We start from the raw sequence: 144,179 nt of genomic DNA on the forward strand, positions 1-144,179 counted from the left end.
TCTTCTTTAAAATAAGAATAATACCACTCTTGCAGGACTGTTGAGAGAAAATGAATATACAATACCTTATAGGCACTGGGCCTGGCCTAGTAAAGGCATGCAACTATTAATTACTATCATTACCTAAGCTAATATAACTATTATTTCTCATGCCTCTTCCCTTACCTTGTAAAGTGGAAATACACTGAATTCTACATTGTTTCAGACCTAGCTACCATTTGTGAATTATTTCTGTCCTTTGCTCCTTCCCCTCTCCTCTGTGGCTTCCTGCCTACCTCTTGGCCATCTCACTGTTCATTAGTCACCTCCACCCGAAGGAGGAAAGGGAAAATAAGAAACACAATTCAAAACATTCATTTTCCTCATATATTGTTACTTTAAGTAAAAAGTTTTGTTTAAGGGAAAGAGGCTGAATTACTGGTCAAAATAACATTTTTGAGTTTGCTGAGAGTTTAATTTATCTGTTTTTTAGATTGTTTCTGTTCATGCTCTTATAATGCAGAAGTGGTAGTCATCCACTTGAAATGCCCTCACTTAAAAACGGTGATTTTAATCAACATTGCACAACAAAAGAATATTTCTAAATGAATCATTTTGAATCTTGTTTCCTTCCTTACTCTTTAAGGGAACTGAGAAAATTTGGCAAAGCGAAACTCATTAAGATCCTGCGGAGAAGGAGCCCGGAGTATGAAGTAGGTCGAATTCAGTCTCCCTGTTTATGCCCTTCAGGCACTGCTGACATGAGTCCTAGCTCAGCAGAGGTGGACTGTGCGTGGATGGATTCCTAGATAGCAGAGCTCCTCAGCACGGGCTTGAACCTAATGAGAAGGTGCCTACGCAGGGCCCGCATGCAGGAATCTTGATTTTCATGTAAAATGCCCTCAGTCCCTCCAGACCTTCAGACTTTTTTTTCTCATGCAAGGCTTTGCATCCAGGTACTTGGTCTTAGGCATCTGCTGCTTGGAAGGGAGGAGATCCACAGCTGCAGCTACATTAAGCATGAGACTGCAGAGGTGACAACAACTCCAAGCATCAAACAAAAGTGAGTGTGGCAAGAGGGAAAATGTTTGTTAATGGTGCTGGTGTGTATATAGACTCTGGCAGGAGGTACATGTCGGTGGTGGTGCTGATTAGAGGCCTGGTCTTTTCTTCTCCCCACTCTTCACCTCTTGCCAACCTGGGTCCGCACAGGGTATCTGATACTGACCCTCGGGTGGGCTGACAATCTGATTGAGATATGTGGAGTGCCTGATCCACAATAATTGCAGCTTTGTGAGAGCAGGTCATTTTATCTGCTTTATTCACCTTACCTGGAACTGGGTCTGGCATACAGTAAGCACTTAACGAATATTTGTTGAATAAATGGATGAATGAAACATCAGTGTTAAAAGATGTTTGTTGTTTCCGAGGAGGCAGAGGAGGAGGAGGAGATCACAAACCACAAGGAAAGAAGACGAAGTTTGAATTGTTCTTCTGTCTCTGTTTTTCCCTCTTCCGTTTGAAAGAAAGGACTCTGGGGTTTTTACTCTGTTACCTGATCAATGACAGAGCCTTCTGAGGACATTCCAAGACAGTATGCAGTCTGTTGTTCTACTTGGAAATTCACATAGATAACAAGGGTGATCCCTGTTGGTTTTGACTGGATATTCATATAAACTTTTTAAAAAGATGAGTGTGATAGAGCTAACCCTTCTCTGTAAGTTTTGAATTTATATTCTTTTGTCCCATGTACAAAACAGTTTTTTTTTCCTACAAATAGTTTTTTTTTTTTTTTGCATTGCGGGGGTTGTAAAGGAAAAGCAGAATGTTTTATCATGGTTTTTGCTTCTGTGGCTTTAGGACAAATTAAAAGTCAACTGGTGCCAGAAAAAAAAAAAAAGATGTTTGTTGAAAGGAAGAGAGAAAAATTGGAAGAGGGAAATCATGACTGATGATTGGCTTGGTTGAGCCCTTTTCAGATAAAAGAAGGTACTTCTTTGGTCAAAGGCATATGAGGTTCCTGCTATGGCTATACCTTCCAAACTAAGTTTCAGGATCTACCTCTGATAGTATTAATGCTGATGACTGGTTGTATTTGAAAAACAATGAAAACAATAATAATGATGAATAACAAAACAGCAATAGCAGCAACTAACATTATATAGCACTAACACCATGTGGATTATCTTTTCCAATCTATTTGAAAAACTTAATGAATGATAATAAAAGTATAATGGTGCTTTGGCACAGCAGTGTGAAGCTTAATATCATAGGGAATCAAGAGTATTCAGTCATAGGAAATGAGAATTTGCAAACAGGTCCTAAGGGTAGCAGGCTAACCAGGTTTCCCTAAATAGAGACTGTACATATGTGTTTGCATGCACGTGCCTGTGCGTGTGTATATACATATACATGCACAAAGCCTGCTCAAAATCATTTTGGTAATAACCTTGATTCTAGGAGTTGGATTGCTAGATAAAGCTAAGCACAATTTTTGCCTTAATATTACATCCTTTTATTCAGATCATAATTTTCTGGGAAGTTTCCAAAACTACAAATGCAAATGACATATGTATCTTTAGAAATTTCCCTTTTAGGAGAATGGCAGTATACCACAAAAGGTGAAGTATAGAGCATATTTTTGAAACAGCCCTAACTAGCCCTGCATTTTATAGATCTACTATGTGACCTTTATTTTATTATGTCTGTTTGCTACTTTAACACTTTGGCTCTTGAAACACTTTATTTAAATTCAGTGAAGGCAAACTGGAATGAATGGAACTATTAAATTGTAGTGTCCTTGAACATGTCCTTTTTAGAAAGGCCATGGACTTTGGAGGAAGACAGACTTGGATGGTTTGGATTCCAACTCTGCTAGTGATCAGTTGTATGAACTTAGAGAACTTTCTTAACAATCAGAGTTCACCTCTGAAAAATAGAGAAAGAAATAACTTCTCAGGGTTGTTGTGAGGCTCAACCAAAATAATATATGTAAAAATGCTTAGCACAATATCGTGGTATGAATGAATAAGGTATGATATAATTACTTCCCTCATAACCTGGTCTTATTTATTGCCTCAGCATTCTGCACAGTATAGGCTGCCTGAATACCTGAACATCCCCCAAAACTAGACTCAGGTCACCACTTCTTTCTCTCCTAGACCATTGCAGCTATAGGTAGACTTTGTATGCCAGCCCACTCTTTACACTGCCACAAGCATTATCTTACACACACACACACACACACACACACACACACACACACACACACACACACACACACACACACACACACATTTTATTCTACTCCCTTTTTAGTTTTCTGCAGCCTACAGGATAAAGCCTAAGCTCCTTGTTAAATATACAGATCTTCCTCCTGTAGCTTTAGGTCTGTTACTCATTTCTTGCTGATCCTGAACAGTTTCAACGTTGCCGTGCTCATTTACATTTCTATGCCTTTGCATATATATATTTTTTGGTCAGCCTAGGATGCCCTTCCACTCTTCTCCATCCAGTGAATATCCATATTTCTTCTAAGGTAAAGCTTGAATGTTATCTCCTCTATAAGTCAAGGCATCTCTGGACTGCCTGAAGCCAAGTCAGTCACTCCCCTTTGGGCCTTTCTGGCTCCCATACCTCGTTTATATCTCTATTATGACAGCATCATGTGGTAATTAAAATCCAAAGACACCTAGCAATGCCACTTTCTGGATGTGTAACCTTGGGCAAGTACTTACCCTCCATTAGCCTTACTGTCCATTTGTAAGATGGAGACAGTACTAGTACCTACCTGACAGAGTAGTTTTAAGTATTAAATGAGATAATCCATGTAAAGCACGTAGTATAGTGCCTAGAACATGGAAGCTGTAGGGGCTGCTCAATAGTACCTCTATTATAATATAATAATCTGTTTATAGGTCTATCTTTGTTATACTGTGAGCTACTTCATTTTTTGTATCTACAGTATCTAGCACAAAGCTCAGAACGTAGTAGGTATTTAATACATATTTATTGGAAGGGAAGAAGGAAGCAGGTAAGCTACCTTTCATCTATATTAACAAAGAAAAGAGAAAATGTTAAACTATAGTATTTATGAGGAAGGCTCATTAACTGTGCTTTCTTTCACCCTTTAGTTAATACTCTTAAATCTTCAGTTTTACTAGCTATAAAATGCCAGTCCCCCCTCCCAAACAAGCTTATAAGATACAATATGCAAAAATTACTGGGTCTTATGGCTTCTGGATACTTCTTGCCTGTAGAAACTATACCAATACTGCACCAAAAAAGGAAAAAAAAAAACTCTTATTTTAGCTATGCATATAAACTGTGAAATTAAAGAAATGTGGTAAAATGGAGATCAGATAAGCCATTCAATAGCACTTCCAGAGTCCTCCATTTTCTGTGTAGAGTGTCAATGCTTTTGTTTTCAGGAAAATTCAGTTATCTAATTTTCAACTCATCTATTCTGAATTAATTGTTAATAAAATGATACCATTGTCTTCTTATACTTGAAATCCAAAACTTAATTATTAAAAACAAACACTGTGTTTCATTGTAATGAATTATAGCAGCCCCTTTTCTTCTGTCTGTCTGAAAGTGAACTTTGGCAATGAGTAGCAAGATTTTGGGGGTTCTAGTTCAGGAGCTGGTATTGATAAATCAATCAGTCCAGCCAAGTTTATAAGCATAATTTACTATCCTAATAGCACTGCTGATTATTTCTTGTATGCTTTAAATTTTTTTTAACACAATTTAACTTTTCTGCAATTCAATTTTCTTATCTGCAAAAAGAAGCTAAAAATGCTTATGTGAAGGTATGAAGGTTAAATGTGAAGGTTAAATTAATAATGTACATAAAACATCTAACATGGTGCTCTGCATGTAGTATATGCCCAATAAATGTTTCTTTCTCATCAGGATTTTGTTTATGACACCATGTTTTATCTAGATTCGCCTGTTTACATATGGGTTTATCCCACCATAATGTAAACTCATCCAAGATAGGGATTATGTCATACTCATCTTTGGATTCCTAGCACCCAGCATGCTGCTTGACACGTAATAGATGTTTAATACATATTTATGGGAGGCAGAAAGGCAGGCAGGCAGGCAGGAAGAAAGGATAGAAAAAAAAAAGAAAGACAAAAGGGAGAAAAGAAGGGAATTAAGTACTAAGTAAAGTTGAGTGCCATGAAACAAAAATCCCTATATAATACAAGTTATTATATTTTTGTTATTTATGTTTTATCATATTAATAATTCTGAGAAATTACCAGCATTATAAAAAATATAGTTGAATACTCCTTCATAGTTTTGAGTGAAAAAAAATCCTGATATATGTCCCCTTTTGTTTTATGCCAATATACATGAGCAAGCATTACTAAATGAAAACTACTTGTCAAAAACATAACAAATGTAACATGGGTTATGATTTGATGGTATATGTCATTTATGTCAGCAAAATGAGAGGAGTGTCACCATGTTTCAGGGCTCTTATATGGCACTTAGAATACTCTGTAGTCTGCGATCTGCTTGTTCTGTGATCTGTTCAAGGTGATTTATCACAGGTAAAATGTGTGTGTTTCATGCCTTTTTAGTGAGATGCTTGACACATATTACAAAATGATACAATCTGTATAGTATAAAGTTGCAGTGCATACTAATCAGAGATGTTATGCTTTTTGGTTACATAATTCAGTGTTTGAAAATACCTTGTCTGATATCAAGAAAAGAACAAAAAGCTGCTACCAAGATAATTTTCAGCCTTCTCAAATAGGCTTCTAGTACCCCTTCCCTAATGTATGCTATGGACCCTAACACTCATTATTTTAGGCTTTTTATTGCTGTGGTTGCTCGTTTCTCTTGGTTAACAATTGATGCATACTGTTTTTGTTTTTGTTTTTAATTTAAAAAAGTTTTAATCAGAAGATTTAAACAACATAAAAGCATGAGAAGTAACAAATTGCTCTTTCCATCTTCTTACCCCCTTTCCTTATATTCTGTCCACTTTGCTCTGCAGGTGTGTATCCTTCCAAACCTTTCCCTGTATATTAAATTTACAGATATGTATATATGAGGATACTTCAAGAAGTTCATGGAAAAATAGAATTAAAAGATAATATGAATCTTTCCACAAAGTTTTTCAAAGTACCCTTGTATGTCTTGGAGATCTTTTCATGTTAGCACATATAAATAGATCTCATTCATTCTAATAGTTGCATAGTATTCCATATCAGTATTAACATAATTTATTCAACCATTCCTCTTTTAATTAGAATAAGTTCATTTTCCCTTTTTCACTAATATAAACAGTGCAGCAATACATATTTTATTTAGAAATTCAGATAGAATCCCAGAAGTGGAATTCATGTGTTATAACATGAATATGGGCATAACATTTTCTGAGTGCTGCTTATAACAATCTATTGCAATTACTATTACTATTATTTAGTAATAATAGATCTTTGTTTTTTTATTCTTCCCTGTTTTATATGAGGTTGCAATTCTGCTCTGGTTTAACTGATCCTTCAAATATGTTGAGTTATCAGCATAAAGAAGCTTTAGCTTCTTAAACAGAAGGGAGACAAAGAAAAGATTATGCCACTTTTGTTAATTTATTCAGAAAGTTTGAATGATGTCCTAATATTTGGGTTTTCATTATAACAAGATTTGTTTTAAAGTTGAGTTCAGTTTAAGTTTTATATTTATTCATCTTGTACCACATCCAAGGAGAGTTTAACTATTTAAGTGGAGTAGTCACCTTAAAAAAGTTATCCCACAGCACAGATTTGAAGGGGCAGGCAAAAATGGAATAAAGTATTTCTCAGTAGATTAGACAATTGCAATCCAGTTCTATTAAAGCCCCACAAATGATTGTTGCTACATTTAATATACAGTTTCTGTTTCATTTTGTTTGGAACAAATGGTTCTATTATTTTCTTTGTATTAGAGAAAGGGAGGCATCTAAGAATTCCTAATTTTTAAGTGTTGAAACTGAGAAATTTAGGCTACAGCTATGTAGGTCATGTTTTGAATTATGTTTCAAAAAGGTCATGGAGATTTCCAAGAATGAGGCCATATCACAACCTCTTAAATGGGAAGTTACAAATAATGGTCTAAGCAGGTTGAGAAAACAGAGCTGTAGAGTTCTGGAAAACTATTTGATGATGGCTTAAATTATGGGCCATTTGGCCTTGCCTCCTGGACTCTCTCCTGTATTCTCCCTGTACCCTTCCCCACCTATCTAGTCTACTATGGTTAAAAATGAAAGTTGACATTCTTCATTACTCTTACTGTTAAGCCTGTGCTACAGCTTCAAAAATCAGAACATTTTTAAGTGGAAAAAGGGTCCTTAGAGACCACTGACTCCTTTCTCTGGCCTGAAGCAATAAAACTATGAGCTGCAGTCTAGTGTAATCACAGGTCATCTGTCTTTCTAAATGATTCCTACTGAGTTTCTTTTTCTTTTCTTTTTCATTTAAAAAACAGATGGAAAAGGACAACAGAATGAAATGAACTTAAGCCAAATAAAAACTCAAATAAAACTCACCCCCTCTCAACACCCTCTGCTGAGTGCCCATTCCCTTGGCCCTTTCCTTCTTTGTTCACCATGACAGCTCTTTCTCCCACTTCAGACTCTGGTTAGTCATCACCTCCTCACAGAAGCCTTCCTCAGTACTGCTTCACTCCCAGTGGAGAATGTTCTTCTATCACAATGATCACTGTAGTTTGATATTGTTCTCCTGTTTGTCTCTCACATTAAACAATGAGGATAGGGGATTTGTCTTTATCTTCATATCTCCAACACCAAGCACAACATTCAGCTCAGTAAATATTGATTAAATTAATGGATAAATGAACCATGGACTGAATGGACTGAATGAACCAATTGAACAAACAGTCCTTTCTTAGACATGATAAGCATATTTCAATCTAGAGGAAGAAGGATGGTTTAGAGATTCCTGTGCACTTTCTGAGTCCATATTAAAGGTATAGTCATTTTAAGCACATTTTTAAAAGTCTTTGTGTACGGGGGGATAACTGTTACTTTGGAAAATGAGTACTACATGATTTAGTGGTTGTTGACTTGCCAAAAGGCATCAGCAATTGTCCATCCATCATTTGGTAATTTACTGGATTCTCACTCAGCCCATCGATGGGATTCCAGAGGTTTGTTGAAGGGTTCTCTGATCGATTGGACTGGAGCAAACTGATGTATAAAAATGTGAATCTTTCTGGGGAATTTATACCAAGAAGTAATGCAAATGTTGTGTGTGTGAATGTATTTAGGTTTAATTGCCCTTTTTTATTTGCTATGATGAGTACAAGAATAAGACCTGTATCAGAATTAAACATGCTGTGAAAACTGATAAACAGTGGCATTTGGGAAACATGGTTAAGTGTATATGCTTTTGTAAAAGTGATTAAACTGAAACAGGATTAGCAAAAATTTAAGGTTCAAGATTAGCTTTGAAATTAATTTCTGAACAAGCAGGTTGTCTTGTTTCATTTAATTGCTTCCTGTGTGATTATGTAAAGCTGAAATTAATTTCTGAACTTTTTTTTCTTTTAACCTTGAAAATTATAGTAGTGCTTCTCAACTTTTTATTTGCTTCTGTGTGTAGAATCCCATTTGGTGTCATCTTCGTGATGCAGTGGCCAATCACGGGTCTATATTTACTCATATGAGTTTCTGACTAGTTGCTTCTGACCTTAATTACCTCAGGCAGCACTTTCCAGTTTGAATGTGAACCACTGCCTACTCAGTATATTTTTGAGGACAATGCTCCTCTGCTGACTCCACCAAGCAATCCTGGGAAAGCTTCTTGAAGAGACTGCTCAGCAGCCTTGAATCTGCAAGAGCTTAAGCAGGATGCAGAGGTTTCTGTGAATGCATCTACCTCCACGCAGCAGAGTGACTGTGAAGGGGTCTGATCTCTCATAGGGGCCTATAATGTGGCCCAGTCTTCCTACTTCATTCAAGAATGAGATAGATAAAAAAGAAGAAAGGGCTGAGGTAACAGAAGTCTCAATGCCACACTCTCTGGATCTGTGAACGTTTTCTGGATTTAACTTCACCATGTTTGGGGCTCTATTTTTCTCCTTTCTAATGCTAGCTAAGCCCCTGGATCTTTATCATGCTTATCTTATCTTGACGTGACTCCTTAGCTTCTTAGTGTAATTTTTTATACCTGGGTGAAATGTAAACATACTAAGTCCTTGTTAAACTGGTACTGGTTTATTCTGGACATTAGTTTATTACTCCAAATAGAAAGCTACTCTTCTTCCTGACACATTGGGTGCTCATTTGCTCTTAAAACATTGGCTATCCCCAGTTTTTGGAGTAGAAATCTCTTCATTTCTAGACTCCCAGTATTTTAAAACAAAAATGTTTTCCTGGAAGTAGGCTTTGCAATGATGGTACAGTTAGAAACAAAGGTTATTTTCGTGACTACCTAAATATCCACTGAAAGTTCAAAATGATCAAGAAAAGGAAAAGATATGTGCATGGCATTTAGATATTATATGTATGTGTTTGTATATAAAGTCATATTAGTTTCATATATAAACTCACTTCAGGAAAAATATGTTCAGAAGAGTAAAATAAATGCTAATGATAACTCTAGAATCATATTACTCTAGAAAGGTAAACATATCAAATAGATCTATAAACATTAAAATTAAAATGTGACTTGATATTTTTAAATTAAAAAGTATAATAATTTATTGAAATCTACTAAGAACAGCACTTATTTGAATTTTACTAACTCATTTACTCTCAAAATTTTTCTGCAAATGCTACTTACATAAGCAATAATATTTTAATACTATTATTTTAAGGTATAGTTCAATTTCAACAATTAAAAAACATACAAACCCTGACACAGCTGTATAAATTACAATCAAGTAGCATAAACTAGAAAAATACTCAACTAATAGTCATCAGTAATTAGGAAATGATAATTTTGGAAAAGAAAATCACCTGCAGTTATTATTTCAGTAAATTACTCTTTTCTATGAAGAGAACATAAAAAGATTCTGTTAGCATTCTTTGCAGAAATTGTCTCCTTATGACAGCGCTGTTCTGAATTCTGTCACTGACTTACTATGTGATCCTTTGGACAGACTTCAATGTTTTCATATATAAGGATAGAAATATTGAAACATAGTTTTAAAGATATATTGACTGCTATAATATAATGTTTGTGTCCCCCCGCCCCCACCAAATTCATATGTTGAAATCTTATGCCCAGTATAATAGAATTAAGAGGTGGACCCTTTAGGAGGTGCTTAGGCCAGGAGGGTCGAACCCTCATGAATGGGACTAGTGCTGTTATGAAATGAAAGAGGTTCAGGGGGCTTGCTTGCCCATTCAACCATGTGAGAACACAGCAAGGCGCACTATCTATGAAGAATAAGCCCTCCCCAGACAGCAAACCTGCTGGTACCTTGTTCTTGGACTTCCCAGACTCTAGAACTGTGAACAATACATGTCTGTTGTTAATAAATTACCCAGTCTATGGTATTTTTGTTATAGCAGCCCAAATGGACTAAGACATTGACTAATGAAATATAAAAACTAAAGCAGTTAAGAATAGGAATGCTGAATGTTTACTATGGGTTCACTAAACATAAATGTATTGAAATATTGATAAATTTTTGATAAGAATAACTTCCCTAGCATGAAAAGCATATTAATATTGCCACACATTGACATTTATATCCACATATGACATTTACGTTCAACTGTGTATGGTTGCTAAATGAAGGGCCTGATATAATCAGAGAAGTTTTAGAGCTCAAAGGACTCTAAAAGAGCAACTGGTTCAATCTCTCTATTTCGTAGTTGAGAAAATTAAATTTCAGAAAAACAGAAGATGTTTTCTCATGTGTTCAAGGAGTTGCTACAGATCTAGGTCTCCTCAGCTCAGGTCATTATTTCCAATCCGATGGTCCAGATCCCTGAGAGGCTGACTTTTGCTAGGGAACCTTGAATATGCATACCAAGCATTGTCTGGAGACTTGTCCCACAGGTACTGTTTTTCAAATGTATGTAAATGCTACTGAGATGAACAAAATCTGCTCATTTTAAAATGATAAGAAATTCATGGTCTTTTTGTCCTTTTTTATTTGTCCCACTTTTTTTTTGGAAATACAAAATATCACGTGGAATATGAAAAGTTTGGAAATCATGGCACGATATTACTTCTATCTATTAGAACTTTAGATAATTCAAAGTGTCACAAATACTGGAAAGGGATAATGATTTGATCCCTCATTTATTTGTTTATTTATTAATTACTGTTATTAGCTATGGGAACAGAGGACCAGTAGTGCTGACACAGAGATGAGTCTGAGACCAAGAACTCAGACAAGTAATCCAATGAAACAATATGGTGTCGGTATGTGCAGTGTGCCACTGGAGCATTATTTACCATGTCCGCCAAGTGAAAGGTAATCTTGTTTTATGGCATTTTTCACTTGAGAAGAGAAGTATCATTGGAATATCCACCTAGTCTTTTATCCTGACTTACCAGCGGTGCACCTGACTGGTTTTTAAACACCTGTAGAGAATCCCACAAAACCCTAGGGAATCTAATTTTTAAAATCAGCACTATCAGGACATTCTTCTTTGTTTTTAACCTTATAGCAGTGTAAGGTCATTTTCTTTTGTTCATTCTTCACTGCATCCTTCATATGCTTAAAAATAGTTTTTTCCTTTCTCAAGCCAAAGAATCCAAGTTTACTTCTCTTATGGTGCATGCCGATATATTAGTGCACTCGGAAGTATTTGTATGAAATCGTGCTCAGTGAGGAGACAGTGAGATCGCACATCACTAGAACAAAACATTCTGCCATGAGTCTTCACATGACTCATGAATTTGAAAAAACATACTGAGGCTTTCCCAGAAGAAACAAGGACCCAGTATACTCGGACAGCCCTTATTACCGTTCAATGAACCAACTGGACATTTATAATCAGAACATTTTCAGTGTCTCCTCTGCTAGTATGTTCTGTGGGTTCCATGCTCGCCTTGATCCCCAGGAACTTTCATGAGTTTCACCAGCACATCAAAAGAGACTGACCCCCATATGTGGGGAGCTGCCATTAACCATATTTCTCAGGAAACAGGATGCCACAGGAGTGATGTTACATCAGAATATAGCCAAGGTCTTTCTTAAGGCCTCCTCTCTATAGCAGAGTTTGTACCTCAGTTTCTCTCTTCATTTAAAGTGGTTGAGGCTGAAATACATTTTTTGCATTGAAAAGAAAAACTAAGAGTTTTAGGCTAAAATTTGGCAACCCAGAAAAACCTAGTCTTCATATTAACAATTTGAGAAATAGCACACATTGCTAAAGAATTATAAATATTATTTGTATTGAATCAAGTAATATAAGTACAAATATTGATATTTTTAACTCTGGAATTTCTGAATTTAATTAAAAGGGCTTTAAGTGTTTAACTATGTTGTGATTTTTTCTATGCTACTGTTACTACCGCTTCTGCTACTACTGCTATTAATACTACCAAGAGGACTTGCTGTGTGAGAATCTGTTTTGCTTGTCTTAAAACATCTCCCTTCCTCACCTTTCTTGGAATCTAAAAGTTTAGTTACATCGAAGGAAATGAAAACAGTATATGAAAGAGGGATGGCTTTTACAAAATGGAATTTGTGGAATGTCCTTATTTTGGATGAGTTGCAGACTTCCAAATTCCACAGAAACCCAAATAAAAACAGTTATATGCCAATTAAAATGAGACTTCACTCAGTCTCAGAGTGGCCTCTATGTCATTTGGTGGCATGGCACTGACGTAAAGACTGCGAAAAGCAAAACCACGAGACATCTGACAATATCTGACAATAAAAGAGAAAATTAACAGTTGATTTAAAGTGCCTCTAACATTCAGCATGTGAGTTTTGAAAACACCCTAATCACGTAAGTTATTTGAGCAAGTTAGTTGGTCAGTTTGATAAAGGAGAAATTATTGTCCGTTCAAATTTGTCAGTCTCCAGAAGACTCTGTCTTCCTACCTCTCTACCTACCTACCTACAAGAGGTCCTCAAAAAGTTCATGGAAGGATTAGTATTATCTTTTAACTCAATTTTTCCACAAACTTTTTGAAGTACCCTCATACCTATCTTTTTTTATCATGCTTGTCATGTTTAAAATGAGAAATTGTAAACTATGATGCTATTATAGTGTAACAGAAAATATGTAATTTATGGGCCTACTTCTCAGTTCAGATCCAATCCTAGGATATGAAAATGAGTTTGTTGAGGCAGAAATCATGCCTTTCATCTTTATATATCTGGCTTGAGCAAAATCTTTGGCACATAGTGGGTGCAAATTCATAGTTGTTGAATGAGAGAATTTCTCAAAGTAGTACTTCAAAGAGAAAGTCTACCTAAGATTCAAAACTTGTGTTGATCGTTTTCTACCAATCAGTGTAATTTTAAAGAATGTTTTGAATGAGAGAACATAATTAGCATGTGCAGCATTAAAAAATACCCTTTTAAAAAAAATTCTAAGAAAGTACAAGAATGTAAGATGAATATATAAGAAAGTATATAAGATGAATATATTTTTAGAAAATTACGCAGAGAAAGCTACTGTAATATTTTGATATATTTCCTTCCAGACTATTTAACTATTTATATGTTTTTTATATTACAAATTTGAGGTGATATTCAATTTCCAGAATATATAAAACCCCAAGTAGATCTCATATATGAAATAATCCAGAGTAAACTAAAAATAACTAGCCTATACCAGTTTATACTTAATATATATCACTTTTATTTTTATTTTTATTTTTATTTTTGGACCGGTAAGGGGATCGCAACCCTCGGCACGGTGTTGTCTGCACCACGCTCAGCCAGTGAGCTAACCGGCCATCCCTATATAGGATCTGAACCCGCGGCCAAGGCGCTGGCACTCTCCCGAGTGAGCCATGGGGCCGGCCCTATTTTTATTTTTTTATAAAGATGACCGGTAAGAGGATCTTAACCCTTGACTTGGTGTTGTCAGCACCACGCTCACCCAGTGAGCTAACCGGCCATCCCTATATGGGATCTGAACCTGTGGCCTTGGCATTATCAGCATCACACTCTCCCGAGTGAGCCACAGGCCGGCCCCTATATCACTTTTAAACAATAAGATTTCTCAACAAAACTAAACTAAAAACTAAAACTAAGTAAGACTTGGGTCAACTTAATAGGACTAGGGATAATGATGAGAGTTCCTGGATCTCTAGATTGTCAGCATTCCTAAAGTATTTCTATTTTGTTTGAAGACTCCATTTTCAAAGGAGGACATTTTCTCTTAGTAACTTACAGATTATTTTCTGTTTTAGAAGAGTTTGATAGACAAGAGTTCTCTCTAAGCTGCAGGTGTATATAATGGCATCTGATCAGAAAATACCTTTGCAAATACTTATTATTGTGATGATTCAGCTAAACATGCTTATCTGAACGGTGGACTGTGGCAGTAGATTACAGTGAGTTAAATGATTAGGGAGGGTGAAGGGCTTTACCCTCAGGTAAATTCAAAGAATTGTCAGCAACCTGTTCCATTACAAGACAAAGATACAGAACACTGTCAAAGCCAGAGCTCTTTTATTAGAATTAGGGTGACACTTGGGATGTGTACCACAGTAACGTGAACCCACAGGCCACACTGCCGATGTACACATAGTAAATCAGAAGTGAGTATCCAAACTGTAGTAACCTCTTTTCTTTCTAATCGCTAAATCACTGTGGCACATGATTTCTTTGGGGCCAAGAAATTGCCTTGCACTGCAAAATGTTAAAAGGCATGGCAGTATTTTGAGGTATCAAATGAAAAGTTCTCTTTGAACTACTCTAAAATTGTACTCCCTTGGCTTAACTGAGTTAACTCACTTTCAAAGACACTGACTAACTGAAAAATGAATTAGGCACCAAGGGGAAGAAGGTTAGTTGTAGTCACTTACTTTGGATTGATATGCCTCAAAAGTCCTGTTCGAGGCTCATGTTATTGGGATGGAGATCTCCACTGTAAGAACGTCAGAGAGCGTATTGCTCACTGTTTAATAGTCCTTCACCCAGATTGTCTGATAAAATGAATGTACTGTTTTTACAACAAAATCGAATAGGATAACTGGCATAAAGTTATTCTTTTTGAGCAAGAAAAAATAGGGAAAGAAAGTCTAAACAATCATGTATTGCCAATGAAATATACTGCCTGTAAGAATGCCCTAGAAGAGAAAGAATTTTTCTCAATGACATTGTATCTTTTACAACTTTTTGCAAGTTGGGGAAAAAGAAGTACTGCAAACATGCAAGGAAATGATTCTTGGGAAGTGTTGCAGGGGAAATATTAAAATAAAATCATCACTGTATTAAGAAAAAAAATTTAAGAATTTGTTTTGAAAATTCAATCCACGACTTTGAGATCTAATGAGGCTCAACTCAATTATAAGATTAATAACCCAATTTTAAAATAGGCAAAAGATTCTAATAAGTTTCTTGTCAAAGAAGAGGTATCAATGGCTAATAAAGACATAAAAGATGTTCAAAATCACTTGTCACATATAAGGAAATGTGAATTCAAACTACAATGAGATCCCACTTCATACCCACTGTAATGACTATAACAAAGCAGACAGAAAATAATTAGTGTTGGCCAGGTTGTAGCGAAATTAGAATCATCATACATTGCTGGTGGGAATATGAAACAATACAGACACTTTGAAAAGTGCATTTTCTTATAAGGTTAAACATAAATTTACCATATGACCCATCAATTTTACCCGTGAGTATTTGCTGAAGGGAAATGAAAACATATGTCCACACAAACATTCATAGGTGGCTGGTCATTGCAGCATTATCCATAATAGTCAAAAAGTGATAACAGTCTAAATTTCAATTAACTTGTGAATGGGTAAACAAAATGTAGTATATATCCATACAATGGAATACTATTCTATGAAGAAGAAGGAACTACTGAAGCCTGCATGAACCTCAAAAATATTATGCTAAGTAAAAGTAGCCAGATCCATAAGATCACATGTTATATGATTCCATTTATATGAAATGTCCAGAACAGGCAAATCTCTAGAGATGGAAAGTACATCAGTGGTTGTCCTGGGCTAAGGATGGAAATGGGACTGACTGTAAACAGGCACAAGAGACATGGCCTGAATAGATTACCAAACAGGGTTATGGGGACCCAGATGGGCTAGTGGATGCTCTGGATTGTACTGCTGGGATGCAAAGGAATGAAGAAATTTTGGGAATTTAAAGAACTGAGGGCTTAAAAAGTACAAGGAAACCTTTTGGCAAAAGAAGTGCAGAGCAGCTGACCTTATAACATGGATGGGACAGGTTTGTCCTGGGAAATCTGGAGATCCACACCTAATGAAATAAATTTTAGAAATGGGGTTTAGATGACTATAAATTTACTTGGTTTCCTCAGGATGAAGTTTTAAAAAATCTGTGTGGAGAGGGATGGAATAAAGGCCCCAGACAAAACCAAAAAGGGAAGCTAAGAGTAAGTTTTGTCCTGGATGTGGTGGTAGGTGTGGGTGTTTGTTAAGTGTGAACCAGGAAGAAACGAAGCCTAGTCTATGGGCTAACCTTGCAAAATAAGTTCAAACTAAACAATGTTAGAGTGGCAAAAGAACCATTTTATGGATGAGGAAACTATAGCTCAAGGAAATTCGATGACGTCTGGAGATAACACAGTAAGGGGATCCTGAGATAAAATTCAGGTCTCCTGACACCTTGGTTCAGTGGTCTTTTCGCTGCAAACCAATTTGTACATAATAATTCTTTTGCACTGTAGTATGACTGTTTTCCCCTTAAAAAAAAAACAAACTATTAATTGATTGTGCTGTGCTAAGGGGGATATAGTGGAGGAGTAGCTCTAACAGAGAAATGAATGCTCCAACCTGGAAAAGCAGCCCTCATTTATGTGGGGTGGTGGAATTCAAAGATAACCCAAGTATCAGCAAATCCATATGGGAAACCATTCAATGAAACACATTTTATCATAAATCTTGTGGTCCAGAAAGGAAAGAACAGAGTATGTGGAAAGATCAACTCAGCTTTACCAGCATTAGAGAAAACTATCTATTGTCTATAACCTGAAAGCTTTTGAACACAGAGTAATAGAGCAAAAACAGAGTTTAAAAATAGACTGTGCCATGAGACTCTCTGCAATACAGGCAATGTTATTGATTGGCAGATTTACATAATTAAAAATAAAATGAGTTATTAAATATATAATATGTATATTCTTTGCTTGATTTGTTTTGGTCTGTAAGAACTTTTAATAAGAAGACATCAAAGATAATACAATCCAGTGGTGGCAATAATATGTTTGCCTAGACCATTTCATTCCATCAGAGATTGCTGCAAATGGAACCAGGCAACTGGGAGAGGCCAAAGAGAGAATTAAGATAGAAGGAAAAAAAGATGTAGAATCAAAAAGTAAAATGAAAGGAAGAAGAAAGAAACACCTAAACTAGGTGTAAAAGGGGGAAAAATAAAGAGAAGAAAAGGGAAGAGTAAAAGAAAATAAAGAGATAATGCTTGTATTTGATAGGCTGTTCAGTTGCTTTGAGATGATTTACCTTATCCTGTGTTACACATTGTTAATTTTCAACCCCACTATAATTCAAATTTTTATTGTACAAGAAATAATATGGTCATTGTAGAAAATTAGAAAGTAAAGAAAATCAGAAAGAAGAAAACCAACATTAGCTATAGATCTCTATTTTTTTTGTGTGTGTGTGACCGGTAAGGGGATCGCAACCCTTGGCTTGGCATCGTCTGCGCCATGCTCAGCCAGTGAGCGCACCAGCCATCCCTATATAGGATCCGAACCCACGGCCGGAGCACTGCTGCGCTCCCAGTGCCGCACTCTCCCGAGTGAGCCACGGGATCGGCCCGAGCTATAGATCTCTATTAACATGTTGTTCAATATGTTCAATATGATATGTCTTATTTTCAAACATTTTCTTTTTACAAAAATCATGCTGCCTTTATTGCTTTGTAGCCTGACTTTTTTTCCCACATAAAATATTATGGTTATTTTTCTATCTCAATAAATATATATTTCTAAAATATTTTAAATAATTGCCTCCATTTAAATTTAATTTTATAAGTATCTGATTTTTAGGATACATATAGCTCTTTATAAATTCTTGCTATGTCACTTTTGCTTTGTCATGTTCATAAAATCTCAGAATTCCTAATGTAAATACTTTTGTGGCAAAGAATAAAAAATAGTTATTTAATATCCATTCCTATAAGAACTAGATCTAGAAAGAAGTGAAGTATATGACATAACCCTGTCCTGGGCTGTGCTGCAACGAGGTAGGAAGCCTAGTTGGGGAAAGAACGTGAGTATTATTCCTCAACATATGATAGATGTATATGAAAGAAGCTGTGCGTCCATCAGAAAAATCACATTGTAGTTCGAGAAGTATAGAAGTATTTAGAAGCATATATTTATTGAGCTAAAACAAATAGCCATAATATTTTTGGCTTTTTGAAGAAAATGCAGAAGCATGGATTGGCAAAGCAAATATTTACCATGTATTATAGTTTATAATAATAGGGAAAACTGACAGAGCCTTAATTGTGATTAGCCACCTTGTTGATTTCAGAAACTCTTATACTGTACCAGTTCTTTAGAATGTTCCCTGATGTTTCAGACCCATAGTTTTGTTGCTAATAACAAAACTATTTTTACTGTTTGTTGCTGGTAACTCACATTTACCTACTAGAGAGATGTTATGAGGAGAGTGCGGGTTGTACTTGGGGAAGGACGTCTAACTTAACTTTCTTAGGCTAGTTTAGCAATTTGTTTAAAGAATTTATATTTTCCAAAGTGATTATCTCAGCTGGCACTTCAAAATATAATCTAAAGCCTTCTGTTAGCAATAAATCCATAGAAATCCATAAAATCTAGAGGGTTTCATATTTCCATTATCAAACATTTATTGAGCTTTCTACTAACAATCTTCTAGTTATCATATAGAGCCAAACATTCATTTGTGATTCCTACCCAGAGGGGCTCACAATCTAAATTTGGTCTGAAGAGAGTGGGAATAAAGGGAAATTCACAAAAATTATGTTCATGTGATTAAATAGTCAAGCAGTAGAAGTTCCTCTTTCCCATTGTGATGATTTACAATTGACAGTGGTAACAATCTCAAACAGAGGATTCAAATCCTCTAGTTAGCAACCCTTGCAATTAGTTTTTAGTTTTATGGGGTTAACCTTATTGGGGTTGATTAAATTCAAGCTGTGATCTTTCATAAAAACTCAATGGAGGGTCCAGATGGCCCAACAATACCTCCTTTTGTGAGAGGAAATAACTTGAAGATTTTTTGTCTAATTAAAGTATTTGTACTGGTGGGAACTGAATGAATTGTTATTTCTTTAGAAGGAGTCTGCATTACAAATAATCTTTGTAAGATACAAATTACTTAAAAATAGAGTGCTGCTTTTACTATTTCAGTTATGTCCTAGGAACGGAGTGGCATGGACATGACATTTTGAAGCTAAACTCTGATACCATCTTTGAGATTTCAGTCTGAAAATACAATTCTGGAAAATCAACAGAACAAGGCTCTGTGGAACAAAATGCCAGGAAGGTCAATGCATTACTTTCCTCTTGTTCCAGTCCCATGCTCTCAATTACCTTTACTCTTGTCAAAATATTTTCTACGGTAAGAGCCAAGACATAATTAGCACATTTTCTTCATGTTGAGAATATCACTGATAGCCATAAAACAAATTTGGGGAAAGCCCTTAAGCACCTCAATTCAACAATTGACTACTATGGTTATTGGTGTACCATGATTTGCCTACCTGCTAGAGTAACACCCCATCTTACCCCGACCCCCCACAATAGTTCTAACTGTATGAGATAGGAAGAAAGAGAGAAGTCTAGGTAGGAGGTGGGGAGAAGGTAGGAGGTGGAAATGAGTTGTGAAATGCAATAGGAAATCAGACAATAATCTTTTTAAGTACTTTGGTTATTTAGTTATTTACATCATTATTCTCCAATTTCTTTGTGTATTTTGTCTGTAATGAAGTCGATATTCTGAGGTATTTTGTTCTCCGAAATCCTCTCTTGTATCAGACTGACAAGAGTATTGGTCAATTTTGTCATGAGTGGAAAGGCCCTTTCCTTAGCTTTTCTTGTGTTCTTGGCTGAGGCTACAGAAGCTAAAGTTGTTATGATCAAAGATTTCCAGCAGGGGGTGTAGCCGCTTCTATAGGGTAAGTTCTTTTGAAGCCATATCATATCAAACATTTGAATATAATGGTAGAAGCTGGAATTATGATAACATTTTTCATGACTGTCATCTCTTTTGATCTAAAAAAGACCATGCATATTAATACTTTATTAGGATGTATTGAAGAACTAGAGATCTGTGGAGAAGAATATTTAAATTAAAAACCTAAAATGCCTGACAAATCTTATTCTGCTAATTTTTTCAAAGTAAACGAAAAACGCAGCTTTGGATGATTTTAATTATCCAGTACAGCAGAGCAAGTGCTTACATTTTTTATTTTAGATAAGAAGGGTAGTTGATCCGAGAGGTATTGTTAATATTTATTCCATCTCTCCCCCATATTTTCACGTGTGTCTGCCTGCATAAAGAATAAATTCCTTATTTTCTCAAAATTTCCCCTTTTGGATGGGGAGGGTGGTTGCTTTAAAGCTTTTTCTCTAAAGGCATGATTCCTAATCAATTTTAAAAGATCCCATCTTATCCTTTATGTATGTGTGTGTGTAAGCATTATGAACCACAGAATTTTGGCCTCTAATTCCCATTTTCAGATTTCTATTGGTACGGTAAACTGTACACTCTATTTTTTGAGAAGAGCAAGTAACATAAAAAATGATAGAAGTGATAACTTATTTCTACTGGTAAGCAGCTTTTTTTTTTTTTTTTTTTTTTTTTTGGTGGCTAGCTGGTACAGGAACTTTGGACCTTGGTTTTATCATCATCATACTCTAATCAACTGAGCTAACTGGCCAGCATCTGGTAAGTAGCTTTAGAGTATCAGTATTAATGAGAAACAAAGTGGTGAATTTCTAGACTTCCTAAATCAGAATGAATGAAGTGGGACTAAAAATGTCGGCTATGAAAATTATTGTTTGAAAACCATGACTTTTTAAATGTATTTTACATTTTCTACTGTTTTCATTATGAGAAAATGAAATTTCACGTCTTTTTTTTACCGCACTATCATGTCCTATAACTGAAAATTACACCTTTTTATATATTAATGTTTCCTTTAAAAGCCCTGATTTATTTGACTTTGGTTTATGTTGATTCATATCCATGGTTATAAAATTTGATTATTTAGGAGATAATTTTTTAAGTATCTTTAGGATAGATACTTACATAACTTAATATTTTACTCTGGTCATGACTTTGAATTGGATTTATGTATTTGTAAGGGCTTTTAGTACAAAGATCAAAAAATACATCTAAACGCATTAACTTTCCAACTTATATAAGTGGTGTGCGTACCTATGGCATTAGTACCGCATTTTGGTGGTTTGACTCCCTTTCCAATTTCCTTCTCTTTCCTCTTCTTTCCTCCCCTCTGTTTACTTTCATTGCAAATTTTCTTCAGCGTCCTTTGTTCCTGCCTACGCTTTGTAACTGAAAGAAAGAAGTACCTACAGACCTTACTTAACCTATTTAGTAGCATTCAGATGCAAGGGAGTGGCTGGGATAAGGAATTTTAGTCATGCCTTTTTAAAATTAGGGAGTAAGAGACATATAGAGAAATTAGAAATATCTCTTCAGCTTTTATCTATTAAGTTTACCTTTGAGAAATATGGAGAGTAGAGGGACAGGGGGATGGAACACATGAACAGAACTTCTGCTAGAATATTATGACAGATTTACTGACAAATATTTTCTAACAGATTTTTACCAACAGGCAGTTTTTGTTTTCTTTACTGACAGACCGTAAATGTACTTCTGGTTGGCAGCAGCTGCATCATTATAACACTAAAAAGCAACCTTGGCTAACTTCAGTACCTTATGTAACTTAAGAAATAAAGAATAACTTGAATTTAAAAGACTTTTCGTATGTTAACTTTGTCGATAAACTATTGTCAATGCAGGAAATAAATCTTTCCCCAAAGAGAAATTCTCCCCAAATTACATCTTTCTTTTAGACTTAACAACGACTTGGGGCAGATTTGTTTTTACTCCTTCTTTCATCTGCTGGCAGAGACAGATTCTAATGACCTTGGGAAAGTCACAGGACCTCAGTTTCTTCAATGGTAAAAGGAAAGGCAGTGGTTTCTACCATCCTTTCTCAAGCTCCACCAATGTTAATACCCAGGTGAGAAATACACCGAAAGCCCACTGCACCCCCAAACTTGTGAAATTTCTAAAAGTCTCAAAAAATATTGAATATGTTTAAGGCAGTATATTATAAAAGCCAGGTGGCCAATAGTTCCTAAAGTGGGGCTGGCAGTGGTGTGAGAAGGGGTTTTGGGGGGCCACCCTAAAACCCATTCCAAATCTTGGCATCTCGCTTAACTTCCTTAAGAACAGACTGAATCAAGGGCCTGCGTCCCTGTGCCATGTCTTCGGAGAGATGGACTCCTCTTCTTGCTCCCATGGAGTTTTGCCTACTAGATGAGTGTAGCACCAGGTCCTGGGAGGGTGATGTCTGTAGTTGGCTAGCGATACCCAGGCAGAAACCTGGCTACACACACAGGAGCATACACGTCCCTGCGAACAAGCTTGGGAGCATATTTTCCTCCCTTGCATTCTTAAATGCTCAGAGACCGTAGGGAGATTTATAAAGAAGCATTCAATGCCCATGCCATGTTTTGCAACGGCTAGCAGCACAGTATCAGGTTCCTTTGCAGTACTGTGGTTTGCTCTGAGTTACCGCCAGAAAACGGAACAGAAGGAAAGGGAGAAAGCAGGAGAGGTTCGGAGACAGCCGTGCTCTGGGCAGTACGGAATGCAGTTTCTAAAGCGTGGAGGATGGGACGGAGGAGGAGTAGAATACAGAGAAAGGGGGGAAGCTGAGGGAAAATACTCACGCCAATGGGTAAAAGGGAAAAGGTGAGAAGGAATGGAGTAGGAGAGGGAACCAATGGGTGGGAGAGGCGGAGGAAGAAGGGGGAGGGGCAGAAGCCAATGGGGGAGCGGGGACGCGAGCGAGGACGCGGCCCCGCGCGCTCGCTCCCCTCTCTCTGGCTCGATCGCTCGCGCCTTCCCAGGCTCCCGGGAGACGAGGGCAGGGGCGGGGCCGAGCCGGGCGCGCGGCGCGGGAGGCGTCGCGAGGTGAGGGCGGCGGGGGCGGGGGATTGTGGGGTGCGCGCGCGCCCCGTCCAGGCTGCGCCGCCGCTCCGCCCCCGGCCGGGTGTGTGGCTGCGCGCGCGCTCGTGCGTTCCGGCGGTGCGCGCCGGGAGAGATGCTGAGGTAAAGTTCGGGAGAGAGGGAGAGAGATCCGTCAGCGCGAGGGAGCCCGACTGGCCGCCATTACTGAGCCCGGCGCGGCGGCGGGCGCAAGGGAAGGGGGGAGGGACGGGGCCGCCGCTGGTGGGGAGGGAGGGAGGGTGGGATACCAGGCAGTGGGAGCCGTAGGGCTTAGGATTTCGGGGCGTGTGTGCTGGGGAGGGCGGGGGGAGGTGGCTGAAGAGACGCGGCGCTCGGTGAGCGCGCCGGGGAAAAGAGGCGAGCAGAGTGGAGGAGGCGGCGGCGGCGGGAGCGCTCCCCAGGAATGTCTCTGCCGCCGCCACCGCCGGGGCCGCTGCCGTTGAGGAGGAGACGGAGGAGACCGACGTTGTTAGGTAGGACCTTTCGACCCCTCGCTCCTTCTGGCCTGCCCGCTCCCTCCCGCCCCAACAGGGACCCTCCCGCCGCTGGCTGCCCCGCTCGGCCGCCGCCGCCGATTGTAACCAGTTCAAGAGGCTGGGGCCCCGCGGCCGCGGAGGGGAGCCTGGCGCCGCGCTCCGTCCTCGCAGGCCGGGCGGGGAGCGGTTGCGGCGGCGGGGATACGGTCGGCGTGAAGGGCACAGGGGCTGGGGGAGGGGGCGCTTTCTCCACAGGTGACGGGCCCGCGGCCGGGGTCGGCGGAGGCCCTGTGGTGGCCGGGATCGCACCGGCCCCGCCGGGCGTCCTCTCTCGCTTGCCGCCCTCACTTGCCCTAGTCTTGGATGGTACGCGGGGAAGGAAGGTGGTGGTGTCTGTTGGCTGGGCTGCTGCTGTTAACGAGTTCCACCTGGAAGGGGGAAGGGGTGGGCGCGGATTCGCGGAAACGGTCTCGGTTGCAAACTTAGACGCCTTTCTGGGGGATCGGCCCTTTCACTTTTCCTTATCTCCCGGACTCCTCCCCGGGTTCTTTTCACCAATTTTCCATCTGCTGCTAAAGCGTGGGGGAGGGTGTGAGAAGTTGCACTGCGCAACCAAAACATATAGTGCTGTGGGTTGACTGCTAATGGGTTGAGGCTTTGATATTGAGTTTTCCTTTAGAATAACCTCTAGATTCATTCTGTTTCCACTAAAGAAAAGTATCGGGGTGGGGGTGGGGAACCGCGCGGGAGCGCGCGCGCACTTATCCACATACAAAAAATACACTCCCTCACACCCTCCCTCCACGGCGTTATTAGAAATGCAAGTGAGGTAGAGGCACTGGGTATAGCTGAGGTTGAAACGTGCTCGGAAGTAAGGGCAAACTATTAAGACGTTTAGTGAAATTCCAAGAAAGTTGTAGAGGAGACCCTTATGTACTTTTACCATATGATGGAAATCCACTTTTGGCCAATGCTTAATAAATGAGAATTTAAATGTTTTAAATCTAGACCAAAATAGGCATACAGATAGGTTTGTTAGCGCGTTTTTAAGTTTAAATTCCCACCTATCATTTGCTTTGTGATAGTCAGGAAACTGACAACATCTTAAATGTTCAGATGTAAAACGGTGAAATGAGTCGCTATATTTACTAGTCTTTGCTTATGCCACCTTCTACAGGTGTTGCGGGGGGGGGGGGGGGAGAGGGAGGGATGTGAGTTGCCGGTTCCACTTAAATCCAAAACCAATATTCAGTTTGAACAGAATGTTAGAGGATGTATATCTGCATTGAGGATCTCATTCACTTAGTGGAAGATTTCTCTAAATTTCCGTTTAAAATGGTTCTAACAAAAATTTCATCTAGATGCAACTATTCGGAAAAATATTTGGTTTAAAGATATACCAGTAAAATGTGTTTGGAAATGTTTTACTGTCAATTCCAGTTTATTTGCTACCATTTTGAGTTACTTTCTCATTTTTTGCTCTTTCGTCTGTTCTTTATAATTGACCCACATTTCTCGTGTCTGTAGTATATAGAGCAGAGGAAGAGAGTGATAAGTGTTGGTCACCAAAAACTTGCAAAGGCATAGGAGCACTTCATGAGTAAACATACTGGATTGAAAGGCAAGGTATACCTGTGCTTTTAACTTTCAAGCAGTAGCGCTGTTGATCAGTCATAGGGCACAGATAGTTAGATAAGTCTTTTTGATTGTCATGTGTAGGCTTCATTTTTAAACCTAGATCAGCATTTTACCATTCTTTGTACGTTTATCATTAAGAGCATTTCGGAGTGGGGAATGGTCACAGAATTTACTGTTTCTCGGTTTAGTGCCACCCCCCCATTTTTAAATACATTAGCAATTTAAAAAATGTGTTGTGAAATTAATACCTTAATTCTCTCACGTGGTACTTATGCTAAATGTTCTGAAAATGATCTGCCCTCCCCTCCCTTTTTTTGTTTGAAATGCATATATAGTACACTTATTCTTTTGGAGAAAATTAATTATTTTGACCTTGAAAGTTAAAAATTTTTAAGGAATAAAATATTGTATCTGCATATCTTTTTTGGATTTGAAGTTATAGTACAGCTTAGAATAATAGTTTTGTGACTCACTTTTTTAATTAAAGAAAAAGTTATGTCTCATGAAGACTACTAAACTTTTTCAACATTAGTACGTAAGACAAGTGTTGCCTTTAGTATACACTTTTTAAATGTGAAATGGCATAATAGAGATTTTCTTAGTAGCTACAGAATAAGTTTTGTGACATCTTCAGTTTCTATAGATAAGAAGTATTTATTTGGGCTTTAAGATCCGTAGTTTTTTCTTTGTACACCAAGAAGCTATGCTGATATTATAACTGACTCAAGAAGCATTGTATGGTATTCTGTTTTAATAATGTCTGTGTTCCCAAAAGACATTTGAATCATACATTCAAAGTACACCAGGGGGATTTAATTTCTAAAAGAACTGGGAAGAAACTTTGATAAAGTGATCTGTCATTTGGTAATTTGAGTAATCAAGCTCTTACTTAAGTGCAGACTTCTGTTGATCATTTTATCAAACTAGGGAAAACCATATTGGAAATTAAAGAAAATAGTTCAATGCTAAGAATTTTAAGTATGAACTTTAATTGATTTTCAGACACTATTCTTTGGATCCCTATGGTTTTTTTTCCTTGATAACTTGTGGCTTCCTCTGACAGCTCACCCTCCCAAACCAGGGCACCTTCTATTTTTATGTGTAAATGTATTGTACTTAAATATAAGAATTCCTTGGGAAAGAAGAGTTTATCTGCATTCAAAAAATTTTTAAAACCTCTGATTTGTTGTTCATTAATTCATATTATTTTTATTTAGCACTTACTATGTGCCTGGCCCTGGGAATACCAAGATAAATTAGAGATAGTGTAGCTCAAACTTTGGTTGGAGAGGTAGTAAATATAAAGGAGTAAATAGTTAAAAGTATTAGCAAGTGCAGAAAAGAGAACAACTATATCAGGGCCTCTTTGGGAATCTTTTACTCATTTTAAACATTTTAATGTGACTGTTTTAACTGCAAGTAGGAGTTTGAACATGAGAGACAGATAAGGATGGTCTTTTTTTCACTGTTTTGGAAGTTGACCACAATGCCTCGGATTTGTGGTGAAATGAAGCAGATTGTTAATACTGGGTCATATCTGTGTGTTTTACTCCTTAGTACTATTGGGAAAAATAATTATATGTAACCCTGTAATTTCATAGTTAAAGTATGACTAATATGTGTCACTTGGTTAGGTTCTCAAGCTTTTCATCATGAAGAGTTAATGGTAAAAGTTTTAATTTTTCTGGCTTCAGATTAGATTTAGCCTATTATCACTGACCAATATTTTATTGAGCAGCTAGGCACTGTGAGTGATACAAGGAAGTATAAAATATTGCTCCTTTAAAAGAGCTTATAGCTTTGGTGGTGAGAGAATGACAGCTGAGGAATAGTTAAAAAATGCCAGTTCAAGACACAATAGGTGAGCTGTATACAAGGCAGTACATATTGATTTAAAAATTGATATAATAGAATTTAGATAAAGGAGATATTACTTGGAAGTAGTGTAGGATTGGGATAGTGAGGGGGAAAAGACATTTAGGTAAGTTGACATTATGGATCAAAAGCACAGGGAAATATAAGAAAAATTGTCAGATGAGAAAATATAAGGTAAAAATATAAGACCATCAGTTTGTACCCTGTGAGCCAAATTGAAAGAGTTGGGGAAAGTATTAATACAGGATAATAATGGAAGATGGGAGGTGATGGAGAAATAAACACATACATTGGCGTAACTATTCTAGTTGTTGTATTTGGCATTGTCAGGCAGCCTTGGAAAAGCTCTTAACTTGGGTTCTAGTATGATAAAGAGTTTGTCCACTTTCTTTCTGTTGATCGTGTCCTGTTACTGATCCAAAATTGTACATTTCTTTCTATACTTCTCAGAGCCAAGATAATACCTCAATTTTTTTTTGGTTGACTGTTTAGAGAACTAGAAGAGAATTAACATTCCTGTGATCTGAGGAACTGAAAGATCCAGATTTCTATTCTTCTCTGTTAAGTAAGTGTGTAACTCTTCAGATGATTCTTTATAAAATAAGAGTTTTAAATCAACTAGTCTCTCAGGTAATTTTCTAAAGTTTGTGATATTGTAATTTGTTATTAATCTTGACCTTGCCTCATTTCATTACCAAAATTTCATTTGTCTTTGGAAGTAACACCTGCAGTTCAGGTGATACCACCATCTATTGCTAAAACTGATTCATTTTTCATTAAGAAACACTGACTCATTTGTCTTTTATTTTTTGTCTAGTGGCCAGTTACCAAGCTCTCTTTGTCTTGGATTGCTCTTTTCAACTCTACTGTGGTAGTTCAGGTGCTTCAGACCTGTGGTATTTGTCCATCTCTTGGGTTTTGTGCCCCACCAAATCCAATCTTGTATTTCACTTTTAGGCTATTCTGTAACGGCTCCCTATTGCTTATTACAAGGTCTAACTCCTGTTTGCCTTTGAAGACCTATAGTTATATCTTCTATCTTCAGCCTTATTTCTCTACTTTCCAACTTGGCTACTGTGCTCAGTCACGCCACACTAATCACACACCTGGAATGATTTCTCTTTAAAATCCAAAGCCTGTCTATTTTTCAAGGTTCCCTCAAGTCCTTTCTCTTCACTGAAACTATCAGTCTATTTCAGAGTTCTGCAAACTGTGGCCTCTGGGCCACATCCAGCCGACTGCCTATTTTTGTATATTGGCTTTTTACATTTTGAAATAGTTGGGGAAAAAAAATTAAAAGAATAGTATTTTGTGATATGTGAAGGCTATATGAAATTCAAGTTACTGTCCCCAAGTAAAGATTTATTGTAACGTAACTATGGTCCTTCATTAAGTATTGCCTGACTGCTTTTGCACTGTTATGGCAGAGTTGAGTAGTGTGACAGACACTGTACAGCATGCATGCAAAGAATAAAATATTTACTACTTGGCCCTTTACAGAAAAAGTTTTTCTGAACCCTGATCTATTCCAATTTGTACTTTTCTTTCATTTCTTTGTATTCCTATTGCATTTATCATTTCCATAGTGTAGGACATTGTCTTTATCTCCTTGGCTATGGTACTATAAAGCTTAGAAGTATAGTGTAGGAAAGTGCTTTTCAGCCTTTTTTTTTTTTTTTTTTTAATCTGTGCTTCCTTTTAAGTCTCTACCCCTTCCTGAGATTCTTATTCAACCTCTTTACTTACTGTTCCCATTATTAAGAAAATTGTTAAACGTTACCTGCTGTTGTTTGTATAATGAAAATGATGGTTCTTCCCCTGTATAGCATTAAAATATTGAATGTCATGTTATATATGCCCTTCCCCCCATTTCTCTGTTCTCCAAAGTGGGGAGAAAAGGACTTAGGCTCTGGAAGGAAGGTGAACATATTTATAGTACTGGCTTAGTGAACTTACCTATACACACCTTTGTACCTTCAAAACCTCTGACATGAAGCTAAGCAGATAGTAGCTAAGCACAGTAAATACTTAAGGATTGTTTATGTGGGTCAATAGAAATGAGTTGACCTTTGGTTCTTCTGTTCTCACCACAGAATAAGGAAATGGACTATGAAGAGTTTAGAATAACTTTCATAACAAGGCCTCAAGAATATAACACGTTATCAGAGGAGGGTGAAGAGTAACTAATAGGGTAGGCAATTAACCTGTTTGGGGATAGTTTTCAATTATTTTCAGCAGCCAAACTTTTTTTCCGAACAATAACTTGAAATATCAAAAGAAAAGTGGATAAGAGCAGAATTACCTTTGCTGAATTGGGTTTGGGGAGCTCATAGAGTACTGCTTACTCATACCGTCCTGAAAGTACTTCCATTGAACCTTCAGGCTTACTGTTTATAAACCCATAATGTTTGTTAATGATCAGACTGTAGGTCTTGAAAAAAAACCTGGATTTTTAGTATTAGGATATTCTATACTAGACTTTATGGGCCCTTAGTATGTGATTTTGTTAATTGCGACTACAAATGTGATTGTCTAGTGGTGTAGGAACTGAGTGTTCTGAGTCTGGAGATTGATTCATTTATTCATCAAATATTCATTAAGCCCTCATTGTGGGTTTGGCGCTGTTCTGGGTGCTGGAGATATAGTTAAAAACAAAACAGAAAATCCCAGTGCTTCCAGTTTATTTAGTCATTACATAAATTGTTGAAAGTTTTGATGGGTTCTCTTTTCATTCATCTGATTTAGTCTTGAGACTAATTCATAGGAATGACTTTATAGGGTTCCCTTCTACCTAAAGATTGCATGCTTTTGATGGGTTCTCTTTTCATTCATCTGATTTAGTCTTGAGACTAATTCATAGGAATGACTTTATAGGGTTCCCTTCTACCTAAAGATTGCATGCTTTTGATGGGTTCTCTTTTCATTCATCTGATTTAGTCTTGAGACTAATTCATAGGAATGACTTTATAGGGTTCCCTTCTACCTAAAGATTGAATGCTTATGTGGTAGAAACCTTGGTTCAAAGGTAGAATATTATGGAATATGATCAACTCTCCTACATCGTTGAATTACTTAGCTTTCTTATGTATGTTAAAATGGCTTTTTCATTTCCTTTTGATTTTTATAGCATCAATAAATTTGTCACTGAAAATTAGCAGCATTAATAAAAGTAATAAATCAATGTTACACTTCATTCTTTTTTTAGTATGCAGTTTTTCATTGTGATTTTTAAGCTATTCTAGACAAGTTTTCCTAAGGTTGTAGAATATAAGATAATCTTTGGGCTTGTAACTGTGTTTGCTGATATTTGTTTACATAAGGGATATTTCACTTATTTGACTTAAAGAAGGTGGAGCACATAATTACAGAGCTCTTTCTTCTGTGTAATTACGTGTTGGAAATGTAATTTCCTATAATAAATATTTGTGATTTTAAAAAAGTCTTTAAGCAGTCAGATATTTCAAATCAACTATATGTGGGATTATAGTCACCTTCATTATAGAAAATTAGTTTTTTTAACATCATAAATAGAAACTAGATTATTATTTGGCTGAATACATCATTTTAGATTGTAGTTAGCTTTCATTCTGCTGGCTTCATTTTTGACTATTTTTGATTTTAACGTATGTTAGGATTCATGCATTTATTGAATAGCTATTATGTGGGAGGTACTCTTCTAAGCTCTTGGGATATACTGGTGAAATAAATATTTGTGACTTTGTGGCTCTTTTATTAAACTTGGAGTAGGATGGGGAGAAGGATAGAGTTAATGACAAATAATAAAGAAATAAGTTGTATAGTAAATTAAGAAGTAAGGAGTTAGAATGGGAATCTTTGGGGATTTTGGGAAAAGTAAGTGCAAAGGCAAGAATTTGCTTAGCATTTTGTGTTCCTCAGTGTGACTGGAGCAGAATGAAAAAAGGAAGAAATAGTATAAGTGTAGTCCAGAGGGGTAAGAGAGGTGTTGGAGAATGCATATTTTGTAGGTCATTTAAAGGACTTGGCTTTTACTTTTAGGAGCACTGGAGAGTTTTGAACAGAAGAATACGAGACTGACTTATGTTTGAAAAGGAACGTTCTGACTGCTCTTAGAGTGGGGAAAGGGAAGGGAGCAGGAGTGAAGCAGGGAATTTAGTTTGGAAGACTTTGGATTAATCTTAGGCCAGAGATGATGGTGGATGGGATCGGGGTTATAGCAGTAAAGGTAGCATAAACTGGTAAGTTATGAATGTATTTTGAAAATAGGGTCAATAGGAATTTCCTGATACAGTGTAATAATCTAAAAGCATAAAATATTTTTTAAAATTGTACCTTTTATTAATGCAATGGTTTTGTGAAAAGGTACAAAACAAAAAAGTTTTAATTTAAATTCTGAATTACTGGGCCAACCCCTGTGGCTCACTCAGGAGAGTGCGGCGCTGGGAGCGCAGTGGCTCCTGCCGTGGGTTTGGATCCTATATAGGGATGGCCGGTGCAATCCCCTTACCGGTCACAAAAACGGCATGCATACATACATACGTACATACATACATAAATAAATAAATTCTGAATTACTTAGAATTGATTTTTTTCATTTTTCTGGATTCCTTGTAGAGCTTGTAATTTGTAGAAAGTCACTTTGTTATTAAAACACCACAGAAACAGGCATGTAATGGTTGAGTGGCCTAGTAAAATGTCTTAGAATACTTAGCTGTGGAGATAGCTTCATTTTGATAGACAGTTGTAGGACAGTTTCACAAAAAGATATGTATTGTCATTAATTTCTATAAGGATATTTATCTAAATATTTCCTTGAAATAAAATATGTTTATAAGATAAAGGCAAAATGAGAGACTGTTGCAAACTATTAAAAGCAGCACTCTTGCTTAAGAAAGTAAAAGATTGTGCATGAAGAAACTTTCATCCTGATCTTAATAACTTCAAGTAGGTCATTGCTACTTTTGTCTTCATTTCTTCATCAGTAAAAATAAGCGTGATACTAGATGAACAAGTTATGTGAAAGTAAGGTTACATCAGAAATAGAAAAGATATGCATGATTGACACAATCAGATATTACTGTTAAACGTATTTGAAAGGAATCTTCAAATTAAATCAAAGAGCCCACATATAGTTGAAGAAGGCCATTAGTTTATTAGTGGTAGCATGAAAAACAGAAGGGTTTTTTTTGTTCTTAGCTCCAAATACAAAACAAAAAACTGTATTGGTTAGTTAATGGAACACAATTTTGATCTGGATGTTAGGGGCCAGTGGATAGTTAACATACTTGTATATAAACTATCCCAGTGTCCAAAATGAAATTTCCTTATAACCTGTTATAGCCAACTTCATGAGATCTTTCTCTGTTGGGGTGGTAATACCATACTCACCCAAATAGCAAAATTCTTTTGTGGGCAAAGTGGCAATTTTTTTCTTGTCTAGGGTTTCTCAAACTTTTTTTTTTTTTTTTTAATTTGGAAACACTTGTTTCAAACTAAGGCTTCTGAGTTAAGTAAACTTGTAAGTCACATAAAGAAGGCACTGCTCCTGGTGAGAGAGTTGGAAAGAGGGGGCAACTATTTGCTCAGTATCCTTCTTCCCCACCTCTAGGTGAAAGAATTTCTCCACCACAGTTTGAAAATCAGTATGTGGTGGCTCATGGAATAAGCTCTGGAGCTGACTTCAAAATACCAGCAAGTAGCCTGGCCTGACAGCATTGTTAGAAGGTCAGGCATGTTCTTCACTGTGTCAAATTGGCAGTTTAGTATGAATTGGTGTGAAAACCATAAAAGTTACACAAAACTACCTTTTTAAAATTTACACTTTAATATTTATGATACAGAGAGCACACTATCAAACTGATTAGCACATGTTAAAGCCTTTGTATTAAAATTTAACTTCAGTATAGTAAGAGTTTTATTTCTCTCTCAGATAAAAACCCTTCCAGTTTCCAGTGACCAGTGAAAGAATGATGACCTCATGCCTCCACCCATTTTTGTTTAATTTTAAGACCTTTTTCTGAAACTCAGAAATACATTTTATGATAGGATGTTTTCATTTCTTTTAATTTTCTATCTTAAGTTATATAGAGTGTATCTCAGTATTTGGGGTTTATAGTATAGGAGAGCAAAAGTGAGTCTTAACTTTTAATGAGTAATAGTGTTCAGAATTATATTGAGTTTGAATAAGCGTATATAAGAAATACTAACAAAGATGTGACTGTTACAGTAAGGATTAGGTTTGTAGTTGATAGTTTTCTATAATACTCAGGTCCTTACTACATTGTATTGTTTTTTTTTCTGTTCACCAATCTGTCTCTTAAACTGAAAGGCAAGAAACAGTCACACATCTTTGAATTGCTCTTAGTTTTCAGAATAGATGTTATGAATCCCCAAAGAAATCACTAGGTAGGTTTTCTTTTGATGTACATTTTAAAGTATATCATCTGTACATTTCGCTTTGCTAGTAAAAAAAGAATAGATCTTGTATTCTATTGTGTTTTTGATTTTTTTCCTTAATTTTTAGCTATGGAATCATTGTGCTGTTTTCACAAACTAATTTCCCTTTTTATCACTGTGTATAACTTTGTTATCCAGTTAATAGACTCTGTTTTCTTTTCTGTAAATATCTGTAAATAAAGTACTCCAACTGTTCTTTCACACAGTTTAAGTAAAGAATGTTAAACTTAATGCTAGGTACAAATATTCAGTTTGGTCAGATTAAGATTTTTTAAGAATTTTACTTAATTAAAATTAATTAAATTTATTAAAATTAAAAATGTGATAGGATTGGATGGGACTGCCTCAGTTTCCTTTATTTCTTGTTATTTTATATAGTGCTGCCAGATAAATATTTGTAAATCATAAGTCTGATCACATCATTTTTCATAAATCTTAAACAGCTTTCCATGGTTCCAAGAATCAAATTAAGAGACAGAACTAATATTTATTAAGCCCCGTTTGTTTGCTAGGCACTTCACATTTAAAAAAAATGATTTAGTTCTTAAATTTGTATAGATGTGCAGCCCCATTTTATAGATGAAGGAACCATGTCTTAAGAGGTTTAGAGCTTAATGTTATCATCAACTAGTAAATGATAGGAAGTGAATTTTTAAAATTTTCATTTACTCATACTTTTCTACTTGTGTTGCTGCTTCAATACAGTAATATTTTGTTTATTACTAAAGTGAACCTAATACGCATTTTGTTTTGACTGTCAGATGGCTGATTGTTAAAATTAACGTTTAGTTGAGGCTGATGAATAAACTTGTAGAATATAAAAATAAATCTGTAATTTTATTTTTAAAAATTATTCTAATTTTAGAGAAATATTAGTATTTTAAATTACAAGAACAATTTATTTTTACCATTAGTTAGTATAGCAAATGTGCAGTATAATCAAAATAGATGTTTGCCTGCAGTTGAGATCAGTGGAGAAGCCAGGTATTGGGGGGCAGAGGGATGAAAATGGTCTTTTCTTACCTTTCTTACATTTTTTTTCCTTCATGTTCTTTTGTCTGAAGATCATTTTCACATGTGTTGATGTACATTACTGTATTTTTTTCCCTGTCTTGTGAAATTTTGAGGTGGTATAAATGATGTATTGCTTTTAAATTAGCTTCAAAAGAATGGAAAAAGAATCTCCAAATACTTAAATGCTACCATTATTTATACTAACTGTTCATTTCTCTTTCCCTGTTTAAATATTTGAATATTCTTCATTGTTTTGGGGCATAAAATTTGATAGGTTTCACAGGAGTGTGTTGAAACTTACTGAAACATTTTTTAAATTCTAAAATCTTGTTAAATTCATGAATAAATTTTGAGGAAATAAATTTTAGGGAATAAATTTTGAGGAATTCTATAATAGAAAGCAGGTTGTTGTATATATTTTTTTAAAGTTGTGAGGGGGTTGCTAAGGTAACTAGTGCATTTAGCTATCACCAACATAGCCTCACAGGAAAATTAAGGGAGTGGAAAGGATTAGTTGTTTCCTTAATCTCATAGGAAGGAGCAATTAAAGGCAAATGCACATTTGGTTAATAAAGTTTGTGAGACATTACATTAGATTTTGTATTTTAATTGTTATGTTAGCCTTAAATTTTGAGGTCATTTTGCATTTTTAACAGTAAATCATAAGTTTATGTGCTGATTTCTTAAAATACATGTAACATTATTATTAAGTTGCATGGTGCTTTGTTATAAACATCTTTAATATGTGTAATTCAGTGTGTATAATTCATGATTAAGATTTGTCCTTTTTCTCCCCTCTTTCTAGGAAGATGATCCATGTGATCTTGACGACCTTTCTGCACAGAAAAGACGGAAATACCAAGAACCAAATATAGTTCTGAAATTCGGGATCTGTATTTTGAGATGATTTTATTTTCAGAATGACAAGTATGCCTGGTTATCTTTATGAATGTAGAGAAACGAGAAGAGAGTTATGATGGCAAAAAACAAAGAGCCTCGTCCCCCATCCTATACTATCAGTGTAGTTGGACTCTCTGGGACTGAAAAAGACAAAGGTAACTGTGGAGTTGGAAAGTCTTGTTTGTGCAATAGATTTGTACGCTCAAAAGCAGATGAATATTATCCAGAGCATACTTCTGTGCTTAGCACCATTGACTTTGGAGGACGAGTTGTAAACAATGATCACTTTTTGTACTGGGGTGACATAACACAAAATGGTGAAGATGGAGTAGAATGCAAAATTCATGTCATTGAACAAACAGAGTTCATTGATGACCAGACTTTCTTGCCTCATCGGAGTACGAATTTGCAACCATATATAAAACGTGCAGCTGCCTCCAAATTGCAGTCAGCAGAAAAACTAATGTACATTTGCACTGATCAACTAGGCTTGGAACAAGACTTTGAACAGAAGCAAATGCCTGAAGGGAAGCTCAATGTAGATGGATTTTTATTGTGCATTGACGTAAGTCAGGGATGCAATAGGAAGTTTGATGATCAACTTAAATTTGTGAATAACCTTTTTGTCCAACTTTCAAAATCAAAAAAACCTGTAATGATAGCGGCAACTAAATGTGATGAATGCGTGGATCATTATCTTAGAGAAGTGCAGGCATTTGCTTCAAACAAAAAGAACCTTCTTGTAGTGGAAACATCAGCACGATTTAATGTCAACATCGAGACATGTTTCACTGCACTGGTACAAATGTTGGATAAAACTCGTGGCAAGCCAAAAATTATTCCCTATCTGGATGCTTATAAAACACAGAGACAACTTGTTGTCACAGCAACAGATAAGTTTGAAAAACTTGTGCAGACTGTGAGAGATTATCATGCAACTTGGAAAACTGTTAGTAATAAATTAAAAAATCATCCTGATTATGAAGAATATATCAACTTAGAGGGAACAAGAAAGGCCAGAAATACTTTCTCAAAACATATAGAACAACTTAAACAGGAACATATAAGAAAAAGGAGAGAAGAATATATACACACTTTACCAAGAGCTTTCAATACTCTTTTGCCAAATCTAGAAGAGATTGAACATTTGAATTGGATGGAAGCTTTGAAGTTAATGGAAAAGAGAGCAGATTTCCAGTTATGTTTTGTGGTGCTAGAAAAAACACCTTGGGACGAAACTGACCATATAGACAAAATTAATGATAGACGGATCCCATTTGACCTCCTGAGCACTTTAGAAGCTGAAAAAGTCTATCAGAACCATGTACAGCATCTAATATCAGAGAAGAGGAGGGTAGAAATGAAGGAAAAATTCAAAAAGACATTGGAAAAAATTCAGTTCATTTCACCTGGGCAGCCGTGGGAGGAAGTTATGTGCTTTGTTATGGAGGATGAAGCCTTCAAATATATCACTGAGGCTGATAGCAAAGAGGTGTATGGTAGGCATCAGAGAGAAATAGTTGAAAAAGCCAAAGAAGAGTTTCAGGAAATGCTTTTTGAGCATTCTGAACTTTTTTATGATTTAGATCTTAATGCAACACCTAGTTCAGATAAAATGAGTGAAATTCATACAGTTCTAAGTGAAGAACCTAGATATAAAGCGTTGCAGAAACTTGCACCTGATAGGGAATCTCTTCTACTTAAGCATATAGGGTTTGTTTATCATCCCACTAAAGAAACATGTCTTAGTGGCCAAAATTGTACAGACATTAAAGTAGAACAATTACTTGCCAGTAGTCTTTTACAGTTGGATCACGGCCGCTTACGCTTGTATCATGATAGTACCAATATAGATAAAGTTAACCTTTTCATTTTAGGGAAGGATGGCCTTGCCCAAGAACTAGCAAATGAGATAAAGACACAATCCACTGATGATGAGTATGCCTTAGATGGAAAAATTTACGAACTTGATCTTCAGCTGGTTGATGCCAAATCGCCTTATTTTTTGAGTCAGCTATGGACTGCCGCCTTTAAACCACATGGGTGCTTCTGTGTATTTAATTCCATTGAGTCGCTGAGTTTTATTGGGGAGTTTATTGGAAAAATAAGAACTGAAGCTTCTCAGATCAGAAAAGACAAATATATGGCTAATCTTCCATTTACATTAATTCTGGCTAATCAGAGAGATTCCATTAGTAAGAATCTACCAATTCTCAGGCACCAAGGGCAGCAGTTGGCAAACAAGTTACAGTGTCCTTTTGTAGATGTACCTGCTGGTACATATCCTCGTAAATTTAATGAAACCCAAATAAAACAAGCTCTAAGAGGAGTATTGGAGTCAGTTAAACACAATTTAGATGTGGTGAGCCCAGTTCCCACCAATAAGGATGTATCAGAAGCTGACTTAAGAATTGTCATGTGCGCCATGTGTGGTGATCCATTTAGTGTGGATCTTATTCTTTCACCCTTCCTTGATTCTCATTCTTGCAGTGCTGCTCAAGCTGGACAGAATAATTCCCTAATGCTTGATAAAATCATTGGTGAAAAAAGGAGGCGAATACAGATCACAATATTATCATACCACTCCTCAATTGGGGTAAGGAAAGATGAACTGGTTCATGGGTATATATTAGTTTACTCTGCCAAGCGGAAAGCATCAATGGGAATGCTTCGAGCATTTCTTTCAGAAGTTCAAGACACCATACCTGTACAGCTGGTGGCAGTTACTGACAGCCAAGCAGATTTTTTTGAAAATGAGGCTATCAAGGAGTTAATGACTGAAGGGGAACACATTGCAACTGAGATCACTGCTAAGTTTACAGCATTGTATTCTTTATCTCAGTATCATCGGCAGACTGAGGTCTTTACTCTGTTTTTCAGTGATGTTCTTGAGAAAAAAAATATGATAGAAAATTCCTATTTGTCTGATAATACAAGGGAATCAACCCATCAAAGTGAAGATGTTTTTCTACCATCTCCCAGAGACTGTTTTCCCTATAGCAACTACCCTGATTCAGATGATGACACAGAAGCACCACCTCCTTATAGTCCAATTGGGGATGATGTACAGTTGCTTCCAACACCTAGTGACCGTTCCAGATATAGGTTAGATTTGGAAGGAAATGAATATCCTGTTCATAGCACCCCAAACTGTCATGACCATGAACGCAACCATAAAGTGCCTCCACCTATTAAACCTAAACCTGTTGTACCTAAGACTAATGTGAAAAAACTGGATCCAAATCTTTTAAAAACAATTGAAGCTGGTATTGGTAAAAATCCAAGAAAACAGACTTCCCGGGTCCCTTTGGGACATCCTGAAGATATGGATCCTTCAGATAACTATGCGGAACCTATTGACACAATTTTCAAACAGAAGGGCTATTCTGATGAGATTTATGTTGTCCCAGATGATAGTCAGAATCGCATTATTAAAATTCGAAACTCATTTGTAAGTAACACCCAAGGAGATGAAGAAAATGGATTTCCTGATAGAACTTCAAAAAGTCATGGGGAACGGAGGCCTTCAAAATACAAATATAAATCTAAAACCTTGTTTAGTAAAGCAAAGTCGTACTACAGAAGAACACATTCAGATGCAAGTGATGATGAGGCTTTTACCACTTCTAAAACAAAAAGAAAAGGAAGACATCGTGGAAGTGAGGAAGATCCACTTCTTTCTCCTGTTGAAACTTGGAAAGGTGGTATTGATAATCCTGCAATCACTTCTGACCAGGAGTTAGATGAGAAGAAGATGAAGAAGAAAACCCACAAAGTAAAAGAAGATAAAAAGGTAAGTTTAATTTATGGTCATTGATGTTTATAAAAATGCCTTTTAAAGAATATGTATATAGTTAATAGATTTGCCTTCAGTGAAAACTTAGATTGTCTTTTTAATTCAGTAAATGTAATTAGCTCTTTTTAATTTTGTGACTATCTTGCGGGGGCAAGTTATTTTTTGTTATTTTAGTGCATTTTGTTTGTGCTTTAATTGGGGTAGAAATTTGATTTCATATTCTTCAGCATAAAAAATCTAGAAGTGATTTTGTTCTTTTTTTTCTGTTTGTAATCATCCTATTTGTTTTTCACTTCTCACCTACCAGTTTTTTATACTAATTTGATATAGCTGTCTCAGGGATATTAATACAATAAAACTAACAATTTATAGTTTTGGGAATTTATTAACTTTTCAGGCACCTTCTTTGTGGATAGTGGTATATTGCCTGAGGGCATACAGAAAGGTTTCTGAAATTTGAATTTTAGAATTCTGAATAAATAGCAAGTTTTTATCGTTACATTTTCAATAGATATTAATTCATCTGATGGTATTAAGTGTTAGAAACTCAAGTATATATGCTTTTTTGTTTTTCTTTTATATAAATGCTTTTAAAGTTGTATTTAATACTTTTTATTTTTATTAGATCTTTTTCATTGTGGTATTTTTAGCAACTTCACTTCTAACACTATTTGACACTGGATTATACACAAACTTTTATCAAGGATTTTATGATCTTAAGATAGCATTCAGTAGGCTTTTCTTCTAATGTATTGATTGTCTCTTCATCAGTTATGTCCATTGTCTTATAAATTATCAAAACATATTTACGTAGCTGACTGCTGTTATCAGGCCCAGTTAAAGACAGGGATATTTTGAGTAAGCTTATTCTAGATAGTTTTTCTGTGTTTAGTAACTGCCCACTACAGTTGGATAGACTTTTATTTTCTAAGTTTAAGCTACAGTATTTCCTTATTTAATCATTACTATTCTCTAGGCTAGGCATGTAAACGATTTTTAAATAAGACTTGTCTAGACTTATAGCATATATTCTTATTAACTCACAGCATATGCTACTTACAGTAAATATCTCTTACGTCCTTTCACACTCACCCTATTATCACTAGTCCCATCTACACATTTTATCACTGCCAAAAGACTACAATATTTTTCTCAATTTGATTATATTTTTAAAACTACACGTATTAACAAAAGTAAAGCATCCAATGTCTTTTCATTTTTAAATTGCTTTTATTTTTGTGTGTGTTATTTTTCCATTTTTGTTCCCAAGTCTAATTGTTTTGGTAGCTTTTTATTTTGATAAAATTTCAACTTAGATGATAGTTGCAGGAATAGTAAAAGGAGCTCCTTTATGTTCTTTGCCCAGATTTGCCAATTGTTTATATTTTGCCCCACTTGCTCAAGGTGTGTGTGTGTGTGTGTGTGTGTGTGTGTGTGTGTGTGTGTGTGTGTGTGTGTGTGTGTGTGTGTGTGTGTGTGTGTGTGTGTGTGTGTGTGTGTGTGTGTGTGTGTGTGTGTGTGGGTTTAGTTGTGTTTGTTTCTTGAGCCCTTTGAGATTAAGTTGGAGATATTGTGTGTGTGTGTGTGTGTGTGTGTGTGTGTGTGTGTGTGTGTGTGTGTGTGTGTGGGTTTAGTTGTGTTTGTTTCTTGAGCCCTTTGAGATTAAGTTGGAGATATTGGACTCTTTTTGACATTAAAATTAAATACTTCATTGTATATTCCCTAAGAACAAAAATATTCTGTTTCATAGCCGTTGTACAGCCGTATTTTCCATATTGCTGCATAGTCTTTTAATTGTGCTTTTAGTCATTACATAGTTTTTCTATTTAGCAAATGTATCACAACTGGATGGTTAGGTTTCTTAAGTTTTTAATTTTGCTATCTGTTTTTATTATAATGGCCATCTTAAGTTTTTAATTTTGCTATCTTTTTTATTGTAATGGCCAATTTGCATAAAAGTTTTTTTCTTTTGGGTTATTCTTTAGGGTAAATGTACAACAAAGGAATCACTAGATTCAGGAGACTTGAGTATTTTACTAATTCAGTATTTCTACTACAGCTCTTTTAGTGTTAATTTCTCAACTATGAGCACGTTGAGGGGAAGAAATGTGCCACATATGTTTGTATTATGAGATTTTCGCATTGTCCCTGATTCCAGTTAATTAATGATATTGTTCCTTGAATTGAACATTAATAATGTTCCTTCAGTTGAATTCAGTCTTTTCACACGTGCTTTGTCTTGTTTAATCACTTAACTATATTTCATTGATTCTAAAATCAAATATTTTTTTCTTTTTCACATTTCTGAAATCTGGATGTGTCTAACAATTGATAGCGTATCATAATTTAAGTGTCACAGGGTTTTTTCTTTCTTTTTTAGAGGTACATAAAATAATAGTGCTGTTTACAATCCCTGTCATCTTAAATTCAATGAACACAGTAATTTGTTTTTAATTTTTGTTATTATTCCTAGCCACAGAGACCAATGGGAATTAATGTCAGACCTAGATTCTCTTTCTCCACATTTGTATATGGTTCATATTTTTATTACATTCAATACTTCATATAATGTACTTATTCCTCTCTCCATTTGCTGTCAGTCTTTTCCTCACTTGTACTAATGTGGTGAGTTGGTTTTAAGTAATACTTTAATCTGCTTTCAATTTAAACATACAGTAGCGTATTAGCCCGTTTCTATTGCTTATAACAAAACACCCAAAACTGGGTAATTTATAAGAAAACAAAATTTATTGCTTACAGTTTTGAAGGCTTAGAAGTACAAAGTCTAGGGAACACATTTGGTGAAGGCCTTGGTGGGAGTGACAGTGACAGGAGGGGATCACATCATGAAAATGGCAGAGCAGAGACTGACCTCCTCATTCACTCTTTTTAAAGTCTTCAGAACTATGCCCATGAGCACCATTTTTAATCCATTCATTATGGTGTGGTCTTACAGTCTAATCAAGGTGCCCCACCTTTCAATTGCCATAATAGGATTTCCCACCCTCAACAGTTACAGTGGGGATAAAGTTTTGAGGGGACATTCAACTGAAGACAGGTAGTCTCACCTATCTTACTTTCAGAGCTATTTCAGAATTGCCTAGTACTTTTATATAATATTGCTTTAATTATTAGATTCATACTTTATATATTTGAACTCTAAGGACATTGGAGAAATGTTTTAGAAGCTTTTGGATTTATAAGTAATTTTTTAAATTTGGTGTCACATAAATGTTTGATTTCTGGATCTGTGGTCTTAAAAAGGTAAACAGGTTACAGGGCAACTTCATAGATACAGTTTTGTGCCAGAGTTATATTTTAGGGCTTTGTATTTATGTATACATAGTCAAATGACTTGGGTCTCTCTTCGGCTAACTATTTATATAACATATATTCATGGTATTTTTCCTTTAAGCATTACAGAATGGCTAGAGCACTGTTGTACAGCTTTTTTGCTAAAAACTCTTCATAATGTATGCTGGATTTGAGTAAGTTGTCTTATCTTTTGTTTCAGTAAGCATTTACTAAAAACCTGCTAAATGTCTAAGTCTGTACAAAAAGCTATTGAAAGATATAAAAAGTTGACGACTTGCATCCTTTAAAGAGCTTTAATGTCAGTTTGGGAAACTATAACCCTGTGGTTGGAGCAGGGTTAGGAAAATGCTGCTAAAGCAGTTAAAGGAAGCATAGAGTGATAGTTAAGAGCACGTAGTCTAGAGGTGGACTTCTGAGGTTTTAATCCAGTCCCTGCCACTTACTAGTTGTATAGCCTCTCTGCACCTCCATCTAGGAAAATGGAGATAATCATACTGCCTAAAGCTGCTATGAGAAATAATGTTTATTTAGAACAGTGCCTGGAACATGGTAAATTTGTTAAATAAAAAATAAATATGTACACTATTTTGTGATAGTGTAAGTGAAATATAAATATTTTAAGGGAATATATGATGGGAAGAGGTCACCATAGAGTGTGGTGTTAATTTCACAAAACTTTGTGAAAAAGGTAAATCATCAGTTTCTAGTATTTGTATTGGATTTTAAGAAGGAGAAAATATATTTTAGGTGGGGAAAATCAGTTGTACAGAGGCATAAAACTGACTAAACAAGATAAAGTCTGATGAGGAAGCTGTTCCAATTGTGGGGTGTTGAAATAGTGTTACATTTATAAGGGTCTTAGTAAACTGAAGAGCTAGTTTATAGTTTAGATCCAAAAGCAGTTAGTTAAGCAGGGCCCGAGCCACAAGGAAAGTTGTGTTGGACTTTCAGGTTGCAAACAGGGAAGAGATCGGCATCAGATACATTAATTAGAAGGCAGATGTAGACATTAGTTGTAAAGTGATAAGAAGTATAGCTATCACATAAGAAATCAACAAAGCTAAAACTTGATTCTCTGAAAAGACTAGAAAAATAGAGAACTTCTGGCAAGATTGATAAGAACAAAAAAAGAGAAGGCATAAACAACCATGAATTAAAAGGAGGACATAATTACAGATAGATCAGATTAAGAAGGTAATAAAGAATACTATCAACAGTTTTATGTCAACAAATTTGAAAGATTAAACAAAATGAACAAACTCCTAGAAAAATATAATTTACCTAAACAAGAAAGCTTTGAATAATCTTGTATCTATTAAATAGATTGTGAAATAGTAAAGTTTCCCCAACGAAGAATTACCAGGCACAGATAATTTTATAGATTTTTCAAAGAACAGGTCATTCCAGTGTTATATAGATTGTTCCAGGGAATAGAAAGCAAGGGAATACATTCTTCAGTTCATTCTCTGAAGTTACCTGTTCTTAATTCTAGAACCAGACAAGGTTGGTATAAGAAAGGAAAATTATAGTTCCATTTTACTCATCAGTGTACATGCAAAAATCTTAAATGAAGAACAGGTCCACAGATCCTTAATTGCAACTTTGAAAGCCAATAACCTCTGAAAACCAAGTTTTTTCAGAACATGGCAGCACAACTTGATTTGAATCTGTTCTCATTGGTGGCAGAACCTGACTTGAATGGATGTGAATCTATCTGTAATCATTGTTTATCCTAGTTAGAGTGAATAACCATACAATTCACTGTGAAAATAATGTGTTTAAATACAGGGTACTGACAATTTGCTGGGGTTGTTACATAGTATATAGTTTTTGTACCATATATTACTGCTAGTGACTAAAAAATGTTTGAATTCCAAAACATCTTCAGGGGTTTTAGATAAGGGATTTTGGACCTATAACAGCAGAACGTGTCCAGTGTTTGAAATGTGGCTGTTTGAATTGGGATGTGCTGGTTTAAATAGTGAAGAAGACCCTCCTTGAAAAATATCATTTTTAGTCAGATCTGATAGATGAATAGGAGTTAACGAGAGAAATGATGGGATGGACCAGAGAGTGTTTAATGCTAAATGAATTGCATGTGTGTGTGGTGGAAGGGAACATAGTATGTTCTTAAAGGAGGTCTGTGGGTTTTGTTGATCTAGGATAGGTTTTTGCAAAGTTTCTATAAAGGGCCAAATGATAAATGCAGTACTTGTATAATTTTTTATTGGGTTTATACACTGTTTTGCTTTTTTTCTGTAGGAGAAAAAGTCATTCTGTTTACCTTCATTCTTAGATTTTAAGATGTGAGCCAGGAGTAGTCTAGGAGTCTTTCCTCAGATTCCTTGACACCTGGAAAATAATAACTTGTGGCCATTAGTGGCATCTAAGGAAGGCTCAGAGATCTTTTTCTCTTAAACTGAGCTTTTTTTGTTATTCTTGCCAATCAGAGAAAGCTTGGCTGTCTTTTGTTTTATACTCCAAAATGAGTTTAGCATTAATTATGGCAATAAACCTTCTAAGACATTCTTCATTGCAGCCAGCTGTGAAACATATCTCTTTAAATCATGACCCTTTATACACATAAGTATTGCTATATAACTGAAATGAAATTTCACAAAACAGTACTTCAAAATATTTTAACATTTCTACATATTTGTAGGGTACAGTAATGTTGTTTCAATACATGTATTATACTGCACAATGATTAACTTAGGGTAGATAGCTTAGTTTGGTAGCCATTAGTTCACCTCTCCCCTCCTCCATCCTCTGGCAACCGTTATTCTACTCTCTACTTCTGTAAGAACTTTTTTTTAAAAAAAAGATTTCACGTATGAGTAATATGCAATATTTGTCTTTTTGTGCCTGACTTACTTCACTTAATATGATTGTTTCCACTTTCACCTATGTTGCTGCAAATGGTAGGATATCATTTCTTTAAATAGCTGAGTAGTATTCCATTGTGAATCTATATCACAGTTTTTTTAGCCATTCATCTGTTGATGGACTTTTGGGTTGATTCCATCTCCTTGCTTTTGTGAATAGTGCTGCAATGAATATGGGCATGGAGGTGTCTTTTTGATATACTGATTTCGTTTCCTTTGGGTATATACCCAGTAGTGAGATAGCCGGGTTGTAGAGTAGGTCTCTTTTTAGTTCTCTGAGGAACCTCCATACCATTTTCCACAGTGGCTGAACCAATTTACACTCTCCCCAGCAATGTAGGACAGTTCCTTTTTCTTCTCATCCTCACCAGCATTTGTTACTTTTTTTGTCTTGTTGGTAACAGCCATTCTAACTGGAGTGAGATGATATCTCATCATGGTTTTAATTTGCATTTCCCTGGTGATTAGTGATGTTGAGCATTTTTTTCATGTGCCCATTGGCCATTTGTATGTCTTCTTTTGAGAAATGTCTGTTCAGATCCTTTGCCCATTTTTTAATTGGTTTGTTTTTGCTGTTAAGTTCCTTAAATATTCTGGATATTAGCCTCCTGTCTGATGTGTGGTTGGCAAACACTTTGTCCGATATTGTAGGTTGTCTCTTCACTTTGTTGACAGTGTTCCTTGCTGTGCAGAAGCTTTTTAGTTTGATGTAGTCCCATGTATGTGTTTTTGCTTTAGTTGCCTATGCTGAAAAAAGCGCTGCCCACTCCCATTTCGTGTAGCATTTCCTCAAGTTTTCTTCTAGTAGTTTCATAGTTTTGGGTCTAAAATTTAGGTCTTTGATCCATTTTGAGTTGATTTTTGTGTATGGTGAGAGGGGTCTAGTTTCAATCTTCTGCATGTGTATATCCGGTTTTCCCAGCACCATTTGTTGAAGAGGCTGTCCTTTCCCCATTGTATATTTTTGGCACTTTTGTCAAAAATCAGTTGGCTCTAAGTGTGTGGGTTTTTTGGGGGGGGGGTTCTGTTCTACTCCATTGGTCAATTTGTGTGTTTTTATGCCAATACCATGCTGTTTTGGTTACTATAGCTTTATAGTATATTTTGAAGTCAGGAAGTATGATGACTCAAAAAGAACTGTGTTCTTTTTGTTCAAGATTGCTTTTGCTATACAGGGTCTTTTGTGATTCTATACAAATTTTAAGATCGTTTCTATTACTGTGAAGGATGTCATTGGTGTTTGGATATGGATTGCATTGAATGCATAGATTTTGCTTCGGGTAATATGGACATTTTGATGATTATAATTCTTCTGACCCGTGAATGTGAGATATCTTTCCATTTATTTGTGTACTCTTCAATTCTTTTCATTAGTGTTTTATAGTTTTCATTGTAGAGGACTTTCACCTCATTGGTTAAATTTATTCCTAGGTATTTTTTTGGTAGCTATTGTGAATGGGATTACCTTCTTGATTTCTTTTTAGGCTATTTCATTATTGGTGTATAGAAACACTACTGATTTTTGTGTGTTGATTTTGTAACCTGCCACTTCACTGAATTCATTTATCAGTTTAGTAATTTTTTGGTGGAGTCTTTAGGGTTTTCTTTGTAGGATTATGTCATCTGCAAACAGGTATGATTTGACTTCCTCCTTTCCTATTTGGATGCCTGTTATTGCTTTCTCTTGCTTAGTTGCACTGGCTAGAACTTCTAGTACTATTTGAATAAGATTAGGGAAAGTGGGCATCCTTGTCCTGTTCCAGACCTTAGAGGAAAAGCCTCCAGCTTTTGTCCATTTGGTATGATATTAGCTTTGGGTTTTTCATATATGGCTTTTATTGTGTTGAGGTACATTCCTTCTATACCTAATTTGTTGAGTGTTTTTATCATGAGGGGGTGTTAAATTTTATCAAATGCTTTTTCTGCATCTACTGAAATGATCATATGTTTTTTTTTCCCTTCATTATGTTGATGCGATGTGTCACATTTATAGATTTGCTTGTGTTGAACCATCCTTGCATCCCTGGGATGAATCCCACTTGATCTTGGTGTATGATCTTTTTAATGTGTTGCTGGATTCTGTTTGCTAGTATTTTGTTGAGGATTTTTTTGTTGATATTCATTAGGGATATTGTTCTGTAATTTTGTATACAATGCTTTGATTTTCTAGTCTTTTACGGTGAAAAAAGAAGTGCTGGTTTTGACCTACTGAATTGATTTTATAACCTACCAGTGTTTGAAAAACAGTGCTTTAGGAGAATGAAACAGTGAGAACATTTAAATTGTATTAATAAAATTACCAGTTTTTAACACGTTTAATGAATTGAGGTGTATCTGTGTTTAAGCTAGTTTGTTTTTTCTGCAGTCTCTGTTTCAGTGCCATCAGCTTGATTTTGGATGGAGAGTAAATCCGTGGTAAATTTTATGGTATCTTAGTGTGAGCTGGTGTTCTGATGGTTTTTCATTTTTAACTTCTTTCAAAATTGTCTTCCTGTCTTATTTCCAGGTCCTAAATGTTTTCATCCTTTTATTTGTGTTAGCAATTATCAACTCCTATTTTATTCTCAAATGTCCTTTCCAGTCCATATTCTGTATTTCACTGTTCCCCTATTTAAATCCACTAACAGATAATATCTGAGAAGATTCTGCTGCTGTAGCAATTGTAATAGGGTTTGGAGCCTGTTTGAGGGAAGAATAACAAAATTGGTATTTTTTTTAAACCATACTGAAGAGAGAAATATTAATATGTCATAAGATGTTAATTTGATATTAGCAAATAGTGATTGGATATCATGCCATTATATAGGAGATCCTTTAGAATATAGTAAGTCTATGTTTAGAATTATTTGACTTTGGACTTCTAGAACCTCACAGTCTTTATTAAGTAAAATACCTTTTTAAAATAAATACTGTTAACCAAACAGTGGTAACCACCATTTTCACTTGATCTGTAAATTGTTCATTCCAAATATAAAAGTTCTGAAATACATGAATATGTCTGTATTGAACTGTTGTTTGTCCATATCAAAATGCATAAGTTATAAGGTAAGCATGCTTTTCTCTTTTCATGTGTGTACCTTACTCTCTTGATAGTCATTAGATTGTCAGTGTTCTCATCTGAGAGAAATGAAGTTCTTAGAGAAATAAAAGTTTGCTTTTAAAAAGCTCACTATAGAAAGAATAGGACTTAGATCCTATAGGGTAGACTTGTACTTCATTTAATGAGCAGGGGTTCTTCATTTAATGAGGTCTTGAGCTGCTTGAAAGTTTCTATTTAAAAAAATTTTTTTAACCTATTGTCTGGGAGTATCTTAGATAGATTTCTTGGCAGTTGACATAGGGTATCCATTATATTCACTGTTGCCTTGCATACATCCCCTTAGGAGAGAGAGTGAAGGTCACCTTTGTACAGGAAATATGTTTAGAAGAAGGAGAAAGCTTCTTTCTCATAACCTTCAACCAGTATCTTTTCCAGTCTCTTTATCTGGAGTTGGGTCCTGTATTTACTTCTGATCAGTACACTCTGGCCAGGGGAATAGAATTATGCTATTGAGTTTAAGTCTGAGTTTTTAACTGTAGGGCTCTGGGTGAAATTGGCTCGCCCCTAAATTTGGGTAATTTCTAAGGGATGAAAACCACAGTGTCTGCTACAGACAAGATTTGTAACTTGTTTAGAGTTAGTCTCCATGGCCTGGGACAGTATGTTGAACTGTGATCAGTGGAAGTCAGTATAAATGTAGAGCCTTGTTTTTGTAGGGGTAATAAAAGAACTGTGTTTTTGTGTTTACTTAATAATTAAAACTTATGTTGACTGAAGGCAACTGTCATTTTATTCAACAAGAATTTTATTAAATGCCTACTTATGCCTGAACACTGTTAGAAACTAATACAAGTGGTCATTGGCTCTGCTCTCAAGGAAATCAGTTGAATAAAACTGATTTTAGCAGAGCAGCTGGTTCTTTCTCATATTTGTCATCTTACCTGCAAAACATTTACTGAAGCTTTCTTTCTTTGTTTTTTATTGAAGCATAATTATACATATTTTGGGGTACAGCGTTGACTATCATCACCTGTGTACAACATATGTTGGTCAAATCAATATCATTAGCATATTCATTATTACATATTGTACTTTATGTTACTTATCCAGTCTTTCCCCATCCCCCATCTTATCACCATAGATTTGTTCTCTCCTTCTGAAAGATTAATGGTTTCTCTGTTGATTTGTAGCCTAGGTGATCTCTTCAATTCTGAGAGAGGAGGGGTTCAGATCCCCTACTGTTATCGTAGAGCAGATGTTTCTTCTGTTACTCTGGAGTGTGGGCTTTGTGGAGAGAGATGTCTACTTCTTTTTTGGTCTCCGCTGGTGACTCTCCTTATGTCAGGGCATTCGAGTGTCTGGCGGACCACCTGCATGATGGCTGTGGGTACTGCTGTGGTGTCTAGCCACTTTTGCAGCAACTGTGACTATGGCGATGGCTGTGGTAGGCCACCTGTGTGGGAGTGGTGTTTTTGGCATGCTCTTTGCCTGGTTGCAGGCAGAGAGGGTGGCCCTCAGCTCCAGTGGGCCCCATGGTACGCCTGGTTGGGCAGAGGGGGTAGTAGCCCTTAGCTCCAAGTCTGAGGACTCCTCTGCCCGCAACTGACATGCCCGGGGGCAGAGGGGTTGGCCCTCAGCTTCATGCCCTGAAGCTTTCTTTAATAACCATTTCTATTGCTCTCTTACCAGCTAATTGGCTAAATTGGTCTACTCTGATTGATTAACTAGATCTATGGTGTTGTTGTAATTTCTTATAGAGTTAAAATTGCTTTCTTTAGTAGCATTTCTGGTGCTGGCTATATCAATTTATAATAGTGTCGATATACAAACTGCAAGTATTTCTGCCTAGTTTATTATTTGCTGTTTCTTTGATTTTGCTCTGTGGTGGGTGCTTGACCATGATTTATTGCTTTCCAAATCCAGGTTGATATGTAGTTAGATGGTTGAATTTTTTTTTTTTTTTTTTTACATCATTACACAATGTAAACATTTTTTTTGTGGCCCTTTATGAATTTCTCCCTAGAGTAGTTAATTTTAAAGTGTGTTTCTGATGTGTTTTAATGAGACTTAATTTAAGAGATTGTGTCAGTGGCATGCTTTTTACTAATTTGAAAGTAATTTGGCAGAGGTAAATTTCTTCAGTGTGGCTATCTATTCAAACTTTGCTTTTTTCCTTAGCATTCATAGCAGCATATTGAATGTTTAGCAAAAACTAGCATAGTACAAATTATTGAAGTTACTCATTTCTGCAACAGATTAATTGTAATTGTTAAGTTATATTTAGTTAATATGTGTCACAGAGGCATTTAACTCCTATAACCTAGAGTATTATGTTCTTATTATATCAATGGACACTTGTTACCATTGTAAGGTGATAAGTAAATTTATGGGATTGTCAATTTTATGTACTCCAAAATTTGATATACTACAAATTGTCTCACTTAATTCTAGAAGTTATTTTACAGTAGATACAGTTTTATGATTTCTAGCTCTGTAATGTTTTCCTGTCATCTCAGTTGAAGTTGTGAAGGAATACTCAAATAAATAGGGCTTAATCTGTTACTTTTAAAGAAGAGAAACCCCAGAGGATAGGAGGACTGATTTTTTTAAAGTGTAATTTTTGATGTTTCCAGTCCTTAGAACAAAATACAAGAGTGTGACAAAAGTGATCTTCTGATTGTATCTTTGTCCAAATAAAAGGTATACCTTGTATACTTTTTGTGAAGTAATTGTTGAACTTTTTGGAAATTGCTCTTAACCTTTGAAAATCTGAGGAAAGGTTTGACTATTTTCCATAGAAAAATGCACATGCACAAAACTTTACTGGTGTTTTAAGGGTTTTATGTATCTCCTGAAGGCCTTTGAACCTCCTGTTTAAGATGTGAGGGAGGAGGAAGACACACAGAAATTTTTCTTTATTCTTTACTAAGGCTCTGATTGGTAGACATTAGAGTAAGGGAGTACCTAACATGAAATGGGAACCAGAGGTAGCTACAATGGTTCTAAGAATGAAATGCTAGGTATAATATAAGACTTATTTTCATTTGAATATACTTGAAAATATATATTTAGGGAAGCTGGGTAGACATCCACGCATTCACTGTGTAGCTAGATGTTTTGCTAGTACCCTCTGCAGGTGACTCCACGTTTATTTTTATTAGTTACTAATGGCATTAATAAAATATCTGCTAGATAGATAATATAGTATGTTGAAATGCTTTTTAGTAAGATGTCACCTTAGAGAATAGTTTGTTGAATTGAGGCTAGAAGCAGTTTGCCTGATTTGTGTATACAAGAACCCAGACCACGGTTATTTACCCTCAGTTATTTTCTCTTCCCTTGTTTTACCTAGTGTTAGCTTAAAGGGTGTGAGAGAGCCTTCATAAGTTTCCTGTATTCTGAAGTGTGTTTCTTAGCCAGTACCAACAGCTTTTATAGGCTTGAAAAAGGGATTAAATAAACCTTCATAGAGGCCTGGCTTTCACTAAAAGCTTCTGTCTTACAGTGATGAGTTATACTGTGGTGTATTACTTCTTCTCACCTAAAGTAATTGCTTTAGATGGTTATTTAATAATTTTTGTTTTTCTCATTACACTATGAACTTTTTTGGGGCCATTATGATTATCATTTGTATACCCAACAGTAGTGTTTCTCAGATTTTTTAAAGTTAAAATTCTCAATCTGCTCAGGAATGTATCTGTAGCCATTTCTCAAATTTGAGTTCTTGGTTCTTGTTTTTCCTGGCCTAGCATAGTGGTTCTGTACCAGGGCCAATTTTGCCCTCCGGTGGGCATATGACAATGTCTTGAGATATTTTTGGCTGTCACAACTGGATGTGGGAGGTTGCTACTGGCATCTAGTGGGTAGAAGCCAAGGGTGCTGCTAAACATTCAAGAATTCAGTCAAGAATTCAGGTCATTTCCCATGAGAAAGGATTATGCAGCCCAAAATATCAATAATGCTGAAGTTGAGAAACCACGGTATAGCAGAATGTGGTGTTTAAGGAATTGCTACAAGTTTCTGTAAATCAGTCATACAAGGTGTGTTTATATCTTTTCAATAGGAAAGGCAGGTTTTTCCTCATAGGTCATAGCTTTACTTCCCTATCTTCACAATGGTTGGGTAAGAATGTATTTTCAGGAAGATGCTACTGTGGGTCAGAGCTACATGCTATTGCCATTTATCATACTTGGCTGCTCTTTGTTCTGCTACAGAACTTCTATTTCATTGTCATAGTCTTAGTTGAAGTTGTCATTACTTCTTACTTGGATTATTGTAATGATCTTTTTAAAAATTAAACATTTTATTTTAAGATAATTGTAGATGCACATGCCATTGTAAGAAATAACAACAGAGATCCCACGTACCCCTTGCCCAGTTTTCCATGATGGTAACATCTTTAAAAAATGTAGTACAATATCACAACCAGGGTAATGACATTAATAATATGATCCACAGATCTTATTTAGATTTCCTGAGTTTTACTTGTATTCATTTGTGTATGTGTTTTAGTTCTATGCAGTTTTTCACATGTGCAGGTTTGTGTATCCACCACCAGTCAAGATGCAAAAGTTTCATCACCAACGGATCCCTTGTGTTGTCTTTTTATAATCACACCCTGCTCCTTCTCACTCCCTTCTACATCTCTAGCCCCTGGCAACCACTAATCTGTTTCCCATTTGTATAATTTTATCATTTCTAGAGTGTTATATAAATGGGATTATACAGTATATAAAATTTTCTGAAATTGGCCTTTTTTTTTCCCACTCAGCATAATTCCCTTGAGGTTTATTCAATTTGTATGTTTCTTTTTATTGCTGAGTAATATTCCATGGTATGGATATAAAAATGGTTTGACTTAAGATTTTTCAACTATAAGATGGTATAAAAGCAATATGCATTCAGTAGAATCTGTATTCATACTTGGAGTACCCAGACAACTATTCTGCTTCATACTTTCAGTACAGTATTCAGTTAAGTTACATGAGATAGTCAACACTTTATTTATAAAATAGGCTTTGTGTTAGATGATTTTGCCCAACTATAGACTAATGTTAAGTATTCTTAGCACGTTTAAGTTAGGCTAGACTAAGCTATGATTAGTAGGTTAGGTGTGCATTTTTAACTTATGATGGATTTATTGGGACATAACCCCATTGTAAATCAAGGAGCATCGATACGAGGAGATTTTTTAAAAATTGTGGGAAAATGGAATTAAAAAATAAAAATAAAAGGTATAAACTTTATTTCTCAACATGAACTCCATCAAGTTAAAGACACTTTTGTAAGCAATGATAACCAGCCATTTAGTCCATTCCTAAAGAACTGAGGGTATTGAGAATTTAACCATGGCAATATTTACATTTTTTTTATGTTATTAACTGAAGAAAAATGGCAGCCCTTTAAACATTTTTAAAGATTAGGGGAAAAAATTTAGAAGGAGCCAAATCAGGATTGTAAGGCAGATGCCTAATGATTTTCCGTTGAAACTCTCACAAAATGCCCTTGTTTGGCAAGACGAATGAGCAGGAGCATTGTTGTGATGGAGAAAGACTCTCTGATGAAGCTTTTCCTGGCATTTTTTTCTGCTAAAGCTTTGGCTAACTTTCTCAAAACACTCTCACAGTAAGCGTTATTTGGCTGTCCAGATAGTCAACAAGCAAAATGCCTTGAGCATCCCTAAAAATTGTTGCCATGACCTTTGCTGTTGACTGGTTCCCTCTTTCTCTGACTGGACCACTTCCACTTCTTATTAATCGTTGCCTTGATTGTGCTTTGTCTTCAGGATTGTACCGGTAAAGTTATGTTTTATCTCCTATTACAGTTCTCTGAAGAAATGCTTCAGGATCTTGAGCCTACTTGTTTAAAATTTCCATTGAAAGTGCTACTCTTGTCTGCAGCTGATCTGGGTGCAACAGTTTTGGCACCCATGAAGCAGAAAGTTTCCTCAACTGTAGTCTTTCAGTCAGAATTGTGTAAGCGGGACCAATCGAGATGTCTGTGGTGTTGGCCATTGTGTACGCTGTTAATCGTTGGGACTCTTCAATTAGGGCATGAACAAGATTTTTTCCTTGCAAATTGATGTGAATGGTGTGCCGCTGTGTGCTACTTCTTCAACTCTGTCTCGTCCCTTCTTAAAATGAGTTATCCATTTGTGACTGCAGATTTCTTTGTGCCATTGTCCCTATAAACTTTTTCGTAAAACATCAATGATTTCATCATTCTTCCACCCCAAGCTTTACCATAAATTTGATGTTTGACTTGCTTCGATTTTAGCAGAATTCATTTTCCTCCAATAGGAGCTCTTTTTAAAATGATGTCTTATCCTTCTAAGTGCCTCAAACTAGATCCTGTTCAGACATGTTATAGCAAGTTAGTACAAGTTTATTTTGGTACAAAAAAATTTTGTAATTCATGCAATAGTATTTTCACTATACATATTTTCCATGGACTTTTGGAAGACCTCTTGTATTGTAACTGGTTGAAGAACATCAGGTTGTTTCCAGTCTTTGGCTGTTATGAATTAAAGTAACAATGAACATTCGAGTATAGGATTTTATATGAACATAAGTTTTTATGTCTCCGGGATAAATGCCCAAGAGTGCAATTGCTGGATTGCGTGGAAATTTCATATTTAGTCTTAAACTGCTAAACTGTTTTCCATAGCGGGATGTACCATTCTAAATTCCCACCAGCAATGTATGATGGATCCAGTTTCTTCACATCCTCACCAGTATTTGTGGTACAGTAACTTTTTAATTAAGTTTCCCTGTCCTGTTCACCGTTACTTCAAACTGTTCTTTATGTTGCTTTGTGAGGGATAGTATTAAAATAGAAGTACCTGGTCCCTCGGCAAAATATATTTGTAGCCTCTCTATAAAGTTCAAATCCCTCTGTTAGGTACCCAGAGCTATCTGCAGTGTGGACCTTGCCTACCTTTCTACCCTCATTAATTATTCCTACACATATTCCAGTTGTAGGTATGTCAAAATAGATGCAAAATAGTAGCTATCTCATAACTGTTGTGAAGGTTAAGATTATACACATAGTATTATAAAGTGCCTAAATTTAGTAATCAGTGAATAAATGGCAGTTTCTAATGATTCTGAGGCCTTACATAGAGTTAGGCATCCATATGTTTAGATGAATAGATTACTTACAGACTAGGTCCTTTCTAAATTCCTGAAATGTCCCTCACCTTGTTCCTTCCTGTGTAAGGTCTACCTTTTGAAGTGTGGATTTAAGCCTTACATTTAGTTTTTTTGACACTTAATTACATATTATTTTGTATGTGCTATTAATTAAATGACTGATAGTGAGGAGTAAGGGAGAAGGAAAAAGCAAGGTTGTTTCCTAGATTTATGGTTTGAGCAACTGGGTAAATTTAATGAGATAGCAAAGACCAAGGGTGAAAGCTTTCAGACCAGAGGGAATCAAGACATCTGTTTTGTACTTTTTATGTTATGTTTAAAATATCTATGTTGACATCCAAGTGAAAATGTCCAATAGTCTAAAAATTAGATTACGAATCTGGTACTCAGAGGAAGAGTTAGGATGTAAAAGGATTTAAAGTTGCGGGATTAGATAAGTTCACGTAATGGCACAGTACAGCTAGAGAACAAAGAACTCAGAACTCAGTTTGGGTAAAAGAGGAAGAGCTGTTGGTAGTTGAGCCTGAAAAAGGAGTCTTTTTGAGAAAAGAGAAAAACTAGTAAAGAGTAATGATACAGGAGCCAAAAGAGCAAATATTTAAGGAGGAGGTTCAAGAAAGAATGTTGCTAAGAGCTCATGAAGATGAAGAGAAAAGTTTCTTTTTTTTGTTTGATAGCGTAGAAGTATCTATCTGATCTTGACAAGCAATTCAGTGGAATGGTAGGAAAAACCAGATGGAAGTGGGTTGAAGATTGAATGGAATGTGAAAAATAGAGACAGGGAGGATATAGGTAACTTAAGAAGTTTTGCTGTGAAGGGGATCAAGAATTGGGGCAGTAACTAGAAGGCAGTGTGGGATCAAAGGAGGGTTTTTGTGTTCATTTTTGAAAGATGAAAGAGATTAGAGAGTATATGTTTATAAGCTGACCCAGGAGAGGGACAAATTGAGGGACAAAAGGATGGGGAATAAGTGTAACTGTGAAGGAGTGCAGAAGTAAGAGAGGAAAGGGAACTGAAGGATTTAGGTGGGGGCAGGGGTGTGGTGGCATATATAAATGTACTTCAGTTATAGGAAGGAAAAAATGAAACAGGTAGGTTGGTTGGTCATGGAGGAAACATAAGATGAGGGAGTTTCTATCTTTTCTACTTCTCAGTGAAATGTGATTTGATGACATTAGGAAGGGAGAGGGGAGGTGGTGCTTGTAGTTACATGGATTTCTTCAATTGCAGAATATGCTGAAATATTTCGAGTATCTCTTGAGTGTGGGACAGAGTGACTAGAGAAAACTAAAATTGGAAGCCATTGGGGGAAAATTTGATTTCTGATCACTTTCCTTTTTGGAAAGAGAAGGATTAAAATTTATATATGATAGATGTGATTTTAAAAGTCTTAACTTTTTTTCTGGCTACACAAATAATCTTTATTCTTACCAAAACATTTTACTTTACAAAAGAAAACATATTACTTACAGTGAAAATTCTTTTCTTTCTCTTTCCCTTTACACCCCCATTGCAGACCCAGAGAACCATTGTGAATGGTATTTGTTTTTTAATTTTTGCTGTATTTTACTAGAGTACTTTAAAAAGTTCGTGAAAAAATAGAATTAAAAGATAATACAAATCTTTCTGCGAACTTTTTGAAGTACCTGTGTATATCAGCATAAATGACTTATTTTTACAGAAATGGGATTATACTGTTTACACTATTCTTAAACTTTATATAATGTATGTCAGTATATGTAAATCTATTAAAATCAACCTTTAAAAAAATTTTTAACATTTGTACATATTTACGAGGTACAGTGTGTTGTTCCAGTACACACATATATGGTACATTGATTCACTTAGGGAAGATAGCATAGCTTTCTACTGTTAATTCACCACTTCCCCTCCTCTCCCGGACTCTGGTAACAATTATTCTACTCTCTACTTCCACGTGTGAGTGAAATCATATGGTATTTGTCTTTCTGTGCCTGGCTTACTTCACTTAACACCACGACCTCCAGTTCCATCCATGTTGCTGCAAATGACAGGATTTCATTTTTTTAAATAGCTAAGCAGTATTCCATTGTGTACATATACCACAGTTTTTCTTATCCATTCATCTGTTAGTGGGCATTTAGGTTGATTCCATCTCTTGGCTATTATAGTGTTGAGATGCACATGGGAATACAGGTGTTTTTTCAGTATATTGACTTCATTTTCTCTGGATATATACGCAGTAGTGGGATTCAAGTCTTTATTATCATTAATTTTGGTGTGCCTGAGCTGACAATGGCTAAAGAAGATCATTTAAAAATTCTAACTCTTATTCTGTTTCCATAGATGTTTACTTATTTCTTCTATAATTTGTTGTTGCTACTTGGTGGATTGAGTTCTGGATAAGTTGTCAAGTGAGTCTCTTTGTATAGTTTAGGACATTTTTCCTTGAAGACAACTCCAATGTTAACATTGCTCTTTTAAAAACAAAACATCATTACTTTTGCTCATCTTTTTATTTTCGGCTCTTTGGAGTCTTTTGTTTAAATGGCATGTGGTTAATGGGTTTAGTTTTATACCAAGTCTGAGAATCTTTTTTTTTTATAGCTGATCTTATTTCATTATATTTATTTTTATAAGTTTCAGTTTGCTTTTTTCTTGTTTTCTACTTTTTATTCTTCTTCATTAGCAAAAAAATAGAAAAATGAAGAACTGTTCATTTATGTGCTGCTTATTTTTATTATATTAAGCCACCCCTTTTACAGTTTTTCATCCTCACTCCACTACCCTCCCCCCCATAGTATATGGTTGTACACTAACATAATTACATTTTTTCTTATATCCCATCCCCTTTTTTAGGGTAGGTTGAAGTTTTGGGTTCTGGCCTATTATCAAATTGTTTTTACATTTTGTAGCTTTACCTACAAAATTATGTTATGTTTTATTTATTAGCCATACCACTGGTATTTAGAATTAGTTTTATGTTTACTGTTTACAGTGTTCATTCAGTCTTAAGTTTTTCATAGCACAAATTCTCCAAATATAAATTCTTTTTTATTGATGTTTCATCATGTGCTTGGAATTTTTCAGAAGGGGTTTGAGAGTGCTGTAATTTAAATATAACTTACTTATTTGAGAACTACTTTTTAAAAAAAAATTTATAGTTCCTGGTTGTACACACCTGAATGACATATTGGCTAAGTAAAGAATTCTTGATGTATTCTTTTCCTATGAATATTCCTGTAGATGAATCTCTGCCTTTCAGTTTTCCTGAGAACTCTGAGGCTGCCTGATATTTCCCCCCTGCTTTTGGTTGGTTGTTTCTTCTGCCTGGATACTTTTAAGATTGTTTGAAGCTTACTGAGGTCAGCATGATAGGTTTCTAACTTGATGATTTACTTACTTGTTATTTATCTTTCTTAATAGATGGTTAGATCATTCATTCTACAAATTAAGCTTATTATTTTAGAAGAGACCTCAAATATCTTTCTGAACCATTTGTACTAATTTCTTTCACATAGTCTTCCAGATCTTTGGGGTATGTTGATGAACAAAGCAGATAAAAATTCTTGCCCTCGTGTAGGTCTTAAGTTGTAGCAGAGGATAAAAAAAAAACAAAAAACATAGTAAATTATATTGTGTGGAGAAAAAGTAGGATAAAAGGGATTGGGAATACAGGGGAAAGGCTGGGGATGACAACAGCAGGATTGCAATTTTCTTTTTTTTTTTTCCCTCAAACTCAAGTGGTAAGGATTGCAATTTTTAGTAGGGTAGTCAGTGTAAGCCTCATTGAGAACAAAAGGGAACAGCTAATACAAAAGTTGTAAGGCAAGAGCATTCCTAGCATGTTAAAATAGCAAGGAAGCCATGTGGCTGGAAAAAGGGAGTAAATGATGAGGAAACTAGAGGGAAATGAAGTCAGAATATAAAGGAGCAGAATGCAAGGCATACATATTGAATATGGCATTGCAGGCCATTTATTCAGGGAGCCAACATCATTCTGGCTTCTCTGTTGAGAATGGCCAATACTGGATGGTGGTAGAAGCAGGGGGTATTAAGTAATTGATGTAGTAATCCAGACATGTGAAATGATGATAGTTCCATGGACCAGGAGGTTAACAGTTGAAGACAGTAAGAAGTAGTTAGATTGTGTATCTACACATTTGCTTAATAGCTGGAAGAAGGCTTTGAGAGAAAAAGATGACTAAAGATGACTGCAAGATTTTTATCCTGAACAACAGAAAGGATGGGATTGCCAACAGCTGTGATGGAGAAGGCTGAAGATAGAACAAATTTTAAGGCAAGTGTCAGGAGTTTTGGACATTTAAAGAAAGAAATTTCTGGGCCGGCCCCATAGCTCACTTGGGAGAGTGCAGCGCTGGTAGCGCCGAGGCTGCAGGTTCGGATCCTACATAGGGATGGCTGGTGCGCTCACTGGCTGAGCACGGTGCAGATGACCCCGTGCGGAGGGTTGTGATCCCCTTACCGGTCAAAAAAAAAAAAAGAAAGAAATTTCTTAGACTTTCAAGTGAAGATGTCAGGATGTTTTATGTTAGTCTAGAAGTCAGGAGAAAGAGCTGAGCTGGAAGTAATTTGTGTAATCTTTTACCACCGTGTTCTCTCTCTAAACAAAAAATCATCTCTGCCTGAGTTTTTACTTTTCTAAACAAATGATAATGCTGCTAGTAGTTTTCAGACTGCAAAGCACCTTAGTGCTCTTCAGAAACAAGAGGACTCAGTCACCATACCCATACCTCAGCCTTGAGGTTATAGTCTTTTCATTTCTACTTCTTTGTACATTGTTCTGTTTTGGTGGTTGTATGAGTAGAGGGATCATTTAAGGAGTAAGAATCCTACACCATTTGACTTAATGGGTTAGTTCTTGAGCCAGATCAAACACTCCAATGCCCTGTTGACAACATTTCAGACACCTAGTTATGTTGTGTGTAGTCAGTGCATACCAGAATTGTGTATAATCTGAATCTCCAGAGATTTAGAAGTTAGATTTCATGAGCTCTGGCAGTTGGCTGGATGGAGCAACCTGAAATTGAAAAAGACTTAAAATATTCAACATATCCAGAGTCTTAGAAAAATACATTGAAGGATTTGTCCAAAGCAAAGACTCTAACAGAAAGAATGGGAAACTAAGATGAAGTTTTAGGTATTGAAATGTTTTAGGCATTGAAAGCTGTACCTGTGTTCCCTCCTTTGTATACACTCACACATACACACTTTTCTGATTAGAAATGATGTTTTTGTCCTATTTGTAAGCTGGTAGTGATACTTATGACAAACGAGAATAGATTTATGATTTATACCAGAGAAAATAAAAATTTGTACATAAAATTAGACTGAAAAAGGAACCAGGGCTGTCAAAAATACTCTAACATCCTCTTTGAACTTCTGAAAATGTTCTCATTTTCCCATACTTCAGAGATTCTTAACTGGGCTTGCACAATAGAATCATCTATGGAGATGCTTGCTATAGCCTGCTCCAGAAAGACTGAGTCAGAATCTCAACAGTTTAATTCCACTTAGTACTTCCTTAGGTTTTTGAGATGTTAACCCATTTTCTCTATAATGCTAGATTGAAGTTAAATGGAAAATTTTTATTTAATTTTTTTTACTATTGTGAAAATGTTTTACACGTTATTTGTGAAAATTATCTTAATATTTAAGAAATAGAGTCAGTAGATAGGAAGACAATGGAAAATAGGAAGGGATAATGATGGTACTGAAAGTTCATGGAGTTACATAGCCTTGTTGTATAATCAATAATCAAAGTTATATTATGTTCTTACAAATATAGGTATGCACAAAAACTCAGTTGGACCTGTCTCAAAGACCAAATAAAATTAACAGACCACCCCTAAACTGAATCAGGCATTGTTGACACCTAGTTTGTCCCTTATGTTGGCATTGAAAAAATAATCTTTTCTGATCTCTCCCTGCCTATCTGGTCTTCTGTTATTTTCCAAAGAGAACATTTTCTTCTAGTTAGTCTTTTTTTTTTTTTCCTGTTCACTTTTGTCTCTATCCGTTTCTCAAAATTGCTGGTTCTGGCAGAATTTATTTAACGAGTCCCATATTGATGGACATTTAGGTTAGGTGTGGTTTTTAAGTATTTCTTTTGATCCAGACTGTATTTACATTGCTTAATATTCGTGTTATTCTGAAGGAAATTAATTTTAATAATTTTAACTTGAATATGTTTTCTTATAGCAGAAGAAGAAAACTAAGAACTTCAATCCACCAACACGTAGAAATTGGGAAAGTAATTACTTTGGGATGCCCCTCCAGGATCTGGTTACAGCTGAGAAGCCTATACCACTATTTGTTGAAAAATGTGTGGAATTTATTGAAGATACAGGTAGGCTAGAAGTATCATTGCAAGAGATTTGATTTGAATTTTTGCTTTTGCTACGCCAACAGTTTGTCAAATGTTTGGAATTCGTTAAAGCTAAATTTTGAAATAGGTATGTGGTTCTCATTGTTGGGATTGATTTTCTTGAGTATTAACTCTGAAGGTAACGATCTGATAATTGAAAGAAGTTTTATTGTTTGACCAGTAATGCTTTTTGTTGGACTTCTCTTGCACCTAATAAATGGCTAAGTTGAATGCTAAAATGTTAAACTTATCTTGGAATTTAGGGTAACTTAATTATTAAATTATGCTATTTAAGAGAGAGTTATGTTTTGAATCAATAATTTGAAAGTTTTTAATATTTTTATGTCCAATACTATTTATTTGTATTACCTGTTTTACACACGATTTTTCTTTTAAAACTTAGATCAATAATTATAGATACATGAAAGGTGTAGCCTGTTCTATTTGTAATGTTACTATTTATTCAGCAGTTACAACTTGATGTGATTTATTTGGCTTGAGCTGTATTTTTAAGGAATGTATAGATATCTTCACTATTTTAGAAACAAGCCAGCTCTTATGTTACTTTGCCTAATGTAAACTGTTAAAACTGAAAAAAATGAAGATTGGGCCCCTCAGAGGTGAGTGATAGAGGCACAAAAGATTATCGTGCTGAGTGCATTTAAAATGACCACTAGTTAATTGTGAAACCTAGTGATTGAATGGACTACAAATTTTAGTGGTTTGAAAACATAAGCTAATCGGTTTTAGCTTTATTTGTTCTTAATGATCTCTTGATAAACAAGCATTGTTTAAAAAACAAACTAGGATATCCACATTCTATTTAAAAAATTATGCTCATTCTTAGATGTACGTCTTACCTTTTTGTCTGATTATCAGCTAAGTTTTATGCATATTGGATTGTCTATTTGGTGAGGAATGCTGATTTTCATTTTTAATAAGGGGGTAGTATGTGGGGACATACTGTTAACCCCTAGTATTATAGTTTCAGTAGCATATATCTGTGTCCTTTAGTTAATAAGTCTTATTCATTTAACCTACATTTGGATGTGCCCTTAATCATTTAATTTGTCCTTCAATAAATATTTGAGAAGTGTCTATAGGGCAAATTTTATGCTTATGTTTCTTTCCATCTTTAACATAATAGAAATGCAAGTATTCTTATATTAGCTTTCTGCTTTGAATTTAAAGAATTTTCTTTTTCTCGTAATGTTATTAGGCCTTATGGATACAACTGAGCAATTAGAAAATACTTTTTAGTGATAGAAAAACAATCAAATAATGATGGATTAGCATTTTGTACATTATTATAATTTAAAAACTCCTATGTTTTGAATATTTCCATAGTAGATGAATTGTTTGGTTTGAGGAAAATGAATTTCAAGTGTAAGATAAAATGAGGTTCTTGTCCAGTTCCTAACAACTTGAATTATTTCAGGTCAGCTCACTGGTAATGTATGTATTTAAGTGCTTTGGTAGAAATATACTGAAGTACCGTAAGACTACAAGAATAGAATAAAAGATTAAAGCTAGTTCTTTTGCCGTCGTCGTAGTATATTGCTTGATTTTATTACTGATTTTAAAACTGCTAAGCAGTTTTGGCAGAAATTCCAGTTGCTTAAGAGTTGAATTTTCAACTCTCACCGTGGACAGCCCTCTTATGTTTGAAGTTCAACTTTATGTTTGAGGTTCAACTTGTGTATTTTTATTGCAGATACCCATTACTTAAAAGTTGTATTTTGCTCTTCATAGATCCTTAGATATAGTGATATCAGTGGTCAGTACTTCTTTTGTTATTGTTATATTCAGCCCTTTTGCTTAAAAGACAACTTTTTTGCATAATGCTGAAGAAAATATGGTAGTTTTAAAAATCAGCTTTATTGGTATAATTTACATACAATAAAACTCACCAATTTTAATTATACAGTATGAGTTTTGGTAACTGTGGTTATGAAACTGCCACAATATCAAGATATAGAACATTTTTATCACGCCAAAAACCATCTAGTCTTTCATTATTAAGTGTATTGTTAGCTGTTGGATTTTTGTAGATGCTTTTTATCACCTTGAGAAAGTACCCTATTATTCCTAGTTTGCTCAGAGTTTTTATCCAAAATAGATGTTCATTTTTGGTTGGGTTTTTTTTGGCATCTATTGAGGCGATGAATTATGTTCATTGATTTCCAAATGTTAAACTAATCTTGCATCCAGGGGATAAACAACACTCAGTCATAGTGTTTTATTCTTTTAATATACTGCCGGGTCAGTTTTTTAAAATATTAAGGATTCCGCGTCCTGAAGGATATTGGTCTATAGTTTTCTTGCAGTGTCTTTGGTTGATATCAGAGTAAAGCTAGCATCATAGATGGAGTTTATTTTCTGGAAGTTTGTATAGTACTAGTAATATTTTTTCCTTAATTTTGTTAGAATTCACCAGTGAAACTATTTGGACTTGGAATTTTGTTTGTGGGGAGTTTTTAAACTATGAATTAAATTCCTTTGATAGATATAGGGCTATTCAGATTTTCTTCTTGAGTAAGCATTGGTTGTATCTTTTGAGGAATTTGTCCATTTCATCTAAATTGGAGTAAAGTTGTTTATAAAATTCCTGATTATCCTTTTTTAATGCCTGTAGTATCTGTAGTAATGTCTTCTCTTTCTTTCCTGATATTAATAAATTGTGTCTTTTATGTTGTTAGAAGTTTAGCAATTTTATTGATCATTTCAAAGAACCAGCTTTTGCTTTTATTGATTTTCTTCCCTTTTTTGTCCCTGTTTTAATTCGTTGAATTGAACTTTTTATTTCTTCCTCTTTTGTTCAGTTTCTATTTTCTTAAATAGAAGCCTAGATCATTGATTTAGAACAATTTTCTTTTCTACTATAAATTTTTACTGTTTCAGATTTTCCTCTAAGCATTGTTCTAGCTACATTCCACAGATTTTGATATGTTGTGTTCCGTTTTTATTTTTTTTCTCTTTTTAAAAATTTATTAAGAATATTCATGAGATACAAAGCTAATTGTCACTCCTTCTGCCCATGATCTGAGGGCCAGATTTGTACTGGGCATACCCATTACCAGGAATTACTATCGTACCCCTTGTCCCCATCCAGTTATTCCCCAACCTCCTCCTTCCCCCTCCCCACCACTCCACTTTGTAACCCTAGGAATGTTCCCTCCCTCTGTAAGACCACGGCACTACGTGGTCCTTCTTTCCTTCCTTTCTTTCTCTCTTAGCTCCCACATATGGGTGAGCACGTGTGGTATTTATCTCTATGTGCTTTGCTTATTTCACTCAATATGAGTTTCTCTAGGTTCATCCATGTTGTTGCAAATGGGAGTATTTCATTCTTTTTTATGGCAGAGTAGTATTCCATAATGTATATATACCACAGTTTCCTTATCCGATCATCCATTGATAGACATTTACGTTGGTTCAATATCTTGGCTATTGTAAACAGAGCTGCGATGAACATGGAGGGGCAGGTATCTCTTTGTCATGATTTCCATTTCTCTGCATATTTACCCAGAAGAGGGATTGATGGATCTTGTGGAAGATCTATCTGTAGTTGTTTGAGAAACCTCCATATTGTTTTCCATAGTGGTTGTACTAATTTACAGTCCCACCAACAGTGCAGTAATGTTCTCATCTCTCCACACCCTCGCCAGCATGTTATTCACCGTCTTTTTGATTATAGCCAGTCTAACTGGAATGAGGTGGTATCTCAAAGTGGTTTTAATTTGCATTTACCTGATGACTAGTGATGCTCAGCATTTTTTCTTGTATCTGTTGGCCATTTATTTGTATGTCTTTTGAAAAAATGTCTATTCAGCTCCTTTGCCCATTTTTTAATTGGGTCATTTTTTTATTACTGTATAATTGCTTGAGTCCTATGTATATTCTGGATATTAATCCTTTGTCAGATGCATGGTTAGCAAAAATTTTCTCCCACTCTGTAGGTTGTCTTTTTCACTCTGTTGATTGTTTGCTTTGCTATGCAGAAACTTTTTAGTTTGATATAGTCCCATTTGTTTATTTTTTCTTTTGCTGCTTGTGCTTTTGGGCTCATGTTCATAAAGCCTGTGCCCTGACCTAACTGCTGAAGTGTTTCACCTATATTTTCCCTTAGTAATTTTATAGTTTCAGGTCTTCTACCTCGGTCTTTAATCCATTTTGAGTCGATTTTAGTGTATGGTGACAGATGCATTTCTAGTTTTATTCTTCTGAATATGGATATCCAGTTTTCCCAGCACTACTTGTTGAAGGGGCAATCTTCTCCCCAATGTAGGTTTTTGCTGCCTTTGTCTAATATCAGATGGCTATAAGCCTGAGGAGTGATTTCTGGGTTCTCTATTCTACTCCACTGGTCTGAATGTCTACTTTTATACCAGTACCATGCTGTTTTGGTTACAACAGCTTTGTAGTATAATATGAAGTCAGGCAGAGTTATGCCTCTGGCTTTATTTTTTTTGCTCAGGATTGCTTTGACTATTTGGGGTCTTTTGTTTTTCCATATGAAAGGTAAGATTGTTTTCTCCATTTTTGTAAGAAAGTCATTGGTATTTTGATGTATATCGCTTTGGGTAGTATAGACATTTTCACAATGTTAATTCTTTCAATCCAAGAGCATGGAATATCTTTCCATCTTTTTGTGTCTTTTTTAATTCTTCAAACCACACTTTCAGAAGTGGTTTGTAGTTCTCATTGTAGAGGTCTTTCACCTCCTTGGTTAAATTGATTCTTAGGTATCTTATTTTTGTGTGTGACAATTGTGAATGGGCTTTCTTTATTTCTCTTTCTGTTAATTCATTATTTAAGTATATAAATGCTACTGATTTCTGGGCATTTATTTGATATCCTACAACATTACTGAAGTTATTAACCAGCTCTAGAAGGAGTTTTTTGATAGAGTCTTTAGGTTTTTCTATATATAGTATCATGTCATGTGCAATTAGAGAAAGTTTGATTTCATCTTTTCCAATAAGGATTCCCTTTATTTCTTTCTTTTGCCTGATTGCTCTAGCTAGTACCACTAGTACTATGTTAAATAGAAGTGGTGAGAGTGGACATCCTTGTCTTGTTTCTGTCCTTAATGGGAAGGCCTTCAATTTTTCCCCATTCAGAATAATACTGCTGGTAGGCTTGCCATAAATGGCTTTAATTGTGTTGAGATATTTTCCTTCTATACCTAATTTGTTGAGAGTCTTTATCATGAAGTGATGCTGAATTTTATTAAATGCTTTTTCAGCATCTATTGAGATAATCATATTGTCTTTGTCCTTGAGTTTGTTGATGTGATGTATCACATTTATTGACTTTTGTGTGTTAAACCATCCTTGCATCCCTGGGATGAATACCACTTGATCATAGTGTATAATTTTTTTAATATATTGTATTTTGCCAGTATTTTGTTGAGGATTTTAGCGTCTAGGTTCATCAAGGATATTGGCTTATAACTTTCTTTTTTTGTTGTGTCTTTATCTGGTTTTGGTATCAGAGTTATGTTGGCCTTATAGAATGAGTTTTGAAGAGTAGCATCTGTTTCAATTGTTTGGAATAGTTTGAGGAGAATTGGTGTTAACTCCTCTTTAAAAGTTTGGTAGAATTCAGCTGTAAAGCCATCCAGACCTGGACTTTTTTTTGTTGGAAGATTGCTAATTACCGCTTCAATCTCCTTGCTTGTTATTGGTCTGTTCAGGTTTTCTATCTCTTCTTGGTTCAGTCTTGGTAGTTTATATGTGTCTAGAAACTTATCCATATCTTCCAGATTTTCATATTTGTTGTCATATAGTTTATAATAGTCTCTAATGATTTTTTGTATTTCTGTGGTATCAGTTTTAATGTCTCCCTTTTCATTTCTGATTTTTGTTATTTGGGTCTTCTCTCTTCTTTTTTTTGTTAACCTAGCTAATGGTGTGTCTATTTTATTTATCTTCTTGAAAAACCAACATTTAGTTTTGTTTATCTTTCTGTTGTTTTTTGGGTCTCTTTTTTCATTTAGTTCTGCTCTGATCTTAATTATTTCTTTCCTTCTACTACCTTTAGGTTTTGATTGTTGTTGTTTTTCAAGTTCTTTGAGGCATAGTGTTAAGTTGTTTATTTGAAGTCTTTCCATTCTTTTGATATAAGCATTTACTGCAATAAATTTGCCTCTTAGTTCTGCTTTTGCAGTATCCCACAGGTTTTGATATGATGTATCTTTATTTTCATTAGTTTCTAGAAATTTTTTGATTTCCTGTTTAATTTCTTCTTGGACCTATAGGTCATTCACGAGCCTATTATTTAGTTTCCATGTATTTGTATAGCTTCCAGCATTTTGCTTGTTGTTTATTTCCAGTTTTAGTTCTTTGTGGTCTGAAAAGATAGTTGGCATGATTTCAGTTTTTAAAAATTTGCTGAGACTAGATTTGTGACCTAATAGGTGGTCTATCCTGGAGAATGTACCATGAGCTGATGAGAAGAAAGTGTATTCTTTAGCTGTTGGGTAAAATGTTCTGTATATATCTGCCAAGTCCATTTTTATTCAATTCAAAATACTTTGTAATTTCCCATTTGATTTTTTAAAAATTCATATCCATTATTTGATTTCTAAATGTTTGCTAATTTTGCACATATCTTTGTTATTCTTTTCTAGTTTAATTCTATAGCAGGTGGAAAACAATTTGTTTTATTACAGGCATTAAAAGGATAATCAGGAGTTTTATGGTCTATTTTGAAAAAATGTTCCATGGGACCTTGAACAGAATGTTTCTTATACTTTTATATGAAGGGTTCCGTAAAGGGTTCTGTAAGTGTCAGTTAGATCAAGTTCTTTGAGTGTATGTTGGTGAAGTCTTGCATATCCTTACTAATTTTTTTGTTTACTTTTTTTTTAAATTACTTTACTACTGTTGAAGTTTACAATCATGGTTGTGTTTCTCCTTTCATTTCTATGAGATTTTACTTCATGTGTTCTGACGTTCTTATAATTTCATATATATCTCTTTGTACTTAGTAGTATTCCTTGTTCTGAAGTCTACACACACAGCCAGTGGTGTTTTCTCTTGAGTAGAGTTTGTATGGTATTATCTTTATCTGTCCTTTTACCTTTAACCTATCTGTATCTTTATTTCTAATGTGAATTTCTTTAAATGGCATATCATTGGATCACAGTCTATTTATTTTTATTGAAATGTTTAAATCATTGGCTTTTAATGTAATTTGTTTTTAAATCTGCCATTGTGTTTTCATTTTCTACTTATCCCATGTGATCTTTATTCCTTTTTTCTTTTCCTGCCTTCTTTTGCATTAGTTGAATATTTTTAGTCTATTTTATCTCCAATGTCAGTTATAACTATCTCTTAGGTTTTTTTCATTGGTGCTCTAGTATTTGCTTATATATATCTTTAATTACATTTCAACTTCAAATAATACACCACCATAATGTGTAGTGTATGAACCTTGTAATAGTGTACTTCCCCCCATCTCTTGTTCTATTGTTACACATTTTAATTCTATGATATATTTTAAACATCACAGGACATTTTTATAATTTTTGCTTTAAACAGGTAATTATCCTTGTTTTTGAAAGATGTTTTCTTAGATTATACTTTTTTAAATAACAGCTTTATTGAAATATAATTCACATATCATACAATTCACTCATTTTAAGTGTAAAATTGAGTGGTGTTTTAGTATATTCAGAGTTGTGCAGCCATCAGCACAGTCAATTTTAGAACATTTTCATTATCCCAAAAAGAAATTCTGTACCCATTAAATAATCATTTTCTATTTCTCATCCCAACCTCAACTTTCTATCTCTATACATTTGCCTATTCTGTTATGATCATGTAATGTGGTCTTTTGTGACTGGCTCCTTTAGTTTAACATGATGTTTTCAAAGTTTATTCATATTGAAGCATTTGTTAGTACTTCATTTCTTAATTTTTTGCTGAATAATTTCCCATTAATGGATATTTGGGTTGTTTCTACTTTTTGACTGTTGTGAACAGTGCTGCCATGAATTTTGCATGGATATGTTTTCACACTTGGATATATATATATCTAGGAGTGAAATTGCTGGGTCATATCATCACTCTGTTTAGCCTTTTGAGGAACTGCCAGACTTGTTTTCCAAAGCGACATCACCATTTGACATTCTCATCAGTAATGTGTGGGAGTTCCAGTTCCTCCACATCTTTGTCAATGCTTCTTTTACTCTTTTTTCATTATAACCATCCTAGTGGAGGTGTGAAATGGTATCTCATTTCACATCCCTACTAGGGACTAGGTTTGACTTTCATTTCCTTGATGAGTAATGATGTTGAACATCTTTTTTAGTGCTTATTGGCTTTTCATATATCTTTGGAGAAATATTTATTAGGACCATTTTCCCACTTTTGAGTTGGGTTGTTTGCCTTACTGTGAATTTATTCTGGATACAAGTTGCTTTCAAATATGATTTGCACAAAATTTTTCTGATTCTGTAGATTGTCTTATAATTTCTTTATAATGTGCTTTGAGACACAAAAGTTGTAAAGTTTTGATGAAGTCCATTTTATGTATTTTTAAAATTTTGTCACTATGCATAGTGTCGTATCTAAGAAGGTTTTGCATAATCCAAGATCATGAAGATTTACTCCTATATACCTTCTATATATAGTTGTATAATTTTAGCTCTTACATTTAGGTCTGTGATCCATCCTGAGTTGATCTTCTTTTCATATGTTTTGAGGAGGGATTACAATTTGTCGGGGTTTTTTTTTTTTTTTGGCATGTGGATACTCATTGTATAGGCACTATTTATTGGAAAGACTGTTCTGTTGAATTGCCTTAGCACTCTTGTTGAAAGTCAATCTACTGTAAATGGTGAAGGAATAACGACTTTCACTTCTGTTCAATGTAATACAAATGAAAAATAATACGAATATTTTGATGAACTTTTTGAGTTACCCTCATATATTCCTGTCCATACCATTCTGTCTTTATTATTATAGCTTACATGTGAGTCCTTCAGCTTTTGTTCCTCTGGTTATAGAGTTCTAAGCTCATGGGTTTTTGTTTTTTTTTTTTTCTTCCCCCATTTCATTCAGCTCTTTAAAGACTGGTCGTTGTCTTCTGTTTTTGATATCTAATGAGAAGTCTGCTGTCATTCTTATCCACATTTTGCTGAATGTGATGTGTTCTCCTTTCTCCCTCAACCTCCAGCTGCTTTTAAGATTATTCTCCTCTGGTTTTCAGCAGTTTTATGAAAAATAAGTATTAAATAACTTTAGTAATCTCAGAAAGTGTATGTATATTTTAAGTATTCTGCTTGAGGTTTCTAGAGCATCTTGGATCTCTTGATTTATAATTTTCAAATTTGGAAAATTTGGGACTGTTATTTCTTGTAATATTTTTTTCTGTTCTCCTGTTTTCCAGTCCCTATTCTTCTGCCTTTGTCTCTAATTATGTGTGTGTTAGACCTCTTGAAATTGTCTCACAGGAGCCACGGGCAGCTCCCACCACCTGGCAGAAGACAGGTGCATACCCAGGTTCCTAGTCAGGAGCCATGGGCAGCCCCCACTGCCAGGCAGAAGGGAGGAGCACGCCCAGAGTCTTAAGCAGGAGCTGTGGGAAGCCCCCAACATCTGGCACAAGGCAAGACCACACCGGGGGCCCTTGGCAGGAGCTGTTGGCAGACCCCACCTGTGTGTGTGGTTTACCACAGCTGCTGCTGAAGCTGCTGCCAGGGTGGCTCACCACCACAGTAGCAACAACAAGCTCACCACCACATTAGCAAGAACAGCCTCTGTCCAGGTAGCCAGTTGACCACTCAACTGCATTGTGGTAAGGAGAATCACCAGTAGAGACTGGAAAAAGAAAAGGAAGTCTTTCTCCTCAAAGCCCACTGAGGAGTAATAGAAGAAACAACTGCTCTACCAGATGACCAGAAAACAGCATAGAGATAGTAGGAATATGAAAACCAAGAAAATATCACACCACCAAAGGAATACAGTAATTCTCAAGTACTAGACCCTTGAAATGACTGAAAAGTAATTACGAGCAACAATCTTAAGGAAATTGAATGAGATATGAGAAGACTCAGACAACATAATGAAATGAGAAAAATATCTAATTAATGAAGGAGAAAGTTTACAAAGAGATAAATACCTTAAATAAGAAGGTAGCAGAACTCCGGGAACTGATGGATTCATTCAGTGAAATAAAAAACAACCAAGAGCTTAAGCAGCAGGCTACCGCAAGCAGAATCAAAAATTTCTGATTTTGAACATAGTCTTTTTAATATAACCCAGGTGGGCAAAAATGTGGGGAAAAAAAATTTAAAAATGGAGAAAATCTAAGAAAGCTAGCAGACATCCTTAAACGCACAAACATTCAAATTTTGGGTGTTCCAGAAGAGAGGAGAAAGAAAAAGCATTGAAAATGTATTCAACGAAATAATAATGGAAAACTTCCCAGGTATAGGGAGATACACAGACATTCAGATGCTGGAGGTTCAAAGATCCCCAGATTCAATCCAAAAAGATCCTCCCCAAGACACATTATAGTCAGACTGGCAAAACTCAAAGACAGAGAGAGAATTCTAAAAACAGCAAGAGAAGAGTCAAGTCACTTATAAGGGAGCCCCTGTCAGACTAACAACATACTTCAGAGCAAAAACTCTACAGGCCAGAAGAAAATGAGATGATATATTCAAAATACCAAAAGAAAAAGAACTGCCAGCCAAGAATACTATACCCAGCAAGGCTATCCTTCAGAATTGAGGGAGAAATAGTGTATTTCCCAGACAAACAAAAACTGCAGGAGTTCATCACCACATGATCAGCCCTGCAAGAAATTCTCAAGGGAGCACTGCATCTGGAATACAGAAAACAATAATCACTACCACTAATCCACAAGAAAAAACAAAACCCACTGGTAAAACACAAATGCAAATGAGAAAGAAAAACTAAATCTTACCACCTCAAAAAAACAACAAACACTGAAGATGAAAAATAAAAAGGGAAGAAAGAAACAAAAGATTTAAAAACATCTAAACAAAAAGCAATAAGATGACAGGAGTAAGACAGTACCTTTCACTAACAACCCTAAATGTAAATGGAGTAAACTCCCCACTCAAAAGATACAGACTGATGGATTGGATTAAAAAGCTAGACCCAACTATATACTGTCTTCAAGAGACTCAACTCACCCCAGTGAAGGGATGGAAAAAGATATACATGTGAATGGAAACCAGAAATGAGCAGGAGTAACTATTTTTATATAAAATAAAATAGACATTAAACCAAAAATCATAAAGGGACAAAGCCACTGTATAATGGTAAAGGGATCTATCCATTATAAGACATAACAATCATAAATATGTATGCACCCAACACTGTAGCACCCAGATATATGAAGCAAACACTATTAGGCCTAAAGAAAGAGACCTCAATATGATAATATTAGGGGACCTGAATACCTCTCTCAGCACTGGGCAGATCATTTGGGCAATAAACTAACAGAAACACAGGATTTAAACTACACTTTAGACCAATTGGACCTGGCAGGTATATACAGAACATTTCATCCAACAACTACAGAATATACATTCTTATCAGCACATGGAACATTCTCCAGGATAGACCACATATTAGGTCACAGATCAAATCTCAACCAATTTTTAAAAATTGAAAACATTTCAAGTATCTTTTCAGACCGTAATGGATTAAAACTAGAAACCAATAACAAGCTAAACTCTGGAAACCCATACAAATACATGGAAATTTAACAACATGCTCCTGAATGACCTAACGATTCAAGAAGTAATTAAACTAGAAATAAAAAATTTCTTGAAACTAGTGCAAATAAAGGCACATCATAACAAAACTTGTGGGATACTGCAAAAGTGGTGCTAAGAGGGAATTTTGTTGGAATAAATGTTTACATTAGAAGAATAGAAAGATTTCAAATTAAAAACCTAATGCTACACCTCAAAGTCTAGAAAAACAAGAACTGTCTGATCCCAAAATTAGTATACAGTAAGAAATAGTTAAGATCAGAGCAGAACTAAATGAAATGGAGAGACAAAAAATGATATAAAAGATTGAGATTTCTTCTCAAGAAACCAAAAGTTGGTTTCTTGAGAAGATAAACAACATAGACAAGCAATTGGCTAAGCTAACTAAACAAAAGAAGAGAGAAGACTAAAAAAACAAAACTTTGAAATAAAAAATGAGACATTACTACTGATACCACAGAAATACAAAGAGTCATTAGAGAATGTTATAAACAACTATACACCAACAAATTTGAAAACTTGGAGGAAGTGAAAAAAATTTTGAACCCAAACTACCAACACTGAACCAGGAAGACATAGAAAATATGAACAGACCAATAATGAATAATGAAATTGAAGCAGTAATCAGCAGCCTCCAAACAAAGAAAAGCCCAGGACTAGATGGCTTTACTGCTGAATCTTACCAAACCTTTAGAGAGAAATTAATACCACTTCTCTTAAAAATTGAAATAGAGGCCATTCTCCCAAACTTGTTCTGAGGTCAGCATCACCCTGATACCAAAACCAGGTGAAGATAAAACAAAGAAAACTGTAGGCGAATATCTCTGAACATAGAGGCAAAAATCCTCCACAAAGTATTAGTAACACATCAAAAAAATTACACACCATGATCAAGTGGTATTTCTCCCAGAGATGCAAGGATGGTCCAACATATGCAAGTCAATATATGTGATACATCACATCAATAAAATCAAGGACAAAAGCCATATGATTATCTCAAATAGATGCAGAAAAAGCACTTGACAAAATTCAGCATCCCTTCATGATACTCTCAGCAAAGTAGGTAGAGAAGGAAAATCTCTCAGCACAGTAAAAGCCATATATGACAAACCCACCACCAACATCATCCCAAATGTGGAAAAGTTGAGCACTTTTCTTTTAAAAACAGGTAAAAGACAAGGATGCGCACTGTCACTACTCCTATCCAACATAGTATTGGAAGTAGTAGCCAGAGTGATCAGTCAAGAGAAAGAAAGGGCATCCAGATTGGAAAAAGACCAAGTCGAACTGTACTGTTTGCGGATGACATGATCCTATATATAGAAAAACCTAAGAACTCTACCAAAAGACTCTTAGAGCTGGTAAGTGATTTCAGTAAAGTTGCAGGATACAAAATCAACACACAGAAATCAGAATTTTTCACTCTAATAATGAACTAGCAGAAAAAAGAAATCAAGAAAGCAATTCCATTTACAATAGTCACCCCCAAAATAAAATACTTAGGAATCAATTTAACAAAGAAGGTGAAAGATCTCTACAGTGAGAACTACAAATCAGTGCTGAAAGAAATTAAAGGGGACACAAAGATGGGAAGAAATTCCATGCTCTTGGATTGGAAAGATCAATATTGTGAAAATGTCCCTGCTACCCAAAACAACTATAGATTACATTTAATACCTATCAAAATACCAATGACATTTTTTACAGAAATAGAAAAAGCAATCCTAACATTCATATGGAACAAAAAAAGACCCTGAATAGCCAAAGCAGTCCTGAGCAAAAATAAAAATAAAGCTGGAGGCATTATGCTACCTGACTTAAAATTATACTACAAAGCTGTAACAACCAAAACAGCATGGTACTGGCTTAAAAATACACACATGGACCAATGGAACAGATTTAGGGAACCCAGAAGTGTTTACCCACATACTTAGAGCCAATTGATTGACATTTGACAAGAGCAACATGAGCATACATTAGGGAAAGGACTCCTCTTCAATAAATGATGCTGAGAAAACTGGACATCCATATGTAGAAGAAAGAAAGTAGACCCATACCTCTCACCCTACACCAAAATCAACTCAAAATGGATTAAAGAATTATATATAAGACCCTTAAAACTATAAAACTACTGAAAGAAAACATAGGGGGAACACTTCAGGAAGTAGAACTGGCCAAAGACTTTATGGATAAGACCATAAGCAAAGGCGATTATATCAAACTAAGAAGCTTCTGCACAGCAAAAGAAACTGAACAGAATGAATGAGAGAAAATATTCACGAACTATGCATGTGACAAAGGATTAATATCCAGAATATACAAGAAACCAAAACTACTCAACAGCAAGAAAAACAAGTAACCTGAATATAAAATGGCAAAGTAGCTGAATAGGCATTTCTCAAAGGAAGATATACAAATAGCCAATAGACATGTGAAAAATGTTCATCGTCACTAAGCATCAGGAGAATGCAAACCAAAACCACATTGAGATATCATCTCACCCTAGTAGACTGGCTATTTTCAAAAAGACAGAGAACAACAAATGGTGGTGAGGATGTGGAGAAGGGGGAACCCTTCTACACTATTGGTGGGATTGTAAATTAGTGTTGTCATTATAGGAAACAGTATGGGGGTTCCTCAAACAACTACAGATGGAACCTGCCATATGATCCAGCAATCCCGCTGCTAGGTGTATGCCCAAAGGAATTGAAATCATCATGTTGAAGGGATACCTGCACTCCCATGTTTATTGCAGCTCTATTTGCAATAGCTAAAAGTAAGAATCAACCTAAATGTCCATTGACAGACACCTAGGTAAGGAGAATATGGTTTATATACGTAATAGAATACTACTCTGCCATAAAAAGGAATGAAATTCTGCCATTTTCAGTGACATGGATGAACTTGGAGAAAATTATGTTAAGAGAAATAAGCCAGGTACAGAAAGAGAAATGCCATGTGTCCTCACTCATAAGTGGGAACTGAAAAAACAAAGAAAAAAAAGAAAGAAAGATACAACAACTACAATGATTCTTTGAATTTTCAAAAGGACATAATGGAACTGAGCCCACCAGAGGTGAGAAAGGGGGAGGAGGCGGGAGGTGTAGGGAGAAATTGGTAAAGGGCCACAAAAAATGATTACATTGTGTAATGAGAAAATAAAAAAATTAAAAAGGAATTGTCCCACAGGTCACGGATGCCTTGTTCATTTTTTAAAACCTTTTTTCTTTGCTTCATCTTGGTTTCACTATATATAGCTATATCTTCAAGGTTATAGATCTTTTTTCTGTATGGTCAAATCTAAAAGTTCCTGTTAAATTTCCTTTTTAGGTGTTTTGTTTTTGTACTCATCATGTTGAGGTTTTCCTGTATATCTTTGAGTATATTTTATGTTTACAAGATTTAAGATCTTTGGTTTACTATTTCTGTCATATATTATTTCTGGGACTGTTTCTGTTGGTTTTTCTCCTAGTTTGGGTTGTGTTTTTCTACTTTGGTAATTTTGATTTGATGTCAGACATTTTGAATTTTACATTGTTCGGTTATTAATTTTCTAGTGTTCCTTTAAAGAATGTTGGATTTATTGTCATATGTTAAGTATTTCATGAATCAGTTTGGTCCTTTCTAGGTTTGCTTGTAAATTTGTTATGGTGGATACAGAGCAGCTTTTATTCTGGTATTTATTTAGATGTACAATAAAGCATGAGTATTTGACCTGATGCCCTGTGTATTAAAAGGTCTTTTGAGAATAAAACTTGAACTGTTCTCAGTTTCTGGCCTCAGAAAGTTTCCTCTCATTCACGTGCAGTATTCAACCAAAGACTCCACAGACTTTTCTGCACACGACTGAGGCTCTTTCTCTGTGCATTTCTCCCTCTTTTTGGTACTCTACCCCACAAATTCTAGCCTTCTCAGTCCTTCTGAACTCCTGTCTCTATCTCCTCAAATCTGATAGACCATTGTGTTCTGTTGGGATTCCACTTCCCTTCACTACCACCTAAAAACTCTAGGCACTAAGTTGGGGCATCCAGACAGGTTGCCTCATTTGCTTCTTTTACTTTACAGATCATAGTGTTGAGCTGCATGTTCAATGTATGAAAACTGTTATTTCTTTTTTTTTTTTTTTTTTTTTAGTTTTTAGTTTACTGTAGGAGACCAATTTCCATAGAAATTAATTCTTCATGGTGGAAGTAGACATCCCTATTTTTATAATAGTACTGTGTAAGAAGTTGTGCTAAATTCCAGTTGAGAATGACTCTTGAAATATTAATATAAGTTTAAAATAGATTTAAAATAAAGGTAGTGTGCATGAGAGAGACTGAAAAGAAATGGAATGGTAGGTCTCTTTCAGGAGTTAGGATGATAAATCTATCTGATAGATAGGAGGTTGAAAGAGGACTCAAAAATCCCTCTTAGATTGCTATGTTAGGATGACTGTATATTGTATTCCATTAATGAAAATAGAAGTTATAAAAAGCAGATTTGACAGTTTCATAATGGATTCATATTTTGGATACATTAAATCTTAAGGTATCTGTGAGATATCCATATAAAATCCCAAGACTCAGTTGCATATATGGTTATGGATCTCTCTGGAAAATTATTTCGGCTTTACATATGGTTTTGGTAATTGTCAATGTATAAGATACTAATGTAAGCCATATGTTGATGGAATTCAAGGCAAACATCTAGAGTGAGAAGAAAAGTTCATAATGCTGTATAAAAGAGTGGAGCCTTGAAACAACTAGGGAGAAGAAAAATTTTAACAGAGAAGCATGGTTTTCAGCATTGAGTAATTTTTTTGTATACATTGCTTTTTATTGAGGTAAAATTCACATAATATAAAACTAACCAATTTAATATGTGCAGTACACTGGCATGTAGTATATTCACAATGTTGTGTAACGACCACCTTATCTAGTTCCAGAATATTTTCATCACCTCACAGAAAATCCTGTACCCATTGAACAGTTACTTATTCCTCTCTTACTCCAGCCCCTGGCAATCACTAGTCTCCTTTCTGTTTTCATGGATATACTTATTCTGGATATTCTGGGTATTTCATATAAATGGGATCACATATGACCTTTTATCTGGCTTCTTTCACTTAGCATAATGTTTTTGAGATTTGTCTGTTGTAGCATGTGTCATTGTATGGATATACCACATTTTGCTTATTCATTCATCATTTGGTTCACATTTGGGCTGTTTGTACCTATTGGCTGTTTTAAACAGTTCTGCTATGAGCTTTCATGTAGAAGTATTTCAGGTCTTTCTTGAACCACCCTTGCATTCCTGGTATAAATTTTACTTGGTCATGCTGTATAATCCTTTTGATATGCTTTGCTAGTATTTAGTTGAGGATTTTTACATTTTTTTTTTTTTTCCTTTTTTTGTGACTGGTAAGGGGATCGCAACCCTTGGCTTGGTGTCGCCCACACCGTGCTCAGCCACCGGCCATCTCTATATAGGATCCTAACCCGCGGCGGGAGCGCTGCGCTCCCAAGTGCTGCACTCTCCTGAGTGTGCCACGGGGCTGGCCCGAGGATTTTTACATTTATACTCATAAGACATAGTGGTCTTTTGTTTTGTTTTCTTGTGGTATCTTTGTCTGGCTTTAATATCAGGCAATATTGCCCTCATAGAATGAGTTAGGAAGTGTTTCCTCCTTTAGAATGGTATATTAATAACAGCATTCTTTGGTTTTTTAAAGTGTGTTATCTTTAGAATTTATTGTTAGAGACGTGCATTCTAATTTTTTTCTCTGCATTTGATAGTTTTTCAGCTTTCTTCTTTGTTGTCAATGTACCTCCTGCTGCTGCTAATCTCATTTTGCTTTTCTAATTTACAACTTCTAATCTGTTGTGAGTCAGGAAAACATACAGCAGAGTTAGCTTAAATTGTGCTTTTTGATTAGGTTAAATAGAATCTGTAAAAAAAACCTGTTCTTCCTATAAATGAAATAATGTAGTATTTTAGTGGAAGGGCCATGTGACATCTTTTTGGCTATTCATAGTCCTATTTGTTCCCATTTTTTAAAATTAATGATAGATTAGGTGATCAGATGACCAAATTCCAGGTAGGTGAGGTATTACTTTAGTTGCAGAAATTTTTATTTGCATGTGGATATAATTAATCTGGAATGTCCCACTATTATGAATGGATTATAAAGAAACAGACTGTTTTTAAAATTTAGCAGTTATATTTCTGGTAAAAGTGAGTTGTAAGCACAAATGCTAATAACATTCTCTATTTGTCTAAAAATTGTGTTTTGGTCCAACACACTGATGATGGATGAAATAATTGAGGTTGAAGTTTTGTTTAAAGTTCAGCTTTCCCACTTGCTATTTTGAAGAACTCCCACTTTTTTTGTTACTCTAACATTTTTGCCAAACATTACTCCCCTGTTTATTCTGTCCTGCCTTGTCCTTGATGTTTCTCAATCCATTTTTATGTTCACTCTCTTGCATACCTCCTCAACTCCCACCATTTAATTCACTTGGAAAAACCTCAATTTTGATTAATCTTTCTGCCTACTCTGTGTTCGGATAAGAACAATGGATCGTGGCTATAGAAAAACATAAACCATGCATTTTACTTTGAATATGTGGCCATAAATCTTAAGTAATCACCCTATATTTCCCATTCCCCCAGTCAATTTGTTTGTTCTCTTGCTCTTATAAAGGATTTTTTCCTTTTTGAAATAGCCACTTTTTCTTTATTTCTCTTCTCACATTCTTGAACATTGTTCAGCCTTCAGAAATATTGCAAGAATAGTATGATTGTGCATCTGTATCCCTTCACCTAGATTCACCAGTTTTTAACTTTTTGCCACATTTCTTGTTGATCCTTTTTTTTTTCCTTGGCTGTACAATTTGAGATTAAGTTACAGATGTCATGACACCTCACTCCTAAATTGGTTAGCATATGTCCCCCTGGAACAAGGACATTCTCTCTCTATAGGTTCCCTCAATTGTCTCAACAGTGTCTTTTTTTTTTTTTTTTTTTTTTGATGTGATTTTTTTTTAATTTAATTTTTTGGTTTTTTAAATTTAATTTCAATTTCAACATTTATTTGTACATTTCTGTGTGGTACAGTGTGTTGATGTGATTCTTAGACCTGACTTTCTACATGAGGTCTGACAGGTCATTAAATCAGTCTGGGTCAGTTTTTTTTTCCTTTATTATCTGTAAAATGGACAGATATATAGATCATTTTAATGCTTTTTATTTATGATTCTAGGTTTTATTCTGTATTTGGAAAAATACTGATTCAAACTTAAGAAAAATTATGGTTTTCTTTTTAGGAACTTTGCTTTAGTTGAAATACTATTGACAAAAAGTTTAAATAAGTCTTTTATGGAGAAAATGAGGCATTACATACTATGCCATAGTCTTGAGTATCATTATACTTTTAACATACACGATTAGAAATTCCATTTTTATTATTCTCTATTAATTGCTAACTACTGGTGTTTGACAATCTTACTAAACATTGTCTTCCATAGTAAGTATTCAGTACATCTGTCAGGCATAAACGCATAAAACAACTTGCTGATTATCAGTTTTGTTTTCAGTCTCAGAAGTAAATTGGTCTGGATAGGTCAAGTTGCATATGTTCATTCATAGTTACACATACCAGTCTGCCTCTACAATTTTATATTTAAAAGTGCAACAGCTCATGGTCTTGTCTTGCAGTCACATCCACAAATATGCTTTGGAATTGGTTTTAGTAGTTGAATTTTTCTTACCATTGAAATCAGGTTCTCATGGGAGCTTTTTATTGCTAGACTGATTTTAAAAAAATCAATTTCTACTTGCAGCAGCCAATTTTAATATTTATGGCTCTGTTTCAGTGAAGCCAGAAACTTGGTGTTGAGAAGGAAATGTCACAACATTAAAGTTGCTTGGATAGTGAGCTTTATCTGAGCATCCCCAGCACACGGCCAGAGCAGCTGCATTGCAGAAGTAAACATTTGTTCAGGGAACGTTCTTGTGGCCATGAACAGGGGTGTAGTACCTGAGGAAAGAGGTCAAGGCTGGTGGAGTAGGTCTACTTCAGAAAGTCATTCATTGATCCAAGTTCTACAGGGTAATATCCTGGTTGATGACCATCATCACCTAGGGTGTTGTCCTCTTAGTTTTGGAGGCTGGGAAGACCAGAGTCCAAAGAACATGTCTGGTGAGGGCCTTGCTGGTGGTGATTCTACACAGCGATGCAGGGGCTCACGTGGTGGATGGCTGAGCAGAGAGAACGAGCCCAACAATGTCTTAGAGCTTTTTTATTCTATCAGTTCAGGAGGATCATGCATTACACTTCTTGTCATGCTTCTTTAATCTTTTTTAATTTAGAATAGTTTCCTAGCCTTGTGTCTATAATTTTATGTCACTTATGTTTTTTGACTTGCTCCATGTCCACCTTGGGCTGGTTGCCCCCTGCAACTTAGACAACCTGGTATCCCGGGGCTCCATGTTGGTGCCAGGCCCAGTGCGGACTCCCACTCCACACAGCAACGTAGCCCTGAGCCCCAATGATCCACTGACCTCAGCCTCTCAAGAAGCTGGGATTACAGGTGCACGCCACCATGCACCTGACACGTTTTTTGAAGATTCTGAGCCAGCTTTTTTTTTTTTTTTTTGAGAATGTTTCAAAGTTCTATTTGGCTAATTCAAGTTAAACATTTTTGGTTGGAATTCTACATAGGGCTGAATGTGTCATTCTCAATATACGCACATTAGAAGGCACATGGTGTAAGTTACTAAAGGACTTTTTCTGTCAGTTTAGGAATGCTAGGCCTTTAACAGCCCAGTGTCAAATAAGTGCTGAAAATTCAAGTGTGACCTGTTTATCTGTTCTTGCTCTAGCACAGAGGAAGTTTAAATAAGCCCTTGAAACTAGCTAGTCAAAAGGCCAAAGCTTTTTGTTTTATACCACAGCCATTTGACTACAGTCTTCATGAGAGTAGGGATTTCTAGCCTCTGAAACATTTTCTGGCACATAGTTAAATCCTTAATAAATGTTTAAAAAATGATTGCAATTTAAAAAATAACCTTGAGTGTCCTTGTAACTTTAGTTATACTTGAATAGTATTTTTATTGTCTTTATTTTCCAAACTGAAGTTAGCTTTATTGTTTTTTCCTACAAATAGAACAAATGCATCATATTGCAAAAGTTCAGAGAATGAAGGCATTTGTGTTACATGTACTTATATTTTTATTTTCTAGGAAAATCGTCTAGACATAAAATTGCTATGCAAAGCATGCAGAGAAAAGAAACCAGCCACCCACATAATACAAATGGGAGGCATTTCAGAAGTATGAAGGTACTTCAAAAAGTTCATGTAAAGATTTGTATTGTCTTTTAATTGTTTTCCCATGAAATTTTTGAAGTACCCTTGTATATCCATTATATATTGAATGTGACAAACTCATGACCCTGGGTTGCTCACCCATGTGATTTTGAGAAAGTCCCTTCATTTTTCTAAGCTTGCTTTCATATCTTCAATAAGGCCTCTTGTTATTTTGAAGATGGAATGGAAATGATGCATGTAATATTTACTTTGAACTTCTAATCATTATATGTAATGAAAGTAACAGAATGAAATATTGGAAAGTTATTGTTATTTCTCAACTATTAACATTTTCATGACTAGAAAGTAGTGACATGTTTTAGTTCAACTAAAGTTGTAATAAACAATATATATATTCTGCCCCCCAACCCCCATTATAAGGTTCCATTTTTGGTAAATTGAGAAAGAAAAAACACTGCCGTTAATCTTATTCTCCTGTAATGACTTTGTGCCTGAAATGTTACATAACACTGCTAAAAATTCTTGTTCCATTGATGTTATTTCATCTTATATGAAAAACTCACTTCACTTAACATTGAGTGAAGTTCCATTAGTTAAAATAGCATTTATTTCAACCATTGTTTTCAAACTCAAGATACCAGCTGGCTGGTTAGCTCAGTTGGTTAGAGCGTGGTGTTGGTAACACCACGGTCAAGGGTTCAGATCCCCTTACGAGCCAGCTGACATAAATAAATAAATAAACACCTCAAAATAGCTAGCCTATTGAACTACATACTATGTAATATCAGGAACAATATATTTCATGCCATATCATGCATGAATATTCTAATACAAGCACATAATGGGCATTTAATTAAGGAACATTAAATCTTGTTTCAAATCAAATCACATCATAATGTCTCCACATGTTCCTATCTCTTGCCTCTATACAGTGCATTTGTAAGTAGTTTCTGTAATTTATAGCTATCTCATTTAATGTTGATGTCATTTCTGCATATATTGTATTTGCTTTCAGGCCTAGGCCATTACATTTACAAGAATGACTCCCAAGTCTTTGTTTCTTGCACCCCAAGAGTTTCCTATGTTCTTAACTGCCTACTGAACATTTCTACTTGGATGTGATGTCTTGGACATAACGAGGTTAAAATGCAATTCATCTTCCTTCAAACCACTTCCTTCTCTTGATTGTCCTTTTTCTTTTTTTTCTTATTTTTTTAAAAATTGAAGCATAGTTTATTATACATATTTGTGGGGTACAGAGTTGAATATCAATACCTGTGTACAATACGTGATGATCAAATCAGGTAATCAGTATACTCATCTTTATAAAACGTAACCATTCTTTGTGACCCTTAACCAATTTTTTGCTAACCCCTGTCCCCCTTTCCCACCTCTAATATCTAATAACCACAGTCCTTTTATCTCCTTTTGAAAGTTTGCTCTACGATTGTTCTTTCTTTCTTTCTTTCTTATTTATTTATTTATTTATTTTTTAGCTCCCACTTAAGAGTTAAGACCTGAAGTATTTCTCTTTCTGTGTCTGGCTTATTTCACAATGTAATTTTCTCCAAGTTCATCCATGTCGCTGCAAATGGCAGAGTTTTGTTTGTTTTTTATGACTGAGTAGTATTCCATTGTGTATGTATACCACACTTTTCCTTATCCAGTTGTCCTCCGGTGGACATTTAAGTTGGTTCCATATCTTGGCTATTGTAAATAGAGCTGCGATAAACATGGGGGTGCAGGTATCCCTTCAACATAATGATTTCCATTCCTTTGGGTATTATACCTAGCAGTGGGATTGCTGGATCTTATAGCAGTTTTATCTGTAGTTGTTTGAGAAACTTCCATACTGTTTTCCATAATGGCTGCACTAATTTACAGTCTCACTAACACTGTAGAAGGGTTCCCCTTTCTCCACATTCTCCCCATCATTTGTTGTTCTCTGTCTTTTTGAGAATAGGCAGTTTAAGTGGGATGAGATGATATCTCAGTGTGGTTTTGATTTGCATGTCTCTGGTGCTTAGTGATGTTGAGCATTTTTAGTGTATCTATTTGTATATCTTCCTTTCAGAAATGTTTATTCAGCTCCTTTGTCCATTTTTAAATTATTACTTGTTTTTTTTACTGTTGAGAAGTTTGAGTTCCTTGCATATTATGGATATTAATCACTTGTTGGATGTATAGTTTGCAAATATATTCTCCCATTCTGTAGGTTTTCTTTTTACTCTGTTTCTTTTGCTGTGGAGAAGCTTTTTAGTTTCATATAATCCCATTTGTTTTTTCTATTGTTGCCTGTGCTTTTGATGTCTTATACATAAAATCAGTTGCCTGGCTCAGGTATCTCATTAATCTGACTTCTTTTCACCAATTTTGCCCACATACCATTAATTGCTGATCCTTGCCCATTCTCAGCAATATTTGTTCTTATATGTTTTTACAGGGTCACTACCACATTAAGATCTAATACATCAACATTTATATTGTTCTTCCAGTCCTTTTGTCTCCTTACTTCAAAATATGTCTCCTGCTTAAAAATATTGAGTGCCTAGAAAGAAAATACTGAAATTCCATAGCCTGGGAATTGAGGCTTTCTTTGTCTAGATTATTTTGGTTGCAAGTCAACAAAAACCAAATGCAAATAATACATTTAATTGGAATGAAGGGTATCTTATAGAAGCTAAAAGAATCTGTCTAATCTCCCTCCCAGTGGGCTAGAATCCAGGCACTATTCTGTTTCTCTGTGTCATTCTTTTTGCTTTCTAGATTCACCTCGTCTATTCACAGATCCTGAGTTTTTAGGTCTACATTTTAACCACATACTGAACTTAACCAGATATGTTTGAATCCCAATTCCAAATTTCCAGAAGAGAGAATCTGTTGAGTGCAACATAGCATAGTAGCTAGTTAGCTCTTAATTTTACATTGCCAAATAAATAATCAAATAATTACTAATTTTTTGATAACTGATTAATGCAGACTATCTTTTACTGTGTTTAAATGCATATTTCATTGTATAGTTTTCTTGAAATATGAATTTTACTTAATACTACCACTTACCCATGTACCCCCTTCTGTGGTCCTTATATTTATGTCAAGCAATAATAATGCACTTTTAATTCAGTAGGAATTATACTGAATATACTGCTAATTTGGGTTTTTTTTCCCACATGGGCTTTTAAAATTTTGTGGTAATATTTACATAATATGAAATTAATCATTTTAATGTATACAATTCAGTGGCATTTAGTACATTCACAGTGTTGTGCAACATCACCTCTATTAACTTCCAAAACATTTTATCCCCCCGGAAGGAAACCTGTATGCATTAAGCAATCAATCTTCACCTTTCACATAGGCGTGGTAACCAACAATCTGTTTTCTCTCTGGATTTGCCTATCTGGGGTATTTCATATAGTGAAATCACAAAATGTGACCTTTTATGTCTGGCTCTTTTATTTAGCATAACATTTTTACATTCATCTTCATTATAGTATGTATCAGTACATTGTTTCTTTTTATGGTTCAGTAATATTTCATTGTATGGCTCTACTACATTTTATTTATCCATTCACTCATTGATGGGTATGTGTGTTATTTCCACTTTTTGGCTATTGTGAATAGTGCTGCTGAAAATATTTGTGTACAGGTGTTTATTTGAGTTAACTAACCTGATTTTAGTTCTCTAGGGTACATGCCTAGGAGTGGAATTGCTGGATCATAAGGTAATTCTGTGTTTAATTTTTTTGAGGAACTACTAAACTGTTTTCCACAGTAGTTGCACTGTTTCACACTCCTACCAGCAATGTTCCAGTTTCTCCAAATTGTCACCAACACTTGCTGTTTTTTTTTTTAATTATGGTCATCCTTATGTCATTGTCTTGTAGCCCCCAGTGTACTTTCCAGGGCATGCTTATTACCCCATGCCTCAGTCTGAGCATGTAGGTAGTAGAAAGGAAATGAATATTCCAGGCATGGATTTTTTCCTCTCTGTTGCTTGAATTATAAGGCACAGAGCCATTTCTCTCAGCCCTGAAAGTCTATGTATCTATATTGAAAAGCTCAGAGTCAAAACCAAGGGTTTAAAGTTTTAGAGGCTGGGAAGTCCAAACTCTAGGGAACATATCTGATGAGGCCCTTCTTCTGAAGCAACTTGGGGGTGTCACGTGGTGAGAATGGGCTAAGAAGAGAATAATTGGGGCCATCCTTAGTGAGTATGAAGTGATGATACTTCATTGTTTTGATTTGCGTTTCTCTGATGACTAATGATGTTGAGCATCTTTCCATGTGCTTGTTTTGGCTATTCGTATATCTTTGGAGAAATTCCTTTTCAAGTCTTTTGCCCTTTTTAAATTGAGTTGTTTGTTTTTTTCTTGCTGAGTTGTAAGAGTTCTGTATATATTCTGGGTTTCTAGACCCTTATCAAATAAGTGATTTGCAAATATTTTCGCCCATTCTGTAGGTTTTTCTTGATAAAGCCCTTTCATGTTCAAAAGTTTTAAATTTTAATGAAATAGTTTATTTTTTATTTTGTTGCTCATGCTGTTGGTATCACTGTTTCCTCTATCTTTGTTTTATAATGTTAGCACTTACATTTAGGCCTTTAATACATGTTGAGTTCATTTTTTGTATATGCCGTGAGGTAGGGATCCAAATTTACTCTTATGCATGACAATATTCAGCTGTCTCAGCATGATTCATTGAAAAGACTATCCTTTCTTCATTGAATAGTCTTGACACCCTTGTTGAAAATCAGTTGGCCATAGGGATTATTCCTAGACTCTCAGTTCTGTTCATTGAGTTTATATATGTGTTATGTTTTTGCTGTACCTCACTTTTGATTACTGTAATTTTGTAGTAAACTTAAAAATCAGAAAGCTTGGAGTCCTTCAACTTGTTCTTCTTTTTCAGATTTCCTTTGACTGTGGGGTTCCATGCAATTCAATATGGATTTGAGGATCTGCCTTTTTATTTCTGCAAAAATAGTCAATTGGATTTTCATAGAGATTGTGTTGAGTCTGTAGATCAGTTTGGGTGTTCTTGCCATCTTAGCAACATTTAGTCTTCCAATTCATGAACATAGGATATCTTTTATTTATTTAAAGGTCTTTAGTTTCTTTCAACACTATTTTGTAGTTTTCAGTATACACGTCTTACATTTTCTTAGTCATGTTTATTCCTAGGTATTTTATTCTTTGGGTGCTATTGTAAAATGGAATTTTCTTGATTACGTCTTTTTTTTTTGGTGGCTGGCTGGTATGGGGATCTGAACTCTTTGACCTTGGTGTTATAACATTGTGCTCTACCTATTGATTTCATCTTCAGATTGCTCATTGCGAGTGTATAAAAGTACAGCTGATTTTTGTGTGTTGATCTTGTATCCTGCAACTTTGTTGAATGCTTGTATTAACTCTGCTAGTTTTTTTTGTGGATTTTTTTGGATTTTCTATATATAAGTCATGTTGTTTGCAAATAGAAATGATTTTACTTCATTCCTTTGTAATTTGGTGCCTTTTATTTCTTGGCTAATCATTCTGGCTAGAACTTCGGTATAATGTTCAATGGAGTGGCAAAAGCTGACATAACTTGTCCTGTTCTAAAAAAAAAAAAAAAAAAAATCATACTTTCCGTATATTTCACCACAGCTAACACGAGTATGATGTTAGCTGTAGATTTTTCATAAATGCCTTTTATAATGTTGAGGAAGATCCCTTCTATTCGTAGTTCAAATGTTTTTATCATGAAAAGGTGTTGATTTTTGCCAGATGGTTTGCCTCATCTGTTGAAATGATCATGTGTTTTTTTTCCACATTGTTCTATTAATGACTGTTACATTAATTGACTTCCATGTATTGAACCACCCTTATTTTGGGGGGATAAATTCTACTTGGTCATAATATATAATCTTCTTATATGCTACTTAATTTGGTTTACTGGTATTTTGAAGATTTTCATATCTGTATTTGTAGAGGATATTGACCTATAGTTTTCTGGTGGTATCTTCATCTGGCTTTAGTTTTAGGGTAATTGCAGGCTCATAGAATAAGTTAAGAAGTGTTCCTTTTCTATTTTTTGGAAGAGTTCGAGATCAATTTCTGTTAATATCTCTTTGAGGGTTTGGTATAATTCATCAGTGAAGCCATCTGGTCCTGGGCTTTTCTTTCTTGTGTGTTTTTGATTACTGAATCAATCTCATTGTTTGTTACACGTCTTTTGAGATTTTTCTATTTCTTCTTGGTCAGTTTGGCTAGTTTGTGTATTTCTAAGAATTTGTCCATTTTCTTTAGCTTACCTAATTTGCTGGCATAAAACTGTTCATGGTATTCTCTTCCAATTCTTTTTGTTTCTGTATTTTCAGTAGTAATGTCTCTACTTTCCAATATTAGTAATCGGAGTCCTCTCTTTTTTCCTTGGTTAATCTAGCTAAAAGTTTGTCAATTTCATTGATCTTTTTCAAAGAACCAACTTTTGGCTTTGCTGATTCTTTCCATTGGCTTTCTACTTTCTGTTTTGTTTATCTTCATTCTAATTTATTATTTTTTTTATTCTGCTAGCTGTGGGTTTAGCCGGCTCTTCATATTCTAGTTTCTTAAAGTTAACCTAACCTTAAATTGAGGTCTTCTTTTTCAGTGTAGGTATTTACAGCTGCAAATTTCCCTTTGAGCACCGCTTTTGCTGCATCCCATAGGTTTTGCTATCTTGAGTTTTCCTTTTTGTCTCAAAGTGTTTTTTAATTTCATTTGTAATTTCTTTGATCCATTGACTGTTTAATAAAAGTGTGTTGTTTAATTTTCACATAATTGTGACTTTTCCTTTTGTTACTGATCTCAAATTTCCTTTGTGATCAGAAAACATACTGTATTCTTTCCCACTTTTTAAGATTTGTTTAGATTTGTTGGCCTAACATGGTCTATCCTACAGAATGTTCCATGTAGATTTGAAGAGAATGTGTATTATGCTGTGCTTGGATGGAAATGTCTGTACAACTGTTTGTTCTAGTTGGTTTATAATGTTGTTCATGTCTTGTTTCCTTGGCAAGTTTCTGTCTAGTTCTGTTCATTATTGCAGTGGACTGTTATAGTCTCCAACTTTTATAGTTGAACTGTGTGATTCTCCCTTCAGTTGTCAGTTTTTGCTTCATATATCTTGGGACTCTCTTGTTAGGCATATATGTTTGTGATTATTATATCTTCCTGATGGATTCCCTTATTATCAACGTATAATGTCTTCCTGTGTCTCTTGTAACACTTTTGTCTTAATGTTTTTTGGGGTTTTTAAAAATATTTTGATAGCCACCCCAGCTATCTTTTTGTCTTTTTGTTACTGTTTGCATGGAATATATTTTTCCATGCTTTTATATTCAACATATTTGTGTCTGGTTCTGTACTGAGTGTCTTGTAGACTGCATACAGTAGTTGTTTTTTGTTTTATTTCTTTTTTAATTGATATTGTTATTTTTTACATTCTATGATGATGTTGCAGAGCAATTGGGAGGGAGGGGGAGAGGGGAGAGGGGAAGGAAATGGGATGGAAGAAGGAGCAAGGAGGAGGGGTGGGATTGAGGCCTGTAGCACTCCCCTCATTCCCACAGGGGAGACCAGGGGGCTTCCAGCAGTGGTTTGGTCATTGCCAGCTTGGGTGTAGATGTCGGGGGGTGTGGTAAAAGCCCTTGCCCCCCAATACCCCAGTTCGGGAACCCGGGGGCCCTTCTTGCTGTGACTTGGTGCTCATTGCTGGGCTGGGTGCAGATGTCAGGGGGTTGTGGCAAAAACCCTTGCCCCTACCACCCCAGCTTGGGAGAGCCTGGTGCGCTTCCTGCGGCAGCTTGGTGCTTGTTGCTGGGCTGGTTGCGAGTGGCGGGGGGAGGGGGGCTGAGGCCCTAAGCCCCCACCACCCCCACTGTTTGTTTTAAATTCACCTACCAATCTCTGTCTTTTAATAGGAGAGTTTAAATTATTTTCTTAGTCATTACCCTGTATATTACAATTAACATCCTAACTTTATAACAATCATGTTTTAATTAAAACCAACTTGATTTCAAAAGTATGCAAAAACTGCTCCTTCACAACTTCATCTCCCACCCCTTTATGTTGTCACAAATTACATCTTTATACATTGTGTGCCCATTATCATAGATTTGGAATTATTATTTTATGGATTTGTCTTTTAAGTCATATCAGAACAAAAAGAGGAGTTATAAATCAAAAATAGAGTACAACTACTGGCTTAAATATTAACCTGTCTGGCTGCCTTTACCTTAGTTACTTTTTTGTATGGCTTCAAAGTTACTGTGTAGTGCCCTTTCATTTCAGCTTAGAGGACTCCCTTTATCCTTTCTTTAGGGCATGTGCACTCGCGATGACTTCTCTCAACTTTTGTTTATCTGAGAATGTCTTGATTTCTTCTTTGTTTTTGAGGAATAGTTTTGCCAGATACAGAATTTTTGGTTGACTTTTTTTTTCTTTTAGTACTTTAATTCATCCCTGCCTTCTAATATATTACTATCTTCTAACCTTTGTGGTTCCTGAAGATAAGTAGTCTGTTAATCTCATTGAAGAATCTTTGTATCTGACAATCTGTTTTCTGTTGTTTCTTCATTCTTTTTTCTTTTTGGTTCTGAGAGTGGATAATCTCAATTAACCAGTCTTTAAGTTCACTGATTCTTTCTTCTGCCTCCTCATGTCTACTGTTGAACTTCTCTAGCAAATTTTTCTTTTTACTTACTGTACTTTTCAGCTCCAGAATTCCTCTTCGGGGCCTTTTTTATAATTTCGGAGTATTTATTGATATTCTTTATTTGTTGAGTTGTCATTCTCCTAGTTTCCTTAGTTCTTGTTCATGGTTTCTTTTTAGCTCTGTCAATTTTTAAAACAGTTGATTTAAAAAGTTGTTGTCTAGTAATGACTGGGCTTCCTCATGGACTGTTTCTATTTCTTTTTTCATGAAATGAACCATACTTTCTTGTTTCTTTGCATGCCTCTTAATTTTCATTGAAAATAAGATGTTTTGATTATTATATGTCAACCCTGGAAATCAATTTTTCCCCCTCACTGGGGTTTGTTTTTGCTGTTTGTTGGTTATGTGGTTTGCTTGTTCAGTTACTCTAAACTGCTTTTGTAAAGTCTGTATTTGTCATTTGTTGCCACTGAAGTCTGTGTTCCATTAACTTAGTGTTTAGCTAGTTATTTGATAGTTTCCTTAAATATGTGGAGCCAAAGGAAAAAAGTCCTAAGTCTTGTAAGTGAAACAAATGCAAGCCCTTGCACTCTTCTTTCAGAGAGCCACAAGACATGTTGAGATCTACAACCCCATTTCTTTCAGAATGTGGTTTGTATTGCTCCCTCTGGCACTTGGAACCGGCACTCAGAGTGCAGTCTGCTATCCTTATGGTTGTCACCAATCTGGGGTGTGGTGGTTGGTAGGTGAGTAGGAGTAATTTAAAGCTTTCTTCACCAGGACGACTTATGGTTGTTTTGATTTTTTTTTTTTTTAAACTAGATTGCAGAGTTCTGCAAATGTTGATTCTGACCTTTTGGCAGCTCATTAGTCACTTTGGCAGAGAGAGGGGACTGAGCACTGGAATTCTCTTTACCACTTTTGGTGAATCACTCCCCATGGACATATTTATCTAATCTGTGGATATTTACACACCTTGCTTCTCCTTCACCCTTTGTAATCTACTTTATGACTTAAATAATTATTTCAACCTGGACATATACAGAAACAGTAAGTGAAACTCTAGTTTTATGTCTATTAGCAACTCAAATATTACTTAGATCATTTTAAAACTTCAGATATTAGTAATACTGTGGGATACTTAAAGGTTAATGACCTTTTCTAATGAATGAAAAAAATGATGGTTCTTGGTTAAAAGGTAACATTTTAAATTTCCTAATCTTTTATATTTAGTTTTGTAATATTGGAATGGATTTTTAAGCCCTTTATTGCTTCGAGGCCTTGGATAGATACTGTGGGTGATTTAAGTTCAAGTAAAATGTAAAACTTGGATAATTCACAGCTAGAGTTTGTGGTTTTCTTTTTTCAGATTACTCACTTATTAGAAAGTAGAAGGCAAGATTTTAGCATGGATAATTAAGTACCTTATAATCTTTATTTAACAAATAGTATTAAACATTTATCACTGTGAGGATTTCTCAACCTTGGCGTTATCGACATTTGGGGCCATTTAATTGTGTTGTTAGAGGCTGCTCTGTGCATTCTAAGATGTTTAGCAGCATCCCTGACCTTTACCTACTACATATCAGTAGCTCCCCCTCCTCTAGTTTTGACAGCCAAGAGTATCTCTAAGTCATTACCGTTTCCTGAGGTGCAGTATGCTTCCAGCCGAGAACCACAGCACTGTGTGAAAGACCCTGAGGATAGAAAGGCTCTGCTATTACTTTTAAGAAGTTTACTGCTGAATAAAAAGAGTGTGCTCTTTAGTACAATGTAGAAAGCACTAAGTAGTAATAGAGCTATAGATGAAGTCCTTTGGGAGTTTTAAGAAAGAAGAAATGGCTTCTAATTGGGAGTAGCAGGGAAAGTATCAATGAGGAAAGATGTTTTAACTGGGCTATATAGACATGGAGTAATGAGAAGAATTAATTTTATAAAAGAATATATTCATAAAGGCAAGACAAATTTTATCTAGAAAACAATGAGGTATACAGTAGTCCCTCTTATCTGCGGTTTTACTTCCACAGTTTCAGTTACCTGTAGTCAACCACAGTCTGAAAAAATAAAGGTATTTACAGAGAGAGACCACATTCACATAACTTATTACAGTATATATATTGTTATAATTGTTCTATTTTATTATAGTTGTTGTTAAACTCTTACTGTGCCTAATTTATAAATTGAACTTTACCATAGGTATGTGTATATGGAAAGGAACATAGTACGTATAGGGTTTGGTACTACTAGAGGTTTCGGGCATCCCCTGGGGGTCTTGGAACGTATCTGCTGCAAATAAGGGGAAACTATTGAGGTGCAGACTACTGTAGTGCATTTTGCGGGTAGCATATACAGGCAATATAAATGTAAGAAGTGGAAGGAAAAAAGCTGAGAAAAGATTGACTGGCACTAGATGTCAAAAAAGAGTTTGACATTAAATTAGTAGGCATTGGAAGTTACATATTTTTGAGCAATATTATTTCCTGTCTGTAGTATTATAATGCCTGAAACAAAGATATAAAACTATTCTTTTCATTTTTACTGTGTTAGGTTTTTATCAGAGAAACGGAACCAGTTGGAGATAATATCAGATTTATTTTAAAGAACTGGCTTACGTGATTGTGTAGGGGTGGTTAGGTAAATCCAAAATCAGACCAAGGGTTATGAATCACAGTCGGGAAACCCTTGGACAAGAGCGAACACTGCAGTCCACAGGTGGAATCTCTTCTTCTGGGAAACCTTCATTCTATTTTAAAGCGTTTCAGCTGGTTGCATCAGGCCCATCAAGATAATCATTGATGATCTCAACTGATTGTAGATGTTAATCGTATCAATAAAACACCTTCACAGTAACATTAATGTTTTGAATAAACTTGGTACTGTACTTAATCAAGCTGGCACATAAAACCAGCCATTACACTATTTATACTTAGCAAAGTATGTTATATAAATAAGGATGTATTTTTCATTTCTTTTATAAATGGATCTGTGAACGGCCTAGTTTGGAACTAATAAAAACATTTGGATTCATGGCACTTTTCAGATAAAGAACTGAGTATAAAACCGGGTAACATTTTTTGGTAACATTTGGTATAATTTCATGCTTATGGAAGAGTTGCAAGACTAATACTAGGAGTATCATATATTTTTGTTTTCTCGCACTTATTTCATCTTTTTCTCTTTCTATATAAATATATGTACCTTTCTTTTTCCTGAACCATTTGAGAGCAAGTTTAAGGCACCAAGCCCTTTATCCATAAATCTGTTTTTTCTAAGAATAAGAATGTTCTCATACAAAACCACAATAATCAAAATCATGAAAATAACACAGACACAGTACTATCATCTGATCCACATACGTATTTAGATTTTATCACATGATACTGTAGTGTTCTTTAAGGCTTTTCGTTGGTGGGTTGTCGTGAGGGAAGCAGTCCAGGATCTAATGTAAGTGCATTACACTTAGGAATTGTGTCTTTTTCGACTCCTTTAATTTAGAAGAGTTCCTTGATCTCTTTTGTCTTTCTTGACATTGACGGTTTTGAACCATAAAAGCTAATTATTTAGTAGAATGCCGCTGAATTTAGATTTGTCTGATGTTGGCTCATTATTAGATTCAGATGATGCATTTTTGTACCAAAGTGATATTTTGCCCTTCTAAGTGCATCATATCTGGAGATTGCCCCAGTACAGGTGATGTTAATTTTGACATTTGGTGATATCTTCTAGATTTCTTTGGAGTTAAAGCATTGAATTTAAAGCTTTGAGTTTAATAGCTTATTTGCAGGGATATACTTTGAGACTATCATTAGACTTTAAGCTGCTAGTTTTAGCTTCTGTTGATGATTTTTTAAATTTCTATCATCTCTCCTATGTTTATTGGTTGGCATTTTACTGTAAGAATGAGCTTTTCTTTATCATTAATTTATATTGGTATGGACTCATGTATTATTATTTTTGAATTATAATTCATTACTGCCCTTACATATTTTGATGTTCAGATTATTCCAGCGCAGGACCCTTTCATAGCTTCTGTGTCCTTTTAATTCTTTTAAGAATTATGTCCCCATAATTTATTAAGCAATTCCATACTCTCTGGCAGAAGATGTACCAGGCTTGGCTACACTTTTCCTGATCCAGCCTTGGAATTAGCCTTTTCTCCAAATAGCTCTGGTTTGTTTTGGTGGAGAATGGTATTTAGAAACCAAAATTAGGGCTTCTTCTGAGCCCTCTCAGCAGACAAAACTTGGAAGTAAATGTATGTATGTATCTTTGCATACATCTACACCTTTCTATATCTATAATAAAAACCGTAAGTTTATGCTGATACCTCCAATTTTGATGCAACACCCATGAAGTACGTTTTAGTTATAGTCCCCTGTTTTGTATTAGTAATTCCTTTCTCTACCAGTGAGAAACCTTGCTCCCATTATCCTCAATATATTTACTCATTTGCTCAAGTCTAAAGTACAAAAGGTGTGCACATCACTCTAGAATGGAAACCTACTAACTAGAGTTCAGTATATGCTTACAGTTCTTTTAATTTTTAAAGTCCAGTAACGTAGGATGAAGTAAACCAAACTTAAGGATATAGTTAGATGCTTTTTGACAAATGCATATGCCCATTTAGTTAACACACCTGTCAAGATATAGAACGTTTTTATCACTCTTTATATCCCTTCCCAGTTAATCTTCCAACCATCAAAACAATCCCTTTTCTGATTTTCCCTTCACTATAGATGAGTATTGCCCATTTTAGAATGTTATATAAGTGGAATTATACCAAATATATTCTTTTGCGTCTTTCTTTTACACATCCAAATATCTGTGAGATTATCTAATTCATTGTTGGCTGTGTCAGTAAAACTTTGTAACTTAAAAAAAATATAACTTTGGCCTCAGGAAACTTTTGTCAATAGATTTTTATTCCTTTTATTTTTATCATCTTTGTGGATTTCTGAAAATTGACTTGTCCCCCCAGTATGAGATACACCATCTTTCCCTTTCATATCTTTATTTGTTCTTTGTAAAGAACGAAATAATTCTAATCAGGGAGAAGTTGGGAGGAATTATATGTTGTCCTATGCAAAGGCCTTGACATATTGGTCCAGAAATAAGTTTGACCTAACCTACTTTTCCATTGTGGTTGTTATGTATATTTTTTTGTTTTGTTTTTAACTGCAATCAGAGGAATACAATGCATTATCAAAATGAGTCCTTTCAAAAATACTTTGAGGTGCTCCCCATTGAACATGTAGATGAATAGACTTTGGGCTGAATACACAAATGTTAGATCTTTTATTATTGTCCCACAAGTCCTTGAGGCTCTTTATTTTGTTTTTGTCTAATTTATTTTTGTTGTTTAGATGGGATAATTTCTATTGATTTATCCTCAAGTTCATTTTTTCTTTCCTTTGTTATCTCCATCCTGTTATTGAGCCCATTCGGTGAGTTTTTGTTTCTGTTATTTTATTTCTTCCTTCTAAAATTTCCATTTAGTTCTTCCTTATATATCTTGTTTCTTTGCTGACACTTTCTACTTTTTATTTGTTTCAAGTGTGTTTGTAATTGAAGTATTTTATAATGGCTGCTTTAAAATCCTTGTCAGATAATTCCTATTGTCATCTTTGTACTGATGTCTGCTAATTGTCTTTTTATCATTCAAGTTGAGATTTTTCTTAGTTTTTGGTATGATGAGTGATTTTTGTTTTATTATTATTGTATCCTGGACGTTTTGGATATTATATTATGAGACTTTGAATCTTATTTAAGTCTTCTATTTTAGCAGGCCTCCTCTGATACCGCACCAGCAGGGGAGGAGGGTTGCAAGGTGGGGGTGGAAGTCCAGACTCCCCACTTGGCCTCTACTGTTAATACCTTGGTGAGGAAGGTAGGGCATCTCTTACCTTGGGTGGTGGTGGAAGTTTAGGCTCTCCACTCAGTCTCTACTGACACTCCAGGGGACGATAAGGGGCTCCTTGCTACTGATGGGCAGGGGTGGAAGTCTAGGCTCCCTAGGTGGCCTCAATTGACAAGAGTGAGGGAGGGATTCTGTGCTGTTTGCCTTGAGTAGAGGGTAATTATAGTTGAAAAGGTTGTGTCTTGCTAGATTACACCTTTCCCAATTCTTCCACAAGAGAGGGCAGGCTTTTCTTGTTGGATTTTTTTTGGTTGTTTTGTTATTGTTTAGCTTTAAGTGCTCACTGGCATTTCTGGGTTGCAGGCTCCTCCATTGCCCAGTTGTGGATATATAAGAGGCAAAAAGAAAACACAGAGAACTTACTGTCATGCTGTCAAGTTCCAAGGCTGTTAGCCAGACCACCTTCTCTCCACCATTCAGAGTCTGATGTTTGTTTTTTATATATTGTGATCAGGGTTTTTAGCTATATCTAGTGGGGAGGAATAGGGAGAAGTATGTCTCTTCGTCTTGTCTGGAACTGGACATCCTAAATGGTATAAAAGAGAAAGTAGTCCATAGAGAACTTAATTAAAAATAAAATGCTCAAAAATATTTTATTCTTAAAAATATTTTATCACCATATTTTTCTAAGTCACCAAGTTGTACATAAGGTTAAGTATATTCTTTGTTTTAGATTTATGTGTGTTTATAAAAGCACATATCTTTATTTTCTTAGGATTATGTACTGAAGGACTTTACCGTGTTAGTGGAAACAAAACTGATCAAGACAATATTCAAAAGCAGTTTGATCAAGGTAAGATAATTATGTAAAATAAGATCATCGCTTTATTGTTTTCCTTACTGGAATTTCATGGTGGGAAGATTGATTTTCATTTGGAAACTTTTTAAGTTTTGGATATTGGTGGGAAAGAGTTTTAAAGTGTGATTAATAGTATTAAGGAGAATAGCTACTGCAGTAAAAAGGTACAGGAGACCGAGGAAAAGTCTGTTGTCTTTCCAATAGCAGGAAAGTCATTGATTACTTTAGAGCCTTTTCTTTTAGTTAAGGAGCTGGGTACTAGGGAATTATAAGAGGCAGGAAACTTTTAAAGTACATTCGCAATAGAAGAAGAGATTGAAGACAACAATAAGAGGCAGTTGGGTCAAGAAAATACAGTATTTTATATATATTTATATATATTTTATATATAACTGTGTTATATATTTTATATAACACAGTCGTGTGTTGCTTAATGAAGGGGATATGTTCTGAGATATGCGTTGTTAGGTGATTGCGTCATTGTCTAAACAGTGTATGAGAGTACTTCAAAAAGTTCATGGAAAGATTGTGTTATCTTTTAATTCTGTTTTTCATAAACTTTTCGAAATACCCTCGTACATCATAGACCTAGTGGTATAGCCTACTACATACCTAGGCTGTATAGCCATTATAATCTTATGGGACCACCATCATATATACCGTCAGTCGTTGACCAAAACGTTAAGTGGTACATGACTGTATTTTTAAATGTAACTGTGAAGGCAGAAGAGATAAGAAAGGAGGAACTGAAAAAGAAGCCATTTGGTATTGAAGCAAAGTCCTTCATAGGCCCAGAAGGAATGGAATGCAGTAGAATAGGTATTGATTTAGAAATGAGACTGCAGGGAATAGCATAAAACAGATATTTTGAGGTAAGATTCAATATTTTATGGCCTATATACTCTCAGTTTATTCCCATGTTACATTCCTAATCCAATAACCTATCTCACAAATAAGACTGTGATTGAATCTATATAAGTCTGTCACCATAATTAGAAAAGCAATGAATTGACTTATGATGGATCAGCATCTTTGTGTATCAAAGGTAGTACTTATTTAAAGGTTTTTTTCATATTGGGATAACTAACCATTAGAAGTAAAAACAAAGCTGGATTCCCTACTTACATTAAATTCTATATGCAATAAAAGATATAGATGTAAAAATGAAAACCGTGAGTACTAGGGAGAAAAATGAGTAAATATGTTTATTGTCTTGGAGTAGAGAAAGGCCTAAACTTTGATAGGAAACCTAGAAAGCATAATTAAGGTGATAGACTGGACTACCTAAAAATGTAAAAATTCTGTATGAGAGTGTGGATAAAACATAAACAAAGTCAGGAAACAAAACTATAATCATGGGGAGAATGTGGAATACCTATGCTAGATCAAGCAATTCACATCAGAAGAAAGCAGTATACCAGTAAGTATATGAAGATATGCTCAGCCTCTATCAATGATAAAGAAATAAAAATTAAAACAAAAGGAGTATTTATTTGTTTTATTATCAGAGTGAAAAAAATTGTTGGTAAGGGTGTAGGCAAATAGGTTCTTGTATACTGTTAGTTGTGGGTGTCTTTTGAGAGGCAGTTTGTGAATATCTATTAAAATTCAGGTAGCTTTACTAGAGAGATTTCACTTCTAGGAATTTATGTTACAGAAATCTTTGAAAGATTTCTTTTTGAGAGATAAACTTTTTTTCATCATTGTTTGTCATTTTTAAAAAGATGCGTGGGAACTTCCTGTGTGTCCATAAGTAGAATAACTAGGTAACCATGTAAACTAATGAAGATTTAAGTTGTTGAAATGGAAAAGTGTCAGTTTTTGAGTGGTGCTTATGTATGTGTGTGTGTATCTATGCTTTGTTGCCAAACAGTATTGTAAAGTCTCGTGTCCCATTTTTAAAAAGTATTATATTAGAGAAACTGGATTTCATCATATTAAATTGGTACAGTTTCACTTCCAGTAATGAGGGCAGGGTAGTTAATACCAAGGCTCTTGAATATTACTTCCTGGTTTTTGTTTTCTGGTCCTGCCACTTAACTATCTTTGTGCCCCAGTAAAGTTAATTTTTCTAAATCTCAATTTTTTCATCTCTAGAATGGGGGTGATAAGAGTAACTATGAGGATAATAAAATAATGCATATGGAAAGTTTTCTGTGCCAGGTACCATATTAAATGTTCATTGTGGAGCTATTATTACAAGGAATGTAGGCTAAGAAAATGAGCTTTAATCCTCAAGTGTTTATTATAGCATCTTCATAATATTTTTGTAAGATTTTTAAATGAAATAAATTTAAATATTCAGTAATAGAATATTACGTAAATTGTTCAATCTGGGGAAGTATTTTATAGCTATTAAAATTGTTTATGTAGGGCAATATGTATAAGTTCTTAGTACTGTTCTTGCAACTTTTCTGCAAGTTTGAAAACACATTATAATGAAATGTTACCTTGCAAAAACAAAATGTTTTAAAAAATTGTGAAATTTTGATAACCTTGGATAACAAAAATGAAATACAGTATAAAATGTATAGATGATGTATAATTTTTTTTAATGAGCAGAAAAGAGCTGAAAGGAAAAATGCTAAAGTGTGAACAATGGTGATGTTGATAATTTTTTTCTTTTTGCTGGTCTGTATTTTTACATTTAAGTGACTTGTTAATATTAATTAACCTTACAGTACATCCTTAGTATGTTCCATTCTTGTTTTTTTAAGTTGAAACTTCACTGATAACTATTTAAATTTAAACTGTTTTATACTAAAATTTTAAATGTGAAGTTAAAAGGTCCAGATTAGAATTTATATTCATAATGCCTTTCTTTTGTCTTTCAAATAGCTTATGTAAGCAAAATAAATTAAAAGAAGATAGATATCAGTAAAGTTCTTCAATATACTAATAAAACTAACAGTATATTTTATTATAAAAGAAAACGCTTCTTGCTTGGTTGTCTTTTCACTGAATTTTGTTAGCCCGTAAAGAAAAGTGGCTAATGAGACGACTATTAAATATCTTTCGGGTCTAGAAGTACCTGTTTAGCTTACTTCTGTAATAAATTATTTTCTCATAAATTAAAATATTAATTTTTATCTTGTAGATCATAATATCAATCTAGTATCAATGGAAGTAACAGTAAATGCTGTAGCTGGAGCTCTTAAAGCTTTCTTTGCAGATCTACCAGATCCTTTAATTCCATATTCTCTTCATCCAGAGCTACTGGAAGCAGCAAGTAAGTATAATACTCTGTGTTTGAGAGGGATGATGATGGCAGTTTTTGGATATTGATTGCTAAGTGATAAAATCAGTTATGCATTAGAATATGTAGCTAATAAAAAACTCACCTTATAAGAACTCTGTTTCTTAAAGGTATTTTCCTCTCAAAATAAAATCAGAATCCCTGGGGATGGCCCCCAGGAATATTCAGTTTTGGCTAGCCTCCTGGATGATTTAAATCTTCCTAGAAGTTTGAAGATTACTGTACTAGGAGTTTGAGGTACAAACTTCTAGTTTTTTAATTCAAACTCAGAGGCATTACAGTAATTCTCCCTAATCCATGAGATATATGTTCTAATGTCCCCAGTGGATGCTTTCCATGAATAGTACCAAACTCTGTATATACTATGTTTTTTCCTATGCATAAATTCCTACGATAAAGTTTAATTTATAAATTCGGCATGGTAAGAGGTTAACAACAATGACTAATAATAAAATAGAACAATTGCAACAATGTACTATAATAAAAGTTATGTGATGGCAGTTGGTCTCTCTCTCAAAATGTCTTAATATTTTCGGACTGCAGTTGACTGTGGGTAACTGAAACCTTGGAAAGCAAAACTGCTGTTAAGGAAGGACTACTGTATAAGAAAATTAAATAAGTCCTTCAAATTAATGTATTTATAATGTATGTCATTATACATTACAGAATTTACTTTGGCTTCATGTCTTAAGTCATTTTTGGAAAAAGTAAGTCAGGAATATGGGTACTTATTCAGTATTTATTTCTGCCTTGGCATCATTCATTCAAATGTATTTTGGTAAACAGATATTTATTTATCTAGAAAATGAGACCCTAAGTCTTTTTGGACATAAGGTAACCTAGTAATTCACATTGTTTCTCAATGGCTAAAATTAATATGGTTTCTAAATATTTCTCTTTAATGTTTCCTTTTGATTGCAAGTCTTCAAGTTCTTTTAAGTGAGACTACATCATTGATTTGCTTATGTTAAAGTTCTCAGTTAATTTTTTTTTTAAATTAAAAACCACTTCAATATATTTTCACAAGGTATAGTTAGTTTGCCTTATCATATTCCCATATGTAAACTGGGAAAATGGTTCAGTTGATAGTTTAGATTTTCTTATTTCTCAACTTCAAACAGTAGCCTCAGAACTTGCCTAGTTAGGAAATGTTTGAAGATTGATTTAGAAGTAATATGTTGTGACAAATGAGAATTTGTTAGTACTTGGTTATACTACCATTAAGATGTGGTATGCACATTGTCCTCTGAGAAGAAAGAACAGGAAAGCACTCTTATTTTCCACATATTGCAGGACTGCTTTTCAGTTATCCTGTTTCATAACTTGCATAAATTTGAAATGCTTATACAACCTATAAAGGAAAATTTTTGATAAGCAAAGTGGATTTACAAGCAAGTTTAGTGTAGACAAACTATGGGCTGAGGGCCACATTCAGTCTGTCACCAGTTTTTGGAAGGCTTTTTAGCTGAGAATCATTTTACATCAAGAAAATTTTATGACACATTAAAATTATATGAAATTTAAGTTTCAAAAGTTTTATTGGAACACAGCCATGCTCATTTGTTTATTACTGTTTTTGTGCTACAACTTCAGGGTTCATAGTTGTGCCCACTGTCTGGAATATTTACTATCTGTAGCATGAGTATTAAGACCATAGCAGAATTATAAGTAATTAGTTTATTCTAAATCAATATGTAGTTATATAAATTTCATGAGTAAGTTGCTAATATCCCATTTCTTATTACATCAGTGCTGAGTCACTTTGATCTTCAGTGATCAGGTTTACATGTAAAAAGGCTGTAGTAGTAGATAATGTTAGTTTATAGGATTTCTTAATGTGGGTAATTTAGCAGTTTCTTTAGAACATTTCCTTTGATTTTATTTACCTATCATCATATGCCTAAAACACATTCTTGATTGTCTCTTATAGTAAACATAGCAGGAATTTTTATCAAGTATTTTTTTTTATGAAATATTTTAAAAGTGCGTTTCACACAAAATCTTTACTGCTTTTAATTTTACAGAAATTCCAGATAAAACAGAACGTCTTCATGCCTTGAAAGAAATTGTTAAGAAATTTCATCCTGTAAACTATGATGTATTCAGATATGTAATAACACATCTAAACAGGTATTTTTATTTCCTCTCGTTTTTGCTAATAAAATGCAATACACATTTCAAACGTAAACTTTGTAAGTTGGGTAATAAGATAGAAAAAGGGGCACAAACTAAACATGCGGTTCAGTTTTAGGTCTTGATAATGGTTCTCTAATTTACATTTTCTAATATTTATCTAAAAAGGTATATGATTATTTTTGTACATGTAATGATTATATAAATGTAAGTGTGGTAAGCATATTTTCTTTATCACACTTATTCTTTAACAATCCTCTTATATAGAATCTTAGAATTTTAGTTACGAAATTTAACCAAATCAAACCTATTTGGGGTTGGAAAACTTGAGGCCTAAAGAGGGAAGCTATATGCCCAAAATCACTTAAGTAATATAACAGCACATTTTATGACTAGAATCTAAGTCTTAAGATGTTTGATTTGCTTTTTCTACCGTACTGTGTTGCTGTTGTATATCTTGCTTATTTTGTTTGGATATTTCACACACTGAAATTTTATCAGAAACTTTATATTACTATCTACCCTGACTGTTACCTGAAATGCAGGGCACTAATCCTTGTATTAATAGCCCTAAATACGTTAAGCTTCAAGTATATGCTTTTTCCTTAAAAAAAAAAAAGTCCTCCCAGTACCATTCATTAAGTGAAAGGCAGTAGTGTATAATGGTTAGAAAGCTCAGACTATGGAATCAGACAGGCTTCGGTTTGAAGTATTGCCAGATCTGTAACCTTGGACAAATTACTTATCCTTGCTAAGTCTTGATCTTCTCAACTATAAAAATGAGAAAAATAACAGCTCACAAATTTCTGAGGATTGAATGGGGTTGTTAGTATTTGTACTAATTTTTTCGAAAGTTTAGTCTCCATAATATTTTTTACTGTAATTTTAATGAATTGCAGTTTTTGGGGGGATGGGGGATTGTATTTTTTTCCTAAAGAAGCATTGTTGATACTACAGTTTATTTTCTTAATTAATAAGATCAAGGCCCAAACCAAGTACATTTCAATCTGTACCTCTTAAAAGAGAGTATTAACTAATGTTTGAAGTTTTATTGTTGCTATGAATGTAGTATAAAATTGTATTAACATTTCTTATAACCCTTCACCCAAGTCTCTTTCCCTAAGAATGTACCAGCATACTATATAACTAGTGGAAGTTCCTTTTTTGAAAAGTCCAATACCATGAGTGGTTGGTGTTAAGATAACAGATGTGCATCTGGTACTATAGAAGACCTTACCCAATATGGAATGTAGGGATAGTTTGTGAACGTATTATTGTCTGGCTGAAATAAGAATTGGACTTCATTAAAAAGAGTAGGGAAAGCAGGCAGAGGGCAGAGCATGTTCAAAGAATCACAGTGCTGGCCCACCATTAAAAGTATTTTAAATACTGCTTTTGGCTCTGGTGACACAACAGTTAACAACATAGCCAAAAGCATATTTGATGCATTGAGGAACAGCAAAGATGCCTATGTGATTGGAGCAGAGTGAAGGACTGGCAGAGTAAGAGATAAGAGGGACAATGCCAGATCCTATAGGACAGTATTAGTCAGAGTGTGGTCCATTAACTAACTTTAGTCCTCAAAATGTTTTACTGACAAGATCAGAGGGTCACTGCAGAATATAAATCACATATCACTAGGTATACTGTTGAGCTGACATTTGGGGATGAGGGTGCAGGGCAGACTTCCTTAATGAAAGAAACTGCATGATTTCAAGTTCTGTCCGTTACTCTGAGCAGCATGGGGATCCATTGGAGAGTAGAGCAGAGGAATAACATAATCAGACAAATTTTAAAAGGAATACTAACCTATATTGTAATTGGATAAGGCCCCTTGTGTGCCACATTCTGTTCTAAGTGCTTAGGGACACAGCAGTAAACAGTCACCCATTTTATGAAGCTTATGTTTTATTATAGGAGAAAAACAAAAAAAAATGTATAATGGATGACTGAAAAATTCCAGAGGTTGCAAAAATTAATCTATGGAGTTATTCCCTGGTTATTTTCTCTTTCACTCTTTACATCCTGTGAGCATCAAGTCACTTTTTTCTTCTAATTAATTTTCTATTTTCTTTCCTCTGCCACTGCATTTAGTTCAGGCTTTATCACTTCTCATTTAAGAACTTGTTTATAGTTTAATTTTATTTAATAGCGTTCTTTCCCTGCCAGTGTCTCCTCCTGATCTTCCTTTGGTCCTGATGCCAGAATGATCTTTCTAAGAGATCCTTCTGTGAAGATCACTTATGATTAAATAGCACTTTATTTCCTTAGTTTAAAATCCAAACTGTTTAACACTAGGTGGTCTGGTTCTAAGTTCTTCAGTTACATCTGATTTCCTTTCCTCCTGTGCAGAAAGTAAGCTCTACTGTATTAAATTAATACAGGTTGAGTATCTCTTATCCAAAATGCTTAGTACCAAAGTGTTTCTGATTTTGGATTTTGGAATATTTTTGAATATATAATGAGATGTCTTGGAGATGGGACCTGAGAACTGTTTTCTGTGGCTTATAGTAGAATGCTTGAAACTGGGTAATTTATAAAGAAGAGAAATTTATTTCTTACAGTTCTAGAGGCTGAGAAGTACAAAGTCCAAGGGGTCATATCTGGTGAAGGCTTTCTTGCCTAGTGGGGACTCTGCAGAGTCCCTAGGTGGCACAGGGCATCACATAGTGAGGGAGCCTAAAGCGTGCTAGCTCAGGTCTCTCAGGTCTGTCTTTCTCTTCTTAAAAAGCCACCAGTCCCACTCCCATGATAACCTGTTAATCCATGAGTGGATTAATCCATTCATGAAGGCAGATCTCTCATGATTTAATCACCTCTTGAAGTCTCTACCTCTGAATACTATAGCCAGATGTCCTACCCTGTTAATACTGTTACACTGGAGATTGTTTCAACATGAGTATTGGAGGGGACACATATTCCGGGGACACATATTCAAAACATAGCAGGAACCAAGCCTAAACACAAAATTCATTTATATTTCATATATACCTTATGCATATAGCCTGAAGGTAACTTTATACAATATTTTTAATAATTTTGTGCATGAAACAAAGTTTGTGTACATTGAACCATCAGAAAGCAAAGATGTCACTCTCTTAGCCATGATTTGTGGACAATCTGTGGTTGTTTGGCATCACCATCATTCGTGATTCTGAGTTTTTATGCTACCGATAAGCAATTATTTTCTTAAATTAGGGTACTTCAAAAGTTTCATAGAAAGATTCATGTTACCTTTCAATTTTATTTTTCCACAAACTTTTTGAAGTACCTTCATACTTATTCACACATAAGTACTTTAACTGTAAAAAGGATGACATATCATTAATACAGTGAAAAAATAATGCGTTCAAAGTGACTAAGCAGCGCAGTAGTATCACCTGAACACTTGTATCAGCTGTTAAACAATAGCAACAAACAGCACCAACAAACAACAGCAGGCTGTCAGTCTCCACTTATGGTGCTGTGTTTTGATTAAAAGGTTACCGCACACTGTATTTTATTTTTTTAGGTGAGGAGAAAAATCAGAAGCAGTTGAGGGACCAGGAAGTAGGTCCTCTAGGGATGAGGAGGCAGTCTGCTGGATGGCTTTTTAAAATGTTTCCTCCAGAGTTGTCTGCCTCATTAACAATGGTTTTTGTCTTTGAAAGTTTCTCTTTGATTTTATAAGCTGACATGGTTTCTTATTCTGTTCTGAATACACACTGCTCTAATCCTTCAGTAAACCCATCACATGTATTCACCATGTCATCTATAAGCACTTTTTCTGCAGTATTCACAGTGTTATCTTCATGGTGACAATAACAGGTTTATCCCTTATCTGAAAAGTTTATAAGAGGTATGGAATTTTTCACTTGTGATGTCATGTCAGCTCAAAAAGTTTTAGATTTTTGAGCATTTTGGACTTTCAGATTAGGGATATTTTAACCTGTAGCGTTCAACAAAATTACCAATTTATACTTCTTCAGCAATCTGTTTTAAGAAGCCCTCCAAGAGATTCTGATACACACTAAAGTTAAGAACCACTGCTTTAACTGAATTATTCTTTCCTACAATTCTTCCCATGCCCATCACCCTTGACTCAACTCAAACATTACCTTTTCTAGGAAGCCTTCCCTGGCCACCCTCCTTTGTACTTTTTGACTCTTCAGTTGGACCTGATGCCTAACAAAGATGTGGTATATATACTTAATGGAATACTACTCTGCCATAAAAAACAATGAATTCCTGCCATTTGCAGCAACATGGATGAACTTAGAGAAAATTATATTAAGTGAAATAAGCTAGGCATAGAAAGAAAAATACCCCATGCCCTCATTCATAAATGGGAGCTAAAAAAATTAATTTCTTCAAAAAAGAAACATACTCATGTTTTCCAACTTTATAGGTATGTCCAGAACCTAGTACTTGCCTACTACATAGAAACACCACACTGGGGCTACCCAGCTAGGTGTTAAAAGTATCATCTTTTAACAAAAGGTTGATTTTTATTCCGAATATTCTAATTTAGTCTCTTTTAACAAGTAGTAGTGACTTTTATCACAGAACACACATTTTTTGGGCCACATATTTTACCTCAGATGAGCAACTTCTGTGTTTGGGGGTTTCCTTTGGTTTAGACTTAAAATTTTTTTGTCTGTAAACTTAAAATTTCCTTCTACCCTGCATAATTCTGGATTGTTTATGTATGAAATGAGGGGTTTGGTGGATAAGCTCCTGAAGATCCCTTCCAATTTAATAATTTTGAGTTATAGCTCAAAATTTACCCCTTACACTTCTTGCGTATTAAAGATGGTGGTAGAAGTGCTTGCTCATGTATGTAAAGGACTGGATGCAAATCAGTTAATAACGCATGACCGTTTGTAAACTGAGGTTAAATAAGAATTTTAATGTGGAATATGAACTGAGTTGTCTTTCAAATTAAAATTTGTAACAAAGTGTGAGATATTTAATGATTAAAAAGATTATTTTGTGGAATACCAGAAACTAATTTTTTTGAAATTTAAAAATTCTCCTGGTTGTGTTGATAGAGTATTCTTTACAAAGCTTGTTGAAAAAGATGGAATTTCCTGGTTTATCTTTTCATCTTTACAATAGTCCTGTTTCTATTGCTGGAAACTCACTAAAATTTGTCAAATGGGCTTCTTATCTGAGGAAAAAAGGTGGAAGCTTGAGGGTTTTTTTTTGTTTTGGGGGGTTGTTTTTTTCCCCCATAAAAATTAAAGAGGCTTTCATATGTAAATTTAAGCCCCAGGGTGCAAAATTTTTAAAAGATTATCTTCTGTTCTTATAAGGAATGGATTTTTACTGCTGCCCCCCCCCCCCCCGTTTTAGAATGTAGTTGAATGTAGAATGCACAGGAAGAAAGATGTTTTAAATTTGAAGTTAGAATAAAAATGTAACACTAAAAAATCCGAGATCACGTCTAGCTTAGGGATTCTGTCCTTCTAATGATTTTTGATTTCTAAGTGTTTTTTCCTTTCATAATTTCAGGGTTAGTCAGCAAAATAAAATCAACCTAATGACAGCAGACAACCTATCCATCTGTTTTTGGCCAACCCTGATGAGACCTGATTTTGAAAATCGAGAGTTTCTGTCTACCACTAAGATCCATCAATCTGTTGTTGAAACATTCATTCAACAGTGTCAGTTTTTCTTTTACAATGGAGAAATTGTAGAAACTGTGAACACTGTGGCTCCTCCACCACCTTCAAATCCAGGACAGTTGGTGGAACCAATGGTACCGCTTCAGTTACCACCACCATTGCAACCTCAGCTGATACAACCACAATTACAGACGGATCCTCTTGGTATTATATAAACAGGAAGTAATTGTGTACAGCAAATTGGACAAAAAGCAAATCTAGACATGCATGTTTCAGGGTTCAGTAGTATACTTCATGTTTCATAGCAGATAATTCACATTCAAGATAAAAAATTTCTCTTTGAACTATATGGTATTCCTTATTCACTTACATTGCAAATCTAAGACCATGTGATAAGCATGACTGGAGAGGTTTAATTTTTATAAACAAAAATAGTTATAAAATACAAAGCTGCTGCTGCATGCAACCTTATTGCAATCAGTATATCATTCCTGTGGCAATTTCTGTCACATTATATTGTGAATAAAATTTTTCTATAGAAATTAAATGATTTAAAAACTCACATATATGAAACATTTAATGCTTTTCAGCCTGCTTTATGGCTGGTTTTGTTATTTGATGTGCTAATTTGAGCAACTTAATTTACATTCTAGCAGTTTGTGTAGATAACTAAAAGCCCAGTTAAGTATTTTATAATTTCAGGCTGCTTATGCCATGCTTGGGATGATGTTTGAAAGAAAGAAAAAATACACTTAACATATTTCACATTTCGGCATCTTCATTTTTACTTCTAAGTGAACCTGTGAATGATCTGATGAGGGATAAATGAACCTATTCCTTTTACACACATACCAAGGACATTCTTGTGGCTAAAGTGAATCGATAATGTTGTGCAAAGGATAGTTGTCACCAACTCATTTCTTTATGGTCCATAATGAAATAAACATTTTGTATACTGTTAATTCTGTAAACAGATGCATGTTCAAAGATCTATGATGGTCTTGTATTCTTAATCTAATATATTTTAGATATTTTAATTTTTTCCCTCTTGGGGAATACATTTAGTATAGTGTAGAAAATACTTCATGCTTGCTTCGGCAGCACATATACTAGAAAATACTTCATGACATTTTCATATAAGGTTATGTAACTTTTCATACATAAACATGTAATTTGTTGTAGAAGATTCTTTAAACCAAACATTTTAATCTAGGACTTAAATTTAATCTGTTCCTTGAATCTATTTTTATGTGGCCCTTAAAAACATATCCAAAAAATCCATTGCTAATATAGCAATAAAAATACTTTGGGTACTGACAGGCTCTTTGGAGTGTGTATATATAAAATTACAAACTTGTGTTCATATTCTTTGATGTGTTGTACTAAAATACAAAATGGCTTTTGCACCATTTTTAAAATCATTTTTTTCCTTTGATGTTGGTACCAGAGTTGACTGCTGCTTTGGGGGCTAAACATTTTGTTAGCAAAGATACAACCACAATAGTAAGTTACAGATAAAATTGTCAGAATAGTTGGCACAGGTAAATTTTGTTTGACTTTATTCAAAAGTCTTTCATTGTCAAACCATGCCACTTTTTTCTGGAAAGGAAAAAAAGTGGTTTGTTTTCCATTGCTAGGTTATATTTTGCGTAGTAAAGAAAAAAAATTCTTTCGTTAATGTTGTAATCTTCATAAATACTGCAACTTTAAGGTTATCTTATGTGTATTATAGTAAATAGATGATTTTGAGATTCAAGGCTCCTAAGAGTTTGATTTGCTCCATTTTTTCCTAAAATAAATATTGTCTTTCCCAACTGTTATGTTCTAGGTATTGTACTTCCAATGTTAACTTCAGAACCAAGATGTCGACATGAACCAGGCTGCTGTTGAAGTACATGTATATTATAAATTATCTTATTTGTGTTATACTCTTACATGTTATTATCTTTTCTAAGAAAACAAAGTCCCTATTATTCCTATTGCAAAGCACACAGGAATTAAGAAAGTACAGTAATTTAAAAAAAAAAAATCCGGTAAATGTAGTATTCTTAACTTGTTCTATATTACTTATACCTGTTGTCTATATAGCTTTAATTTATAGCTGTCAGTTTAACATTGGCATGTCTGGCAAAGAAAATTAAACTTTAAGAGTTTTATAAACTGTTTCTAGGTTGCTAAAGAATTTATTTTTCTACTATATATGGTATAGACAAAGCATCAAACTTATGTACAGGAAAAAAAAGCCTGACTATTTCTATTGGAAGTAAGCTGAAAGAATTTTCAGAGCTGTCTGTGTCTTCAGTTCGTTCTGTCATAACTTTGCTATTGTAATATGTGAATTCCAGTTTATTTAAGCTATTCTCTTTTATACTGTGTTAATTTAACATTCACTGCATATAGTACCATTTTTGTTATTAAAACTAGCATTTACCATTTTCCTCATTAACTACCTTATGACTTCCTAAAAATTTATCTCCACTTTTCTATGCATTCTATCATTGATTTGACACACTTCATAGTGAGTCATTTAAATATTCTGCATTTGGTTTAATTAATCAGTAGGTTACAGTTTTTGAAAATTAAAGTACAGTTTAAAGCTTAGTCTGTTACACTGAAGTGTGTTTGTTTTTTGCCAGGGTTATGTTTTTAAATATTAGGAAAATAATTCTGAGAAAAAAAAACATGATTAAAATTTTCTTCTGATAAGTTACTTGAAGGCTTCACTGTTTAGGGACATATAATATATGAGACTTCTTAAAGGATTTAAAGAATAGTAGATAGTGCCCTAATTATGGGTAAACATTAAGGCATTATTTTATAATATTAAATAAAATTCCATCCACACATTGCCATTGTTTAAGGTTCAATGCTTATATTTATTACAGCATTGGACTTAACAGTGTCTAGATTATAAATGTAAAGAAGCATAGTGGTACTCTATTTCAAATTTTCAGTAAATTTATTAGAAGCCAAATTTTGGCTTATTCAACAGACACCAGGATGTAAAATTTAGTTAAGAATAAAATTCCAGGCATAGTATATTTCCATTTGAAATGGTATTTGTTAGTAGTGCTTTCTCCCCACCCCACCTCCAACATTTACAATGTAAATACTGTAGGTGACAGCAATTTAACTTAGCCAAAAAAGGAGCTTTTATTTTCCATATTGTTTGTAAATAATGTAGACTTTTTTTTTTTTTTTTGAGGTACTGGAATCGAATTTCTAATATCTCTTAGATATAAACAAAAGGGAACAATTTGAATAAGAACTTAGGCCTTAGCTTCCATGGTGATTTTTAGTTTTTTATACAGTAATAATTGTGATGCTATTTGTCAACTGGATATAAATATATATATAATTTTAAAAAGTCAAAAGTGCTTTGTTTCTTTGTTTATAATTAATGTAATTTTGTGCTTCACCCACAGGATGCTGCAGTAAATTAAGTATCAATGAAGCTTCTGATGTATAAAGAATGCTATGAATAAAACATTAAGAAGCTGTGTAATTTTAAGTTAGAATTGCCTCTATTTTTACCATTTCATTGGTAAAAATCAGCTATTTTTTCAAGTAAAATATGAAAAATTAAATTTATGTTAATGTAATGAAGATTTTATTAGGGAGTTTTATTATTGAGCTTTTGCTGTACCATGAAAGGAGATCCAAGGTTTATTATAGATGTATATTTATGTAAATTGGACTTTTAAAATCATCAGGGAAAACAAGATAATGCACAAATTTCTAAGACTCATATGTTATCTGGATCTGAATTTTGAGCTTACCAGATATTCTTTTAAGCCACTGGAAGTATTTTGAAGCCCATTTTAGTTATAGCAGAGCTGCTAACACCAAAAAATGTATTTTTGTTTTCTTTTTATGGTTTATGAATATTAAGCCAAACTTTTGGGTGTATGTTGTCAGAGTCTATGGATCTGATGCGGTCTGGTTAACTTGAATCTTTGTGTTTATCTTGAATTTAATCATTTTTAATTAAGTAATTTAATTCTTAGGCCGAACAGTTTCTGATTTGTTTCAGTGCATATGGGACGTGTTTTAACTTTTTATTGTATTTGAACTCTTGAAGTTCTTAGCCTTTTCAGGTAATCAAATATCTGAAAATAAAATTTTCTCAGATTTAATAAGGGAAGGGACTACTCTTCAAAATTGTTTTCTTATGATAACATCTGTGTGTACTTGAGAAAACTGTACAAGCATTAACATCTCATATTCTAATATCCAGTTATTTGATATGATCCAAGAATCATAGTCTTTTTAAAGCAGTGAAAATCTACTAATTAATGAACTTTGGGAATCTTCACTATTCAATTGAACCTCATCATCATCCTATATGTATGATTCCATTTTTTCCCTTACAGTATTAGTTGTATTTCTTTGTTGTGGGTGGAGGGTGGGGGAGGGTTAGGGAGATCCACAGAATCTGATATTGTTCACTTTCTTAATTACATTGCTTAGTGTTCATCTTTTATGGAAAGTTTGCAGGCAGTAGGAATGATTTTGAAGAGCTAATCAATGATGGTCAACACTTTAGTTATTTCTGAATATATAAAATCATAAACCTTAAAATTAGTGTGGTGCTGGCAGTTCTGGTAGTCACCTTTACCAGTTTAGGTGAGGTAAGACATGCAATATATGCACTTTGTGAATCACTTCAAAAAATTTGTAGTTGAGAAAAACTTAATACTTGTTTATTCTCACAGTGGAGATTTTTAATTTTATTTGCCTCAAATGGAAAAAGTTATTGTGAATAATTTAATAATGGCCAGCCCCCCTGTCCTAATAGTTTGCCTAGTATTTAAGTTTTTCTTAGTGTTTTAACCTATTTTTTTCAAATTTATTTTTGTATTATATTTTATTTCAATATAAGTGATGTGGTTTTAGCAGTTGACCTATTTATTCATTGCTTCACTAATTCATTCAAATAAGTTTTAATTATGTATCTGTCTTTGCTCACCAGATCATTATCTTGTGACCTTGAACTGTGAATGCTTTGTGCTAACCATTTAATATTTCTAGGTAATTGCTGCAAGTTCTTAAAAATTGAACCAGCTTTGAATTTGGAACTCTTAGTTTTCTTTTTCTCAAGATTCTTGGTATTTCATTTTATCCAAATAAATGTCTATTTAGGTGTTCAAAGAAGCAGACTTATATGTATTTTCATAAATGATTAGTAAAATCAGTAGCAATACATACTATCCTACTCTCATTAATTATTTCTGTAGGACTTGAGTTATTTTTAAATGGGTAGGTGAAAGGATTAAGAATATCTAGCTATCTGAGAGAACATACTGTTGATATCTCTCAGACTTCTTGGAAATTTCATTTCTGGATTTTTCATTTGTTGGCAGAGGCATAGCTGATATGTTTTTGGTTTATAATATTTGAAGTGAGAGAAACCACTATCAGCCATGTACTTTTAAAATACAAACTAAAATCTGTTTTATCCAACACTTTAATCACAAAATGACTATTTTACCTTAAAATCGAATTAAGTTATTCATTGTGTAGATCAGGAGTTACCATACTTTCTCTGGGAAAGGCCATATATTTTCTGTCGCACTACTCAACTCTGCTGTTGTAGTGCACAGTAGCCATAAACAGTATAGGAATGAATGAGCCTGAATGAATGAATGTGTTTTAATAAAATTATGTTTACAAAAAACAGACAGCAGACCAGATTTGTCCCACAGACCATAGTTGGCTGATTCCTGGCATAAATTGTTGGTAAAATTAAACCCTCCAATTTTTTATCCGTGGGGAATAATTTATGATAAATTCAAAATAATATAGCTTGAAGTAAAATTTTACAAAGGATGATGATTATTATCCTTTATCCATTCCTATAACCTTCTTTCCCCCAAAGGAAATCATCTTTTAAAATTGTAAGTAATAAGTAAGGAGAGCTATGTGAAATGATTCTTTTAAAAGATCTTATTGTATACAGTGCATCTTGAAGGTAGGACTGGTGTGATACAATTGTATACATCAGAATTGGATTGTTTTCACAGCCTTATTTCTATTCTTAAAGATGACAAAGTAAGATTTTTGAGGGCAGTGATTGCATCTCCACATAATATATAATAATCATGACTTATGTAGTAGATATTTCAGTAAATTGTGGCATAGTAATTAATACTTACAAAATAACCCTAAGATATCAAAATCATGTCCATAATGGATGTGTAAGTATGTGACAATTTAAGGGATGATCTTTCCAAGGTGTAGGCCTCATTCCCAGTCAGTACTTAGCTACCTTTGGAGAAGTCATGTAGGAGAAAAACTGCATGTGTACTGATTATGACCAGGCCTTTGTTCAGAAGACACATTTGGTTGAATGTCAGAGAATTCATAATGAAGAGAAACATGAGTGTAGTAGTTGTGGGAATTTCTTCCAAATCATACTTCAGTGAATATCTGCAAACATTAAGGTGAGATTTTACATATGCATTAAATAGGGTGGGGGTGGGAAGTCACCAAAAGATCACGTATCTCTATGCCATAGTGCTCACACTGGAGAGACCTATGCATATTGAATTTGAAAAGGCCTTCATCTATAAATTGGTCTGATTGCACATCAGAATTCACACTGACAAGAAGTCATATGAATGCAGTGACCATGGAAAAGCCTTCACTCAGAAGTTACAACTCAGTGTACACCAGAATTTAATGTTGAAGAGAGACTCTGTTACACACTGAGTTTGGAAAGGCTGTCAGCCACAAGTCTGACTTGCTTATTGAATGGTAGTCAGCCTCCAAAATGGCCCCCAGTGGTCCCAGCTCCTACTATTCACATTTGTGCATATTCCCCTACTTCATTGTATCAGATTGGTCTGTGTGACCTCAAGCACTTTATGTGAATATAACACTCAAGTAGGATTTAAAATAAGCCAAATTTGGTTATAAGGGACTTTCTTTTTCTTAAACCACAGTTCCCAGATATCTACACCCTTCTCAAACTACCTTTATTTTATAGAAAGCCAGGTTCCCATATAGTTAGAATATAAATAAAGCAGGAAGAATGGATTTCTAATAATGCAAGATGATTTGCAAGAACCCTCCAACTGAGGGCATATATAGAAAAGGTGGACAAAGTTGTTTCAAAAAATCAACTTGAAACCTACCAGAGAGTTAACAAAATAGCACAGAATTAGAGCCAGTAGTTGAGGGAGAAAAGCCCACACAGATGAACCTGTCCTTCGGACAACTTTCCTCTTGGGTTTTTTTGAGAATTGCAGTATATAGGTGGACAGGAATTTCAGCTGAAGACCTTCTAAGGCCTCAAAGTATCTCTACAGTTTTGCAAATTCGATGTCTACCACAAAATAAGGTGTGTGGAGACAAGACAACATGAATTAAAACTGACAACACAGATTTTAAAATATGCTTGCTTAGTCCAAGGAGATAAAAGTCAAGGCGCAGAATTTAGCAGATAACTGGAAAATATAGGAAAGTACCAAATAGAAGTTAAAAGCTAAACATGCATTAATTGAAATTAAGAAGTCAATGGCAGATTAGTTGCAGCTGAAGATAGAATTCATGAACTGAAAGACTGGTGAAAAGAAAACAGAATAATACAAGAACTGAAAATAGAAGAAAAGATAAGGGCTTATAAATGTAATTGAACACCCCAGAAAAAGAGGCAGAAGCAATATGAGAGTACTCATAAACTGAGATCTGTGCACAGCTGGCAAGAAAACTCATTCAGGAAGGCTTATGAATTAATCCCAAACAAGAAAGAAAAAGACATCCATACCTAACTATAAAAAAAAACTAGAGAAAAATCTTAAGTGACCAGAATAAAAGGATTACCTTCAAAAGAGTACCACTTAAGCTAAAAGCTCTTTTCTCAAAACAGAACCACAAAAACAAGTATTTTTTACCTAGAATTTAATGTCCAACAAAAATAGCCTTTAAAAATAAAGGTAAAATAAAAAACATCTTCAGAAAAAGAAAATTCTCTGAATACTGAGGGGGAGACAGGACAAGATGGCAGTCTAGGGGTGCCCAGGGCACTTCCACAGAAAAGGACCAGAACAACTAACAGCTAAATATTGGTAGGAGAGTAGGAGTGTAGCAGGTGACTGGTCATATCCCTGTGTACCACAAAAGCCCAGGATGGCACAAAGAGGAGAGAGAGACAGGGCCTTAGCTCCCATGTTTCTGACACCAGGATCAGCACAAGAACAATCTTTTCTTGCAGGAAAAATGCAGACAGGACCCACACCAGCCCCCATCCTCCAAAGAGGCCCACAAATCCTTTGGCAGGGCAAACCTGGAGCCAAGTGTGGGGAGTGTCCTAGAATACACTACATTGTGCTAGAACACTAGCAGGAACTACACTCCCACCCCCCACCCTTGTGACCCAAGCTGAGGTAGGACAGTGCCATCTTGAAAGCATAGCTGTTGTGAATTGTACCCTGGGCCTGGTAGCTATGTCCCTTCCCCAACCTTAAGTCTCTGCCCTGACTCCAGTGCACTCACACAAAAGGCTGTAGGACCCTGATCTAGGTGGCTTGAAGCCTGGGTTCATAGTGGCTTTGACTAGTTCTGCAGTCAGGGAAGCCAACCCTAGTCCTGCTGAACTGGCATACCCCCACATCCCCAGCCGGAGATCAGACAGGCAGACCCTCCTCAGGTGGACTGCTCCCCATTCCTCCTACCCCCCAATCTTCTGGGTGCACCTGAGCCCCCAGCTGGGGAAAACAGCTCCTGAGTCTCTACCTCGTGGATGCACCCTCAGGCTGGTGGAAATAAAGTGCATCCACCCTTCACAGAGAAGCAGCCAGCAGGCAGTTCCATCCTGAACAGTCCAAGCTAGCAGACTTTCCAGTGCTCCCAAAAGCAGTTTTATGAGCCTGCTCACTGTACTCCTGCTTAGCAGCGCTGCCCACTGCCTAGAAATAGCAGGATGAGTTGCTTTGCTGGAGTTCTGCCTAGTGGCTCCACCCACCACCCAGAAGAAGCTGGATGGGACCATTCACTGCAGCCCTGCCTAGTGGCCTCATCCACTTCCTGAGAAGCAGCTCAGCACCTTGGCTTTTGCTGGTCCAGCTCCTGAACCGCAGAGGGAAGCGTAATCTCACACTGGGCCCTAAGAACTGGCAAGCAGAAGGGCAACTGGCAGATCCATACTCAACTAGCCAAGCCAGAACAGACCCACACCCCTGGCCCAGAGAAGCAGCTCAGCTGTCATGCTCCTGGAAGACCTGCCCATGAGTCTCTGAGCCATCACATGCACAGGCATCCTAGTGAGAAACAGGGTGGCTGATATGCCCTTGGTTGGCCTATCCATGGTCACAGAAATAGCACAGTGATCCTGCCACTGGCAAACTACTCCCAGAGACCCTGACACAAATATGCCCACGCCCCCAGCCTGAGAATCCAGCAACTGCATCCCCAGTGAGCCAGCTCCTCAGATGACTTATCCGTAGGGTGCATATGCATACCCCCATCCTGTGGACCAACCCAGTGATCCCTCCCCTAGCAAAGCTGTGCCATGACCACCACAAACCTTAAAAGCATAGGTTGCTGAGTCACTCTCAGACATAGCTAAAGTGGATTACAGCTAAAGAAACTACAGAGTCTACACTACTGCATCCATCCTGAACAAAGCTATTGCAGTTTACCTGATCAACACCCTAAGATGCATTTGTAGGTGAAAGTCCTTTCCCATGCAAGTCACTGTCCAAAATTCAAAAATAAGGTGACTGTTCCACCAGATGTGAGGGAAACAAGAAACGTGAAAAAGCAAGGTAACACGATATCATGCACACACACACACACACACACACACAAAACTCTGGTAACTGATCCCAAAGAAGCAGAAATCACTGACTTGCTGTAAAAGGAATTCAAATTAATTATATTAAGGAAACTCACTGAAATACAAGAGAATACAGACAAACAGTTCAATGAAATCAGAAAAACAATTCAAGATCTGAATGAGAAATTCAACAGAGATATAGTTTAAAAAATCAAGCAGAAATCTTGAAATTGAAGAATTCATTGAATAAAATGAAAAATGCATCTGAGAGTCTTATCAACAGAATAGATCAAGTAGAAGAAAGAACTTTTGATTTTGAAGAGAGCAGTTTTGAAATAACCCAGAAAGACAAAACAAAACAACAAAACCATAAAGAATAAGAAATAATGAACAAAGCATACAAGATCTACTGGATAATATTAAGTGAACAAATATTCAAATTATGGGCATTCCAGAAGGTGGGGGGGAAGATATTGAAAACCTATATAAGAAATAATAGCTGAAAAATTCCCTAGTCTTGGAAAAGATCCAAACATCCAAATCCAGGAAGCTCAGAGCTCTCCAAATAGGACATTTCCAAGACATGTTGTAGTCAAACTATCCAAAGTTAAAGACAAAGAATTCTAAAAATAGCAAGAGAAAAACATCAAGTCACAAGGGACTCTCCATTAAACTAAAAGCAGACTTCTCAGCAGAAACCCTACAGGCCAGGAGACAATGGAATATAGTCAAAGTATTCAAAGAAAAAAACTGCCAACCAAGAATATTATACACAGCAAAGTTATACTTCAGAATTGAAGGACAAATAAAATCTTTCTCAGACAAGCAAAAAATTAAGCAAATTCATCACCACTAGACCAGCCTCACAGGAAATGCCTAGGGGACTCCTATATCTAGAAGTTAAATAATAACAACCATCATGAAAATACCTGAAAATATTAAACTTACTGGTAGTGTGAATACACAAATTAGAGACAGGAATCAAACTTTATCAGTATAGACAACCATCAAACCACAAGGGTAAACATGTGAGGAAGAAAGGAACAAAGGATACACAAAACAACCAACAAAATGACAGGAGTAACACCACATATCAATAGTAACCTTGAATGTTATTATTAAAAGACAGACTTGCTGAATGGATTAAAAAACATGACACATCCATATGTTGCCTACAAGAAACACACCTTACCTAAAAAGACACACAAACTGAAAGTGAAGGGATGGGAAAAGATATTCCATGCAAATGGAAAACAAAAGTGAGCAGGAGTAGCTATACTTATATCAGATAAAACAGCCTTTAAATCAAAATCTGTGCTAAGAGACAAAGAAGGCCAGTATATAATGATAAAGGGATCAATACAACAAGAAGATATAACAGTTATATATGCATCCAATGACAGAGCACCCAAATGTATAAAGCAATTATTATCAGATCTAGAGGGAGAAATAGACACCAAAACAATAATAGTTGGGGACTTTAATACCCCACTCTCAGCATTGGACAGATGAAGACAGAAAATCAATATGGAAGCATCAAATTTAAATGGCACCATAGACTGGATGGACCTAACAGACATACACAGAGTATTTCATCCAACAGCTGCAGAATATACACATTCTTTTCTTCAGCACATGGAACATTCTCTAGGACTGACCATATGTTAGGCCACAAAACAAGTCTCAACAAGTTCAAAAAATCAAAATAATATCAAGTATTTTTTCTTACCATAATGCAATAAAACTAGATATCAATAACAAGAGAACTTGCAAAACTGCCCAAATACATGGAAATTAACATGCCTTTGAATGACCAATGGATCAAATAAGAGATTAAGAAGGAAATCAAAAAATTTCTTGAAACTAATGAAGACAGAAACACAACATAACAAAACCTATGAGATACAGTCCAGGCAGTATTAAGAAGTTTATAGCAATAAATGCCTACATCAAAAAAATAGGTTTCGGGCCGACCCCGTGGCTCACTCGGGAGAGTGCAGCGCTGTGAGTGCAGCGGCGCTCCCGCCGCGGGTTTGGATCCTATATAGGGATGGCCGATGCGCTCACTGGCTGAGCGCGGTGCGATCCCCTTACCAGTCACAAAAAAGAAAAAAAAAAAATAGGTTTCAAATAAACAGCCTAACAATGCACCTCAAGGAACTAGAAAAGCAGGAACAAACTAAACCCAAAACAAGCAGAAGAAAAGAAATAATGAAAATCAGAGCAGAATAAATGAAATTGAAGCTAAAAATACAATAAAAAAAAATCAAATGAAAAGCTGCTTCTTTGAAGAGAGAAACAAAATCGACAAACCATTAGCCAGACTAACCAAGAAACAGAAAAGACTCAAATAAATAAAATCAGAAATGCAAATGGAAACATTACAACAGATAGCACCAAAATACAAAGGATGATCAGACTATTATGAACAACTGCATGCCAATAAATATGAAAACCTAGAGGAAATAGATAAATTCCTGGACACACATGCCCTACAAAGACTGAACCAAGAAGAAATAGAAAACTTAAATAGACTAATAATAAGTAACAAGATAGAATCAGTAATAAAAAGTCTCCCAACAAAGAAAAGCCCAAGACCAGATGGCTTTACTGTTGAATTCTACCAAACATTTAAAGAACTAATACTAGTATTTTCTAAGCTATTCCAAAAAATTGAAGTAGATGGGATTCTTCCAAACTCATACTATGATGCCAATATTACCGTGATACCCAAACCAGGCAAGGACACAAACTACAGGCCAACAACCTTAATGAACACAGATGCAATAATAATAATAATAATAATAATAATAATAATAATAATAATAAATAAACTACAGGCCAATATCCCTAATGAACACAAATAGTGAATCAAATCCAACAGCACAATAAAAAGATTATACACTGTGATCAAGTAAGATTTATCCCAGGGATTCAAGGATGGTTCAACATACACAAATCAATAAATGCAATACATCACATCAACAGAATGAAAGAAAAAAAATAATCATCTCAATAGACACAGAAAATGCATTTGATAAAATTCAACATCCTTTCATGATAAAGATTCAACAAATTAGATATAGAAGGAAAGTGTCTTAATACAATAAAGACTATGTAGACAAATCCACAGCTAACATTTTACTGAATGGGGAGAAGCTGAGAGCTTTCCCCCTAAGAACTAGAAATAAGACAAGGATGCCCACTCTCACCACTTCTATTCAACATAGTACTGGAAATCCTAGCCAGGGTAATTAAGCAAGAGAAAGAAAGGGTGTCCAAACTGGAAAGGAGCAATTCAAGTTGTTCCTGTTTGCAGGTGACATGATTTTATATAGAAACCTAATGACTCTACCAAAAACTCCTAGACCTGTTAAAAAAATTCACTAAAGTTGCAGAATACAAAATCAACATACAGAAATCAGTAGCATTTCTATACACCAACAACAAACTAGCAGAAACAGAAATGAAGAAAGTTATCCCATTTACAATAGCAACAACACAACAACAACAACAACAAAATACCTAGGAATAAATTGAATCAAGGAGGTAAAAGATCTCTACAATGAAAGCTATCAAACACTGATTAAAGAAACTAAAGAAGACACAAAAAAATAGAGACAGCTCATGCTCATGGGTTAAAGGAATATCATCAGGATGACTCAAAGTGATCCACAGATTCAATGCAATCACCATCAAAACTACCCAATCTACCCAAGATCTACCCAGAGTCATTTATAATACCTATGACAGACTTCACAGAAATAGGAAAAACTATTCAAAAATTTATATAGAACAAGAGACCCCAAATAGCCAAAGCAATCCTGAGCAAAAAGATCAGAGCAGGGGATATCACACTCCCTGACTTCAAAATATACTACAAAGCAATAGTAATCAAACCAGCATGGTACTGGCACAAAAACAGAACATAGACCAATGTAACAGAATAGAGAATTCAGAAATAAATCCACGTACCTACAGTCAACTGAGTTTTAACAAAGGAGTCAACAACATGTATTGGGGAAAGGACAGCCTCTTCAGTAAATGGTGCTGGGAAAATTGGAGATCCACACATAGAGAATGAAACAAGACTCCTATATCTCTCACCATATACCAAAATCAACTTAAAATGTATTAAAGACTTAAATGTAAGTACTGAAACTATAAAACTTCTAGAAGAAAACATAGGAGAAACATGTCAGGACATAGGTATGGGCAAAGACTTTATGGATAATACTTCAGAAGCACAGAGAACAAAAGCAAAAATTAACAAATGGGATTATATCATAATAAAACTTCTGCACATTCCAAGAAAACAATCAACAGAGTGAAAAGACAACCTGCAGAATGGGAGAAAATATTTGCAAATTATGCAGACAGCAAAGGATTAATATCCAAGGATTAATATAAAAAACTCAACTCGAGTTTTTAAATTAAAATCCAATTAAATCCAATTAAAAAATGAGAAAAGGAACTGAATAGACATTTTTCTAATAACACATACAAATCGCCAACAGGCATATGAAAAAATGCTCAATATCAATAGTCATCAGAGAAATGCAAATCAAAACCACAATGAGACATCATTTCACTGCAGTTAGAGTGGCTATTATCAAAAAAACAGAAAATAACAAATGCTGGCAAGGATGCAGAGAAAGGGAAACTCTAATACATTGTTGGTGGGAATGTAAATTAATATAGCCACTATGGAAAATAGTAGGGAGATTTCTCAAACAACTACAGCTAGAACTACCATATGTTACAGCAATCCCACTACTGGGTACATATCCAAAGGAATGGAAATCAAGAAGTCAAAGGGACAACTGCACTCCCATGTTTATTACAGCTCTATTTACAATAGCCAAGAGTTGGAACCAACCTAAATGTCCTTCTATGGATGACTGGATAAAGAAATGTGTATATTACTCAGCCATAAAAAAGAGTGAAACTCTGCCATTTGCAGCAACATGGATGAGCTTGGAGAAAATTATGTTAAGTGAAATAAGCCAGGCACTAGAGAGAAATACTACATGTTCTCCTATGTGTAAGCTAAAAAAGTTGATCTCACAGAAGTAGAGCGTAGAAAGGCGGTTACTAGAAAATGGTGGGGGAAAGGGGAAGGAAGTGATGGGTAGAGGCTGGTCAGTGAACAAAAAATATTAGGAAGAACAGGGTCTAGTATTCTATAATAATATAGGGAGACTACAGTTAATGACAAAGTCCTGTCTTTCTTTGAGTAGCTAGTCAAGATGATGTTGAATGTTCCTAACACAAAGAAGTGACAAATGTTTGAGGTGATGGATATACTTAGCACCCTGATATGCACACACTGTGAATGTACCCAAATATCATATTGTATTCCATAAATATACACAGTTATCATGGGTCAATCAGGAAAAATCTATAATTTAAAAAGAGCAAGAAAGAGAAATAGAGAATAGAATAGTGGTTACCAGAGACAGGGAAAGGGGAGGGGAAAGAGAGGGTGGGGAAAAGTTGATAGACTAGTACAGAGTTACAGTTAGATAGGAAGAATAATTTCTGGTTCTCTGGGGTAAAAATAGGTAATAATATTGTATATTTTAAGATAGCCATAAAATAGGATCTTGAATGTTATAACCCCAAAGAAATGATAGATGTTTAGGTGGTAGATATGCGAACTATTCTCATTAGATCATTATGCAACATATGCATGTACTGAAACAAGCTGTACTCCATAAACATGTACAATGAAAAAAATAAAATTAAAAAAATATGAAATAAAAGATACTTTAAAAAGCATTTTTAAAAAAAGAAACACTGAATTATACCTTAACAAAGCTGGGTGGGCAGAGGGCAGGGGGAAACATTGGGGGAAGGGTACTGAAGAGTACTTTTCTGGAAGAAGAAAACTATCCCCAGATGGAATGTTGATATGTAAGAAAGAATGAAAAGCGACAGAAATGGTAAATACGTGGGGAAATCTAAATTAATGTTAATATGAGAACAAAAACAATAATGTCCTATGGATTTAAATATGTATTGAAATAAAATAAGGTATCTAAATTGGAAAAATGTGAGTTCATATTGGAAAGTCCTTGCTTGTTTAAGAAAAGGGTAGTACCAATTAATGTTAGACCTTGCTACGTCAAGTATACATGTTGTAATTTCTGATGTAACCACTAAAATAATAACAAAAAGAATGTAACATCCAAAACAGTAGGAAGGAAAAAATGGAATAATAATTTTTTTATTTTTGCAGCTGGCTGGTATAGGGATCTGAAATTAATATTTAATCAAAGAAAGTGAAAAAGAAACAGAAACATAGAATAGAGAGATAAATAGAACAAAAATGTAATATAGTACATTTAAACTCAAATATTAATAATTGCTTTGGATTAAAAAATATTTTTAATGATACAGAAAGACTGGATTAAAAAAAAAAAACAAGAACAAAATCACACGCTATTTACAAGGGCCACACCCCAAATCATAAGGATACAGAAAGGTTAAAAGGAAAAATGTGGTATTATAATCAACTAAGTGCTAATATTTGAAAACTGAAAGAAAAGTTCCCCCAAAAGCATAACCTATCAAAAGTTACATGAAAAGAGTCGGAAATACAAGTAGTCTGATATCTATTAAATTGGATGTGTAATTTCAAAGCTCACATACAGGACTGCATGGCTTTGCAGGTGAATTTTACTAAATTTTTAATGAGGAAATAACATAAATCTTATATAAAGTCTTCAACAGAACAAAAAAATAAATAAAAGGGAACACTTCAACTGATTTTATGAGGCCAGCATAATCTCGATAAACAAATTTAACCAGGATATTCAAGGGCAATCTCATTCATGAATATAAATGCAAATATTTTAAACATTTTTGTTCAGTGAGGTATTACAAGAGGAATACAGAGTTGGTTTAACTTTCAAAAATCAATCACTATAACTCATCACATTTACAGAATAAGGAGAAAAATGATATGATTGTGTCAGTAGATAAGAAAACATTTTATAAAAAGATCAGACAAATACTAATAACTGGTGTTGCCATACTATTATCACAGAGTCAAGTATAAGGCAAAAGCATCATGAGAGATAGAGAATATTTGATAACAACAAAAGGCTCAATTCAGCAGGCGAATATAGCAATTCTAAATATGTAAGGACCTAATAACACAGGATAAAAATAATGCAAACATTGTTAGAAATAACAAGGACAAGGACATAGAAAAGTTCATAATCCAAATAGGAGATTAACACATCTCTTTAATAACTGGTAGAACAAGCAAATAAAAAATTAGTAATAGTATGAAAGATTTGAACAAGACAAACATGATATGTGATTAATATATCTTAGACACTGCACTCAATAACTATTTAGATAAAATAATTATAAAATTGAACATATCCTAAACAACAAAGCAAATATCAGCAAATTTCGAAGGTTTAAAATTTGCAGTTTGTTCTCTAGTCACATTAGAATAAAGATGAAAATCAGTAACAAAATAAAATTCCCAAATGTTTGGAAATTAAGCATATACTTCTAAATAATTCATGAGTTTAACAGAAAATGAAAAACAAATATTTTAAACCAAAAGATAGTGAAAATAACACATATTACATCTTGTGGGACATTAAAAAAAATGGAGGTAGATACAGCCATGCTTAGAAGGAGAGAGAATTTATGGCTTTGAATGCATATAGTTGGAAACCTGAAGAAATTATCAGGAGGGAAAAAAGAATAAAAACTGTGGAAGTAGAAGATAAATGTATAGAGTAAAGCCATAACTGATATTTTTGAAAAGGTAAATAAGGAGAGTTACCTATATTGTTAGGCACATAGGACAACACAGCCAGTGGTATTGCAGGAATCTGTGGACTTTATGCTGGTCCCCAATAGGAGAATCACAACACAGACTTGAGCTCTGGAGCAACCGGTGCCATCTGCAGCAGAGAATTACATATCTTTCATAAACAGCTGCTGGTAAGCTCCTGGGCCCTGGAAAAGATGGCATGATCATGGGCTATTAAGTGACCACATAGCTACTACTATGATGAACTTGATTCTTTCAGATCCCATCAAGTCATAAAGTCACCTGGACCCAGCAGCAATCTGTCATAAGATGGAAGTATTATATCTGTGACTGGGCAATAGCAGGAACAGAGGACTCAGTTAAGCTGCATGAGCAAATATTCCCAAACCCCATCTCATCAATCACTATTGGACTAGTGCCTCTTCCTCAACTCAAAACCATGTCTGTGCGCCATCCACGGAAGTGCACTGCTCAGATCTCCTTTCAATAAAGAATTGCCTCTAGGATGCAGTCAGATGAGCACTTTCAGAATCCACTGTAGCATTTAAACTCAAGATACTCTATCCCTGGACACCTATAGCACACGGTGAGAGTGGGACAAGTATTGGGATCTAAACATGTCTGCCCAACAGGGTCTCCTCTATGGATAATACTTATGCTTAAGCTCCTGTTGGGCTGGTCAAGACTTTCTCAGAGCTACCCTGCAGTCTGAGGCCCCTACCCGATTTTCCCTTCCCCCTCTCAGTTTCACAGGTGTCAGTCCTGCATTGTGGCCTAAAGGCTTTTGCTAACTATTCATGTTCCCTCTCACCTTTATCTTTCAGGCATTTTTACTAAAATATCTTGCACTTCTAACTCCACCTTGGTGTCTGCTTCCCAGAGGATCTGAACTGACAGAGTTGGTACCAGGAGTGGTCTGAGAAAGCAGGTGGTAAGAAGGGGATTTGGGGGCCTGGATTACTTACCAACTAGCTGGTAAGAGAGACCCCTTCTAAAGTGGTATGTTGGGTATGAATAGTCCCTGGCATAAGGTGGCAGCCCACTTTCACCAGTAGTTATTTGGGAGAACATCTGAGTGGAGGGAACACCCTATTCAATGTAATAATTTAGATATTTGAAAGACATGTGGAGAACAAAGCATACAAATTCAATGAGATTGGCAGGCTGTTATAGGCAATTGACCCTACAGAGGGGTAGTGACAAACTGCAGGTAGATAAAACAGTTAAAGGCTAAAAACCTTTAGCAAATTTCAAAGAGGCTGTTATCTCCTGCAGTGGGAGAGTGGACACAGCTAAGGAGCAAACTCAGGATTTAATATTTAGGGTCACAGACTTTCAAAGGAAATTAAATGCTCAACCAAAGAAAATATGTTATGCTAAGGTCAGCGTCCTGGTTGTTAAAAAGAGGAGCCCCAGGAAATAGAATGGGGACATCTGGGTAGATGATCAGAGGATTATGGCTCTGCAGACTCCCCTAACTCTCAGAAACTGCAGGGGTGGCCCAACCCTCCCAATTAAGAGCTAATATTTCCCCTCTGCAGGAGAACACAACACAAATCTCACCCCTGCCAGGCAATGGGTGTTCTTCTCAGGAGCTCCTCCCACTTCATCTCCTAACTGCCAATAGCCAGTGTCAGATCTCAATAGTAACTGGCTAGGGATATGTGGGCCTGATAAGAAAGGAAAGAACTTATACCATCCAAAAGAGCTGCAAGAATTCGCTAATATGTACAAGCAAGAGTTAGGGGAGTACCTTTGGACCGAATTTGGAGGGTGCTTGATGAAGGGAGCTAAAGCATAAGACTGGTTAAGCAAGATTTTATTGACTTGAGGCACCTTCTAACATCATGGGATTTAACATTTTGGCAACACCCAAGGGATGGGGTAAACTGGGGTGGCTATAAGAAGCCTGGGGAGGGCTGAGCCCGTGGCGCACTCGGTAGCGTGCTGCGCTAGCAGCGCGGCGACGCTCCCCGCCGCGGGTTCAGATCCTATATAAGGATGAGCGGTGCACTCCCTGGCTGAGCGCCGGTCACGGAAAAAAAAAAAAAAAAAAAAAAAAAAAGAAGCCTGGGGAAAGCAATAGCCCACAGTGAGCAAAGTTGAAATGCTTGAGTTGCCATGGCAGACAATGGAGGAAGTGATTAAAAGGCTCAGAAGCATACTTGTACACATGCTGGAAAAGATATATTGTGTGAGCCTAGACCCACCAGAGGAATATGTTTTATGGGAGGGCCCAGAGAATATACCATTCACCTGGACCCAACTATTCATTAGACACAGTGGGCACAGTGCTTAGGGCCCACAGTAATATTTTAATTTTTTTAAATCAGAAGAAAAAAAATGAACTTTCAGGCCAAAGAAAATGTTCTAATATATAATATTAGTGTATTTGTCTTTATACCCGTAAAAAACATAATTTTTAACATTTTTTAAGGGTGAATGGGTCCGCTAAATGCAAAAGTGCCTTGGACCCACAAAAATCAATGCAATCCTTTATTTTCCAAGACCATTAGGTATGTTCTTGTGAAAGGGGCACCAGAATCACTAAGGAGTTTAGTGTTGGCTCCTCTCCTTGGCAGGCTGGAGATGATGGTAGGAGAGGTGGCCACAGAATTGAGCTAATTAATAGCAATAGGAATGATGGGGCCCCAAAGCAGGTGGCATACTAAACTACCAGAAGCCACAAGGTGATAATTTCTGTAATGACGTTCAAGGTTGGAGGGATAGCCATGGAGGCTTTACCTTCAGGGAACTGTGGAGATGGTTAATAGAACATGACATCCCTAGGAGCAAAATAGATGGACATTCAATGATGGTACTGTTTAACATCTCACATTTATAAAAAAAGCAAGTATGAAGAAGCAAGAGGCTGGGGCAGTCACTCCAATAAAAGTTAAAATTCCTTCCTCAGTTCCCTGACCTGAGCCAGTCTTCAGACCCAGAGCCAAATGACTGAAAAGGTGAAAAGGTCTCCAAGGAAGAAAGGCCCCACAACACCCCAGCAAGTATATACTACAATATTTCTCCATTCCTTTCCCAAAGTGACCTAGGCCATTTACTTAGGTGATTATACACTAGGGAAAGAGGGGTATCTTTCATTTTGAGGAATATGGGACATAGCGTCTGAGATGACATAGAGACCCAATGTATCATCACCAACCTTTGTTAAAATAGGTATATAAAGGGGCCAAATAATAAATGGATTTCTGGCCAAAGTCCAGCCTATAGTGGTCCACTGAACCATTCAATGTTCTAAGTGTTGAAGTAACCCCCACATGGTCATTGGCTTGTGGGTAAGAGCTATCACAGTGGGAAGGCCAAGCAGAAGCCTATGAAACTATATCTTCAATCCCCAGCCAAGACAGTAAGCCAAAATTTTTATCCCATCCCAGGGTTGGGGGTGGCAGAGATTAGATGCAAAAACTGTAGGGGTGATGGTCTCTGTCATAATCTCTGTCATATGATATCATACCGTATGGATTCTGGAGAATGACTATAGACTATTAAAAGCTCAACCCTAGCCCTAATCATAGATGTAACGTCAGACATGATGTCATTGATAGAGCAGACTAATAAGGGTTCAGGTACATGTTACGTGGTTACTGATTTGGCAAGTATGAGAATATATTTCAGTGAGGAAAGAGAATGAGAAACAGATTGTGTTCATGTAGATCAGACAATATTAATTTACAGTTTTACCTCAGAACTATCTTAACTCTCCTAACATCTGTTATGGTACATTTTGAAGAGATCTGAATGTCTAGACCCCCATGGAACATCACTTTGATTCATTAAATTAATGACATGCTGATCAGGCCGGATAACCAAGAAGCAGCTAGCATGCTGGAGTCCTTAATAAGACAATGCAGTCCAGAGTGGGGAGAAAAACCCTATGAAGATCAGGGAGCTGCCACTTCAGTAGGAGTTTTTAGGAGTTCAGTGGTCAGGCACAGGTCAAGATAGCCTCTCCAAAGTAAGAGAATTTTGCTGCATCTTGCATCCCCTACTACAAATAAGGAAGCACAGCACCTGGTAGGTCTCTTCAGGCTTTGAAGGCTACACACTCTACACTAGCGTTTCTCAGCCTTGGCACTATTGACATTTTGGACTAGATAATTCTTTGTGTAGGGAGCCATCTTGTGCATTGTATGATGGGATGTTTAGCATTGTTTAGATTGATGCTGGGTCTGCCTGTCTTTATGAATTGATGGGTCTTACATAAAGTTAGGCAGACCCAGCAGCAATCTATTGTAGGATGGAAATAGTACATCTGGAATTGTACCTGAGCAGGACTAGAGGGCACAAGTAAGCTACATAAGCAGGTAGTCCAGGTCCTTCTATCACCCACCATGGTCGCACCTGTTTCCCTCCCTCAGGTCACACCTATGGTTGTATGATGAGCCTCTTATGGCCAGATAAAGGAGGAGAAACAAACCCAATCTTGGTTTATAAACTGGGATCATGTCTTTGATATGCAAACTAAGCAATCCAGAACCATAACTCCTCTATCTGGCCTGTACAGAGGCAATATTCCTCTGCCTTATTTATTCCTGGGCCAGGTACTAGACAACTAGAGACACCCCAATAGCTTAGAGCCCACCAAAATTATTCAAACTAGCCAATCCTAAACTGTTCACCCTGTCCTACCTTGCCTTCCCCACAGAAACCGTAATAAAGGCTCTGTCCTAAACCTTCTCCTCACTCCTGTCTTCTGCCTCCTGACCATCCTGATGTCTTTCTTATGTGGCCCTGCATGGCATGTGTGCCTCCTGTCTCTAGGGCCTGTGAGTATAATAAACTTTGTTTTCCTGAGCCTCTCCTATGTCTCCTCTTATAGCCATACCTGACTGACCGTCACATAAAAAAAATACAAAAAATACATACCTGAGACACTCTCAGGTATGGCCTGAGACAGGGGTGAGGGAGCATGTTCCCAATGGATTAAGCTATTAGTGGTGCTCCTGGTCATGCTCTTTGAGCAGAAGGAGAAGTAGCCTAAGGTAAGAGCATCTATAGACTTATAAGCTGTGGAAAATAGCCTGGCTTGGTAGTCAAGGACCAGGAAGAGAAAGGACTAGAAAATCAGTGATAAGGAGGTCTGTGATAGAAGCCTATAGGTGGCCATATGGGCATGGAGTTTGATTTTTTTTTTCATTACATAGTAATGCCCACCAGAAAGCATTAACCAAGGACAAGACATTGATCAACCAAATAGAGATGGCTCAGCCAGGTGTCATTAGCCTTGAGCTGATGAGCAGAGTGGCCGGTGAAGCAGAGATGAACATTACGTACAGGCGCAATAGCATAATTCTCACTTTACAAGGCTGATCTAGCTACTAGTTCAGGTTAATTCAGCTTACTCCAAATAAACAATCTGCCAGAAAGGGAGACCAAAAGCTGAGCCTCCAATATGGCACTGATCCTTGAGGAGACCAATCAACCACTTGCTGGCATTTTGATTACATTTGGCCTCTTTTGTCCTAGAAGCGCCAGCAGTTCCTTCTCACAAGAATAGATGGCAATTTCAGGTATTGGTTTGCTTTTTCCTATCTCCAGAACCTCAGCAGCACCACTATCTGGGGAATTAAAGAATACCTGATCAATACGCATGAAATCCCACATAATATAGCATCCAGTAAAAGAGGTGCAGGAGTGGGTCCACGATCAGGGATGGGATCTACTGGTTATATCGAATAGCATACCACCCAGAAGCTACTGGCCTAACAGGCTTTCCTTGTTGCTATGAGTCAAATATTTCCCCCAAAAGTTCATGTATTGGAAACTTGATCTCCACTGTAACAGTTTTAAAACAGTGGGAAATCCTTCTATGGTAATTGAAAAGTGTAGCATTTAAGAGGTGATTGTGAGAACTGTAGCCTTGTGAAGGAATCAATCCATTCATGGAGTAATGGGTGTGGTTCTGATGGCTTTATAAGGAGAGCAACTGATCAGGTTAGCTCTTTGCTCAGCCCATTCTTGCCATGTGATAGCCTGAGTTGCTGTGGAGAATTACCCCACCAGAAAGAAGACCCTCACCAGATGTGTTCCTAAGACTTAGGACTTCCAAGCCTCTGAAGCTGTGAGAAATAAATTTTATTTCTTTATCAATTACCCAGTTTCAGGTATTCTGTTATAAGCAACAGAAGCAGACTAATGCACCTACCTACTCTTATTCCCTCTTCTCTTTATCTTTCACAGGGGTTACTCCCAATAATTATCTTGCATTTCCAACAATGTCTTGGTGTCTGCTTCCCAGAGGTCTCAAACTAACACAGCCTACATAGGGAGGTCTCTTATGTCCAGATTATGGAACAGGACAACCCACTTATGCAATTAGACTAGATTTTTTACCTCTTCCATAATCTGGTCATAAGGCAGATATCTCCCTTTACAGCAATGAAAAACTCAATCCTCCACCCTCTGAGAGTGATGCCAGCTCTCTCCAGGAATTACCCTTGGCTAAAAAAATATCCACTTTGCCCAATGCTGTAACCCCTTTCCTCAAAGCAGCTTGCATCCAATTGCTGGTCATTATGTGAATATAAATGCCCAGCACCCTCACCCCAATTTGGGATAACTCTGAAGGGCCATGTCAGTTTCAGAGCTCTTGGTGTAGTTGGCTGATGCCTTTGTTGTGATTGTATCATAGCCCACCTTCTCCCTCTGTTCAATTCTGCTTTCTTTACTTCCGTCATTGGCAACGGTATCCTGGGGCTGCTTTGTACTGGATCATGAGCTAACTGTTAGGTTCGCAGGGATTTTGCAAGATGGTTGCTGTCAGGGTGGCAGCTTAAACCCAGTCATGATGTGAGTATTTAGACCATGGACATCAGCAAACCTTCTTATATGCTAGTGTCTGAGTCTTCTTCCCAGGAAATCTGACTTCCAACACATGTATTCGGTAGTAAAATGAGGGAACTTCAAAAAGCTCATGTAAAAATAGACTTAAAATATAATATGAATCTTTCCATGAACTTTTTGAAGACCCCTTGTAGATCTTTAATTTATATCTATAACCTCCTACATAGAAATGAAGCACAAGAAGAGGTCCTTCAATAAAGGCACAAATTCAAGCCAGAACTTAGTTGGCAATACGATTATCAACTCATTCTGGTTTGCCTTGGACTTTCTTGGTTTTAGCATTGAAAGTTCCACATCCCAGGAAACTGCACAGTCCCAGGCAAATCGGGATGGTTGGTCACCCTAGAAGGCAAGTAGGCAACCTACAGCAGAGACAGCTAAGCCTCAGGTGTTGGGCTGACTGCTGATTAGGGCAGAAGTTTTGAGGTGATACCAGCAGTAGATACTGGAAAGATGCATTTGGAGAGACAAGGGATGGTGGTAGGTAGTGGTCTGATCAAGTGAGGCATGGGCCTCTACAAAGGATGCAGTCATGGGTCTGGGATTTAAAGGCAAGATTCTAATACCCCAGAGTATTAACAAGGGTAAGATAAGACTCAAGTCATATAATAGTAGAGCAGAGAATGGAAAATGACACAATGCAATTATTTAGATACTGGAACTAGAATTCAGGCAATGGCTTAATCACAAGGATTACTGGTCTAATTTCTAGAAGCTGTGGAGAATTTGGCGTAGGACAATATGCAAAACTGGCTTGATTCAGAGCTGCTGTATGTTAGTTATAGAATTCCTTAATTAACTCATCCTTGAGTCTGGAGTAAAGCTGAGCCTGCAGGAGAAAGCGAAATGACCCTGTCTATAGATAGGGTTTAGATAGCTTTGGTAATTGTTAATGGTGGATATTGAATTTCTTTTTCAGTGTCCTGACAGCTAAGTGTACCTATTCTAGAGAGTGAAAGCTGAGACCTTCTTAGGTAATAAATTCTGGAGCCCAGGACTCAAGTTTGTAAGAAACACAATCCATGTCAAAAATCCAAATGCATCCCTATCACAGTGAGGCCATGGCCAAATCAGAGTGAATTCTCAATCTTGTAACAAACCACAAGCATGTCATCTCTTTACAACCATCTGCTCTAACAGGAAATATCAGCCAGGCTGAAGGCTCAGCATATTTTTTCTTCATATGCTTTATTCTTATCCTCCCTTTTTAGCCTTCCCAACTGCCTGCTAACAGTACATTTCAAATCTTGATACCTGGCACTTTAATTTTCATTTTCTCAGTCTAGAATAACTCTATTAGAATAGCCAAGTACAAGTAAAATTTCAAAGTATCAATATCCAAAGGTATTTATAATATTATGGCTAAGCTGATGATTTTCTACATTAGGCCATAGTCTCTTGAACCACAGATATATTTTATCTTGGTAGTAAGAAAACTCAGGATTTTTCTGAAACATCAAAGAGTGGAGAGAACTAACTAATGAGTAGATAAAGGAGGTGGCTTGTAGCTAACGCAATAAGTTTTCTTCCCTCCACCCGTTCTCACTGCTCCATTGTGGGGAGGAAGGCTGAACAGTAAAGGGAAATGTTGGATTGTCATATTATGAATAGAGAAGAAATCTTAAAGAGCCTCACGATTTCACCCCTGGGGCAGCTGAGTCCAGAGACATAACTGTTTTAACCAAAATCATCACCAGGTGAGTCTCTCACTTTATAAATTGCAAATGATTGCATAGTCCCTACGGAACACTGTTACACATGGTTCTTGGGGTATTTAGTACTATTGTGACAGTAATTATAGGTTAAGAGGCTTTTGTGGGCTGGTTTGATATATTCTGAGGCCCCCCCAAAACTGACTTACAAACAAGCTTGAACACTGGGAACTGCCTAGAGTGTGTGTGAATTTGCGTGTGAGATATGTGTTGTGGGCTCTCATATTTTAGAACCACAGGAGAGAATCTTACCCCCTGCCCATATACTGGGCAACAAACCTGTCTACCAGTTAATGCAGAACACCAGCTTTCATTCTCATTTCAACCAACTCCAGAGTAACAAATACTTTTGACATGACTCAGTGTACACATGTACACACACATATATACACTCACATATATAACATAGATATGAAAGTTTCCCAAACAATACTTTCTCTTATTGTATATGATGCTCTGTAATATTTTCTCTATATATTTTTAGCATTGATCATAATCAACTAATCATAGTTGCAATCTTCCTCAGCAGGTGATTTCACAACCCAGTAATAGGTTAGGTCCCACTGTTTAAAAAAAACACTGATGCTGAGAGTTATAGCCCTAGAAATTCTAGACTCTAAATATAGCTTAATATCAATATGTACTCAAAGATTAATTTGTCAAATATGACCTATTTATTGGAAGTCAGGTGTTTAGACTGAAAATACATTTCCCAAGGGGGAAATATATTTTTAAAAGTTGAAAGCAGGCCAGTCAACAAAAGTGAGTAGGGCTATTCTTTCAATAATAACTCTAATATAATTCTTGTACTACTTTTCATGGTTGATAGGGTGTGATGATTAGTCCTTTCCTACCTCACTCCTACCCTCAGTTAATATTTAGTTTGTCTTTCACTGTACCATTACAGTGTTAGCGTGAAACACGAATTCAGTCAATCCTCTGTTTTCTGGTCCGAAAGTATTCAAACAATCTTGGGAGGATATCTAAAAGGTAACTGAAGGAGATCCCTTCCTTGTGTGGTTTTTAATTTAATTGAAATTTTTTGGAAATCATAGTTTTTCAAATATCAGTTCTTTGAAATTAGTTGAGATATGTTTTATGGAGAGTATGTGGTCAGTTTTCTTTCCACAGGCACTTGGAAAAAGGTGAAGTCTTTAATTCTTGGGTGTAATGTTCTATACATGTCTATTATATTAAGCTTATTAAATTGTGGTGCTTCAGTCTTTAATACTTTTACTTATTTTTTGTCTATTGCTATCAATTACTAAGATAATTATACTAAAATCTTCCATGTAATATGAAATTTGCCAGTTTCTCCTTAAGTTTTGTCAATTTTTGCTTTACATAATTTGAAGGTACATAAAAGTTCATGATTCTTAAATCTTCTTGGTAGATAATATTATCATCCTATAATGTTTCTCTGCATCCCTGTGTATGCCTTTTGCCTCAACATCCATTTTGTTCATTACTAATATAGCTCTGATGCTTTCTTTTAGTTGACATTTGTTGAGTATGGGTTTTTTTTTTCCCCTTACTTTCAACCATTGTGTGTCCTCAAACTTTAGATGTTTCTCATATAAATGGCACAGAGATGATTTTTTTTTAGCCCAGGCAACAGTTTTTGTCTTTTAATTGGAAAATCCTATTTATATTTTTCATAAACATTTATAGGCTTGAATTTGTTTACCATTTTATTTTGTGCTTTCCATTAGGTCCACTTCCTCTCCCTCCCTCTTTGTCTTTCTTTCTTTCTTGCCTTCTTTTGGCTTTGATTGAATTTTTTGGTTTATTTTTCCTCCTCTACTAATTGGAAAATTTTACACTCTATGCCTATTCTTTCAGTGTTATTGTGGAAATTTTAACATACTTTCTTAACTAAGTCGGAAGTTAGTCAATACATTTATCCTTTTTATGATTATAGGAGCATATAATGCTTTATAACTCTGATCATCCTCCCCAAATGTTATTGTTTTTCAGTATTTTCATTTTAGTTTACAATCTTATAAGATAATTCCCATTATTATCATTTTATACAGTAAACATTTGTTTTTATTTACTCACATATTTATTATTTCCTTTGCTCATCTTTCCTTCTTTCATCTCAAATCTTCATTCTGGGTTCATTTTCATTCTTCCTGGAATATATTCTGTAGAACTTCTTTTAGAAAGAATTTCTAAGTTTTAGTTTGTCAGAAAATATCTTTATTTTGTACTTATTATTAAAAACAGTTTTACTAACTGTACATTTCTAGGTTCATAGTTGATTTTGAAGATATTATTCCATTATTCTTTGCTTCGATTAAGGCTGGTGAGAAGTTGGCTGTCAGTCTAATAATGCTTTCTTTGTAGATGATCTGTCTTCTTTATCTGTCTTAATCCTATTATTTTTGTCTTTGGTATTCTATTGTTTCAGTATGATGTGTCTAAGCATGTATTTCTTTTTATTTATACTGTTTTGGATTTTTAAAGTTTACCGAACCTCAGTTTTAAAAGTTCTCAATCATTACGTCTTTAAATATTGTCTCTTCTTTTGTTCTATCTAGTCTTGCTTATTGTTATGGACTAAAATGTATACCACCAAAATTAATACATTGAAGCCCTAACCCCCAATGTGACTGTATTTGGTGATAGTGCCTTTAGATAGGTAATTAAGGTTAAATGAGGTAATAAAGATGGGGCCTTATCCAATAGAATTGGTGTCCTTATAAGAAGAGGAAGAAAGACCAGAGTACATTTTCTCTCTCGCCTCCCCACTCCCTTCCTCCCCCCCCCCCGTGCACATGCACAGAAGAAAGACCATGTGAGGACACAAGAAGGCAGCTGTCTACAAGTCAGAAAGAGAGACCTCACTAGAAACCAACCTTGAGAGCACCTTATCTTGAACTTCTAGCCTCCAGAACTGTGAGAAAATAAAGTTCTGTTGTTCAAGCCACCCAGCACGTAGTATTTTCTTATGGCAGTTCTAGCAGAATAATATACCTACATTCTGAAAAAGTGTGTTTAGGACCTACTCACTTTAGTCTCCAAGTCCCTTAACCTCTCCTTTATATATGTTTTGACATTTTTGTGCTGTATTCTGTGTGATTTCTTTTATTTTTATCTTCTATTTTAGTAATTCTCTCTTTAATTATGGGCAATCTGATGTTTAATCTAATCTTTGAGTTTCTGATCTTAGTTACACTTTTCATTTCTAGATATGCTGTCTTTGTATATTTTCCAAATCTACCTCTCTTTTATTACTTGGGCATACCCTTGACATCCTCTTGTTTTTTAAACATAGTCACTACCAATCTGGCACCACTTTAAACTAAAATTTCAGTTTATCTAATATGAATTATGTCCTATAATCTATATTGAGGCAGATTTGCAATTAGGAAATCTCAAGAGAACATTTTCCCCACTCTATTTATAAATAAGACTGAGATTGGCATGTTTCCTAATTATCTTCCCCTATGTGGTGGAGATTTCCCCCAAGTTTTTCCTTACATTAGAATAATACCTTTTGGAGTCTCAATTTATACCAAGTTCTTATTTTGACTTCCTACCTTACACAAGCCCTCAGTTTTATCTAAAAACTCTATGACACCAGGGATTGTCAGATGCTGCAGGCAGCTCTCATCTCCAGTGCTCATTACCTATGTGGAGGTAACTTCCTTGCCAGCTCAGGTCTACATTTACAGAGCCTTTTAAATAAAATTTATCCATCTTTTTCCCCCTGTGTTCTGCATTGAGAGAATTCTTCACGGTATCTGGTTCTCATATTGCCAGAAATAGAAGTCTAATCTTATATGATTAATAGTCAATATTCTCTCATGTCTTGCTTCCAACATGTCCAGTTTAATTGTATTATTAAATTTCTCATCAAAAGATTCAGATTTCTAAGTTAATAGTTAATATCAAGGTATGGCTCAATATTAACAATGGCACCTTGTTTAGATTAGGAATATGACAGATCAAGCCTGCAACTAATTCTTTTATTCAAATATGTAATTCTATTAAATGCCAACTGCTGTAGGTCGAATGTCTCCCCAAAGCTCATTGAAGCTTGATCTCCATTGTAATACTGTTAAGAAGATAGGAAATCCTATTATGGTAATTGCAAGGTGGGGACTTTAGAAGGTGATTAGATTGTGAGAAATGTGCCCTGGTGAATGGATTGATCCATTCATGGAGTAATAGGCATGGTTCTGATGGCCTTAAAAGGAGAGTGAGAGAGGAGGTTACTCTCTCTCTCTCTCGCTCAGCCATTCTTGCCATGTGCTATCCTGCATTGCTGCAGAGAGCCACTACCAAGAAAGCCCTCACCAGATGTGTTCCCTGGACTTTGGACTTCCCAGCCTCTGAACTGTAAGAAATAAATTCTATTTCTTTATAAATTACCCAGTTTCAGGTATTCTGTTATAAGCCACAGAAAAGAGACTAATACACCAACTTTGTTCCAGGTACTATGCTAAGAACTAAAGATTAAAAAAACAAGCAAACAAACAAAACCATACTCTCCAAGATCCTCATGATCCTCACGATCTAGAGGGGAAGATGGACCAGTAAAGAGACAATTACAGCTCAGCATTATATGAGCTATGAAAGGAACTTCCTTCCAGTTGGTGTGAGGGCTCAGAAAACAACACCTAACCAAGACTCTTCAATAAGAGTGGGAGCACTCTTAGAAGGCTGGGATACACAAAAAGTTGCTGTCAGCAATACAGTTAACAAAACCTGATTAGATCAATTGATTAGAAGACGTTGTTTTTGAGGCCAAACTCATGCATTCTTTCCTGCAGAAACTTCTTATCTTAGCCATGGTCTGTGGTCATAAAAGCTATTCTTGTCCCTGATGAGACTGCCTGCAAACACTTGTAACAGATGAGAATCATAGACTGAGGCAAGAGAGAGATGGATGGATCCATCACATTTGTACACTTACTAGAAAAAATAGCCTAGAGCAGATGTCCCTGTGCTGCTGTGTGGATAGAAACACTTTATTAAAATGAAGGATAAACAATATTTATTCTAATTAACAGACATTTTGGCTCCTCAGTGGGGCATTTTGTTGTGAATTTAATATGCTGACAATTAAAACATTATTTTGCTGCTGCTTCTGATTTCTGTGTATATACAAATTATACCCACAGATCACACACTCAGTTGAGGGCCCAGAAACAAAATTTCCAAAATTAAGAGAAACTTGTTCAAATATAATTATGTTCCAAAGCAACAGTACTGGATGCTTAGGGATTGTGAATGCTTGTCTCATGTTAGGACATTATAAAGGAGAGAGCAGTTGGTGGAGAAGGATGAATCAATAGTAATTGTTTGATGACAATGTTTGCCTAAAACTTCCCAGAGAAGGTTCTAATATGTTGTTTTTCATTTCAGTTCAGTAAACATTTGTTAAATGCCTACTGTGTGCAAAGACCTTCAGGAAACCAAGCAATAAGTAATGCTCTGCCTCTAATCTCATACTTCCAATTAGTAGAACAAGATAAGTAGAGAAGTGACTGAATGTGTGAGTGAGGTAAAAAGAAAAGTACGAAATGTTTATGTGGATGAGAAAGGCTTCAGGATGAGATACTGTTTATAACAGAATAGGTAGCTTTTATTTTTCCCAATGAACATTTTTATATAACATATATATAGAAAAGTACACAAATCAGAAATATGTAGCTTAATTATTGAAGAATGAACACACTAGTGTAACTATCACCCAGGTAAAGAAATTGAATATTACAACTCTAGAAGCCTACTAGTCATTTTCTGCACCCCTGCTTCAAAGATAATGGCTATCCTAATTTCCAACACAGTAGACTAGCATTGCCTGTTTTGGAACTTCATAAAATGGGACAGAATAGATCCTTTTGTGTCTGACTTCTTTTGCTCAATGTTATGTTTATATGATTCGTATTAGTCTGTCTCTGTTGCTTATAAGAAAATCCCTGGAACTGGATAATTCATAAGAAAATGAAATTTATTGCTTTCAGTTTCAAAGGCTGGGAAATCCAAAGTCCAGGGAACAGTTATGTTGAGGGTCTTCTTTGGTGGTGGCTTTACAGCAATGCAGGGGTCTCACATCGTAAAAAATGGTGGAGCAGAGAGAGCGAGCTCCTCATGGGCTCTCCTTTTAAAGCCCTTAGAACCATGCCCATGACCATTACACAATTTGCTGTGGCAAGGTCCTCACAATCTAATTACCTCTTCAAGGTCCCGCCTTTCAATTACCATAATAGGACTTCCCACCCTTTGCAGTTACAGTGGGGATTGAACTTCAGTGATTTTGGGGGGCCATTCAGTTCACTGCATGATTCATCCATATTGTTGTGGTATTCCATTGTATATATATTCCTTAATTAATTTATTCATTCTCTCATTGAAGACAAGAGATTTATTAGAAACAGTGCTTCTATGAATAATCTTGTGTACATACAGATGTGGGATTGCTAGATCATAGAGTATGTATCTGTTCAGCTTTAATAGATACCACTGAACAGTTTTCAAAGTGGTTGTGTCAATTTACATTCTCACCAGAATTGTATATAAATCATAATATTCCATATCTGTGCCAACCTTGATGGTGCCAGTCTTTTAAAATTTAGCTATCCTGGCAAGTATTAAGTAAAATTTCATTATGGTTTTAATTTGCATTTCACTGATGACCAATGACAATGAGATTTTTAAAATACATTTATTGGCCATTTGGATATCCTGCGAAGTGCCTATTCAGGTGTTTTGTCCATTTTTCTATTAGGTTGTCCATATTTTTCTTACTGATTTTCTGGAATTTCTTAAATATAAGCCCTTTGTTGGTTATATTTATGATGAGGCTTGCTTTTTCATTTTCCTAAAGGCAATTTTTTTTTTTTTTTTTTTGGTTGGCAGCTGGCCAGTACGGGGATCTGAACCCTTGACCTTGGTGTTACAACACCACACTCTGACCAATCGAGCTAACCAGCCAGCTCTGGTGATTTTTTTGATGAACATAAATTCCTAATTTTAATGTAGCCAATCTTTTCCTTATCAGTTGATATTTTTTGTGTCCTGTTTAAGAAAACTTTTCTTACTTCAAAGTCACGAAGATATTTTCTTATGCTATTATTGTCTGACAGCTTTATTCTCTTACCTTTCATATTTAGGTATACATTCTACCTGGAAATAATTATTATGTATAGCATGAGGTAGAAATCAAGATTTATTTTTGTCCGAGTAAATACATAGCTGACCTGATATTGTTTATTGAACAGATCATCCTTTCCCTATTACCCTTTCATGCCAGCTTTGTCATAAACCAGGACCTCAAAAATATGAGGTCCTATTTGCTTCTGTTGATCTATTTGTTTATCCTTCATGCCAACACAACATGGTCTTAATTAAGAATGTATAGCTTTTGAGAGGTGGAGGAGAACAGGAGAGGCATCTAAGGGAGGTGTGACTGCAGCAAGAGGAAAGGTAGATTCTGCCTTCTAGCCAACACTCTGTGCTCCACCTTGTTGGCCTCTTCAGGAACCTGGCTTTATCAATGATCTCTCCCTGCTTTGAATCATCAATCTCTGCTCTACTCTCTTTCATCAGCATATAAACATGCTCAAGTGTCTCTAATAAAAAAAAAAAATTCTCCTTTAGTTTGTATCTGCTTCTGTATCTCTCCTTCCCTTTACAGCCAGTCTTATGAAAGAATAATTTGGTTTTCACTCCATATTGCTCATTAACTTAGCATCCCACTGTAATCAAGCTTGCATCTCCAGCCATTCCCCCAGTCTAGGTCATCAGTGTATTTCCTTTTTAATTATCATCTTATTTTCTTTCTCTTAAAATGCCCCCCTTTGCTGGCTATAATTACATCAGGCTTCTGTTGGCCCAGGCAGAAATGGGTTGAAGTCAGTAACTGTCATCTATTCATCTTGACATGGTGAGTTAGATAAGTGCTTATTATAACTTCAAATGTTTTATTATTTTGTTTTAGAAGAAAATATAAGGGATTATCTTTATGACTTGAGAATAAGAACCAATTTTTAGATAATAAAAAACTACACAATTCATGAAGAAAAAATTGACAAACTTGACTATGTTCAAGTGTATATTTGTACACACATAAGTCACCACAAACCAGGTTAAAAGACAGGGAGACTTAAAAAGATAGGGAAAAGTATTAGTAACCAACATAACCTAGAATTAGCTTCCAGAATATATAAAAATTCTTGAAAATCAGTAAGAAAATGATAACCCAATATAAAAATGGGAAAAGTTTCTGAATAGTCAATTCACAATAAATTTGTGAAAAAAATGGTTATCCTCCTAATTATGGAAATGCAAATAAAAATCACAATGAGATA

General features: G+C 35.5%; 1 protein-coding gene and 1 non-coding gene across 3 annotated transcripts; both read left to right on the forward strand.

Moving 5' to 3' along the window:
- The first annotated feature begins 23,681 nt into the window (after positions 1-23,681).
- ARHGAP5 (Rho GTPase activating protein 5) lies at positions 23,682-112,090 on the forward strand. Of its 2 annotated transcripts, none has more exons than XM_063090913.1 (7): positions 23,682-23,821; positions 35,592-39,479; positions 62,076-62,223; positions 98,622-98,699; positions 101,803-101,934; positions 103,986-104,091; positions 109,588-112,090. In XM_063090913.1, exons 2-7 carry the CDS (start codon positions 35,760-35,762, stop codon positions 109,913-109,915), a joined length of 4,512 nt encoding a protein of 1,503 aa, XP_062946983.1. In that variant the 5' UTR covers positions 23,682-23,821; positions 35,592-35,759; the 3' UTR covers positions 109,916-112,090. The 2 variants fall into 2 exon arrangements, with proteins under 2 accessions (XP_062946983.1, XP_062946984.1); XM_063090914.1 differs by having other exon boundaries at positions 62,079-62,223.
- Positions 83,957-84,031, forward strand: TRNAT-GGU (transfer RNA threonine (anticodon GGU)). The gene has a single exon. It is a non-coding gene; the product is annotated as a tRNA-Thr (tRNA).
- Positions 112,091-144,179: the final 32,089 nt, after the last annotated feature.

This window comes from Cynocephalus volans, chromosome 3 (genome assembly GCF_027409185.1).
Source record: "Cynocephalus volans isolate mCynVol1 chromosome 3, mCynVol1.pri, whole genome shotgun sequence".
NCBI classification, from domain to species: Eukaryota; Metazoa; Chordata; class Mammalia; order Dermoptera; family Cynocephalidae; genus Cynocephalus; species Cynocephalus volans.

Bases quoted from the DNA above. Each gene is read 5' to 3' on its own strand.
- ARHGAP5 (XM_063090913.1), top strand. From the start codon at position 35,760: ATGATGGCAAAAAACAAAGAGCCTCGTCCCCCATCCTATACTATCAGT. The intron at 98,700-101,802 runs GTAAGATAATTA...TTTATCTTGTAG, and splicing joins TCAAAAGCAGTTTGATCAAG to ATCATAATATCAATCTAGTA. The intron at 101,935-103,985 runs GTAAGTATAATA...TTAATTTTACAG, and splicing joins AGAGCTACTGGAAGCAGCAA to AAATTCCAGATAAAACAGAA.